The 144,179-nt window shown below is 36.5% G+C and overlaps 1 protein-coding gene across 8 annotated transcripts; it reads right to left on the minus strand.

Annotated features, from left to right (window-relative positions):
- Nucleotides 1–6,722: 6,722 nt before the first annotated feature.
- ELN (elastin) lies at nt 6,723–109,963 on the minus strand. 8 transcript variants are annotated; one of them, XM_053706333.1, is made up of 44 exons: nt 109,825–109,963; nt 73,783–73,839; nt 72,490–72,546; nt 72,406–72,447; nt 69,396–69,428; nt 67,245–67,430; nt 64,528–64,569; nt 62,163–62,321; nt 56,625–56,654; nt 56,494–56,544; nt 55,466–55,504; nt 55,235–55,273; nt 53,226–53,255; nt 53,072–53,134; nt 51,889–51,936; nt 51,640–51,714; nt 50,785–50,814; nt 49,302–49,373; nt 46,816–46,863; nt 44,505–44,561; nt 42,428–42,481; nt 41,380–41,529; nt 41,247–41,288; nt 40,093–40,233; nt 38,588–38,614; nt 38,452–38,484; nt 34,399–34,431; nt 33,489–33,515; nt 30,862–30,906; nt 28,900–28,929; nt 27,033–27,065; nt 25,643–25,675; nt 25,369–25,503; nt 23,602–23,640; nt 23,174–23,335; nt 21,285–21,323; nt 19,607–19,714; nt 18,722–18,760; nt 16,531–16,710; nt 15,340–15,378; nt 12,988–13,026; nt 11,674–11,703; nt 11,479–11,508; nt 6,723–8,178 (listed from the first exon to the last, which is right to left on the minus strand). In XM_053706333.1, the coding sequence occupies exons 1-44, from the start codon at nt 109,901–109,903 to the stop codon at nt 8,129–8,131; spliced, it is 2,775 nt and encodes a 924-aa protein (XP_053562308.1). In that variant the 5' UTR covers nt 109,904–109,963; the 3' UTR covers nt 6,723–8,128. The 8 variants fall into 8 exon arrangements, with proteins under 8 accessions (XP_053562308.1, XP_053562307.1, XP_053562303.1 ...); XM_053706332.1 differs by having other exon boundaries at nt 69,396–69,427; nt 72,447–72,546; XM_053706328.1 differs by having other exon boundaries at nt 72,406–72,546.
- Nucleotides 109,964–144,179: the final 34,216 nt, after the last annotated feature.

The raw sequence follows: 144,179 nt of genomic DNA on the forward strand, positions 1-144,179 counted from the left end.
ATAACTTTATTATGATAGCGGTGCGGTCTGCTCGGCAGATTAGGGGTTAATAAGTGTAGGCAGGTGGAGGCGACGTTGTGGGGGGCAGATTAGGGGTTAATAAATATAATATAGGGGTCGGCGGTGTTAGGGACAGCAGATTAGGGGTACATAGGGATAATGTAAGTAGCGGCGGTTTACGGAGCGGCAGATTAGGGGTTAATAATAATATGCAGGGGTCAGCGATAGCGGGGGCGGCAGATTAGGGGTTAATAAGTGTAAGGTTAGGGGTGTTTAGACTCGGGGTACATGTTAGGGTGTTAGGTGCAGACGTAGAAAGTGTTTCCCCATAGCAAACAATGGGGCTGCGTTAGGAGCTGAACGCGGCTTTTTTGCAGGTGTTAGGTTTTTTTCCAGCTCAAACTGCCCCATTGTTTCCTATGGGGGAATCGTGCACGAGCACGTTTTTGAGGCTGGCCGCGTCCGTAAGCAACTCTGGTATCGAGAGTTGCAGTTGCGTTAAAAATGCTCTACGCTCCTTTTTTGGAGCCTAACGCAGCCATTCTGTGGACTCTCAATACCAGAGTTATTTTAAAGGTGCGGCCAGAAAAAAGCCAGCGTTAGCTATGCGGGTCGTTACCGACAAAACTCTAAATCTAGCCGATAGTTTCTAGTAGTAGAAGGGACAACACATTTTTATGACTATATTTACAGGATACACAGCTATAACAAGGGAAAAAAAACCTTGATCAATATTTGCTTTCTTGTTTTTAAACTCACTTGGAGCCAAAAGGTTTTTAATATTATTAGCTTTTTTTTAAAAATAATCTCTGGTTTTGTCTTCACATGATCTCCCAGTATGTGGTCCTTCCTAATAAGGTGCCAATGCTTGTTTAATACAGATTTAATGCACTTTTGTTGTGCATTATATTTTGTAATAAAAGGTATGCTCAATTTATCCTCATTGCTAGCTACGTTAACTATTGTTTTGTCCTTCTATTTTAATAGACAATCCATGTTTATTCCTTCTATTTCTCTTAAAACCATATCTAAATTATCCTCATTATAACCTCTATCAATTTAATGTTTTTTTTAAAAGTGACACTTGTTCTTCAAAATCCTCTTTTTGGCTACAATTTTTCTTTATGCGCATGAATTAACTCTTGGGTATGTTATCAACCCATCTATCTAAGTGGCAACTTTCAATATGTATAAAATTGTTAGCGTCAATCTTTTTAAAAAAAAAAAAAAATTCTGTCTGTAGATTCTGTTCTACAACACTAATTTCCAAATCCAAAAAATGTATTTTATTTATACTTATTTCTGACGTAAAGCTGAGACCTAATTGATTACAATTTAAATTTTCTAAAAATAATTCCATTAATTCAGTCTCCCCTTTCCAAATAATAAAAAATATTGTCAATGAATCTGGTGTAGAGTACCAAGTTTGCACCCCATGGGCCTTCCTGAATGAATTGTTCTTCAAAAAAGCCCATGAATAAGTTGGCATAACTGGGTGCAAACTTGGTACCCATAGCCGTTCCCTTCTGTTGTATATAATAAATACCATTAAATAGAAAATAATTATTATATAGGGTACATTCTATACAATTGAGAATAAAATTAGCTTGTTTTCTTCATAAATCATTATCTTTTCTCATGAAATGGTTAATTGCTTTAATACCTAATGTATGGTCTATATTAATGTACAGGGATGAAACATCACAAGTAATCATGGTGTATGTATCTTGCCATTCAATCTGTTCCAATTTGTTTAATAAATGAGTAGAGTCTCTCAAATATCCCGGAAGTTTAACCACATATTTCTGAAGATGTCTATCAACAAATTGGGAGAGATAAGAAGTCAAGGAGTTTATGCCCGAAATGATGGGTCTTCCTGGGGGTTGGGTTAGGGATTTATGGATTTTCAGAAGAAAATAGAAGGTCGGGGTTCTGGGAAATTTATTTATTAGAAATTCATGCTCCTTAGTATTTAACAAGCCGTCATTTCTGGCTTCTAATAAATAGTATTTTATCCAGGTTTTCTTTCTGTTTTTTAGGGGGGGTGATAATATTTTTTTATAAGTGGTACTGTCACCTAGTAGTCTAAGAGATTCTTTAAGGTAGTCCTCAGTGTTTATTATGACTACCCCACCCCCTTATCTGCTTGCTTTATGGTGATATCTTGATTTTTCTTTTTTCTTTTTTTAAGACCTTATTTTCCTCTTTGGTAAGATTATAATTCAAATTTCTATTTACTTAATAATTCTCTAGATCAGTTTTTACCCTTTTCTCAAATAATTTGATGTTATCACCTTTATCCGTTAAAGGAAAAAAAGTGGATTTATTTTTTAGATCCGTATGTATAAAGTGTTTTTCTTTATCCGGACTTGATGTTTTCATTTGATTTTCTAAAGTTTTTTTTAAAAGTATCTTTTCAAGGTGAGTATATTAATAAGGTTCTTAAATGTATTCAGCTTTGCAGTGGGGGTGAAAGACCTAGGCTTAGAACCTTTTTCTGGGTTTCATTAAGTTACAATTCACTAAGGTTAAAATACTTTCAGTATTTACTTAATTCTTTTGTGTTTCTCTTTCTGATTTTCTATCATTTTTTCCCCCTCCTCTAACTCCTCTCTGTCTCTTTTTTCTTTTCTCTGTTTGGTTTTGATTTTTTCTCCCTGACCTAAAAAAGTCTTGGATGCGCTTGGTTTATCGCATTCGATCTCATGATCATAATCATTAGTGGAGATTCTCCTTTCTCTAAGTGGGCTAAATCTGTTCTGTACTGGTACATTCCAACCCCTAGAGTCGTGTCTCCTGTTATGGTGATTTCTAATTGGATATGTATCATATCTCCTATTAGAGTATGTATCGTATCTCCTATCAGAGTAATCCCTTTCACTATAGTAATAATTATCATTCCTACTGTTAGAACCTTTATAATCATCAACCCTAAAATTATTATCTTCCCTGTCATAATTAAATCTTCTGTTATAATCTTTTTTGTGTTCCTTTTCAAAAAGTGTATTTCTCTCTTTTCTTCCTGATTTCTCATTCTAATTATATCTTTTATATTCTGGTTTCTGGTTACTTCTTTTCTGAAAAACTCTTAAATGTTCCTTCCCTCCATTAGGCTGTAAGTTAACATTCTCTATTCCTTCTTCCCTTTCTTCAGCAGATGCTATTTCTTCATCACTATTTTGACTGTAATCAATTTCATCCCTATCTTTCATTTTAGTTTTTCCCTCTTAAATTTCCTTATTAAGTTTTTTTAAATTTAGAATAATGTCCTTTTGTCGCTCCTCATAATATTTGGTTCATTTTAAAGGTGATACTTTATTTTTTATTCTTCTACCACCTTATTGGATTCATCTAACATTAATTTCCTTGATTTTATGATGATTTTCATTAAATTAAGGGAGGCATTCTCAAGTGTCTCATACCATTCTATATTAAGTTAATTCTGTAATTCAAAGTTACATTCTTTCTTGAGTCTGACACCTTGTGGTACCATTTTATCATTAACATATTGTTGCATAAATTTAACCTCAATTGTATGTCTTAATTCCTTAATTAATATTTTCTCAAACTCATTTAAAGTGCTAGTAATATTCTCCCCTTTTGGGGAGACTGAATTACTATTTTCGGAACTTTTGATTTCTAAAAGTAGTGAATCCCTTAGACTAAAAATATCCATAATAATTAATACAAATATAGAGTGTGCAGAGGAATAGAAATCTGTCAAGTACAAGGGTTACTCTAAAAGTATTAATACAATATTATAAGCAGGGGACATAAAAGAAAACGCCATCTGGAAGCGTTTAAAAGGCAAACAGTGTAAAAAGACAAGTCTGTGCGCTCACAAGCTAAATATTATAGGATCTAAAAGTAATAAATAACTGTCTATCAAGTGTGTCAAGTGAATACTGAAACATAAAACATTTGAAATAGTTACAATTCAATAACATTATAAGGACAAGATATAAAATATAGCAAAATATATTTAGAAAAATAACCACCGGTGGCTAACGTTAAAAAATATGTATATATTTAGGCCAAGATTCGAATAAACCAGTAGAAGCTCTAGTCAGAGCTAAATTCATACGGTGACCCTACAGCAAATGTCCCAGATAGGATAGATTTGGCAAAGTTTGGAGATATCAACATGGAACGCTGGAAAAAGTTCAGTATTCTTCAATAAAGTATTTACCTGCGATTTACTCTTAACCCTATTCTTAAATCTCCTAACTTTAATTTAATCCTCTTTGTTTGCGCCATATGATTCTACATCTTTTAGATGTTCTATTTAGAGATTAATTTTATATTTACTATTTAATATTTATCTTAATGTTATAATATGTTTTTTATATAATGATATATTTTTAAATATTGATATATTTTTAAATGACGTTATATGTTTTTAATATGTAACATACAGTATTTATATGTACCTATGTACAATGTTGAATCAATACGCTAATGGACATTTTCTATGATATGGGATATGTATCCCTTTAAATAATATAGGATCCAATGATTGGCCAACTTTGAAACCATCCGGACATTATATAAAGGCAAACTAGGCAGAAATAAAGCATCTTGATAAAGGCCTTGAACGTCTGAAACGCGTTGATGATTACTTGGATTGCTGTCTGAGAATTATTCCTTTTTGGATACAGAGGGCTCTGTGTAACATATTTGGAATCTGGACTTTTTAAGAAGCAAGTTTGAATTTACCTCGATTGACACAGCTCACAATAGGATAATTATTAGAGGATATCGGTCACATGACTACTACTGACCAGAGAGGAGTGTGATCCCCCGGATAACAGTGTGTTGGAGAAGTACCACACCAGAGAGTCTGATTGCAAGGTAATCAACTGATATCGGGCTTACAAAGTACCATAAAACTTGGGGGAATCACAACTGTCTCACTGACTTATTCATGTGTCTGTAAATTGGTTGAGCTGATAGCTGCAAAGTAGCGATCGCTGGTAAATACTTTATTGAAGAATACTGAACTTTTTCCAGCGTTCCATGTTGATTTCTCCAATCTTTAGTAGAATGTATATAGGGGCGCCCTTGGTAAACCACAAACAATTTATAAAAAATACCAAAAATAAGCTAATAAAGGAGAACAGTGATGTATACTTGTGAATGCAATATTGTGAATGCAAAAAAAGTGCTAGAGTCCCATATAGAGAGAGATGGAGTAATGAATGAGGAACCCAGGAAAAGTAGGTAATTTCAGGTCCAGGCAGCTGTCTGTAGGTGGATCAAGGCCCCGATCCAGGATCAATTATATGTAGGCAACATAAAGAGACAGAAGCGCCACATGGCCTAGTATTGTATGAATAGGTGAAATTTAGTGTGTGATATGTTACACTCACATTTCAAAAAGCAGGTTGGAATCAAACAGTCACCCAGCAGACTGACCTCCGGTGTAACAGGGAATTCCACATCCAATCAGTCCAGAAAAGTGGTAATGCATTAAACCAATATGCAAATTAAGGCATAAAAGAATGGCAGCAAGTGGTAAGGATATAAACTTACTTTATTGAAATAAATAAAAACAAGCAACGTGTTTCTCAGCCAAATAGTGGCTGTTTCATCAAGCTTACTTTTATGCCTTAATTTGCATATTGGTTTGATGCATTACTTTTTTCACACCATCTACAGGGTGCTGTTTTAACACCGGAGGTCAGTCTGCTGGGTGATTGTTTGATTCCAGCCTGCCTCTTCTGCACCAATAGGGTGCTTTTTCAAATGTGAGTGTAACATATCTCCAAACTTTGCCTAATCTATCCTATCCGGGACATTTGCTGTAGGATCACCCTACAAATTTAGCTCTGAATAGAGCTTCTACTGTTTTTTTTCGAATCTTGCCCTAAATATATACATATTTTTTAACGTTAGCCACCGGTGGTTATTTTTCTAAATATATTTTGTTATTTTATATCTTGTCCTTATAATGTTATTAAATTGTAACTATTTCTATTTTTTTATTTTTCAGTATTCACTTGACACACTTAATAGTTATTTATTACTTTTAGATCCTATAATATTTAGCTTGTGAGCGCAGGAACTTGTCTTTTTACACTGTTTGCCTTTTAAACGCTTCCAGAGGGCGTTTTCTTTTTTTGTCCCCTGCTTATAATATTGTATTAATACTTTTAGAATAGCCCTTGTACTTGACAAGTATTTTAACAAAACCAGTGAAATGTAAAGTTTGATGAATGAAAGTGCCCTGTTTTTAATAGGATTATTAAAAACCAGGCACTGGTTCATCAAAATTTACATTCACTTTAAGGAGCAGCGGTCTTAAGACCGCTGCTTCTTAACTCCTGTTTCCGGCGAGCCTTAAGACTCTTGCGGAAACAGGTGCATTAGGCACAATACGGGCCGTAATAAATCGGCCCCATAGTATCTTTCATTAGAATTCTTACCTATGGAAGTCTAAGGAGCAGCAATACACTACTGGAGGTTCCTTTAACAATGGACACCAAATTTTATAACAGAAGTAAATGATTATTTTTTTTAAATAATATGCTCCATTTGAAATGTTAAACATATAAAAGACAAACTGCACACAGCATGTTACTGTACTGCTCCAGTAAGAATACCACTGACCAGTCAAATCATAGTAGGTATAGATATGAAGGCAATCATTGGGCACACCCTTTCCTGGAGTGGTACTAGGATACACATGACCAGGAAGCATACAATGAAGAAAGCACAAGACATTTTGACATTAAAAAGATTTCTTTATTAATTTTATTTTAAGCAAAATTACTTTTAATAACTTTTTTTTCAGTATTATTTTTTTACAAAATAAAGTGTTTTAGTTTTCATTGGAGGCAGTAAGAGAGGGTATACATGAGAGACTCAGGGGGTGGTCAGTAAGTTTAAAGCATCCACACATCACACACTCCCCTCACATCTAGAAACACAGCAGAGCAGAAGATTCAAGAGCGTTGTGGTTACTCAGGGACTGCACCGAGGAGATACCATTTAGGAGTGAGAGAGGGGGAGAGTAACCACACTATTCAGTTATTGTCTCACAGTTTGTTTATATTTTCTTTTAACTTCTTTTTTTCCAAAAAGGTTTTTAATATGTTCTATGGCAGCAAAAGAAAATAATAATAATAATAATAATAATAATATTAAATGCAAATGTGCCCCCCTCTTCTCTTAACTCCATACTAAAGTGTCTCATCCATCTCATCCCTTAGCTGCCACAGGGCTTTGCATAAGTATTACTTAGCCGCCTGTCAGCATAGGCCTAGCACCTTTACTCCCCAGAATAGTACAGCTGTAAAAGCAGCAATGCTCCACATTATGTGGCAGTTAAAAATAAGATTATCTTTACTATATTTATTGTAACAAAAACAAGATGCATTTAAAGATTATTTTGTCTCAACCCTCTCTCACCTTAACAAAAAAACAAGAGAAGTCACACACTTTATTAATACAAATAATAAAAATAATACAGATCCGTACAGTCGCAGGTGAGTTGCATTGGAATGGGTTTAGTTCAAGGCATAACTTACAACAGCTTATTGGGTCATCATGGAGGGGCAGCAGGAAGAAAGCCAAACATGTACTCTCCTCACACTGCTGGAAATGTCAAGTGAACAAGGAGGGCATTCTCCTACATGTATGTATATACTACAGGTGTGTGCATGTCAGTGTCATTTATATTTATAACTATTTATATATTTATATAGTGCATGTATGCCCATAGTTGTGAATGCATGAGTGTGCTAATATCAAGGTATCAGTGTGTATGTAAGACGTACACGCTGTATACACACTCTTGTATCTTTTTTTTAAAGTGCACCTTTCTGTCTAGATGACGTACATGCAATATACAGGCTTACTGGCATTTACAAATACATACTTCACATATTTATTCATACATCAATGTGTGTAGTACATACAGTAGGTGCATATCATTTGAGTGTCAGTTAAATTTCAGGCTCCTTTAGCACGTAGCTGCCTGACTCCCAGTTTATGGCATTACACGGCCTGGAGGTTGTAGGAAAAATATCATGGGAAGGGAAGACCAGAGGGGATGCTTGAATCATTGTACATTCACACCATGCAGTAGCACCATAGTTGATGAGGTTACTCGTAGCTATCTGGCTGTTTACTTCCTCCGCCGGCCACAGTACTTCCCTTGGCCGCACAGGCCACCACCTGCAGGAATATCAGAAAACCAATTATAAATATTCAGTGCACTCAGTGATAGTAGAACCAGGATGTTAGGTCATGATTAATAAAGTTATTGGTTACAACCTTGGGCAGGGTTGTGCAACCTCAAGACCGGGGCCACAATACTACTTTCAAATGCCATTTATTTGTATCTGGTCATCCACCTCCTTAATTGGCATTCTCTACTTTTACCCATCTGCATTTTACAGAGTGGTCCTATGCCTTAAAGTTGGTTCATTTTTGCCTTTAAATCCAATGTATATGTCTCCGAGTCTGTGTTTAGATGTCAATTTGTAGCACTTATTTTACTAAAAAATGAAATACATGATTTTTTTGTATTATTAGTATTTCTAAAACAGTTTCGCCAGACTGGAAGTAAAAAGCAATCCTTTATGGCCCCTGTTCAAAAGTTGCACTCTCCTGACCAATTAGTTTGGAAACATAATGGAAATATATTAGGGTTGGAAACAATCGGGTGCAAATAAAGAAAGCCTTTATGAACACATGGAAAAGGAATATGTTAGGAAAAACATTAGAAAACAAAATAACTATAATTAGCTCAAGGGGGGCTTACTGGTATTTTTTTTAAGTTTAAGTCAGCATCCATAATAAATAATACATTAATACGTAATAAAGAAAAAATATGAAAATAATGGTCCTTTTATGGTAAAACTTCTATGTGTGCAGGAAGATAGTTTAGCAAAAAAAGTATGCAAAAAAGTCAGAAATGAAGTTCAGGATTCAGACAGAGCAAGCAATTTTAAGCAACTTTCCAATTTAATTTAATTATCTAATTTGCTTTGTTCTCTTTGTATTCTTTTTTTGAGAAGCATACCTTAGTAGACTCAGTAGCCGCAATGTACTACTGGGAGCAATATGCTGATTGGTGGCTGCACATATATTTCTCTTGTCATTGGCTTACCTGATGTGTTCAGCTAGCTCCCAGTAGGGCAGTGCTGCTCCGTTAACAAAGGATACCAAAAGAATGAAACAAATTTAACAACAGAAGTAAAATGGAAAGTTGTTTAAAATTGAATTCTTTATGTGAATCATGAAAGACAAATTTGGGGTTTCATGTACAAATATATGGCGTGCACCTTGAGAATGATCAGGAAAAATAGATGAATAGCAAATTCCATGCTACCAGATAAACATGGACTAGGTTTTATATTCTCAGCCAGAATCCTCTATTTCTATCATGTTTACTTTAACTGGTTTCCTTATATATTGGTTCTAGACTGTCCCTTTAAATGACATGATCAATACTGGAATATCATGCCTTTAAAGGGACATGAAACCAAAACATTTCTTTCATGATTCAAAGAGCATACAATTTTAACCAACTGTCCAATTTACTTCTATTATCTCATTTGCTTTGTTCACTTGATATCCTTTGCTGAAGAGAACCTAGGTAGGATCAGGAGTAGCAATGCACTACTGGGAACTAGCTGCTGATTGGTGAATGCACCTATATGCATCCTGCCATTGGCTTACTTGTGTTCAGCTAGCTCCCAGTAGTGCATTGTTGGTGCAATAGAATGAAAGTAATTTGATAAGAGGTAAATTGGAAAGTTATTTAAAACTATATGCTCTTTCTGACCTGTGAAAGAAAAAAAATTGGGTTTCATGTCCATTTAACTTTGAAGCTCAGGTTATATTGATCCTACAACTAGAATCTGACCGTTCTTTTCATGAGCTAATATGTTTTCATGTAGCATTTTGAGGTCTTGCTGATGCATAGCTTTGGGTACTGGCCTTGACTGACAAGTCCAGTAAAAAAGTGAGAGACTGACATTCCCTGCAAGAATAAAAATTAAAATAAAGGCGCAAAAGAAATGACCAAGTTGCAAGATAGCGTGTGAGAGAAAACACATTTTCTGCTCTTCTCTACTTTACAATTTATACCCACACAAGGCAGTTTGATTTTTTAATTCTTAATTTTAATAGTAATCTATCTGTGCTCATACTGGAGTGTCCTACATTTTAAAATAAATTTGCAGCTAATTTTTCTGCGTGATGTAAAGTCAAACAAACATGTCCAATTAAGATCATTTGCGTAAAGAGTTTGCTTCTGAACACATTTAACCTGTTTCTTTAATGGACCTTCTACTTCTCTCTGAGATGTCATTATTAAATGTTAAAGGGATACTTGAGAACCCACATATTTTCTTACATGATTCAGATAGAGCATGCAATTTTAAGCAACTTTCTAATTCACTCATATTATCAATTTTTCTTTGTTCTCTTGATATCTTTATTTGAAAAAGCAGGAATGTAAAGCTTACGAATCATGAAAGAAAAAAAATGGGTTTAGTATCCCTTTAAACTAATAAAATACATGTCAAAAATATAGATAGCTTTGGGCATAGAGTAGCTCAATGCTACTTTAAAGTTCACAGGTTGAAATCATATCTAAAGCAGTTAATATTTTTCAGTAGTCTTACAATTAGACTTTCTACAGAAATAATCAAAGAAGTCTTGCAGCTCATATAGCTCAAGTGTTAGTTTGCATAGTTTAAATAAAGAAGATTATTGGTTCAGTTAATATGATAAATAATAGCGTCCTTAACTATAACAATGAGTTGTGGCTAAGTGGTTAAGAACATTTTTATTTGTTATACATCGTTCCAACAAACTAGGGAAATTAAATAACAAAACACTTACATTGGTGCAAGAGTTTAAGTTCTCACTGATCACTTCTCTGCCCAAATATGTGAAACTTGTAAATGTTTAAGATGTACTGGGTAAAGTGATGCAGTTACTAGCTATGAGCACAGAGTTTAAACGAACAGAAACACTCATGATTGCATTTCATGTTTGAAAATAATCATTTTGTTTTATTTGCAGCATTTCCTGTGCAAAAAGCATATGTACATATGCTCCTGAACCCTTATTAAAAAATGTGCCTGCTCAAAGGATTAAGTCCTTGCTAACACAATAGATGCTCTCTGAGTGGGTGCAGTTTTTGAATAAAGGTGCTCAGCAAATGATCAAATGCCTACTAGGAGAAGCATTATACAAACTGATGTGTACTGCAACAATGTTTCTACTCAGAACTGAAATGCATTTGTGCTATTTAAATTTTCAGTTTTATATCCCTTTAAGTTTCATATTTTCATTAAGAGAGATGTGCAATCCTGAATCTCCATGACTTTTCACATCTGAGTGAGAACTTAAATTCTGGCATTAACATGTAATAATAAAATGTATGCTCAAGATAGAATGTACAGGGCTAAAGTTTGCTGGAGATAGATAAAAGAGAGGGGTCCATGGGCCTTTGTTTACCTCTGTAGTAGGATTTAGGTGGTTTTTGGGCTAAAGGGTATAAGAAAAACATATATTATCAAACAATCAGATCATCTGTATGCCAATCTACTACTTTTTCATTGCTGGTTTTCTTATGTAACCATTGTAAACCTTCTTATACCATTGACAACTAGTCTGAAGCTTAATAAATTATACATAATATTTGCAGCTCACCTCCTAGTGGGTATCCTGTTTGTCCAGCACCTGCACACAATGATAACAAAAATGATCAGCGCCATCTAATGCCCAACATGTAGAATACAGATTGCAGAACTAGATGTGAGCTTCTCACAACTCATATATCTAATCTAAGAGGTAACTAAACAATTTACAACAATTCCTATAAATATTAACAATTCCCTTTTTTGATTATTACTTTAACCCATTCCATTATGGGCCAGATTACAAGTGGAGCGGTATTTAATGCTCTCGCTTATTCCACTAGAAGTAAATTTTTGCACACGTCGGATAGCGCTCGTTTTACCAGTTGAAAGTAAAAAGTTTTTGCTTGCGCGCTAAGCCGATGCACACAAAAATCCAAACTTTGAATATTACGATCGCATTAACGTATTCCGCCATAGAAGTTAATGGAGCAAAAAAAAAAGTGCAAAAAAAAACCTAACACCCTATTCACTCGCAAACCCATATTCTCAAGAGCACTAACCCAACATGAAAATATGAATATTTCACATTCCAATGTTCTTCACATAGCAGAATATGTTCTATGTATTCATAAATACATATTTCTACATATATCTGATGTTTTTTTGCTAAAATATATATCTACACCTATATATATATATATATATAAAATTATATATAAATAAGTATAGATATATACACAAATATATAGAACTATCTATTTAGAAATACATAGAACATATCCTGCTATGTGCAGAACATTAGGATGTAACATATTTACAGTAAATACACAGTATAACACTATTAAATAGGAATATTGCATAAATATGCTTTTTCATGTTTTCATCTATTTAACTGCAAAGGGCTCCAATGCACTTATATATATATATGTCTTTTGCTTGCACGTAACAGTTAGTGCACCACTTGTAATTTGGCCCTAAATGGACATAAAACCCATTTTTTTTCTTTAATGGTTCAGATAGAGCATGTTATGTTAAACAGCTTTCCTAATTATTTTTATCATTTAATTTGTTTTGTTTTCTTAGTATCCTTTTTGAAAATGATACCTAGGTAGGCTCAGGAGCTGCTGATTGATGGCTGCACATATATGCCTCATGTTATTGGCTCACCTGATTTGTTCTGCTAACTCCCAGTAGTGCATTGATGCTTCTTCAACAAGGGATACCAAGTGAATGAAGCAAATTAGATAATAGAAGCAAAATGGAAAGTTGTCTAATTCTCTATCTGAATCAGGGAAGAAAAAATGTTGGGTTTCATGTTCCTTTAAACTAAAATCCCTGCATTGGCATAAGCATTAATATGGAAAGATTATTATGAATATCTCACCTCCAATTCCAGCACCTGGTCCTACGCCAGCTCCATAACCTAATGGATCATTTATTAGTCATTATTTTTTTTTTATATATGTGTATGAACTGAAATAAAAAAATACAATTTTCCCACACCTCTCATTTGTACATGAAGCATTATAATGAAGAGAAGATTTGCGCGGTATCAGTAGAAGACGTAATGAAAATAATTTAGTATAAATATCTACCAGATGATCTCTAACTGCTACTACTAAAAGGAGTAAGGAGAGGCTTACTCTTAATAAGCAATATAAGACTACACTAGATGGAAACTGTGATACACAACACAGGTACAAAAGTTAAAACCTTGACTAAAAACGCTAACAAAGTTTAAAAACCAATATTTGCATAATAGATTGTTGGGCTGATGTCATAACTGATACTAAGACGGTACTATATTGAATCTGAGGTATATAAAACAGAGATATTGAGCAATTGTAAGAAGCCATAAATAAGGCTCAACATATCAAACAATTGCATGTGAATTAACCCTATTGGTATCATCTCAGACACCAAACTCTATTATAACTACCGTAGAGATATTATTACAGTGAGAGTAATTTATTTAATAAAGAACGTACGACTCCCCAATAGTAATATAAGCGAAATGACACAACCAGACTGCAGATACTGTATGTAATAACCTAGTAAGAACCGATACGACAAAAGGCATTAAAGGGACATGCCACCCACATTTTTTCTTTTATGATTTAGAAAGAGAATGCAATTTTAAACATCTTTCTAATTTACTTATATTATCTAATTTGTTTTATTCTCTTGATAGTATTTGATGAAAAGCATATCTAGATATGCTCACTAGCTGCTGATTGGTTGCTGCACATAGAAGCATCATGTGATTGGCTCACCATGTACATTGCTTTTTCTTCAAATAAGGATATTTAAAAAATGAAGCAAAACAAATAATGGAAGTAAATTGTAATGTTGTTTAAATTTCTATTCTCTATCTGAATCATGAAAGAAAGATTTTGGGTTTAGTGTCCCTTTAAGCTTCCTGTGATTATCAACACTAAAGAATACAACGATAACTCTACTGAACCAGGGTGTAAAATGCTGCAGATATATGGCTCCTCCAATCTATGTTCCAGATCTGAAATACCATAGGTATACATGCAGACTTTGACTACAGGAGGTTACTCAAGAGTGGTTTTAAAATTATTTCCTAATTTTACAATATACTTAATAAAAGTTATGTTTTAATTTAGTTTCACAAGTGCACTATCACACGCTGTTCAAACTAGATTTGATCTGAAAGTCATAAACCCTGAGTGCTATAGTGTGTATTCTTATTAAGAGTAAGCCTCTCCTTACTCCTTTTAGTAGTATCAATTGTCTAAATACACCAGCACCCTTACCCTATATAAAATAAGAACACAGAATTTCTCTGTTAACTTAAGGGTTACTATTAAGGTTAAGGGGCCTATCTATAAAGCTCCGAAAGGAGCTTGACGGCCCTTGTTTCTGGCGAGTCTGAAGACTCGCCAGAAACAGAAGTTATGAAGCAGCGGTCTAAAGACTGCTGCTCCATAACCTGTCCGCCTGCTCTGAGCAGGCGGACAGACATCACCGGAAATCAACCCGATCGAGTACGATCGGGTTGATTGACACCCCCCTGCTGGCGGCCCAATGGGCCGCGAGTCTGCAGGGGGCGGCGTTGCACCAGCAGCTCTTGTGAGCTGCTGGTGCAATGCTGAATATGGACAGCGTATTGCTCTCCGTATTCAGCGAGGTCTGGCGGACCTGATCCACACTGTCGGATCAGGTCCACCAGACCTTGTTAAATAGAAGCCTTAGTGTTAACCTAAAAAATAGTAGTGCCATTGGTCTCTTTTTTGCTTAAATATTTCTAACTGCTGACCAACAGATCACAAGGCTGCTATTTGATCATCCACTAGTGATAACTTAGCAGAAAACAAATATGTTTTGCATAATTTTATTCTTCACCACTACAGTGGCCTCAGTGTAGAAAAGGTGCCTAAGTATAAGAGTATTAGAGCATTATCTCTGCTATATGAATATCGGTTTCATGTGCAAGCTTGGATTTTGTTATGTTTAGCACATGCATAAGTAGATCACAATGTCAAACAGCACAGTTGGGGGAACCATTCTCACTAAAGAATGGGCACCCCTGGAACAGATGAACACTTGCCAGGCTCAGCAGATTGTATAAAACTGCAATTCTTTAAACAATATTTTTACACTAGTTGAAAAAAATAATTGTGAAGCAATTTATATGACACTTCTAATGAATTGAAATATAAGCTCTTGTTAAGCAGCAATTGCAAAGCCCACAGCTGACTTTTTTCCTTACCTGGTTTAGGTGGTTTGCCTCCAGCGCCTGGATAATAGCCTAGAAATAAAGATAAAATGTAGTTATCATCTTTAAAAACTGCCATTTTTCTGCTCTCATTGCTAGAAAAAAAAGGCAACTTGGCCCAATTTATCAATGTTCCTTATTCCATCATCCTACATGTAATAACATGATTTCAGCATGAAGACAGCACAAGTAGTAATAGTCATCGTTCCTTTCACGTCTCTCTCTAACCTAGCGCTCTCCAACTTCAAACATTATACCCCTCCATTGTTTTTATCTGATGCTCATCTTCTCATACAGTATAATCTGAACCATTTAGGTCACACTCCCAAAGCTCCTTAACTAAAGCACAAGGTTTAGCGAGAAGCACATGCCCACTCCTCTACCTCTCTGACTGCCTTATAGCTTGATCTCAGAGTTCTTAGATTTTACTCACATCTAAACTGAGATGTTCAGAGCGCCTAACAAGGGAAGGCTAAGGTACTGAAGGGCTTCAGGGAGTGACTTCAAATTACTATGTGGGTATTGAGTTAAAATACAGTCTGTTTATACAGCAATAAAATATAAATAGCATTCAATATAACAAGATAAAAACATGGATCCATGCACATAAAAAGTATGTAGTTTCAAATATATAGAACATAAAATCACATCTACAAAAACTGTCTGAGTGTCAGTTCTAATATCAAAGCGAATAAGTATCAGCGCCAAACTCATGTGGCCTTCATAAACTGCTCATAGGAAGTGGTGTAGTATCCAAAATATATAAAGTGCACAAAATGAGTGTCCAAAGTCTAGTGCAGTGCTCAAAAATCCTGGAAAAATATCTTATAAAAATAGATGTTGTGACATCAGTGATGTGTACACAAAAAAGGAAAACAATTTAAAAACAAATGTGAATAATATACAGAAAAAATGTAAAAAGTATAATAAAAATATCATCCCTTTGGTGCTAGATCGCCCGTACAATAACATATTTTACTCACATCTGCTCTCTTCATCTTGATCACTCATTTGTCCCTGTCATATTCTTGTCTATTTTCACTGGACTTCACACTCTAATAGATTCCATCTGTCCATTTTACTCTACCTGATTTTGCTTGTTGAGATGCCTTGTGAATTTTAAAATGAAATGTATTGCTAATACCTTTTTCCTGATTAATTTGCTCTTTTATAATGGAATCTTACCTCCGGCTCCTGTTCCTGGTCCAGCTCCTTGTCCATATCCACCGCCTCCTAATCCAGCACCAGTACCATATCCAGCACCTGGACCATATCCAGCACCAGGACCATATCCAGCACCTGTTCCATATCCAGCACCTGTTCCATATCCAGCACCTGTTCCATATCCAGCACCTGTTCCATAACCTGAAATTTATTAAATATCAGAGGCTGTAATGTTTTACTTGGCCGTAGACCCTTTTTGTTGCATCTGCTTCCCGTGCAGTTTGAAATGCAAATCTCTTTTAATCGTGGGACTTTCACAAAGTGTGCATGAGTGCCTCTTGCTTCCTTTTATCCCTTTTGTGGGCACATCATTATGGTCATGCATTATCAATACTGAGTAGCTGAGCCGGCCTTACCATTCATAAACCTTCTAGATATTTAGGCTTGATACAACTATCTGGTATTCTCTAAAAGAAAGACTCTAAAGGTCCAAATATATGTTTGAAGGTTCATGTATACCTGGCATTTGTCATCTACCAAACAGACAGTGTTCCAGTGGCGTCACAAGGGGGGGGCGGGGGGGGCGGGCCGCACCCGGGTGACACCCTCCAGGGGGGTGACACCAAAAAAAAAAAAAAAAAAAAAATTTTTTTTTTTTTTTTTTTTTTTTTTAATTTTATTGAAATTCAAAGAAATACAATGTTGAGATGCATAGATTTTTTTTTTTATTAGAGGGGCTGGCATTTGTGAACATTGGTGGGACTGGGGAAGTTGTAGACACACAATTTTTTTGCCCCTTGAGCCAGTGCTGCAATTTCAACAAATAGTTTTCCCGGCTGCTTTTGCTTGTTTGTACTTTGCTTCTCCCCTGTCCAATTTCGCTATGAATGTTGTGGGCATGCCGTGGGGCTTGCAAAGTTGCGCTGCTAGCCTAAACCTGCCTGCCTATCTGTGCTCACTGCTCAGTGACATGTGGAGCAGTGGAGTCACTCACTGCTGTGCTGTCTCTCTAAACGGGAACTGGCAAATCATGAGGGGATGCCTGGCACCTGACCGCATGACTGTTTGACACTGTCTTTAAAGTGAAGGAGCCACGTATGATGCCCACCAGACCATTACGGTTACGGTACACTAAGTGCACACTGAACAGGTAGGAGGGCGGGCGGGGGTATGGGGGTGGGCAGAGTGCAGAGGTGATTGGCCATAAGAAGCGGTAGGCACGCGGCCCGGGCTGTGCACTGACAGACTTGGAACAGAGTCAGAGAGAAGAATTTTCATAGTTTGTGCCTAAACCTTTTCTTTAGTGATTTATTTTTAGAGTGCTCTGTTTATCTTTCATTTGATGCTCTGCTGAGCCAGGGAGCAGCTCTAGGCATGAGCTTCATAATGAATGCAGTGCAGTTTACATATTTTGTAAGTGTGTGTCTGAGTTTTTGTGTGTGTGTGTCTGAGTGTGTTTCCGAGTGTTTGTGTGTGCATCTGAGTATGTTTTTAAGTGTGTCTGGGTGTTTGTATGTGTGTGTGCCTGTGTTTTTGTGTGTGTCTGCTTTCTGGGGGGGGGGTGACACCATAACTTACCGCACCGGGTGACACCAACCCTAGTGACGCCACTGCAGTGTTCGCTCACGCCAACCTGTCCACTCTGGATTGCAAAATGCGAGCAGCGTATTGCAGCAATATGCTGTCCGTATTTAATGTTGCACAAGGCGTGTGAGTAGGGGTTGTCAATCACCCTGGGGAGAACATACCCGGGGTGATTTAATCTGCCAGCTAATCGCTGGCATACTGGTTATGAAGCTGCAGGCTGAAGACCGCTGCTTCCAACGCAGCTTGATAAATGAAGGCCTATGTCTGACCATCCAAGCTTAGAGCTATGCCTTTTGACTTGTACCTTAGTTTGGTCTTGTTTACAACTTGTTTCTGGCACTAGCCTCAAAGTCTTTATAAAAACAGATTGTTTTAAACACCTCTGAAAGAACTCTCATTGTTGATTTCTTTTTAACAGACAGAAAAAACATATATTGATGCCATCACATTTAACTCTTTTCACTCTCCCTAGCACAGCTATGGTGTCACCCACTGTACCCAATAGTTTTGTGCTACTCCAGCATCTCCTAGCATTTTAGTGGTACAGAAATTGTATTCAGATACTACTGCTTTATCACTTATGGTGTTATATAGAAAGATTTACTTGTGCATACTCTTTGCTTACCTGGTTTAGGTGGTTTTCCTCCAGCTCCAGGGTACTGGCCTATAAAAAAGTATATATATATATTTTTAAAAGATTTTTAATATAATAGGAAACAATTATGGGTCTTAGAATATCAAAGTGTGTAAAAGAGAACAAAGAACCAGGGATCCTGAATGACTGGTATATGTGAGCTACTACAGTAGGACGAGTCTACCATGGAAATCTGCGACTAACAGCAGAGATGTCCCGCAATAGAAATATTCCATATAAAGGAATACACTATACCATAAAACATTAAAACATTGAACACTATTATATTTTGTTATTTACAACCTCACCTTAAGCTCCAGCTACATTCTTAAAGGGACATTATACACTCATTTTTTCTTTGCAGAAATGCTTTGATCTATTTATATAGCCCATAAAGGTTTTTTTTTTAAATGTATAGTTCTGCTTATTTTTAAATAACATTGCTCTGATTTTCAGACTCCTAACCAAGCCCCAAAGTTTTATGTGAATACCGTCAGCTACCTTCTCCAGCTTGCTCCTGTTTGTGTAAAGGGTCTTTTCATATGCAAATGAAGGGGAGGGGGGAGTGTCTTATTTCCCACTTGCAGTGGGCTTTCCTGCTACCTTTTCAACAGAGCCAAACTGAGAGCTTCTAGGTAAGTTTTTAAACAGTTTTTTACTGGATTTTTATATCAGTATCTGTGCATCTTATTCTTTATAGTAGTGTCTATTACATGCAGTTATATGAAAATGAGTGTGTACTGTCCCTTTAACTTGTAATATTAGTAATAAATTTTAATAGACTCCATAATATTTTTAACACAGCCATATACATTGGGCATTTAGCCACCATATAAGCATTTATATCCTTTCATTTGTTACTATATAGACTCTTACCTCCAGTTCCAATTCCTGCTCCAGGTACTAATCCACCACCTGGTTGCAAACCAGCTCCTCCTGGCACCAATCCAGCTCCAGTTCCCAAACCAGCACCTGTTCCATAACCTTAGCAGAAGTGTTACAAATTAGTTTGGCTGCCCCTAAAATTAGCATCAGAAGACAATTTTTTTTATATAAATAAAATAAATATGAAAACAATACATGTTATGCATTTTACAAACACAGGACCAGATTTATAGGAGCAATTTACTATAGTGCCTAAAGGATTTTCCTTCACAGTGTTGAAGAATGATGTAACTATTCGCTCAATTCAGACAAATCCCTCCCTATGCATCTATCTATGCCTCAGTGTGTGTTCTCAGAAAATATATATGTATATGCTTAGATACAAATATATTTATGTGTTATTATGTGAATATATTCATATACATATATATTTCCTTTTGCTGCGCTAGGTACTCATGCCGTGTCTCAGGGCATTAGAACAAGGCTCCCATTGGAGCCTATGAAAGTGCGCTCTATTGAGCGCAAAGCTTCCATGCAATGCGAACACAAGCTTGCATTTGCATTGCGCTGGATTTCAAATACCAGTGCACAGTTGCACACGCTGGAGTGCACATATCACACTCGCGAAAGGGCAATTTTGAGCTACACTCATAATCTAGCCCTTTATGGATAAAAAATAAATGTCAGAAATTGTGATTTCCATAAAAAGTCCATAAAGTGCACTTGTGTGTGAACAAGAAAAACAGTTAAGCTTGCTTCTTAGATGTATACTGGAATGCCAAGTATTTTTCTATGACTATATTCTGACACCCATCCTAACACTCATGTAATGTTACCCATTGTAACCATAGGTAATATATTACCACCCATTACAACAAGCTCTTCCACATTACCACTGTAACCAGTACACCTGCATTACCATCCATTGTGGTCAACACTAATACAGTACCATCCATTGTAGCCAACATTAATATAGTACCATCCATTGTAGCCAGCACTGAGACTACTACATATTGTAGCATAAACTCATAGACTACTACTCATTGTAGCCTGCACTCTTAGACTACTACTCATTGTAGCCTGCACTCTTAAATTACTACCCATTGTAACCAGCACTCTTAGACTGCTACCCATTGTAGCCAGCACACATACACTGAGACCTATCATAGTTATCAATCCTAAACCACCACCAATTGTAGCGTGCATGCTTACACTAGCACTGGTAGTCAGCACTACCATTCATTTTAGCCAGCACTTGTGCACTGCCACCCCTTATAAGCAGTACTTCTATATTACCACCTATTGTAGCATGCATTCTTAAACTAGCACTGGTAGTCAGCACTACAACACTGCCAGCCATTGTAACCAGCACTTGTGCACTACTACCCCTTATAAGCAGTACTTCTATATTACCACCTAATGTAGCCATGACTTCTATTCTTCCAACCATTGCTTTCAGAACCCAACAAATAATTGTTGTAGCAAACCTTCCCTACACTAGTACCCACTTGCAGTATGCATTTGCCTGTTCCTATTCTTTATAGCCAACATTACTAAACTATCATATTTTTCAGTCAACATTAGTAAACTACTAATAACTGTTATTTCACTGTCAATTCACATATCTCCTAACGTATTTAGAGACCACCAGACAATATTCCACACTAACCTGGTTTAGGTGGTTTGCCTCCAGCTCCTGGGTACAAGCCTATAATGAAATGAGTACATATTTCATCACTGTCATTTTTTTTATTTTTAAGAAAAATAAGAAGAACATGAATTTGCAAAAGCCTTCCTTAGTGGGCATCAAATAAGTGAATATAATTATGGAGCATGTGTCTTTTTATTTGTTTTTTATCATTATGGATATATCCTTGTGTTCTGGAAGTTTTTATAGTGACCTATTTGATCCCGGCATGCAATACTTTAATGCTATAAATATTTAAACATTATAAATAAGTTAGGGACATTGTGTTCTACTAAATTATTTATTAATGGCTGTTACAATGAGTTTCCAAGATTACACAGTTTGCTCTGGTTGAGCCTTTGGGTGGTAGATAGATAGATAGATAGATGATAGATAGATAGATAGATAGATAGATAGATAGATAGATAGGTGTTAATATTTGTTTCAGAAAATTAATATTTAAATTTAAAATATAATGAAACATATTTATGTTTTTGTTCTTTGGAATTTTAGTTAAAATGGGATAAAACATGTTTATTTATCATTTTACCGCATGTACCAATCTGATTTTTTTTTAAATTTTACACTCTGAGGCCTATTTAACAAAGGTCTGTCGGACCTGATCCGACAGTGCGGATTAGGTCCGATAGACCTCGCTGAATGCGGAGAACAATACGTTCTCCGTATTCAGCGTTACACCAGCAGCTCTTGTGAGCTGCTGGTGCAACGCCGCCCCCTGCAGATTCGCAGCCAATCGGCCGCCAGCAGGGGGGGTGTCAATCAACCCGATCGTATTCCATCGGGTTGAATTGTGGCGATCTCTGTCCGCCTCCGCAGAGCAGGCGGACAGGTTATGTAGCAGCGGTCTTGAGACCGCTGCTCCATAACTTGTGTTTCTGGCGAGTCTGAAGGCTCGCTAGAAACAGGGGGCGTCAAACTCCATACGAAGCTTGATAGATATGCCCCTCTATCTGAATGATTAAACAAGAAAATTGTGTTTCATGTGCCTTTAAGCAGCCTTGTTTTCCTAATCACACTCTGATTGTAACATTATTTATTTTTGCCATTAACTAAGAATTAAACCAAACATGTTTATCCTTAAAGGCATCCTTAAAGATAGGCGCCCGTTAAATAACCAGCCATTACGAGTGGCTGGTTATTGCTACCACGAGCTTGCTGTAGCACTTTGCGCTAGACTTCAGACCTCTGGTTAATGAAATACATGTCCCCCAATTGCCCCAAAAATAAAGTGTAGTATTCCTTTTTTTTTTTTTTTTTTTTTAAAAGAGCATTTCTTTTTAATTAAATAACTTCACAAAGCAGTTAAAGGGGTTAAAATGCCTTTACATTGCAGTCTATGGGGACTGTGTTAAAACTGTAAATATATATACATATATATTTGTGTGTTAATTTGTGGGTATACACAAATAAACACATATATTCATATACATATATATTTACACTTTGCTGCCCAACACAGTGCGACTTACACACTTTTGCTGCGCTAGGTTTTGTGCCGTGTCCATCAACATCAGAACGAGGCTCCCATTGGAACCTATGAAAGCGCACTCTTGTGAGCACAAAGCTTCCATGTAATGCAAACACGAGGTTGCATTCACATTGCACTCAACTTGTGATACCAACGCACATTTGCGCGCACCGGTATTGCAAAATTGGAGTGCAAATATTGCGATTGCGAAATACCAATTTTTTCTCTCCACTCGTAATCTACGCTAAGTAAAAAAATTAAAAGCCACATTTAAAAAAATGTAATATTAAATTGTTTGACTTTGCCTGGTCTTTAAAAATAGGCTGGAATCTAAGCAGTGTTGCATTTTTTGAATATACGTATTTCACTAGTAAAATCTCACCTCCAGCACCTACACCAGGTTGTAATCCACCCCCTACACCAGGTTGTAATCCAGCTCCAACACCGGGCTGAAATCCAGCTCCTACACCAGGTTGCAATCCAGCTCCGGTTCCCACTCCCGGTCTTACACCACCAGGTACTAATCCAGTTCCAGTCCCATAACCTACAAAGATTCACACATCCAGATAAATTGGTGTATAATGTTTATTAAAAGTAATTTCTGCGTAGCACAACCTCTCATCAGTAAACACTGGTATTGCTCTCACAGTCAAATAGGGTGATATAGGATATGTGTATAAACCATGGCATTGTATTCTGTATTATTAATAAATTAATACAAAGTTATTGAAATGCAAACAATGGAAACAGATAACTATTATCATACAGATGATCTTACAGTGTTTTCTTTATAGTGCAGTTTATTTTTACCTGGCTTTGGTGGTTTGCCACCTGCTCCTGGATAGATACCTGGAAATAAAAAAAAATAGTATACCTTTATCTTGTGTGTTCATGGTAGCATGCAATTAAAGGGGCTGTTTTATCAGGCAAATAGTCTGAAGTCATTGTATTTAAAGCTGATTCAGGAAAACTCTTTACTAAGGGCTGGGCTTTCTCTCCCACCCTCCACTAGGAGGTTGATTTGTTTACATAGCTTTTCAGTAGCCATTACTGAAGAACTTAAATCTTAAAGGGACAGTATACACCAATTTTCATTTAACTGCATGTAAAAGACACTACTATAAAGAATAATATGCACAGATACTAATCTAAAAATCCAGTGTAAACCGTTTAAAAACTTACTTAGAAGCTTCCAGTTTAGCTCTGTTAAAAAGGTATGTGGAACACCCACTGCAAGTGGGAAAAAGCAGACACCCCCCCCCCCCTCCCTGTTCCTTTGCATATGAAAAGACCCTTTACATAAACAGGTGCAAGCTGGAGTAGGTATACATCAGTATTCTCCTAAAACTTTGGGGCTTGGTTAGGAGTCTGAAAATCAGAGTAATGTTATTTAAAATAAGCAAAACTATACATTTAAAAAAAAAAAAACCTGTATGGGCTATATAAATGGATAATCTATAAAACATTTATTAAAAGAAAAATCTAGTGTATAATGTCCCTTTATGAGTAGGTGGTGGTTTCAACAGGGAAAACAACTATTTAAACTGAGAAAATAAAGATAAAGGAAATTTGTAAACAATTTTATACACTGAAGGGTAAAATATATCATTGGGAACATGTTAAAGAGGAGAAAATGGCGTAAACTGTCCCTTTAATAACTTTATACTATTGTGCAACATTTCTTTTAAATATCCAGAGACTTTATTGCAATTATAAATGAACATTCAGATAAGTTTATTTTATGTACAATTTCACAGTTTAAAAAGTGTGATATGAGCTATATTTTTAACTTTATAATATTAAACCATGTGTTTTTATTAACACATAAACTGAGTATGTACAAAACGTGTAACTATTTAAAAGGAATGAAAAGCAAATTTATCCCATGTATTTCTGGCTGTTAAATTAGATTAGATCCAATAGTGAAAACCTGTATAGAACGTTTATTTACGATTTGTTAGATAGTTGTTCCCGAGAGTTGGCAACACAACATTTCTAAATATTTTAGCAGTACAAAGTGAAAAAAAAGTTACATAGACAGGAATTGCCTCAGGAAAACCTGCAAAAACCTCTAACACAGCTCTCTAATGCATTGGAATAGGCCATGTAGAGTAACACAGCTTTTCTAATGCATTGGAATAGGCCATGTAGAGTAACACAGCTCTTCTAATGCATTGGAATAGGCCATGTAGAGTAACACAGCTCTTCTAATGCATTGGAATAGGCCATGTAGAGTAACACAGCTCTTCTAATGCACTGGAATAGGCCATGTAGAGTAACACAGCTCTTCTAATGCATTGGAATAATCCATGTAAAGTAACACAGCTCTTCTAATGCATTGGAATAGGCCATGTAGAGTAACACAGCTCTTCTAATGCATTGGAATAATCCATGTAAAGTAACACAGCTCTTCTAATGCATTGGAATAGGCCATGTAGAGTAACACAGCTCTTCTAATGCATTGGAATAATCCATGTAAAGTAACACAGCTCTTCTAATGCATTGGAATAGGCCATGTTGAGTAACACAGCTCTTTATCTCTATTCCTTCATAATTTGTTACTATTTAGGATCTCACCTCCAGTTCCAATTCCTGCTCCTGGTACAAATCCACCACCAACTCCTGGCACCAAACCAGCGCCTGTTCCCAAACCACCTCCGGGCACCAATCCAGCTCCTGTTCCCAAACCAGCTCCGGCTCCTTGCCCATAACCTGATGGCAGAATTATTAACAATGGTGGTTAAAGCGTTTTGTTGTTGTTGTTTTTTACAAAGCACTAGCACGCAGTAGTATCATAACAAATGATCCCGCAATCTACACATAAATAAATTATCTACCTATCAATGCCTACCTGGTTTAGGTGGTTTTCCTCCTGGGTAAAGTCCTTATTTTAAAGCAAAAACAAAAAAATTGATAGATTATTAATGCATTTATAAATGGTATGAACACAAAAAGGTGTATAAGAATATGCAAATTATAATAATTATTTTTATGCACAGAAAATAACAAAAATGCAATGAATTGTTGACCTGAAATAGTAATAGTTTTTAATGTATTTGGTTCTTAAAGGGACAATGAACCCAATTTTTTTTTCTTTGGTGATTCAGAAAGAGCATGAAATTTTAAGCAACTTTCTAATTTACTCCTATTATCATTTTTTCTTCGTTCTCTTGCTATCTTTATTTTTAAAAGCAGCAATGTAAATCTTAGAAGCCAGCCCATTATAGGTTCAGCACCATGGATAGCGCTTGCTTATTGGAGGCTTACATTTACCCACCAATAAGCAAGCATAACCCAGATTCTTAACCAAAAATGGTCGTCTCCTATGCATCACATTTCTGCTTTTTAAATAAAGATTGGAAGAGAACGAATAAAAATTGATAATAGGAGTAAATTAGAAAGTTGCTTAAAATTGCATGCTCTGTCTGAATCATGAAAGAAAAAAATGTAAGTTTAGTGTCCCTTTAACGACAAACTGAACATTGTCTATGCTTGAATCTCAATATTACACTGCTATAAACCCATTTTGTATGTATTCTGGAAACCAATGCAATCTGTAGGGTTCTTCAGGTTATATTTTTCTAGGTTTATTTATGTATACATTATACAAGACTGTCTGTATTATCCCATGAAAAGTACTGACAAATGCATAAATGTAAAATTGCAATTTGTATATTATATCTAAGCCTAAGTAAGTTGGTTACTGATACATTAAAGGATGATTAAGAAAATTGTCTTTTGTTAGTCAGATAGAGCATCCATTTTAAATAAGTGTCCAATTTACTTCTATTATCAAATTTGCTTAGTTCTCATGGTATTCTTTGTTGAAGAGATACTTAGGTAGGCAGCGTGCACATATCTGGAACACTACATGTCAGGAAAAAGTGCTGCCATCTAGTGCTCTTGCAAATGTATAAATTTTTTTAAAAACTGCTGCCAAATAGTCTTACAGATACGTGCACGCTCCTGAGCTTACTTTCCCGCTTTTCAACAAAGGATGCAAAAAAAATGAAGAAAATGTTATAATATATGAAAAGTTGTTTAAAATTGTATGCTCTATCTAAATAATGAATGAAAAAATGGGGTTACATGTCCCTTTAATTCATTGGTTAATGTTAATGCTTAATGCAGCCACTTTTTAAAACGCCCTTTGCTAAATTATCATCACAAAATGACATGACTAATTGTATCATTTATTGCATGTAAGATTTGCATGTACTCTGCATTAGACCAATACATACCTCCAGCGGGCAATCCTCCACCACCAATGCCACCTACAGATCAAATAAAGACAACATACCATAAAGAAATGTTAAGATGAGTTAGATCAAAAGCATTGCTTGGATACAGCTACATTTGGTCATTCTCAAAGAGGTACTACTTAAATTAGTAATATCAATACTCAGCAGTAAGATACTATTGGTTGATCTATGGCCTGTACCACAGTTGCTGATTTAAATGTCTGAAATTCAAATGTGCGGCAGCAAACATGGCTTAAAGGGACATAATATATTCACATTTATTTATCTATTTTTTCTTTAATACAGTTGCCCATCCATTTTTTATCTTCCATTAATATTGTCTTTGTAGTATAAAAAGTGCATTCACTAATTATTAGAACTTTTAATTTTAGCACTAGTGACCCTGCACATCTTTGTGTTTAACCTATATATATATATTAGATAGAGAGTTGAAAAGCAGAGACAGGACTGAACAGCAGAGAGAAAGAGAGTCTAACAGCAGATTACTCTGTGAGTTTATAGTTAATAACCACTAATGTATTTTATTGTGAAGTTATATCAGTTGTGAATACTGTATTTATATTACCATATGTGTTAGAATGTGTGAGAGGTAGAAGAAACACTTTTCAAAATATAAAATAAAGAGGGCTATAAATAGATGGGGTCTTCTGCCTAACTGACTTAAAAAAAATCAATGATTGGTTAGATAAAGAGAAAGAAAGCAATTTACTAAACTTTTAAGGAGCACTAAAATCAAATTTAAACTTTCATAATTCAGATAGAGCACACAATTGTAAACAACTTTCCAATTCACTTCCATTATAAACATTTGCACAAGCTTTTTATATGCATACTTTCTGCTGCACCAACTCCTGCTGAGCATGTGCTAGAATTTAAAGTATATATGTATTTTGTGATTGTCTGATGGCTGTCACATGATGCAGGAAGAAGAATTGAACTAGCTGTATTTTTTGTCAGAAAGAACCTAGTACTAATTTGAAATTCAGATTGTTTTTACATTGTCTTTCTATTATGAATTTGTTGATTATGTAATACTACTGCTTTTCAAATTATTATTTTGGATGATGTTAGGAAGCAACCCTATAAAACAATTATAAATGCTTCCTACTCAATCACAGTTACAAAAGTAATAATAATCACTTTTACACTAATTAAAATTAGCAATATTGATAACCCAACAAACACACATGCCCACAATGCCAATAATAACCCTGTTCAAAACTCTTAAAGAGACATACCCACATATCACTATGATTTTGTAACAGAACAGGTTAATTGCACACATCACCTATTACACTACACACTATAACAAAACGATTAATTAACATACAGGTCCTTTCACCTGTGTTGTAGTCGCTAAACCCATACATTTGCTATTTTGTTTGTTGTTAATTATGCACATTGCATTTTTGTATTCCGAAACTGGTTGGATTTTCATGATTGAGAGGTATTAACACATAAGTATTTTGGGATTGTGATAACTGGAAAAAAAAATACTGGCAATGCTGCAGAAGTTCAGAAATCATTATCTACCATAAACAAGTGGAAGATTGTGATCATCCTTTAAGTGTTTTTTACCCCTGTGGATGGATTAAACATATAGCAAAAGTACCACTCTGGAGCTGCAACACATTACACCTTTAGAGGAGGACATGGCCAATGACTGGTGACTACTTGCATATGCCGCTACTATCTCACTCAGCAGATGTTTCCTGCGCAGGAGTTGCAATGTGTTGGTACGCTGAAGTGGGATGCACGTGAATGTATTACCCTTATCATAAAGAACTTTTTTTAAGCTTCTACAGCTATATGTGATCCAAAATGCTTGGCTAATCTATAGACTCACCTCCTGGCAGTCCACCGGCTCCTACGCCAACTGTGGGAAAAAAGTGACATTGATTCAATGAATTTCTAGCTTGTTTTACAGACATCAATAAGTGAGTGCTACACCTGAAATGGTAAGAAATGGAGAAGAATCCTAAGCATACATATATGGTATTAGAGGAGTAATATATGTCCATGCTTTGTGCTTTCCCTGTTGCCTTATATTCCAGTTAAAGTTACTTATATCATGGTTCCCTCTACCCCAATAGACTTAAATATTAAAACATTGAATGAAGATCTGTTTTCATGATGCCAGATTATTGCACCTTTTATGAAGTTAGACAAAGCAATATGTTACACATAACACAAAGCAGTGAGCGTATTCTGCCTCATCATATCAATATTCTAGTTCTACTCATTGGTGTTAGATGCATCACCATACTTCAAGAATCCTGTTTTTACAAAGCAATTTTTAAGGCTACAACAAGCATCAGCTGCTAGAGCTCTTTACAAATGTCAGGGTTTAAAACATCTTCATTAAGTGATTTGAAAAACGTGGCTTCGTTAGGTGGTACCTGAGCAAGGTTTGCCTTACAGAGTCAGAGGTGAATCAAGATGTTTTTGCAGCATAACATATTTCAAGTAACTTTCACATGTTTTTTCCCCCCGCTGCTAGATACCATAAAGAATATCCTGCAATACTACACTAAAATAATAATATATATCAAATCATAAGCTTTGTGTATTTACCTCCAACTCTAACACCAACTGTATATATATTGTATATTGTGACTGGCCACAAAAGCAACAAAATGTGACTGAATCCACGGCAGAGGAGGAACTTCCATAACTAAATGTTCCCATTTAAGTATTAATAATAATTGAAGAGCTGAGTTTTGCACATTATCTATGCCACACGGCACACTAAAGTTAAGCTAATATGCTGCACTAAAAGGAGCAGCAAAATCAAAATTAAACTTTCATGGTTCAGATAGAACGTGCACTTTTAAACAACTTTCACATTTACTTATGTTAACATTTTTTCTTTGTTCTCTTGGTATCCTTTGTCAAAGAGTAAACCTAGGTAGGCTGATAGGAGCTTAGGAGCATGCAGGTGTCTTTACAAGTCTATAGCAACAGTGTTTGCAAATATGACTATAACTAAGACAGGTGCACGCTCCTGAGCTCATTGAGGATTACTCTTTAACAAAGGTTACCAAGAGAACTAAGTATAATTGATAACAGAAGTAAATTGTAAAATTGTTTACAATTTCACCATCTATCCAATTCATTTAGTTTAGTTTTGACTTTACAGTCACTTTAACACTGGGCACTTGATATTCAAAACCTCACCGGCATGGAGAAAAATCACACAAAATCTTTGGGATATTTTTTAAACATTGTATTGCAATGTAGGAGTCTCTGTTTCACATACAGAACACTACACAGCAAAAAAAAACATGTCTCAAAGATAAAATTTCAATTTATTTTTAAGGGCTTTACCGTGCTAACTTGACTGCTTAGAATATCTCGCCTGACAAGGTTTTGAATATCAGGCCCCAAGGAAGAGAATCAGAATATTCTACTTCAAATTAATGAGAAATAAACAGCATGCTACACCTCACACCAGGCGGAGAGAAGAAGCGCAGAATGTAACAGTGAGAAACAGAATAAATATACCACTCATTGTACCAAGGACTCAAAGATTACATGCAGCAACTCACAGCAAGAAAAAGGATCATGTCGCTGAACCTTCAGTTAGAAGCAGAAAGAAGTAGATAATTTGACAGTCACCATATATGTCCCTACTCCATCTTGGATCTCTTTGGGTGGAAAGGAGTAGGGAAAGACAGTGAAAGAGACATTGAAGAGTAAGCTAAGCAAATTTCAAGAAGTCTAGAATAGCTGCACTATGGGAAATTAAGTATATGCACTAGAAAAAAGAATTGTGTTTTTGATAAATTATAGTAGGATGACTGCTCACCTCCTGGTTTAGGGGGCTTGGATCCTAAACCTCCAGCTCCAACACCTGAAACAAGAACCACATAATAGTGTATAAATCTTTAGAATGTCCTTATCTACTTAATCTTTATTTGGGCTTCATGACTATATACATAAGATTTCAAAGGCTTATTTGCCATTTTTTAGCACTATGTGACAGGTCCATGCACAGCTAAGGAATTTTATATGATAACTCTTGTGCACATGTCTAGAGCACTATATTACAGCGATGTTTTCCATTTGCAAGAGCACTGGATAGTAGCTCTAATACCATGGGAACGAATTAAATGAGAAAATAGTAAATTGAAAACTTTTTTTAAAATTGTGTGTTCTGTCTGCATCATAAAAGAACATTTTTGGGTAACATATTCCTTTAATTAAAACTAAATAAACATTGATTGATAGGTTATATTAACGGATTATGGCCTGGTAAAATGCTTCTCAGTGACAGTAGTGAGATATTCCAAATCTAGTATTTCCATGAGTCATTTCATTTCAATCATAGCAGCATTTTTTATTTAATTAAATAGAAGTTAAAGCTGAATGTAAAAAGTGTGGCTTTACTTTTATTTATCTAGTTATAATCCTTGCATGACTATTTTCAAGCTAGTTTACATGTTTAGCTTCCGCAGATATGATGAGGATAATGTCTATAATCAAAAGTCAATGGCTATTGGATCCAAGTGAAGTGAACATTAAAAAGCATGGATATGACTGCTTTTCTAGATTCCTTGGTCATATCAAGACCTATTGTATTACGCCTCCTTATGTGTAGTATCTGTTCATTCTAATCATGATTTTAAGAATGCGTGGGACCCCATATTTGGAAAAATACTGTAAATATGCCACAATAGACACAATTTAATGCCATATATAAAAAGTATAGTAAATAAGACTCCAGCCTTTGATATGCAGTGAGAAAGGTTGTCAGGTGCCCAGTATTTAACTGGACAGTCCAGTATTTTAGCAGGCTGTCTAGTAAAATCTTCACAAAAATGCAAGACACTTAAATGTCCATTTGTTTTAAAAAGTCCATAAGTATTAAGTGTATAATGCCTCAGAAAACAGTAAGGGGCAGTTAAGAGGGTCAACTCTCTATTGTTTACACATGTAACTGGCAACCAAAAAGGTACTATTATTAATTGTTATGTTACTGGCAGCCAAGGGGCAAAATGTCTGCCTTGTTGTGAAAAATACAAATGGTAGAATAAAGAGTGTGGTCTACGGTAGAGTTTTGGTGGGGTGGCATTGTGTGACCCCACAGACCATCATGCCTAGTCACAGATTGTCCAGTAATTTTATGAATGGCAACTTGCACCTAGCAGTGAGAATGTTCCTTGCCCTGTTTTACACTAAATATAAAGGCCCTGTTATTGGTGGAAAGTCTCCCAAGTGTGCAGAAATACAATTTGAAAGTCATGACCATCATAAGGAAATATTACCATAATATTACATATGAATGGCTAATATTACATATGTATATTAACCCTTTGAGTGCTAATGACTGCTCTGAGCCGTCACAGAGTTTCTCACTCTGGTGCTAATGACGGCTCAGAGCCATCATAAGCACTCTCCCACCTTGAGGGAGATCTGGGGGCTCCCAACCGCTCCTACCCCGGCGATCGTGCCTGTAGAGTGACAGGCATCGCCGGGGCTTCACGTGATGCGTGGTGACGTCACACGCAATGACGTTATGACGTCACCGCACAACTTTATTTATACTTAACAATGTTAAGTATAGGAGGAGGGGGCATGCTGCTTAGAAGCCTGTATCTCAGGCATCTAAGCAGCTACAGACTCCAAATACCCACTGTTGGAAAGGTAATTGTCTAACCTTTCCAATAGTGTAAGTTGGGGGTCTGTAAAAAAAATAAAAAAACTTAAAAAAAACTTAGAAAATATTAGCACCCAGGTGGGAAAGTGCTTAGCACTCAAAGGGTTAAAGTGTATTTCATTTTTTTCCTTTATTTAAGGTGCCACAATAGTATTTACCATCATTTTTAAATTTAGTGCTGAAAACAGAACAGCACCTACAATATCAAATGCTATTTATAATCCAGCCCTGTAAAGCTTATACAGTTAAATGAGTGATGTTTTCTGTGGCAGCAGGACCCATATAATTCATTTTCTTGATCCACTGCAAAAAAACTTCATCATAACTTCAATCTGTATTAAAGGGACACTGAACCTAAATTTGTTTTTCTTTTGTGATTCAGATAGAGCATGCAATTTTAAGAAACTTTCTATTTTACTCCTAATATCAATTTTTCTTCGCACTCTTGCTATCTTTATTTGAAAAAGAAGGCATCTAAGCTAAGGAGCAAGCCAATTTTTGGTTTAGAACCCTGGAAAGCACTTGTTTATTGGTGGATGAATTTATCCACCAATCAGCATGAACAACCCAGGTTGTTCACCAAAAATGGGCTGGCATCTAAACTTACATTCTTGCTTTTCAAATAAACATACCAAGAGAAACAAGGAAATTTGATAATAGGAGTAAATTAGAAAGTTGCTTAAAATTGCAGGTTCTATCTGAATCCCGAATGAAACATATTGGGTTCAGTGTCCCTTTAAATATTAGTATCTTAAATAAATGTCAAAAACACAAACCTCCAACAGGCAAGCCTCCAGCTCCAACTGCAAACAAAAAAAGTTTATAAAATTATCCAAAGTGTGTTCAAACCAAGTTCATGTTGTGAACAGCTGTCACATTTCTAGTAGGCGTTTACTGTACATCACAGTAACACAGAAGATAATATGGTGCTAAACTGCAGGAACCCAATTGTGTATATTACGTAAAGGGACATGAAACGTACATGTTTTCTTTCATGATTTGGAAAGAGCGTGCAATTTTTAATGACCTTCTAAGTTACTTCTATTATCTAATTTGGTTCATTCTCTTGATATGCTTTGCTGAAAAGCATATCAGGATAGGCTTAGTAGCTGCTGATTAGTGGCTGCACATAAATGCCTCGTGTGATTGGCTCACCCTTATGTATTGCTATTTCTTCAACAATGCATATCTATAGAATAAAGCAAATTAGATAATAGAAGTAAATTGGAATGTTGTTTAAAATTGCATTTTCTAGCTGAATCAGGAAAGAAAAAAATTGGGTTTAATGTCCCTTTAATATGTTGAGAGGGATATAAAGCTGAAGTCATTGTTCTATTTGTATGGCTAATGCTTCCTTTCATTTTTGTCTATCAATGTTATAAACAATATTCACATCTGTGTACCTTATGGAACATCCCCTTAAAGAAACAAATGCAATGAGAAAAAAAATATCTATAAAAGACTTAGGCATACAATACAGATTTTTTTTATTGGTAAATTGCTCTGAAAATAACAAAGTGATAATAAATTATAATAAAAAGAGCACCTTAGAAAAGAGGTGTTGCCAATAATATAAAAGTCTAATTAAAGAATTTGCAGATAAAAAAAACAACTTTAAACAGGGGTTTGATTTATTTGTATAATATAATGTTCTTATCAATGCTTATTATAAATTGTATAACCTACCTCCTGTGGGTAGACCACCTGCTCCAACACCCCCTAAAGGCAAGGTGAGAGAATAATGGTTAATTGTGTAACATAACATATTTTGGGAGATTAGAGAATAGCAAAAGGTTATTACTAGAGTCAATCAAAGCTAAAGGCATATCACCAACCATCATGCTTAAAGGGATACAAAACCCAATTTTTTTCTTTCATGGTTCAGATAGAGCATGCGATTTTCAGCAATTTTCTAATTTACTCCTATTATCAATGTTTCTTTGTTCTCTTGCTATCTTTATTTTAAAAAAGCAGCAATGTAAGGTTAGGAGCCGGCCCATTTTTGGTTCAGCACCTGGGTAGCACTTGCTGATTGGGGGCTGCATTTAGACAGACCTCCAACAGGATTAAGGGGTTAAAACATCACATTTTCTTCATGATATAGTTTTATTTTCTGCATAAACTTTAAATTTTGAATTAATTTCACAGAAATGCATTGTGTGAAATTTGTATCTATACTTGTTCAGTGTATTGTGATTTAGCTGCATTGTGATTGTTTGTTCAATAGAGGAGCTTATTTATATTTGTCCCTAAATGGCTACAGCAAAATAGATAAGATAAACAATAAAAATTAAGCTTTCCAATGTATTTGTCAATTGATTGCAAATTTTGCATGCAAAATGACATCTTAAACATCTTTTACAATGCAGGGCTTAGTTGCTGATATATACTGTACTATATATATATATATATATATATATATATATATGTGTGTGTGTGTGTGTGTGTGTGTGCGTGTGTGTGCAAGTGAAAACAGCGCTTAAAAAATTCTATTCTAAGCCAAATGACACACAGAACATATGAGAATAACAGGCATTTAAATTATAAATAAAAAGTCCACCTATGACTTTCTGAAGATGTATATCCCCTTACCAGAATCTACCTCAATCTGATGAGGTAAATTGCCGCTCTGCAAGGGGTAAATAGGGTTCCAATGCTGGTGTATCTGATATGCTGGAAAGTGCCTTTTATAATTTCATCCACCTCTTGGAGTATGTAGATACAGACTGGTAAGGTAATCTCTGTTTTACAGGTTGATGAGATAATCTCTATGTTGATCCTCACAGGAAGGAGAGCCCATATGAAAGAGAGAAAGTCGCATATAGTGTAATATCGTCCCTCTGAGGAAGAAGGAATGTATTTTTTTATCCTTTGAAACGCGTCAGGGCTTTGCTACTTTTTCTTTACACAATTTTATTATTGGGTATCCATTACTTGTGTAGTGCTTTTACTTTTATACTGCACTATATGCAGATTTGGTTCATGTAAACGCAGAATTGGTTTGTGAATCCTGCCACATATCATCCACCGCATCTATACCAGATGGAGTGAGTGACTAATTTTATGCTTGAAACATACCTCATATAGTTTGAGGATATTACATGTGAGTTGACACTCTATATGTTATGTTTGTATTTATACAATAAAAACGTTATTACACTATATGCGACCTTCTCTCTTTTATATGGGCTCTCCTTCCTGTGAGGATCAACATAGAGATTATCTCATCAACCTGTAAAACAGAGATTACCTTACCAGTCTGTATCTACATACTCCAAGAGGTGGATGTTGCATGTGAACATCTTTGGAGGAGAGAATTGGATGTGAACTATCCTGTCACTACATACTCCAAAAGGTGGATGAAATTATAAAAGGCACTTTCCAGCATATCAGATACACCAGCATTGGAACCCTATTAACCCCTTGCAGAGCGGCAACTTACCTCATCAGATTGAGGTAGATTCTGGTAAGGGGATATACATCTTCAGAAAGTCATAGGTGGACTTTTTATTTATAATTTAAATGTCTGTTATTCTCAAATGTTCTGTGTGTCATTTGGCTTAGAATAGAATTTTTTAAGCGCTGTTTTCACTTGCACACGCATTTTTACTTGTATATCTATTTGTGGAACTTCATTTCACTTATAATATACTTGTCTTTTAACAGCTGCTTTTTATTCTTCCCCCAATCAGCGCAAATTTTAGGTGCTGCTTGTTTTCAGTTTTTTGAACTGTATCTCTCTCTCTCTCTCTCTCTCTCTCTATACTGTATATAAATAAATAATGTCTCTAAGCCATCAAAACTGGCTTAAATGGATAGAAAGGGCAAAATTGAAATGGGCATGAATGCATTTCAGTTTTAAATAAGAGCATGTATTTGCAATATACTTTGAGTAAAAACAAAATTCTTCTAGTAAAAGTTATCATTGTTTCAGCAGCATACACACAAATGCTACGTGTGACTAGAAAGTCAGGATTCGAAACAGCATGCGCGGAGAGTTGGAGGTGGTGTGTATTGTATTAGTTTGTGTCATATAAACCATTGCTGTCTCTCTTAGTAGGTATGGTGTTTGGGGCCTATTTATGATGGTGCGAGCGGACATGATCTGATATAGCGTATCATGTCCGCTGCACATCGATAAATGCGGACAGCATACGCTCTCTGCATTTATCATTGCACCAGCAGTGATTATAATGGCACTGGACACATTTGTAATGGAAAAGAGACAATGGACTCCAAAGATAATGAGCCAGCCCTGTGCTCAGGAGAATGCATAGACCATTCACTCCTCTGATACTTGCAACATATCAATTGGTCCTCACTGTACACGTTGCTTTTATCTCTGTATATTCTATTCTTACTGCTATACATAAACCCATGTCTCATATCACCTCTGACCTTTTAAGCACCATCACACCTATCTCCTAGCTATACGTTTAAGCACCATCACACCCATCTCCTATCTATACATTTAAGCACCATCACATCCATCTCCTATCTATACCTTTAAGCACCATCACACCCATCTCCTATCTATACGTTTAAGAACCATCACACCCATCTCCTATCTATACGTTTAAGCACCATCACACCCATCTCCTATCTATACCTTTAAGCACCATCACACCCATCTCCTATCTATACCTTTAAGCACCATCACACCCATCTCCTATCTATACCTTTAAGCACCATCACACCCATCTCCTATCTATACGTTTAAGCACCATCACACCCATCTCCTATCTATACCTTTAAGCACCATCACACCCATCTCCTATCTATACCTTTAAGCACCATCACACCCATCTCCTATCTATACCTTTAAGCACCATCACACCCATCTCCTATCTATACGTTTAAGCACCATCACACCCATCTCCTATCTATACCTTTAAGCACCATCACACCCATCTCCTATCTATACCTTTAAGCACCTTCACACCCATGTACTATCTATACGTTTAAGCACCATCACACCCATGTACTATCTATACGTTTAAGCACCATCACACCCATCTCCTATCTATACATTTAAGCACCATCACATCCATCTCCTATCTATACCTTTAAGCACCATCACACCCATCTCCTATCTATACCTTTAAGCACCATCACACCCATCTCCTATCTATACGTTTAAGAACCATCACACCCATCTCCTATCTATACGTTTAAGCACCATCACACCCATCTCCTATCTATACCTTTAAGCACCTTCACACCCATGTACTATCTATACGTTTAAGCACCATCACACCCATGTACTATCTATACGTTTAAGCACCATCACACCCATGTACTAGCTATACCTTTAAGCACCATCACACCCATCTCCTATCTATACCTTTAAGCACCATCACACCCATCTCCTATCTATACATTTAAGCACCATCACACCCATGTACTATCTATACCTTTAAGCACCATCACACCCATCTCCTATCTATACCTTTAAGCACCATCACACCCATCTCCTATTGATATCTTCACTTACAACATTCATATTCCACTTATAAAAATACCCTTTTAACAAAGAACCACATAACATTTCTGTGATCCAGAATTAAACAACCCTCACCATGGACAGGATCAATTTGTTGGCATAACCCTGTTACTTTCTCACAGTTATTACATTTTGAATCTCTGCAAACATTATTAATACAATTTAAAAATATACATACATAGATGTGCAGTACACATACAAAACATGCCATATGCTGATCTCCTCAATATACACACCTCTCATTGGATAACCACCATATCCATAACCAGCTGTATCCAATTACATGAAGAGAATAATTAGATGTGCTCCATCAGTAAAATCAGTATTTGTGTGTTATTGTAATTATCAATAGAAATCAAAATCATAGCTTACCTCCTGTCTTAGGGGGTTTCACTAGACCTGCAAAACAAATATATGAATTCATTTCTTGAGAGCTTTATCTATCTGTCTATTTCAAAAAATATTTTAATGCAGTAATCTATGGTAATGTGATTGCTTCTTAGCATTTCTGAAGATTTCTCTTGTAGGCCTTGGTTAAATGATATTATTATATCATTTAACAGAATGGAGTTTCATTGAATTTGTAGAGTTAACATAACTCAATATATTGTTCATCATCATGCAATGTATAATATAGTTTGTGCGTGAACGCAAGCCGAGGTATACTAGAATATTTAGTACACTTTTAGCCAATCAGTGCCCTCTCATAAGTTACTCCACGGGCATGAGCACAATGCTATCTATATGGCACACATGAACTAATGCCCTCTAGCTGTGAAAACTGTCAACATGCATTCAGATAAGAGGCGGCATTCAATGGTTTACAAATTAGCATATTAGCCTACCGAGGTTTAGCTTTCAACTAAGATTACCAAGAGAACAAAGAAAATTTGATGATAAAAGTAAATTGGAAAGTTGTTTAAAATAACATGCCCTATCTCAATCATGAAAGTTTAATTTTGACTAGACTTTATGTTTAACAACTGCAAAAAGTTTAAAGAAACAGTAAAGTAAGCTCAAATGCACTTATGCTCCAGAGCTGAAAATGGCCAGTGGCTACACGCATAAGCCATTTGTGATTGCCTCATTGGCCCATGTTAAGCTCAGGATTGACAGTACATTGCCACTACAGAGCTAGCTTTAATATTTTTTATATATATTTTAAATGTGTTAGAGTATATTACACTGCATGTGCCTTTAAAGATGTGTGTTTACATACCATGTATGACCACCCCTCCTTCTCTGCCATTTTGTTCATAACTCTTCATTGCCTATAACTTTCAACTTGTTATATGAGTGATGTTTAGCATAGTCACAATATTCAGTGAAAGAATAGGGCGGGCTATAGAGATATCGCCCACGCTAAACAGTCTCTGGTAAATCTGTTTTTCAATGATTAATTGTAATATCAATTTGTGCACTTATATTAGTCCGTCCATTTCAAAAGCAACCAGAATTAAAAGTAAGTTGCTTTTCCTTTAAATAAACTAGTTTTAATTCTAAATAACTTGCGCTTTATTATTATTATTTTTAGCAAAACATACTTATACACTATTAGAATATTTTGGAATGCAAGCCGTTTCTATATTTAACTTGGAGGAAAGAATAGATAAAATAAACACTTATTGCAAGTTACAGTTTGGGATAGCACATTTTTATGAAGGCAAAGGATGTAAGATCCCGTCCTACTTTGCAAAAGTATTAATTAATATACAGAAACAGTGGTAGATATATAGAGTGACCTTCCAGCATAACTGGGGAAATGCTGTACAGGAATACAAAAAATCCTAGGTACACATAAGGTTATCCTGACAATGAATCTGAAATTATTTTTGATAGGAGAATGATGTGCAAAAGGGATCTCCTATAGTTCTTACCACCTCCAGGCACGCCTCCTACGCCAGGCACGCCTCCTACGCCAGGCACGCCTCCTATGCCAGGTACGCCTCCTACGCCAGGTACGCCTCCTACGCCACCTACGCCACCAACTCCACCAACTCCTCCAACTCCGGGAACACCTTAATGTGAAAATGTTACAATAAACCATTTTACTCGTACTCCTCAATTTGATAAATTTTTCTACAAAAGCATAGTAAAAAGAGATAAATGATTGAATTCCCTAGCAAGACTGAAGGTCTGTGAAGAATCAAAATAATATAAACATTACATGAATTCAGTTAAAATCACCTTTTCTATTGCTACATGAATAACAAACTGTACGAACGGACTGCACTTGCTACTATCACCACCAGGTGACACTATTGTATTCCTTACTGTTATACATAAAGAAGTCAGTGGGACATCAAAATTATTTTTTTCTTTCCTTTCATTTTGTATAGGTTTTCTAGCCTCAATAAAACTTTAGTTTTCATGGTTTTAGAGGGGTTAGGGGACAAATGCCACTCCTAGACCGCCCTCCAAAAACTATCCTTATCAGTTATTTAGCTATCTGCACCTAGGACTCAATAGAGCAAAAACATGCATTTCCTAAAAGTTTAATATCAGTCACTATTAAGCTTTCACGGTTCAGACAGATCATGCAATTTTAGACAACTTTTTGATTTGCGTCTGTTATCAAATTTGCATTGCTTTATTTGTATCCTTTGTTTAAAAGCATACCTAAGTAGGCAGGAGCATTAAATGCACTATTGTAAGCTAGCCGGTGATTGGAGGCTATACATATATATATATATATATATATATAAATCTTCTAATTGGCTCACCAGATGTGTTCAGATAGCTCCCAGTGGTACATTGCTGTTCCTGATTTTACTTATTCAAAGGATACCAAGAGAATGAAGCAAATGTAATACCAGAAGTAAACTTGATGATGTGCTCTACATGAATCGCAAACGTTTCATTTTTACTTTGTTGTTTCTTTAAACAGGTTTTAAAAATACCTTTTTTCATTCAAAATATTTGTAACATATTCTATGGCATTCCTACTTTTTCATATGTACTAAATATATACACGTCCCTCAAGGGCACAGTGAGAAAAGCTTATTGCAAGATGTGCATTATCATCACTCACCATATTTAGGGGGTTTGCCACCTGGCTGAACTTGAGGTATTCCTTAGCAAACAAACAGGAAATAGTTATTCCGCTGAAATATAGATTTATTAAACCACAAATGGCAAATTGTATTAAACTCAAATGTAATTACCTAATCCACCACCAGCCTGACCAACTCCAGGGTACAAACCAGGAACAACCCCAGGGATGGCTCCTCCACCAGGTCCAACACCAGGCAAACCACCAGCACCTGTGCCAGGGATTGCTCCAGTACCCAAAGGAAGACCTCCAGCTCCAGCGCCTGTATAAACCATATTCACCAGATGAGGTCACTGCACCAACACCAACATTACCAACATTACCAACAAATCTTCATATAGAGCCCAGGATGTCTGATATACAGTGAACTGGCACATGGAAATCTTTATCAAACAGCTGCTTCCTATGTAACAGTTTTTTGTTTGTTTTTGAAAACCCCAAAATATTGAATTGAACAATTCTATATTAATTTCAAAGATGTTAATTATTAAGTTTTACTGCTTAAAATATTTACAGGTGTGGGAAGTTTGTAAAGTTGTTTGGTTGCAAATTACAGTAGTTTAGATACTTTTATTACTTCTGTGCATAAAGAATCAACTAATTCATGCAAATTATAGAAAACAGATCTTTCAGATATGTGCAGCACTGATTTTATACAGGTATCTCAAATGTTCTTGTACCCATACAGGGCCTGATGTTTAAAAGGGCTATTTTTGAGCATTATTTTGCATTGTAGGTGCCTCTCCTTTACATCCAGAACTCAGCATAAAGAGATAAATAGAGAAAAAAATGTCTTATTAAAAGTCTTTGAGGGACTTTGTGGTGCTGATGAGATGTATTAGATCATCTCGCCAGAGTGAAGAGGTTTAGATAATCAGGCCCACAGTGAGCAGTGGTAGGTTAAAGGGACATTGAAATTAAATATTAAATACACTATATAAGCATAGTATTAAGGGTACCATCTGTCTCTCCATAGTCATGGGTCCCACCATGTTTAAATCTAGCTTTCACTACATTTCAGTGCTAAAATGTTTGCACATGTGCAGCAGCTCTCCTGCAGATTACTGCCGTCTAACCAAAATCAGGTTCTAACATAAAATACTAATATAATAGTAATGCACAACCAGAGTTTAAGACAACTACCCGAGAGCAGAACTCACCATATTTTGCTGCCTTAGCCGCTGCTTTCAGTGCTGCAGCCTGAGAACCAACCCCTGAGAAAAAAGCATTCATTAGTCCAGGCAGATTCACAAACATGTTTCTTGTTTTATCACATTGTAAAAAATAGGTTTTATTTCCACCATAATATAATTTAATAAATGCAAATTGAATTTATTATAGCAGGAGAATGTACTAAAGTTTTAATTTGTTGCTTAAGACTTGCTTTTAAAGGAACAGTGTGCTCAAATATTTTTTCATTGAATGAGAAAAAATGTTAAGTAAAAGATTTTTAAATGAAAGCTAATGCAGCAATATTATTCATATTACTTTCTGATACCTAGGGGCATATTTATCAAAGTGCGAGCGGACATGATACGATGTAGCGTATCATGTCCGCTACACATCGATAAATGCCGACATCATTGCACCAGCAGTTCACCAGAACGGCTAGCAGGGGGTGTCAATCAACCCGATCGTATTCGATTGGGTTGATTTCTGTCTGCGGCCTCAGAGCAGGCGGACTAGTTATGGAGCAGCGGTCTTTATGCTTCATAACTTCTGTTTCTGACGAGCCTGAAGACTCGCGCGGAAACAGGGGCATCAAGATCCATCCAGAGCTTGATAATTCGGCCCCCTAGTTCCTATTTGCTGATAGATAATCCCTAATTTTGATGGCAGATTAGAACAATAGGCCCAACAAGTCTGCCCAATATTTCATAGTATAAACGTTTCTATCATTCTATGTCTGATTCTGCTCTGATATGAATGGCAGAACAGTGTCACTTTATGTCTTCCAAAGAGCTTTTCCTTTCCTCCTGGCAACATTTCTAACAAAGTGCATATATTCTGTATATGCTTACACAAGAAAAAGAAATATTTCTTGGATTTATATTCTATGAGATGCACGGTGTAAATGTGTTTAAGGTCATGTTTACGCAGTTTATTGTACTGTTTTGTTCAGTGAGCAGATGTAATTCTTTAAACAGACTAGAAGACTTGGATATAGCTGTTTTCTTTAATTGACATGTTTCCCCAGAGGAAGAAGACAGTGATGTATGTTATGAATAACAAAAGTTACTGAACACACATAGAGCAACAGTTTAAGGCATCATAAAGTGTCTTGCTAAAAATGTTTATCCATTTGTATTATTATTATTTTTTTTTAAACTAGTGTTGCACACTTCCTTTATATGAGGCTGCTGTATATGAAGCTGCTGTATATGAAGCTGCTGTATATGAAGCTGCTATTTTACAGCAGACATATTTTAGTTTTCAGTTTGAAGTACAAATGGAATGTTTTGTGCATGCAGCCCTAACGAGTCACATCTGTTTCAGAAGAATTGGAGTTATTTGGATTTCTATGCAGTGTTTGGCAAAAGACATTATTGGACTGCACTGCAATTTTCTTTGAAAACTGGGATACATCAGAGCAATTAAATGGTAAATGCAGGCAAATTTCAATCTCCTTTTAGAAAACCATGTTGACTGACGTAAATGGACGTACACATAAAAGAACACTAGTTAATCACATTTAAATATGTTTTTTTCTAAAAAAAAAAAAGGTTAAAGTTAAATCTGTTTGTTTTAATTTTAAAGCTAACCAGAAGCTCAGGGCTATTTACAACTTGGCTTTGAGCTTATTGCTCATTGGCTGATAAGATCAACTCCCACTGCTCTATTGCTCTATTGCCAAGCACTGTTTTGTTTTTTCCTTAGTACAGGAAAACCCATATTACAAAAACCCATATTACAAAATGCATTCTGTTAGATACAACAAACAAAAATGACTGTCCCCTGAAGAAATACTCATTTCCCTTTCTTGTAATGCTCTTTCATCCAGGTTCCCTACTAGTATTAAATCACCTAATTTACCAATCTTATCATTTTCTACCACTTTACCTATCTCTACCATTTCTTACACCACTACAATTAAGTGGAATTACAGATCGTGGAGTATAACTTGGAATGAAAGTCTAAGGGAAACAACACAACATTGTGGTAAAACCTGCATAACTTGAGGTACATTTTCTCTAGTACATTATCTCATCCTTGACTCCGCATAAAACAAGTACCTACCAGTGCCTGTTGGGTATCCAGCCTTTCCACCACCTCCCAAGCCACCAGCACCATAGGCTGTAAAAAGAAAGGTCAATATTTTGATTAGAACGATGTACAGATACTACAGTGCCAACATAATTCATTATTTTTATTCATTACATGCTTGTAGTGCTGGATAAGGCCTCTGTGCATTTTAAGACATGTGCTAATTAAAAAATATATTCAATGGGAGCATAAAACTATATTTGGTGTAACTGTATGGGCTGCATATTCATATGTACCACACTGGTTGCCTTCTGCTATCACTACGATTTATTAGTAATGCTCCCTCATATTTTGCAATGCTGTACAAGGGGTACACCTTAAAAAGGCACAATCTAATGCCATAACATGTTTTGGAATTTGGGTGTCGCAGTCACTGACTTCTATCTCTAAAATATTTATTTATTTGTGGTATGGTTTCTAACAATCAGTGTGTCTATTTAGCCATAAGTGCTGGGATACTGTCTGGGAAACTTTTAACTTTAGTGATAAAGACACATGGTTTGGACAGGAAGTAATAACATTTACTTACAAATCCAAAATAAAGGAAGTTGTTTTAGCTGGAATGTGTTGCATTTGCTAGGTACTGACCCTTGGAATTTGGCTGTATTTATACTGTAGTACAGGAGATTTAAATTGTATGAGGCAAATAATCTAATAATTGAAGTGTTTTGTTATTGATTTGGGGGGTTTACCATGATTTGGCAACTTTAGAAATATTGGTTCAACTGGGTAGTACAAATAAATGAAAAAAATGACTATAAGGATAGACAGAGCTATGCTTCCAAGAGAGATTGCAGTCTTCCCATATTCTCTAGAATATCACTACCATTCACATATCTGAACTGCCTGAAACCATTTCCATAATTGATTTATTTGCTCTGCTAGGACCTAGTCTTTTTAAATGACTTCCTTTACCCTTATCTACGAGATTTTTCTCAGTCTGCAACCACCCTACATACTTAGTTATGTCACCCTTTTAGATGTTTCACTGTTATTTAGAACTACAAGTACTTACTAAATCTGTTCATAGGTAACAATAATTTAGAACTTTAATTAATTCTATGCCTGTTTTCCTCCCCAGCAAGCCCATTTGGCTCCTTTAGTCTGTAATCTTCTTTGTCTTGTGTAACATCTATCTGGCTCTAGAAGCCAAGTCACATAGGCAAGGCTTTTAGATCTTTAAATGTTTAATTAAAATTTTAGTATGTAGCCATAGTATCTCTTGTTAGTAAGGTTGTCAGCTGTGCTTAATAAAAATACCGGACGACCTATAGGTAATTGGATATGGGACGTAGGTGGGTTCACACAATGTCTCCATAAAAGCTCAATCTTAGGCCTCACCCTTGATCCCACCACATATATTTTTCACAACTAAGCAGTCATTTTATCCCCTTAGTTGCCAGTAACACATGTATAGAGCAGTGATGTGACCCCTTGGCTGCTAGAGGTAAACACCCAGCAATGATTGAACACCTTCATGGTTGCCTTTAACTCATATAATAGAAAATGCACAGTGTAACTTCTTTTTGAGCCATATTTCTAATGCATAAAAGCCTATAAGGCCATTTACATTTAGCTGACAGAGGTCTTTAAAAATACTGGACATTTAAGTGTCCAGTATTTTTGTACAGATTTTACTGGACATCCTGCTAAAATACTGGACTGTCTGGATGAATACTGGACACCTGGCAACCCTACTTGTTAGTGCTACAGAATATTACACCAAATCAGAAATAAAAATAATGATGCTAATAATAATATAACACCAGAAAGAATAAACTTCTCTTGTTGTATCAGGAAAAAGTAGACTGTAAATCTTTCTAGGTATGGACACATCTACTAAAAACTAGAGAAGATTTCTACCAATCCATCTGAAGATTGAATAAGGCACAGGGAGAGTTTTGTACAACATGAGTCATTAATGTCAGCAGACAGATGTAGCCATGCTCAGGGTATATGTGGTGACTGGTAATTTAATGTCAGCTTGGCCAGACTTACTGTACTTTTTAACATTGTTTTAATGTTCGCCAGGAAATATGTAACACAACAAGTACATGTTTATTTAGATTTATTCTGATATGGACTTCAGGCAAAGCCTGCATAATGTTTGTTCCTTGCTCATTATAAAAAGGAACAAATTGCTTTGCTTAGTTGATATAAAAAATATGCATTCCAAAATGCTTTCTTGCCATTAGTTCAATGCCAGAATTGACATATTTGGAATTCAGTGTCTAGACTCCTTGGAGACTTCTAAGGAGATAAACTCTTCATTCATCAAACTTACCGCCATATCCTCCAGGTTTTCCTGATGTGTATGGAAGTCCATATCCTCCTACAAAAAAAACCCTCAAAGTAAATAGAAATATTCATATGTGCATAAACAAGACTGATCTACTTAATGTACCGCTAGTAAAAATAAACCCAGGGTGCTTTTATGGCTGGTAAGGTAAAGCAAATTCAGAAATCAGCCCTTCAATTTAGCATTTGTATGCGATAAACCTGAATAAGGATGAATAGCTGAATGCAGTATTTATAGCTTTATTTTACACGGATACCGTCGGTGCTGTTAGTAAGTGAAACACATAGGAAGTCTTGCATGAATCTTATCCTCTCCCTCAAAGCTAACCTAGAAGGGTGTCTGGAGAGCTTTAAACAAGATACCAACTAATATTTAATTAGTTTATAAATAGACTCTTCAGAATTCAAAATGTTGATTTTCCAATTTCATTTTTGGAGGCATAAGATTCCCCTAGGGAACATAAACACATAGGATGCATTTTGTTGCATTGACCAGTGACTTTTTCTGTTTGAATTGATCTTACATTTTATATTGCTGATGTTATCTTTTATTTGTTGAGGCAGTAGCTTATTGTTGGGAAGATCTTTTTAAGTGGCTGTTTTTCTCATAAAATAGATGGGTGATTTTTATTTTTACTATTGACTTACAATCTTAAATCCTTGCATTTTATATGAAAGATACTGATGTTGGTTATTTATATGTATATTCAGACTTGGAGATTAATTATCTCAGGGGGCAACAGCCTCAATAAGCTATGTTTGGTCACATGATCTGAGAACTAATGTGTGCTATTTACTCCCGTAGACTGTTTAAATGGTTTCATTAGTGATTAATACACAGCTCTCTTATTTACGTAGGTGCATATGATCAGTCAGATTTGTGTGTCAGATACTGAAAGTTGCACTTTATGGGATACAGTTTTCTCAGGATAAATGAATTGGAACCTCTGATAATGCAAGTCCCTGATTTTAAAAAGACATTGCATGATATTGGTCTAAAATGTAGGTATCAGCATAATTACACATTATTATTGGCTTGGAGTAAGGCTTATTGGTCACTATTGCCATATGTTGGATGACGTTAGCTAAGCAGGACTTGATGAAGGCACATCTGTTTTGAATTATGATATGAATATAATACATTTCATATGTAGATTGATAGTGCATTTTTTTTAATAATTAATTTGTAAACTGATTGATCTATATGAAACCCTTCTTTGAATTATTACACAATAGGGAATTGCTTCTTGACATTTATATACATTTACTATTGATTCTTTGAAGTCAATCAGCTCATTTTATTGGGTTTGCAGTTACAATAAAGTCCCTACACCATTAATGGTGTACTTAATATTTTGCCATTAATGGTGTACTTAATATTTGGTCAAATAGTTTAAATAATTGTTTTCTCAATTGAGTTTCCTCACGTAGGCTTTTTGTAAAATGTATATATACTTTTAAATTAGTGCTATTTATACTATTTTATTTTTAATCTTTTTTAGTAAAAGTTAGGACATGAAGATTATATGATCTGAAAAAAATAAATACTTTATAGGTTTAAGTGAGTGCATAAAAAATAAAATTTCTTGTTTTATGGGTACTACATATTACTGGTAATAAGTTGTTTGTGTGCTGTGTTCTCTCCATCCATAAAAAAAAAAGTGAAGTGTGGGAACTAATCCATATGTTTGGCAAATTGGTGGAATTTTCCCTGATGGACATGGTTCATTCCACTTTGTCCTGAAAGCAATTAACTCTTCATTCTTCTGCCAAAAAAGTGAAATTTCCATTTATATATAAAAAAAATCAAAAGATATTAGTTATATTCTGTATATATATTTATCATAAGCAGGTCTGTTTAATTTAGTAGATCTCAATTTCCATATGATGATTGGTTGCCAAATTCAGTAGTTAGACATTCCCCACTTTCAGGGATCACTTGTATGACGCATCCTCTTATCAGATATGTTCCATTATTACATTAGCATTTGTTTCACAGTACATGAAAGCCTGGAATATTTCCCATTTTGTATGCTAGAATAATACAAAAACATATTTTACAATGAATTGGCAGCCATATCACTAATCTACAATACCATAAGGAACAAATTAACTTAATTACTTGACTCTCATTAAAATCCATTATGTCTGCTGTGATTTACCTTTTATATGTTTATAATAGATTTAAAATAAGGAAAACCATTGCTAGGGGGAAGAACAGTTCATTCCTTGGCCAAGATTGAGGTCTACAACACATTGTTAAGTTGAATGTTACACCCTTCTCTAGCAGTGAAAGAGTTTAAAAAGGAGAAACAATCATTTGAACAGATGGGCAAAATGTCATATAGATGTACGTATATAGATCAAGCATTTCTTCTTCAGAAAACATGGAATTAAGATCCTTAGGGATTATTTCAATGATGTAAGTGCCTTCCAAATTATTTCATATAGTGCCCCCAATGAAAGACATACCTGGCAGTTTGGGGGATTTTATGGGATATCCAAGAGGGACTCCAGGCTGTTGTCCTCCAAATCCACCAAACCCTACAAGAAAACCAAAATAACTATAAGGAATATGAAGGTCAAAGTTCAACTTTCATAAATCAAATAGAACTTGCACTTTTAAGAGATGTTTCAATTAACTTCTATTATCTAATCTATTTTGTTCGCTTGGTATTCTTTGCTGAAAGCCATACTTAGATCAGTTGTGCAGCAATGCACACATGAGAGCTAGCTGGTGACTGATGGCTGAACACAAATGCCTCATGTTATTGGCTCATCAAATGTGTTTAGCTAGGGTCCTAGTAAAGCATTGCTGCCCTGCAGCCATTTTGAACTATGGTAAAACAAATAGCATATGCATTACATTATTGCACTTATATGTCCCTTAAAGTAAACTTGACTTTAAAGGGACATGAAACCCAATTTTTTTCTTTTGTGATTTAGAAAGAGTATGCAATTTTAAACCGTTTTCTAATTTACTTCTATTATCTAATTTGCTTTATTCTCTTGATATCCTTTGCTGAAAAGCATATCTAGATAGGCTCAGTAGCTGCTGATTGGTGGCTGCACATAAATGCCTTGTGTGATTGGCTCACCCATGTGCAATGTTATTTCTTTAACAAAGGATATTTAAAGAATGAAGCAAATTAGATAATAGAAGTAAATTGGAATGTTGTTTCAAATTGTATTTTGTACCTGAATCTTGAAACAACGATTTTGGGTTTAGTGTCCCTTTAATCCAAATTTAAATATTAATCCAAAGAGAAATGCTCAGATATGTGCAATATTCAGTAACAAACTATACTGAATGAGATTCTAAATTCTGTTAAATATCTGTACGTTTCCTTTTTTTGACTATTTCACTCCACATAAAGAATAAGACCCACCGTTTATACCCAACCCTGTGCCAGAAATGTGTATATATCATATTTTTTGTAATGTATTTTTTTTTTTTTAAATATGAGTTATTAGCTGAAGTGAGGCAAATTGTTTTAAAATGACTCTTTAAAATCTACATGAACTTAAAACATAAGATTTTTATATGAACGTTTTCTTCAGATACTCCCAAATTGTGTTTTGGTGGAAACTTATAAAAGAGCGATAAAAAAAGTCTAACTGAATAAAACAAAGAAACAAAAAAAGCTAGTTTGACTTTATGTTTAATAGTATAAAAGCTATTGTGGCCCCGACCTCTTCCGTAGTTCCTATTTATTTCTCATCTAATGAAGTCAGAAGGAGATTAATAAAATAACATTCTAACTAGTCATGCTCTTTCAGAAAAACCTCTAACAACTGAACAGTACAACTGTATTTTTAGTCTCTGAATTATTTTGATGACACCAACTGTTTTCTTAAACTTCACATATTTTTTGTTAACAAATATCCGATTTACCCAGTTTATTTTCAGTTCACAATCATTACATAGCTTTAACAATAGGCAACATTTACTAACCTGGAATTCCACCCAAGACTCCACCTCCTCCTGAGAAAAGAGACAAATGTCAATAATTATCAACTGAAAACTAGGATAGATCAGGTAGATCCAACATCCAATGGAAAGATAATTGACTCAGTATTACTAGTATTTATATAGATTATTATTTAGTATTTATGTAGATTTAGGGGGCACATTATATAATATATATATATATATATATATATATATATATATATATTATATAGTATTTACATAGATTTAGGGGGGGGCACATTATATATATATATATTATATAGTATTTATATAGATTTAGGGGGGCACATTTCTAGGTCACCCCAATGCTTACCGTCTGCCTATTTCACCCCATTTCTTTCTATCTTATATTTACACTTCAAATTAGCATAAACAAAAGGTCATAACTAAAGAAAGAAGATGTAACATTTTAACACAACAATGGGTTTAGGAAAACAGCGTGGAGATGTGTATTTTAAAACAAAAAAAAGAATATGAACGGCCATTCTATGAAAACTGGTGATCACTCAGTGTGCATGTAGAAAGTGGATTTCTAATATTGTAAGTAAAATGATGATGTAATTGCAAATACCAGGTATGAAACATATATAATGTTGAACAAAGGATCAGACAAAAGTTCTTGCTGCCATTTTTACACCAATTTTTTAATTTAATTTTTAATTTAATATTTTCTCCTAAATTAAATAAAAGAAGAATTAACGCCTGTCCTTATTATATGGCAGATTAGTTCAGGTAGAACTATGCAATAAATGTGCATGCTGACGGGGTTACAGGATAACAGAAAGCAAGAAAAAACAAGAGAGAGGAAAGCTAAGTGGCAATGTTTGCATCTCTGACCTGGAGCTTTTTGCTTCACTCCAGTCCCAGTTGCCACCCCAGGAAGGACACCAATTCCTCCAGGAAATCGTCCTCCTGCAACAAGAATATATAATGTCCCTCAAAGAAAAGGTTGTCACCTCATTTTGTAATGCTTTTCATGAATCTCTGGGGAAGAGATTGTACTAACAGACATACGTTTCCTGTACAACATTATAGGACAGGAATCAGTTATCATACAGTGATGAGGCAAGAGTTCATCTCACTTACCAGTTCCTGGTACAACGCCACCAGGGAAGGCACCGGGAATCCCAACACCTGTGAAACAACGGATGAGAACAATAAAAAGAGACAATAGAGACCTCAATATTAGGACATAACCAGAGGCGTAACTAGAAACCACAGGGCCCAGGTGCAAGAATCTAAGAAGGGGCCCCCCCACCACCCCTCCCCCCTCCAAAAAAAGGTGAATTTAAGACATTTTATTTTTTTACATTTAACACAGAAAAAAAATGTGAATCAGATTACATGTCTGCAAAAGGAGGTACCCTGTGCCCACAGTCTGTGAGATGGTCTGACCCCCAATAACTGTATATATATATATATATATATATATATAGTGACACTATTTAACTCCCCAGAACTGTATATAGTAAGTTAGTGACACAGTCTGTAATCTGCCGGTGAGATGGCTGGCCTGACCCTACCCGCCCAGTACTTTATAAAGTGACCACAGTAGTCAGTGACATGGTCCACCCCCCATACTGTATATAGTGGTACTGTATAATGACACTGTTCACCCCCTGCCCCACCAATGCTGTAGTAACAAGGCCTGTAATTTGCTGGTTCCACAAACATACACACATACATATATGCATAAAAACACACAGTCACATACATACACACACCATACACATAAACAACAATGGGTAAAACAGAAATACTAACCCCTGTAGTCATGTCACACTCACATGATATAAGTGCAGGCAGTGGTAGGTTAACGTTTTTTATTTTTAAAAAAATTATAAAATAATTTTTTTTTTTTTTTTTTTAAAGCTGGGCCCCCACCCTCAGGGGCCCAGTCGCACCTGCGACCTCTGCACCCCCTGTAGTTTCGCCCCTGGACATAACAAAGCAAAACCCCTAACAAATGTACAGGTTTTTGTTCATAAATGTAAGCTGAAAAAGGTAAAAGGTCCCCTTGTCACCTTAATATATAACTCATTGGGCTATTCAATTACAAAAGTATAAAATAGTAATATATTAAACATTTAATAAAACAAATGGCAATTACATTACTTATACTTTCATTGGTCTGGGTCATTAGTGACACAATCAGTTCATGCCATGCTAGCTTTTTATTTACCTAATTCCATATTTTAAAAAAACCCTCTCTATTTACTGTACTTTTAAAGAAATATGTTTCCATTGGTGTGGCTCCTTTCGCTCGTACCTGGTACTTTTCCTGGTTTTCCTCCGGCTCCTGGCTGTAGACCTGTCTGTGGCACCACACCCCCTGAAACAACAGACCATCCAAATTATTAAGGGGCACAATAACCATAAACACATAAAGACCACCTGCAATGCAAAGGTAAGTAAAATGTTACCTGTGGTTACTCCAGGGATTACGCCGGTACCTACCAAAGAGAAACACTGCATGATTATGGCTGATTTTCTATAAATATATAATTAGCACTCAGTGACTGTTCTTCATGTTATATTTGTTATGACATAACTATATATGGTACTTTAAATGCAGAGGAAATTATGGTATTTGTGTTTATTCTATGCTGTATGCAATACAAAATAAAACAGCTTAAGGAGACAATTTTACCTAAAATTTTCAACCCTTTAATTTGTTCCCAATGATCTGTTTCACCTGATGGAGTGTGTTATATTGTTTACAAATAGCTATTTTACCTTTATATCAGCATCTTTAATAGCTGATTTTGCCTGTGGTATCACTGCCTATACTGAAAGTTTCTATGCTTAAAGGGATACTGAACCCAATTTTTTTGATTCAGATAGAACATGCAATTTTAAGCAACTTTCTAATTTACTCCTATTATCAATTTTCATTTGTTCTCTAGGTATTTTTATTTGAAAAAGCAGAAATGTAAGCTTACGAGACAGCCCATTTTCGGTTCAGCACCCTGGGTAGAGCTTGCTGATTGTTGTCTACAATTAGCCACCAATAAGCAAGCACTACCTAGGTGCTGAACCAAAGATGGGCCGGTCCGTGATCTTACATTCCTGCTTTTTCAAATAAAGATACCAGGACAACAAAGAAAATTTGATAATAGGAGTAAATTAGAAAGTTGCTTAAAATTACATGATTTATCTGAATCATGAAAAAACTAATTTGGGTTCAGTATCCCTTTAAATATAGGCTATATAAAAGACGTGTAAACATAGCCAGCAGACGAAAGTACACTCCCAGTGGGGGTTAGGAAAGATAAGTAATACTATGTTAATTATTACTTGTTTTCCACTCCATCACTTAACTGGCGAGAAAAAACAGCGAGAACTATAGTGAAAAAATGTTTACAGAATGATGCTGGGATTTGAGAGAAAGCCCATGTCTAGCCCATTTTACGACAACAGCAACAATTACGCTTTGTATATTTTACTTTTAAGTACAAATTTCTTCTTTTTTTTGCATATCCAGGGTACTTAAATTATTATTTATGCTGTGCATAGTTAATATGATTTATTCCTGTGTAATTTACCTGCAAATTGAATGTTTTTGATAAAATACGATTTTTGGTGAACAATTTAGTTACGAATTTTGATGCATCCTTAGCAATACAATGTTTCCCTTCGCATTTTTGTGTAAATAGCTCAATTATTTATTTTGTACACACTTTTATACAAAAATGCAGTATACGCCTTTTAGAATCATACCAGCCCAGAGATCATTTAAGAATCGGGGCCTAAGTATAGCTTTGGTATCCAGGCAGAGATAATAGTGTACAGAAAGCAATAAAATAAAGGGATCTGATTTCCCTGCAAGCTCAACTCATTTGATGAGTTGTGGTTTCAAAGAACAAAACTAGTCATTTACATATTCAAAAATAAGCTAAAATAAACATTTTCTCATATATTTTATACCCTGAAATTGGAAACGCATTAAGGGAAAAACTATTTTACAGTATATTGTCCCTTTATTTGCAGTGGTGTCTCTGGGTGGTGCTATACATTATGTGTAGTACCCAGCTTCCACAAATTTGCAAGGCAGTGCCTTTTTACATGTCCATTGCTCAGTGCAGAGCAAGAGAGAGGCAAATGAGGGAAAAGTAGCAGAAATGAATAAATAAATAAATCGTTAAAAACTGGTAGCAAAAGATAAGGTTCCCTGCACTCTTAACATTAGCTTTGTGGTCAGCTTTTTAAACCCCACAGATTTTATAGTCTGGAACCACTCCTGGATTAAAAGGTTGTTAAAACAAACAGATATGCAATATCTATAGAGAATTGTATCTTTTTTTTTATTTCTGAATGAGATTATTAATGGTTTATCTCTTCCCTGCAGTTATGTCACAGTGCAGGGCTGTAACCCTCAGGCAGGTATAGGCAAACCCATGTAGATTAGTGTGCAGCAAAGAGTATTACTGACCTGGAATAACACCACCAGGATATGTCCCAGGGCCACCACCTGTCATGCGGGCATAAGAGAAGTACATGATAGCGAGAGAAGGTATAGGATGCAGGAGGGTCACATAGGAAAGATAAAAACAACAGCAGACCAATTAGAGGCACGATATTATAATTATTAAAGTAAACACTCAAAACATATATTATCAAGTGACTTATCAGGGTGACTGGGAAGGGAAGAGGTTACACTAACCTACTCCTGGTACCACTCCACCGGGATAATAACCTGCACCTGGAAGGAATACACAAGTATTAGCACCACACTTAGATGTAAGATATGAAGTACATAGGGAACTTTCAGCAGACTTAGAAATACATAGTAAAGGTTACACTAAATATAGATTCTAGACATAAAACCCATTATGGCATACAGCAGAAGTGTTTATAAAATATATAAATTATCACACTAAAATGACCAAGAAATATATAGCACCTATCAAGCACATTTCTTATACTTAACACCATACAGAATTCTAGTTTTGTTTTTAGGTTCAGAATTTGTATTAACTTTAATGAAATTATGCATTTACACATAATAGTTTGAATTGTTTATATGTTTTATATGTTCTCATAAAGGTTCTGTGCAATAAAGTCTATGGGCTCCATTTATGAAGCAGCAGATGTTGCTTCGGAGGCCCATCGTTTCACAATCGCCTGAAACGGAAGTTAAGAAGCAGCGATCATAAGACCACTGCTCCTTAACGTGTCTGCTACCGTTTAGGTGGCAGATTGAAATCATTCCGATAGGATACGATCGGATGATTGTCAGCCCCTGCTAACGGCCACTGAGAAAGGGCGGTATTGCACAAGCATTTTTATAAATGCTGTCAGCATTTAGCGATGTTGAACGGACATCATTCGCTATAGCTGGACATTTAGTAAATCTACCCCTGTGTATAAATACATATCTCTTTTTGACTACACAGTTTGACTAAATTTCCCCTTTCAGTGCTTTTTCTTCTTTAAGAATAACCCTGACTGGTTTTGCGCTTTGGTGCATATGTTTACAGATAAATGAATATATTTTAAGTTAATAGAATGTCACAGTACTTATTGTAGAGAACATTAGGAATGGCAATAAATGATATCAAGTGCATTTTAGAGGTCCTTTTCTGATGTTGATAATTGCTTTGTTTTCTTAATAAGTCGAGATATTTTAGGATCACTATAACTGACAACTGAATTATTAAAACCCACTATAAAATAATAAAAAAAATGTACCTGGTACTTTCCCTGGTTTGCCACCAGCCCCAGGCTGTCCTCCAATGCCACCTAAGTATAAACAAAGAACAAAGAGTCATGTTGCCATATCTGCTAGCTCTGGTGACTGTAGAAGAGTGAATGATAGTTACCTGGTAATAAACCAGTTCCAGTGCCCCCTCCTGAAATGGGAACAGAAAGAGAATGACAATGCTGTGAGGAGAGATCTTATACATATTCAGGACACATTATAATATTATGCTGACCCAGATTTACTAAATTGTGTTATCTTATGCAGTATTTGTTAGTAAAGCATTAGCGCACAACAGTTGTTAATATTCTAATAAATATCTCTATTTACACTTTGTTCCGAAAAGTTATCATGCTAGACCTGTCTAATATAATCACTGTGTAATATGTATGAGACAGTGGTGTTATCTGCCATTTACTCATGTGAGAGTTATTTACCGTTAAATCCATTCAAATTACTCCTCAGTCTGATAAATCTCATTAATTCATTTTTTATCTTTTCTTGCAACTTAGCTTTGAAAATTGTGGATTTTCTTATTCTCAGAATTGGAAATTCCCCCTGCTAACTTATCAAAGCTAACCTTGTTACATATCATTCCCTGATTGGCTTCAACAAATAACGACTGCACATCACTGCACTTTACCAAGATTGTGGCTAGCCTTCTCTTCTGCAGAAGCAAACTTGTATTGGTTTCCCCAAATAAGGCAAGCGTTGGGTAGAGTTTGTCTAATAAATATCAATAGCAACATACAATATGTTAATTTATTTTGAAAATGTTTAGACTTGGCCAATATGTAATTCCATAGCAAGATAACATAAATGTTTTGCAAATACAATGGGCTATATTTATTAATGTGCGAGCTGACATGATACGATGTAGCGTATCATGTCCGCCGCATACGCTGCCGCCCCTTGCAGATTCACGGCCAATCGGCTGCTAGCAGGGGGTGTCAATCAACCCGATTGTATTTGATCGGGTTGATCACTGTCCGCCGCCTCAGAGCCGGTGGACAAATTATGGAACAGTGTTCTTTAGACCTCTGCTTCATAACTTCTGTTTCCGGCTCGCCGGAAACAAGGGACATCAAGCTCCATACGGAGCCCCTATGTGTTTAGTGTCCCTTTAACAGCAATTTTAATGTGAAAGAAACAAATCTGGCATAAATGATTTGACATGCTGTACTCACACAGCCTGCTAGTTTCATTCTCCGTACCTCTGAGAACTAAGTAACATGTATTGATAGTATGGCAGCTGAAATACAGATGTAGCTCAACAGCAGCATTTACAAAGTATCCCCAAAGGAGAAGGAGAAAGCCAGAGGTAACTGCAGCTGCTGAATTTGACTCTAGTTACTTTGTCTGGCAAAACAGAATCACCTCTTTGCAATCCTTAGCTGTGGCAGAACTACTGTAACTTCTTAAAGGGACAGTCAACACCAGAATTTTAGTTTTTTTTAAAAGATAGATAATTCCTTAATTACCAATTCCCCAGTTTTGCATAACCAACACAGTTATAATTATACATGTTTTACCTCTGTAATTACCTTGTATCTGAGCCTCAGCAGACTGCCCCCTTATTTCAGTACTTTTGACAGACATGCATTTTAGCCAATTAGGGCTGTCTCCATGGTAAATTCACATGCATGAGCTCAATGTTATCTATATGGAAAACGTGAATTAATGCCCTCTAGTGGTGAAAAACGATCAAAATGCATTTAAATTAGAGGCGGCCTTCAAGTCTAAAAAATTAGCATATGAACCTCCTAGGTTTAGCTTTCAACTAAGAATACCAAGAGAACAAAGCAAAATTGGTGATAAAAGTAAATTGGAAAGTTGTTTAAAATTACATTCCCTATTTGAAACATGAAAGTTTTTTTTGGACTTGACTGTCCCTTTAAACACTTTATGATCGCCACAATGGCCCTGCATGGTGTTAGGAATTAAACACCACAAATTAAACTTTAATGATTCAGATAGGGCATACAATTTTAAAAACTTTCATGTGTGCCATATAGATAACATTGTGCTCACGCCTGTGAAGTTACTTATGAGAGGGCACTGATTGGCTAAAATGAAAGTCTGTCAAAAGAACTGAAATAAGGGGGCAGTCTGCAGAGGCTTAGCTACAAGGTAATCACAGAGGTAAAAAGTATATTAATATAACTGTGTTGGTTATGCAAAATTGGGGAATGGGTTATAAAGGAATTATCTATATTTTTAAACAAGAACAATTTTGGAGTAGACTGTCTCTTTAAATGAGAAACAATTTTGCTGCATAACTTGTTGTGTTGATGTCATATTAAATATATAATTTCCCTTAACACTACAGCAAAATATTTAAATCATTGCTTGCTTAAAAACTAAAGAATAGGAAATGCATTCGTTTTTTTCTGTTATAAATGTGTATTATATTTTATTTAATATGCAAAAGGTTAATAACTGGAATATTATTTATACTATTCAACTTAACCATGTTTTTGTATTGATTTGCTAAATTTTCCCTTAACAGTTAACGTTACACGTGATATAAATATTTTTTTTAAAAGTGCTTGCTTAAAGAATAGGAAACATATTTTTTTTACTGCAGCTGCCTTTCTCTGTCATAAATATGTATGATATTTTACTTAACACGTTAAAAGTTAATAACTGGAATATTAAAAGTCACCAAATATTAACCAAATGTTGCTTATAATATAAATATTTATAGAGAACTGACATTCAGAGCATAATATAAACATTACAGGAATGTTTATTTAAAAAAAATATATTTCTGTTACTTTATATATAGTCTTTGAACATTTTGGTTATTAATTATTTACAAATCTATCTATCTATACAGTATATATATATATATATATATATATATATATATATATATATATATATATATATATATATATGTATATAGATATATATATATATATATATATATATATGTATATATATATATATATATATATATATATATATATACATATATATATATATATATATATATATACATATATATATATATATATATATATATATATATATATATATATATATATATATATATATATATATATATATATATATATATATATATATACACACACACACACACACACACATTGGCATACATTCAGTGCATCTCTCTTTAATTGAAGGGACAGTCTACTCCAAATTTTTACTATTTAAAAAGATAGATTACGCCTTTACTACCCATTCCCTAGCATTGCACAACCAACATTGTTATATATATTATTATACTTTATAACCATTAAACCTCAAATCTGTGTCTGTTTCTAAACCCCTGCAGGCCACCTTTATCTAAGGGTATTTTTATAGCTTTTCCCAACAAGACACTGCTCGTTTATGTGTGTCCTATAGATAACATTGTGCTTATTCCTGTGGAGCTATTCATTAGTCAGCACTGATTGGCTAAAATACAAGTCTGTAAATAGCAATGATATAAGGAGGTAGTCTGCAGAGTCTTAGATACAAGGTAAACACAGAGGTAAAAAGTGTGTAAATATAACCGTATTGGTTGTGCAAAACTAGGGAATGGGTAATAAAGGGATTATCTATCTTTTTAAACAATAACAATTTTGGAGTACTGTCCCTTTAATAATAGTATGGATGCAATGTCAAGACTATTGCGTAATTTGAATGTAATGCTCCAGCTGTTCTATAATATGAATAATATTTACTATACTTTATAGGTATATTATATTTAGGACATATTTTTCTTTACTAAATTATACCAGAAAATTGTTACAGTCTGAAATTATATTTCCACAGCAACTTCTTGTAATTGTTGAGTTCCTGTGAGACAGGTTTTCAAATTCCATCCACAGGGTGTAATGCAGTTTGGGTTTTTTCAACATACATTTGTAATCCTTGCAAGAAGTGTATTAATAATCTGTTCTTACCCAATAGGTTTAAAGCAATAAGCAAGAATAAATGCAAGATAAAAGCCAGGAAACAGGGCACTTGCCAACAAAAACAAACCACAATGGCTAAAGCTGATGTCAACATGAAATGAGTAACCATTTCCAGTGTTTTTTTATTGGTGCTGGATAAACATTTTAATTTTCTTTTGTATCCGGTTGTTTTATTAAGGTTTTATCAGATTAAGCCCCAGAATCTCAGGATTATTTAATATTTGTGTAATACAAAGTAATACACACCAGGACCCTTAAACTATTGGCCGCAGACCCATTTTGCCTAAGCCGGGTCTATATTATTCCCCTTAGCCTAATGTCAGTTTGCATTGGATTAAATCAGGTTGGATTTTTATACCTTTTTTGTATTCTTTAATAATCTCCTTTATTAAGATAATAAAGGAGATTATTAAAGCTAAAAATGCAAAAAATACAAGACAGACATTGTAACTGAAACCATAAAGAGAGGCAGATGCATGAATTAGTGAAAAAGTAATAACATTTCTTTTTTATATTGCAATGTTTATAAAATAATATAAAACGTCATTGCCTGGCACTAATTTACAATAATATTTCTGCAAGATCTTACACTTTCTGAGAACTACATTTAATTTCACCTTTGGTCTTGCAGTAAAATTTCACAATAGAGGAACATTGGAAATGAAACACTCGGGAAAGTCTTACTTTCAGGATAGGAAACTTAAAATTGTTATTTTGCACTTCAAGCTATTTTTTATTAACCGCAAAGGGATATTTTGAAACAAATGTTAAATAATTTTAAGACAATAGCATTTTTTTGTTGTTGCTAACTATAGAGGACTATATGAACAAATGTTTCAATAATTTCACCTCTATGGGGCAGATTTATTAATGTGCAGGCGGACATGATCCACTGTAGCAGATGGCCTCACATCAATAAATGCAGACAACATTCGCTATTGGCATTTATCATTGCACAAGCAGTTCTAGTTAAATGCTTGTGCAATGCCGCCCCATGCACATTCGCAGCCAATCGGCCGCTAGCAGGGGGTGTCAATCATCCCAATCGTATCCGATCAGGCTCATTGCAGTCCGCCGCCTTAGAGGTGGCGGACAAATTAAGGAGCAGCGATCTTACGACCGCTGCTTCTTAACTTCCGCTTCAGGCGGACCTGAAGTGGAGTGGGTCGGAAACAGCATCCGCTGCTTCATAAATCGACCCCTAAGTTTGTCCCAACTCACTGCATTTCTAAGATGCATTTAATAAACCATGTATCTATAAACATATACCCACACAGGAGCCGTCAGAAAAGCAAGAATATTTAACTATTTCACAGCCAGTAACTAACTTACTGACAGAGGGACCAGCAACTTATTTCATAGCCTAGGGGTTAATTGTCATATAATATATAAAAAAACATAATTTATTACAAAGCTCAGCAATCTGACCTGATAAGAAAATGATGCAACCCCTGCACTGGTAAGTTAAAATGTATGTTGTGAAATAGAAGCATTGAGTTAGCATTTATTTTATGTGCATAGGCTCATGTTTAGTTGCACACAAATATAACTTATTGACTGAAAAAACATGTGTCACATGGATTGGCTTTATGTAGCACAAATAATCTCTAAAGAATCTTGTTAGTACAAGCTAGAGGAAAATAACTTCATAAGAATTTGTTATTTTTCCTTCAGTTTTGTGCTAGTTTTGCCATCTGCAATGTAGGATCACATGTGCAGATTGCTGATGATACCTGTAACAATCTCTGGCTCTCCGCCATCTTGTGGAGACCCCGTATCCCCTGGAAAAGAATCAGTAGGCTGACCTAAGGCCAGTGCATTTGTACTACTGTGCTTCAATAGCTGTAACTCAGGTTCTGCTTTGTTGCATCTGCTTCCATCCTTAAAGGGTACTGATGCAAAACGTTGTCAATTAAAATCAAGTTATGGTAAATACAAATGACTTCAGCTTTATTTAATTTCATTTGTTTTATGCGCATTTAGCATAATGGACACATGACGTGCTCTGGCTCTGTGAGATTCTGCCACTTCCTATGACATTGGAGCTCTCTCAGCTGCTAGGAAGTAAATATATCAACATAATAAGAGCTCGTCATAATCCTACCTCATATGTGTCTCCTCTATACTTGCTTAATTCACAGTAAAGCAGTTCAGGGTATTATATTATTAACATTAGATGCAGAAATGGTCTCTCAATTTCATTTATAATCAAATGTGTAAAAGAAAAAAACTAAAGGGACACTGAACCCAATTTTTTTCTTTTGTGATTTAGATAGAGCATGCCATTTTAAGCAATTTTCTAATTTAATCCTATTATCAATTTTTTTCATTCTCTTGCTATCTTTATTTGAAAAAGAGGACATCTAAGTTAAGGAGCCAGACAATACTTGGTTCTGACCTGGACAGCACTTGTTTATTGGTGGGTGAATTTATCCACCAATCAGCAAGAACAGCCCAGGTTGTTCACCAAAAATGGCCGGTATTTAAACCTACATTCTTGCTTTTCAAATAAAGATACCAAGAGAATGAAGAAAATTTGATATTAGGAGTAAATTAGAAAGTTGTTTAAAATTGCATGCTCTATATGGGTTCAGTGTCCCTTGAATGCAGACAAAATCGTCTTATCTCTGATACTAAAGCTAGAGCTTGGCTTTAAGGCCTTGTCATAACTAGTAGGTATTTCATCTGCAGACTCCAGTGTGTCCAGTATGAATGAGCCCCTTCAGCACTAAGCCATTTCACAACCCAGTTCTAAAGCTGTTTTTAGTTGATAGCACTCATTGCATTTTTGCATTTCAGTGTTTTCATGTTAAAGGGACACGAAAGGCAATTTTTTTTTCATAAGCATTATAAACTTTACCTTTATTTAAATAACTAAGCAAATACCTTAATTTATCAAACATGTGCCGTTCTCTTGTTTTGTTCATATGAAAGGTGAATCCTTTCCAAGCCCTTATGTTTACTAATTATACAGCCCTATGATCGGGATCTATCGGGATAGGTATTATTGCGGACCAACCACAGCATTTTTATAGTAGCTACTAATTACAGAGAGCTGAAAACCATAAGAGGAAAAAGAGGGCTCTTTCAAAATGGTATCTCATGCTCTTCTGTATTTAATGGGGAGGGAGTGATATGAACTCTACAAGAGCACCCATTTCCATCATCAAACATTACCATTACCAATGTTGTTCACCTGCAAATTAGAAGGGCATGTGACCCCTTATTTAAAAAAGGGAAGAGAGAGAAAGAAGCTCTGTAATAGCCGCTCCCCCTTCCATTAAAATGTCTGATTGCCAGTGAGGCAGGTGATTACCATTTGTTACAGTGATTCTCCCCTTTCAAGTGATGGGTTACTTGGCCCCCTTAGTCAAACATGAGACATAGGTGTTTAGGTAATTGCTATAATTGCAACAATTAAAGGGACATGAAACCCCAAATACAGTTTTAAACAACTATCCAATTTATTTCTATTATAAATTTTGCTTAATTGTTTTGGTATCCTTTATAGAAAGAGCAGCAATTTACTACTGAGACCTAGCCGAACACATTGGTAAACCAATGATAAGAGGTATATACGTCCATGCGCCCAGCTCCTGAGCCTACCTAGGTATCCTTTACAACAAAGGATACCAGGAGAACAAAGCAAATTATATAATAGAAGTAAATTGGAAAGTTGTTTAAAATGTCATACTCTATCTGAATAATGAAAGAAAAAATAATAATCTGTTTTTCATGTCCCTTTAATTGAGTTTTAGAGAGACATGAGATCTCTTAGTTAAAAGGGCAGACTTCTTTAAGTGGTTTTACTCGGTAAGTGACCCTCTGTACACAGAGAGATGATGACACAGAATACTGCTATACACATATAGCTTCAGAGAACCAATGGAGATGAAATGAAAAATATAATGTTTGTCTAGTTTTTCAGGACAGCATCAAAAAAGGTTGGAAGCTGACAAAGGACAGGTGAGAGTAATGAATGTGATTTACTGTGTTGTTTGTAGAGCCCTATTTTATAGTAGAATTTATGAAAGTGTTCTTATCCTCCTCAGGCACCTAGCAAGACCAGAAACTAAATGTTATGGATGTTATACTCACCAATTCCTCCTACACCAGTTCCTGCTCCTCCTGGTAAATACCCTGAATGAGAAAAAGCAGTTGTAAAATCACTGTTGGTTCTTCTGAATTATGTCTAAGTGCTTTATACAGCTTACAAAACTAATTGCATCCCATGACATTGGACTGGCTATAAAATTATTCATCATTTATGCATATATTTTTAAAAGCCTGAATAAACTAATTAAAATGATAGAGAAGGGAGAAAAATAATAATAAATACTGTGGTTTCAGGTATATTTCCTGAAGAAAGGTTAAACAGTCCAAACTAAAGCTATGTTAGGGAATACAAGGTCACACCAAAGTCACATTTACATCATACACATCTTTATATACACTCATGCAGGCCCATTTATCAAGCTCCGTATGGAGCTTGAAGGGCCGTGTTTCTGGCGAGTCTTCAGAAACACAAGTTATGAAGCAGCGGTCTAAAGACCGCTGCTTCATAACCCTGTCCGCCTGCTCTGAGCAGGCGGACAGGAATCGCCGGAAATCAACCCGATCGAATACGATCGGGTTGATTGACACCTCCCTGCTGGCGGCCGATTGGCCGCGAGTCAGCAGGGGGCGGCGTTGCACCAGCAGCTCTTGTGAGCTGCTGGTGCAATGTTAAATGCGGAGAGCGTATTGCTCTCCGCATTTAGCGAGGTCTTGCGGACCTGATCCGCAGTGTCGGATCAGGTCCGCAAGCCCTTTGATAAATGGGCCCCTTAGTTGGAAGTTTAGACCACAATTTCTGTATACAAATCTATTTTACAAATTCAAAGTGTCACTAACTGAAGATAGTTTATAAAAAAAACTAAGGTAAATATCACAGAAGTTTATGTTTCATTACTATCATTTTTTTATTCATGTTTCATTTTTTTCATGAACTGTAATTCACCTGGTGATGAGTAATCTGAAGGTTTACCTAATTTTATTATCATGCATTATATATTACATGGCCCCATGATATTAGAATATAGGGCCTGGTTATCAAAACTTTGCCCAGTCAGGCGTCAAAAAACACAATGAAACAGGAGCTGCCCTCAGGGAATACTCTAAAAAAGGGTCTGCCCTTTGAGTTGCAATGTGACTACTATAGAAAGTGATGAAGTTTGCTGGAAAGGGAAACTACGCTAGGGAGAGGGAAGTTAGCAGGGGGCACTTTAAAAACTAAATCCTGCAGTCAATACAAATCAGATAACTCTGCTTTCAGAGTAAATATCTTACAGTCTCCTTAATTTTCCTATGCATATGTTTTTTTATGATAGTAATACAGGTTTTGAGTATTTTGACACAGTCTTTTAATTTTGCAAAAAAACCCCAGAAAGATCTGCAGTAGAAAATATGTAGCAAATATGCCTGACCTGAGAAATTTCAGCTACACCCATGGAAAGCCCTGTTCAGCTCACAAGCATGAGGCAGGAAATTTATTTTAAAACAAGGAGAATAATATGCATCAAATTTTGTATTATAAATATGAATGTCACAGTGTTTTTTGCCCATGCAGTCTAGTATTATTATGGTTTCTACAGTCTTGTTGTAAATCATTTCTTTACTGCACAATTTCAATACAAATTTAAATTTTCCACAAAATACAATGTTTGTAGAAAACATTTTGTTACACTTTTTAATTTGGTTTAAAAATACAAATTGTAACTGCATAATTTTATTTCACTGTTTAATGTATTTGTTTTATACAATTTTTAAATTACGAATTTTTTTTACCCTATTGTAATGTATGCATTTCTTTCACACACAGGAAACACCTTTTTGCTAGAAACATAGTTCTCAAGGTAAAAAAAAAAGCATTACAACAGGGGCTTTATAGTACTAGCAAGATTTCAAATAGAATCTCACAAGCCCAGAGAGAATTGGGTCATTAGTGTTAAAGTAAAAGTCAATCCTAGCTTGTTTCAAGCGTTTGCCGCACTGAGCTGCTCAGACAGCCCACAGCAGTGCGCTTTCCACCTCTTAGCAAATAGCTGTGCGGGAAATCTGACGACACACAGCGCCAAGCCGGATTTCCTGCACGGCTATTGGCTAAGAGGTAAAAACATTACCTCTCAAGCAAAACAGCTTTCTGCCTGAGTAACTTAGTGTAACAAATGCTTGAAACAAATAAAGGAGCTCTCGCATTAAGTATTTTATACTTCATGAATGAAAGTCCCCTTTATTTGTTCCAATGGTCAATCCTAGTGTTTCACAAACGCTAGGATTGACTTTCACTTTAAAGATGATAGAGAATACACATGTATATGCACTGAAGTGTACAATACTTTCAATATGTTATTATATATATTATAATTGTATCTATAGAGAATATCATTTGTAAAGGTATAACAATTCAAAACAAATGTCAGTTACTCTACTTAATGTACAGAAATAACCTTGCCTTATATTTTCATTTTGAGTAACATACACCCAATGCCTGAGCATAACATATTACAGGTATTACAGGTATTTTTCTTTTTACTTTTCCTTTCATCAAAAACTATATAAATGAACCCCTGCTATAAATGGTGAGGTTAGTGAAACATGTGAAATCATAGGATAATATACATAGCTATGTGTCATTTCCAAAACTCTATATTATTCTTTCTGTACAGACAATGAGCGGGTATATATATTTGTTGGCTCACAGGCAGAAAAGAGAAAAAAAATAGGAAAGGGCAATTCTATAATGCCGCTTCATCATATATTTTATTGTATCTAACCTGCTTTGGCAGGCTTGCCACCAGCTCCAACTCCACCAGCTCCAATGCCACCAACACCTCCAGCTCCGAGACCTCCAGCACCAAGGCCACCAGCTCCGAGACCTCCAGCACCAAGGCCACCAGCTCCAAGACCTCCAGCACCAAGGCCACCAGCTCCAAGACCTCCAGCACCTAGTCCACCGATGCCTGCATTTAGATTGTAGAAGAAAGTTGAAGCACTACAGCAGAAGAAGGAGCTTAACACTGAAACATATTGTGAGGAAGCTACAATCTGGCCAGACTTTGTTTTTTCAGAGTTAGGGCCTGATATTCAAAACCTTGCCTGCTCAGACGAGATATTCTATGAAGACTTATGGCAAAGCCCTTAAAAACCATTTAGAGACACAAATTGTATCTTGAGAATTGTTTATGTTGCTATGTAGTATTCTTTGTGTGAAACAGAGACTCCTACATTACAATACAAGGTCTAAAAAAAATCCCAAAGATTTCTCTCCATGCTGGATAGGTTTTGACTATCAGGCCTTTAGAATTTAATTACTTTCTTTAGTATTGGATCGTTTATTATCTCTGTATTGTAATTTATTACAAGTAAATATACTTATTTTTTTATTAATTTTAATAACCAATCAATGTTTGTACAATTTTTATATGTACAATTGTATAGATATCTCTGCTTTGTTTGAATGATTATGTGTGTGTGTGTTTGAGAAGCTTTAAAGTTATCTAGAGTAGAGCTGAGTTGGCATGATGGAATCCATGTTAGAAACAGGTGAGGCATCTTAATGTTCCTTCACTTATCGTACACTGAATTCCTTACTACAGTGGAAACTGGCTGGGGTTTTGTGTTGAAAACGTAATCATACTTCTTTGGATTTACTGATGTGCTATGTGGTGACAATTTTTGGATAGATGTTTGTTAAAGGGATATGAAATCCAAAAATGTTCTTTTGTGATTAAAACAGAGCATACAATTTTGTTAAATAATTTGCTTCGGTCCCATGATATTCTGCGTTGAAGAGATACCTAAGTAGGCATCTGGACCACTACATGGCAGGAAATAGTGCTGACATCTAGTGCTCTTGCAAATGGATAACATGTTTGCAAAACTGCTGCCACATAGAGCTCCAGAAATGGGCCAGCTACTAAGAATTAATCCCTGCTTTTCAACAAAAGATACCAAGGGAGAAAAAGTTGATAATAGAAGTAAATTAGAGAGTTGTTTAAAATCACAAGCTCTTACTGAATCAAGAAAAATGTTGGGTTTCAGGTTCCTTTAAATGTTATGGTTATGTGACAGATGCCACTAAAGCAGATGCACTGTGAGTGAACTGTCTTTTTTTTGCCAGTGGATCAGCAGGTATGCCTTATGATTGGCTGTACCACAATGTCATTTTTTTAAAAAAAACCAAAAACAATGTTTCCTTCCCACTGCAACATTTGACTGACATCAGCCAATCACAAAATGCATATACTGTACACAAATTCTGTGAATTCTTGCACATGCTCAGTAGGCGCTGGTGCCTCAGAAAGCGTACATTTATAAAGATTGTGCACATTTAGATAACGGAAGTGTATTGGAAAGTAGTTTAAAATGGTATGCTCTAAATGAGTCATGAAAGTTTAATTTTGACTTTAGTGTACAAACTTTTTCTTGGACATCTAGTCTATCATGTGCATTTCATTCTAGAAGTAATGGCTCACATTGCCAAGCAAATAATAATACAATATTTATGTCACTACAAAGTGTGAAAAATAATATGGAGATTATACAACACCTATTCGCTAGGGAAATAATTACATTTAGAATATTAATCTGTGGTCATTAATAATGAATTTGTATAGTTATATATAAATGTATGGATATTATTTTAAATGTATATATGCTTTTGTTGGCTGCACTTCACACACTGCCTAGAATTTAATAATCCTGCTATGGGCTTGTGGGACCATTGAGAGGCCAGCATAAAGGAATAGCTGTGTTTAAACATTATACATAGCAAGGGAAATAAATGGAATTTGTGACCTGCTGCAAAATGATGAATAATAATAAACCTGGAGTCAAATATATTAACATTTAACTGTTTTTTTTTCAAAGATTACACAAGCATAAGAAATATATAGATTAACTGTAACGTCAATAAGATTCCTTACCTGGTTTAGGGGGTTTGCCGCCAGGGTATTGGCCTACATAAAAAAATAAACAGAAAAACTGGGTATGTTTGCCATGATTTACTGCATATTAAATATGAAATAGCAACTTTTTTTAATAAAAGTAAGCTGAAAAGGTCACTACTCTTATATGATATGCTCTAGTGTATAAGAGAATGCATTTTTTGACTATTACGGTCCTTTGGTAGCAGTAAAATTGACAAGTTAAAGTTTTGATGTAAAACAAGATAAACTGTACAACTCAATTGAAAAACAAACTGAAATCTTTTAGGTAAAGGGAAATAAAAAACGAAAATAATATGGTTGCATAAGTGGGAACACCCTTAAACTAATACTTTATTGAAGCACCTTTTGATTTTATTACAGCACTCAGTCTTTTTGGCAAGATTTACCCACTCTTCTTTGCAAAAACACTCTAAATCTGTCAGATTGAGAGGGCATCTCCTGTGCACAGCCCTCTTCAGATCACCCCACAGATTTTGAATTGGATTCAGGTCTGGGCTCTGGCTGGGCCATCCCAAAACTTTAATCTTCTTCTGGTGAAGCCATTCCTTTGTTGATTTGGATGTATGCTTTGGGTCGTTGTCATGCTGAATGATGAAGTTCCTCTTCATGTTCAGCTTTCTAGCAGAAGCCTGAAGGTTTTGCGCCAATATTGTCTGGTATTTGGAACTGTTCATTATTCCCTCTAACTTGACTAAGGCCCCAGTTCCAGCTGAAGAAAAACAGCCCCAAAGCATGATGCTGACACCGCCATGCTTCACTGTGGGTATGGTGTTCTCTTGGTGATATGCAGTGTTGTTTTTGTGCCAAACATATCTTTTGGAATTATGGCCAAAAAGTTCAACTTTGGTTTCATCAGACCAGAACACCTTTAGCAACATACTTTTAGGAAACTTCAGATTATTTTAGTTTTTATTATTATTTTAGTTTTTTATTTTTATTTCCCTTTACCTAAAAGATTTCAGTTTGTTTTTCAATTGAGTTGCACAGTTTATAGGTCACATTAAAGGTGGAAAAAGTTCTGAAATTGTTTATCTTTGTCTCATTTTTTTACATCACAGAAACCGGACATTTTAACAGGGGTGTGTAGACTTTTTATATCATATATATACATACATACATACATACATCACAGCTTCAGGAAGCTACATGAGCCTCAGCTGTAAAGTGACTATGTGTGTGTCACTGTCTGTAACAATCAACTTCTTGTGCAGGCGAGAGGTGTGGGAGGAAAGGCTTGAGGTTGGTGGGTGTCACAGAGTCAGAGGGAGGGCAGGGAGTGGGGGTGTCTACACTACAGAAATTTTTTTAAGGGAGAGGGAGGGATGGGAAGCTACAGCAAAAGGGGAATTGGAAGGGTGGCACCCAAATTAATGATTGTGATGGGGGCATCGCTACACTACAGAAAAAAACAATATATTTTTAAATAAATAAAAATTATAATAAAAAAACATAAACTGGGTACTGGCAGACAGCTGCCAGTACCGAAAAAGGCCACCACCACTAGTAGGAGGAGGGAGGGTTAAAGAGCTGTGGGGGGGGGGGGGGGGGGTCAGAGAAGTGGGAAGGTTGAGTGGGAGTGGGAGTTGGGAAGGCAATCTCTACTCTGCTGCTCTGCATCAAAAATTAACCTTACAAGCTAACTGATTAACCCCTTCACTGCCAGGAATCTCACATTAGGTGCAAAGTTGCAATTATCGGCATTCTAATTGCCAAAAAGCAACAGCAAAGTCATGCATGTCTGCTACTTGTGAACAAAGGGATTCCCAGAGAAGCTTTCGTAACCATTTGTCATATGACTGCAATAATGATGTGTAAATAAAATGAGCCTAGATCAAACTTTGGGTTGTCTACTTTAAAAATATTTATAGTTTTCATAGTTAAATCAAAACATCAAAAGCTCTATTTCTGTTCAAACAAAGGGATAGCAAAAATGCTAAAAATTATCTGATACTTTTAGGGGTTAAACAATGCAGTGGTTTCTTTCTTAGTGTACATCTTATGTATTTCATATTTTTAATAATAGCCAACAGAATAATACCATATTTTATCACTGTGTGTGCATGTGTTGGCATATGTTTATGTGCATGTGTGCGCATGTGTGTGCATATGTGTGCGTATGTGTGCATATGTGAGTATATGTGTATGTGTATATGTATGTGTGCAACTGCATATGTGTGCATATGTGTGTGTATGTGTGCATATGTGTGCATATGTGTGCATATGTGTGCATATGTGTGTGTATGTGTGAATATGTGAGTATATATGTGTGTGTGTATGTGTATATGTATGTGTATGTGTGCAACTGCATATGTGTGTATGTGTGCATATGTGAGTATATGTGTGTGTATGTGTATATGTATGTGTGCAACTGCATATGTGTGTTTGTGTGCATATGTGTGTGTATGTGTGCATATGTGTGTGTATGTGTGAATATGTGAGTATATATGTGTGTGTGTATGTGTATATGTATGTGTATGTGTGCAACTGCATATGTGTGCATATGTGAGTATATGTGTGTGTATGTGTATATGTATGTGTGCAACTGCATATGTGTGTTTGTGTGCATATGTGTGTGTATGTGAATATGTATGTGTGCAACTGCATATGTGTGTATGTGTGCATATGTGAGTATATGTGTGTGTATGTGTATATGTATGTGTGCAACTGCATATGTGTGTTTGTGTGCATATGTGTGTGTATGTATGCATATGTATGTATGCATATGTGTGTGTGCATATGTGTGTATGTGTGAATATGTGTGTGTGTGTGTGTGCATATGTGTGTGCGTGTGTGTCAGTACATGATCAGTACATAGCTATAAAAGAGTAGGCTTTTATTTGTTTTAACATTATGTAAAACAATTAATTGCACCCAAGCTACTCATGCATTTTAGATTCTTGCATTCTGTGTCCTATATAAATTATGGACCAAAGCTAGAAATCTGCTGTTATTAAATAGAGACATGTGCCTGCTCCAGGTGCCACACCTCCTGCTCCGGGTACATATCCTCCTGCTCCGGGTACATATCCTCCTGCTCCGGGTACATATCCTCCTGCTCCAGGTGCCACACCTCCTGCTCCGGGTACATATCCTCCTGCTCCGGGTACATATCCTCCTGCTCCTGCCCCTAGAAAGACATAGGAAACAATAATGGCCTCCAGCTTTGTGACGCATAATGCTCATTTAGACACTATAGACCAGTCATAGTTAGTAGTTAATGGAAAATGGTGCAAAAGTCCCTATGATCCCAGCATTTAATACATTAAATATACAGTTATTAAACTGTAAATAATCTCCCCCCTGCCACATTAGGTATTGAGATCTATTATTCTTACATAAACATCCCTCATTCCAGTTAGCTGTAAGTCGTTTTTCATTTCATTCCCTCATATTTAACCACAGCTGTCATTTCTTAGTGATAATAATAATCATATAATTCTTCCTGTCAAACACACCTATTCCTGACTCTTCTGCCATATTATACACAGCTTCCTCTCACTCCCTATTCATCAGCCAAAAAGTACACAGCTATCTCTCATTCCTCTGTCAAACTGTAAGCTGCTAGTTATCTCATTCCTCTCTGACAGGAACACAGCTATCTCTCATTTTCTTGTCACACTGTACACATATCTATCTTGTATTATGTATGTACACATATCTATCTTGTATTATGTATGTACACATATCTATCTTGTATTATGTATGTACACATATCTATCTTGTATTATGTATGTACACATATCTATCTTGTATTATGTATGTACACATATCTATCTTGTATTATGTATGTACACATATCTATCTTGTAGTATGTATGTACACATATCTATCTTGTATTATGTATGTACACATATCTATCTTGTATTATGTATGTACACATATCTATCTTGTATTATGTATGTACACATATCTATCTTGTATTATGTATGTACACATTCCTCTGTCAAAGTGTACACAGCTATGCATCATATTCCTTAGTTATAACAGTTGCCTCTCATTCTTCTTCATAAGTATGTATAGCTCTAGTAGTCTTTATCTCAGTCATGATAAAGGAACCTCTGTTCCATTCCTCTTAATAATATGCACGTCTCTCTATATCCCTTACATATACTGTGCTGTTGTCATACAGTACCAAACTATCTCTTGTTCCTCTCAGTCACATGATGCAGTTACTTGATTCCTGTCATCCACTTCATACAAACCCATCTATACTGTAATTAATCACTCATTCAATGTCCTCTTATCTCCAATTGATCTTTACTAGCTATAAGCATAGTTAACTGTAATGTCACTTAATTTCCCAGTCAATGGATTCTTATTTTAATTCCCAATATCTTTTTACTATGGATGGAACTTTTATTACCTGGATACGCTCCTCCACCAGGATAGTACTGTCCCCCTACACCGGCGCCAGGGACTCCTGTGAAGAGAGAAATCAGAATTAGGACCAAAAAATTAGTCAAAACTAACTTTTCTTCAGCATGAAATAACTGATATTAGATTTTAGTGATATCTCTTCAATTCTATCTTCCTAAACAAATCAATTTCAAGATATGTGATAACTGACAATGTTAGCAGTTTTTGTCACATTTCCTCTTTACTTGAGTGTCTTAGCTGCATAGCCTATTAACCTCATCAGTTAATTGTAAAACTTCATAGTCAACATTAATGGGACTTTGAAGAGGTTGAACAATTTTCATGCATTAAATAAAGGGTTCGGAAACAAGAATTTGAGCTTTTCAATTTTAAAAATGGTATTGTTCTTAGGTGAATTATTTTAAGAGTTTAAATAATCATAATGCCATCCTCCTGAAACCCGTATGTCTAAACAATTTAGAGATGTGCCCAGTGCATCCAGTTTGTGTGGTACATTAACTGAGCAAAGTTTCTGTGCTGCCTTTTACATTTATATATTGAATAGTTCTCATTCACAATTCACATTTATTTAGCATCAGGAAAATGTGAAATATTACTAAACCATTTGGCCACAAGAAACAGAGGTGGCCCTCTCTGGCAATCAAAGAGTTAACATCCCACAGGCTACAAGAAAACAAGCAGTATGTGCATATATTTTACATGCTTCTTATTTTTATTGTTACTATTACTAGTTTCAGTGTCATTTAAAACAGATTTAATATGAGCTTTTTCATACAGCATTGCTTAACCAGCATTGTTATATTAATTTACTTTCTAACCTCTATGTTTGCCTGTTTCTAAGCCCCTGCAGGCCACCCCTTATCTCAGTGCTTTTTATTAGCTTTTTTACAATCTTGCAGTACAGCCATTTAGTGCTAGTTCATATGTGCCACATAGATAACATTGTGCTCACTCCTGTGGAGAATGATAATGGTTTGGTTAACCATTATAATCTGTGATAAAGATAAAGGGCTAATAGATAGCGCAGGGTGCGTTATCTTTTGTGTAATCTCACACAAGGAATAACGCACAATTTTGTATTACAAGTTGATGGTTAAAGGACCAGGAAATACAGTATATTTGCATAACCAACAAATGCACGATAAAAAGACTATGCAATAGCACTGAAGTCTGAACTTCAAATGAGCAGTAGATTTTTTTTTTCTGACAAATTTTAAAGTTAAATTATTTCCACTCCCCCTGTATCACGTGACAGCATCAGCCAATCACAAATGCATATACATACATTCTGTGAAGTCTTGCACATGTTCAGTAGGAGCTGATGACTCAAAAAGTGTAAATATAAAAAGATTTTGTAAATGGAAGTAAATTGGAAAGTTGTTTAAAATTGCATGCTCTAGCTGAATAATAAAAGTTTAATTTTGACTTGAGTGTCCCTTAACCAAAGCATCTTAATGCGGATAAAACTTTTTTAGCGCTCCCTATACTTTTAATGGATAATGAAGAGTATGCTATTCTCTCATTGCACTCCTATTATAAGTGCTTAGTTATGTGTCTATCTAGCTCAATCCACAATACCTCTGTAAAATGTAAAACTTTATGAGACCTGAAGTAACCCATTATTATAATTATTAATAATACTATAGCACAGAACAAATGAAGAACTCCACTACTTGCGCACCATCTGCTTAGAGCACCATCGGCTTAGAATTAGATGATATCCAACATACATTTTACTGCAAGCCCCCATAACAGTCTATTGTGTGATGGATTTAGGGCAACTGCCCGAAACGACAAGCTAGCATATGATTCAAGTACTAAAAATAATAATATGGATAATATGAGCTCAAAAATAGTAGCTCTACTGATTGTGTTTGAGTGATGTTAACGCACATTATTGCTAAGAGCTTTTTGTTTTCAAACTAATCTCCTATTTGTTGTTATCTCCTGCCAAAGATTTAATCCCTTCATCCCTTAGCCAAGTGTTTAACATTGGAACAAAGTTCCGATGTAAACACTTGCTTTAAAAATGAAATCACGCAATCGACGATGCGATTGGATCATGGGGACTGCATACGATGCTAGGCACGCCCCCCAGTCTGAGTTCCCATTCTGAAAGTGCAGGAGGCTGCAGGACGCCAGATCAGTTGGGACTTTCTATGCCATCCTAACAGCGTTGAAGCCCAGTGCTATTAGGACGGCAAGTAACGGCATGAAACATCCTAACGTTCAAGAAAAAAACGCCATTTTTAAAAGTCTTTGAGGGACCTCACGGTACTGACAAGATGTATTAGATCATCTCGCCAGAGTGGAGAAGCTTAGATCATCCAGCTCTAGATGAGACAACAGCTAGTGACCGAATGAGAAGCAGACATACATGTGTGGGCACCAATCATGTGTAATCTCATCTTGAGCAGAATGGGCATCTCTGATATGTTTAACCCCTTAACACCGTTAGGATGTTCAATGCCGGGACTTGCTGTCCTAACAGTTTTAAGGGGTTAAACATATCAGAGTTGCACTCCAGGAACATGCCCATTCTGTTTAAGATGAGATAATGACAAATGATTGGTGCACACACATGTATGTCTGCTTCTCATTCGGTCACTAGCTGTTGTCTCATCTGGAGCCTGATGATCTAAGCTTCTCCACTCTGGCGAGATGATCTAATACACCTCATCAGTACTGCGAAGGTCTCTCAAAAACTTTTAAAAAAGTTGAAAGTTGTTTATTTCTCTATACAGAGCTCTTGATGTGAAGGAGAGACACCTACATTGCAAAATAATGCTCAAAAAAGCCCCAAAGATTTGTTGAGATTTCTCTCCATGCCGGCGAGTTTTTAATCATTAGGACCCTGGAGTGGGACAGGAGGACAACTTTGACTATGTATTTAACACAAAGTAAAATAATTTAATTAAATATACAGTGCTCTATCAACAAAAAAACATTTTATTGTTACATTATTATGTCCCTTTAAATATGAGAACAGGTTTTGCCAAAGATTCTCTACACAGGGAGAGAAAAAACATTAAAAACAACTAAGCAATAAAATATAGTTCTCTAAAGTACATGAGGATTATCATATTACACATCCACAAATGTTCAAGAAGAGACATCAAAAACCAACACAGAAATGCAGAATGTCGTACTGTCAAGCACATGTGTTAGTCAGTGCCAAATAATGCATTAGCAAACTTACATTTCCACTCAGCAGACAGCGGCCAAATGTTAGAAGCTCTTTTGAATTCGGGTAACTATTCCTGGTAAACATAATCATCATACTATGTCATTGTAAACACCTGGGTATCAAGCTAAACAGAAATGTATAAATTACCAAATATCTGCTTATCTGGAAACTTATCCCAAATAATGCTTTCGCAAAATTGGTTTAGGAGCTTTCAATATATTCATGTTCCTCACTGAAGCCTCAGCTCCAAGCTTTTCCAAAATAAAAGTGTTTGTATACACATTAACAGGTATATCTAAGGAGGTATAGATGTACATGTTCCCAGGCAGGGAACCTGTCCAGCCGCAGATCACCACTGGCAATGTAACATTGGCTGGTGAACCCTAAAGGAACATGACATTTTTATTTCATGATTTAGGTAGAGCATACAATTTTATACAGCTTTCCAGTTTACTTCTATTAAATTTGCTTCATTCTCTTGGTATAATTTGTTGAAGCAGTAACAATGCACTACTGGCTGCTAACTGAAGAGCTCTGTCTGAATCATGAATGTCTAATTTTCACTTTACTGTCCCTTTAAGATTGAGGAAGAGTTCTCTTGTTTGGTCCCACCACCTCATCTTGTGCAACCAATCACACAAGAGCAGGGGTTGCAATCACCATGGTCTGATCAGTCTGGGTGATTTTAATGGACCACAAAATACAGTAGAATTCCACAATTAACAAGTGCATAATAAAAATACAAAGCAAGTATGCCTACCCCTAGGAGATGTTCTACTCCTTTAAATTATCCTCATATACTCCTCCATCTCTCTCTAACTGTTCATTTATAATAGTTTTTGCCCCCTGCATACTATTATTGTACTGTATACTATACATAACGGAAGAGATTAAAATATATCTCCATTCTCTTCCTTTACACATAACACTGATCAGAGACATTCTTACTCGTTTTATCCCCAAAAACCTTAGAGACCCGAAAGCTTCACCGATCTTACACCCTAACTGGCTCAGTCCCCCCTCCTCATTTAGAGCGGCTCTTGCCCGCTGAATTCCCCTCCCCCTAAAAAACAATAACGCCAACCCCCTTTGCCCCAATCCTATTCGAATAGATAAACTATTTCATGTTTTACACGGCTATGTGGGGACCACTCTTATTCTTTCTATAAAATAACACTGAGGTTCTATTACACACTATATTAAACTCTTACAGACATACTAGTTCAATTTATTTTAGATTGTCACCCCCACTTACTAGCTCCTGTTTCAAAATTGATCTCTCCTTTTACAGATAGGTGGAATTATAGACTAAGCTATACACCCTATAGGCACAATCTGCTTACTGTTTCAAATAAACAAAGTTGTATGCATAGAGTCATTATAATAGTACTATGTCACTATGTCTCCACTAAAAATGTATGTCCTATTATGATGTTGTTATTGTTTATTGGTGATTCTGTATGTAACATCCTACTCAACCTCAATAAAAAAAAATACAAAGCAAGAACACTTATTCTGAATTGCAAATAAGTAGTAGATTTGTTTGTCTGATAACCCCCCCCCAATTTGCTGGACGCTCATGTGACAACCATCAGCCAATCACAGACTAGTATAGATATACCCTATGAACTTGTGCACATGCTCAGTAGGAGATGGTGCCTCAAAAAGAGTGCATATATTTAAAGAATGTGCAAAAATTGATAATAGAAGTAAAACTGCATGCTCTATCTGGATCATGAAAGTTTAATTTTGACTTTAGTGTCCCTTTAATCTTTCAACTTTACTTCCTAAATTGCTGTGCAGACATTCATGAGTAAGCAAGCACAGCAATAGCTTTAAAAGTGAGCACCAAATGTGTGCTTTATGTGTGAATGTGTCTGTATAGGACAGTGGGGTGTGGGCACCAACCTTATATTTTGCCCCGGGTCAAGGAGGTTCCATTTACCTATGTGGTAGTAAATGACTGTATATCAGCAATGGGGCATACATAAGCAAACTGCATATTGTTTTGCAGTTCAAGAACATATCCTGTGAATTTTAAATTTAGGTGTTCTAAAAGGAAATCAAATCATTTTTTGTGTATCTGTAGTTTGCAAACTCTTCATAACAAGCTCCTCCTCCTCTTTTATTAATCTGTTTTGTTTTGTCTGTTTTAGGTATCTGTTTTTCTTTTTACTATTAGTCAGTATCACTCTAATTCACGTACCCAGAATTTGGTAGCACTTTATAATAATAAATGATAGTAATAATAATATGCACACTACATTTCATAAAACTTTGGTAGTAAAATCTGCATTGTTTTGCATTCAAGGAACACACCCTTTGAAATTCTGATTGAACATATTTATGTTATCTTCTCTGCACTGATTAAATAATCAAAGTGTTGGACATTGTAAAGTCAGGGTCAGGTTGTGAAGTCTGCAATAAGCACTCCAGCTTCTCTGGGGAAAGTTGAAAAACTACCAGTTTCAGAGTTTAATTACAGGGAAAAAAGTGTGCAAAATAAATAATGAAATTACATTGCAATGTTTTGTGTTTTTTGATCATACAGGAATAAGAATTTTCTGGGGTATTAAGTTTTATTTTCTGCTAAGCCACCTATTAAAGAACCCCTAGTACTACTAAGTACCACAGATGGTGAAAGGTTTTTCTCCAATGGGAATAATAAATTCCCATGATAAGTCCATTTACTATTAAAATGTTACAATGAAAATGATGTATGTTTTAACAGTGCTACTGAGGTAATGTAGTCTTAACATGGAAATCCAATGGCTTAACACTAAACCTAACCATATTCTGTACTAGGTCCCATTTAAAACGTCACTGAAATAACAGCAATGATGTTTTAAAGGGATAGTAAGGTTAACATTGAAATGTACATAGGTGCGTTTCAATTTGAAATGTAAGTATGTTTGCAATATAATTTGATTAACATAAATGCTTCTAGTAAAAGATATTGCTGTGCACCAGTATTTAAACACAACACCTTCTCAGAGAGCTGGCAGTGGTGTGTTATGTTTGTGTCATGCAAGCTACTGCTGACTCTCTGAGAAGGTGTTGTGTTTAAATACTGGTGCACGGGCCCGCACAGGATATGTGCATATGCCGCAGAAAAACAGTAATTACTTTTACTTGAAGCATTTTTGCTAAAGGAAGCATATTGCAAAAATGCTTAGATTTTTTTACCGTTATATCCCTTTAATGAAACCTTTATTCAGTGAATAATTTGATAGGACACTGTAGTCCATATAGCAAAGACTGAAAATACTAAAACACACTGCAGTTAAAAAAATATTAAGTTAAACAATGTTAGCTTAAATTGCATGTTATATATACTGTATATATATATATATAACTTTATAATGCCGACTAATTTCTCTCAGTCAAAATTGTTAATTACAACTATGAAACAGGGTTTGCCCTAAAAATAAAATTTAAAAATTGAGAATCTCATTTGACTGGATCATTTATATGATAGAGTATTATCTATTAATCTTCTCATCATTTAAAAAGCCTTGACAAGATAGGCATGTCATGAATTCTAAGCAGAATCTGATATGGCCCTTTTCCCATTCACAAAAGAAAAAAATCTCTTGAAATCATCTGTATTTTTAAGTTCCTCATAAATATTTATTCAAAGACATATGTAGAGTGTTCTGAGTCTGTCTTAGTTCTCTCAGTGAACTTACTTAAAGGGACACTAAACACATTTCATGCGCCTCGCTCTAATCATGTTAAACCCTTGAGTAAGCTTGTTAATTTCAGGCTCTCACTACTACATTTTTTGACCTATGGCGTATTTTCGCAAGCGGGCTGTAAAAACTCAGCATCATATATTGTAGGTTAGGCCTTGCTATTATGGGTGCTCAGGAGAATCCAAACTTTTATTATCTAATCTCACAATATAATAAATATGTGTAACTCAAGAGTAAACCTCAATGTATTACACTGGACTAACAGAAAGAAGCTTTGTAATTATTTTACTTCTGTTTTCTCAGTAAGCAAGTGGTCTCTAACCAATAACTTTACTCTAACGGATATGATCTCTTTTATTTAACTGAACAGATTTCAGTTAAATTAGTGGCTGGTTATTTGCTACCCTGAGCTTGCGGTAGCAATAAACGCTCAAAAAATTGACTAAAGGTCAAACCTCTGGTTAATTTTTTTAAAAGCGCCCCAAATGGCCCGAAATTAAAGTATTGTTCTTTTTTTTTTAAATAAAAAACTAGACTAGGCAGTTATAAGGGGCTAAAGCTGATGGATGTGGGTTGAAGGGAAAAAAAACACACTGAAAAGTTCCTTTAAATTGCGTTCTATGGGGATTGTGTGTTCTCTATAAATATATACGTATTTGCTTATATATATATATATCCAGATATGGTTTGCAAAAACTCTTCAGAGCTAGTCAGACATTTTCAATATTTCACAAAATGACTCAAGCTCACAATTTTCTTTCTTTTCAGAAACATTTATTATCATTAACATTTATTAAATATTTATTATTTATTTATTATATAATAAATGTTTCTGAAAAGAAAGAAAATTGTGAGCTTGAGTCATTTGTGAAATATATGCTTATATACATATATATATTTATGTTTTAATATGCGTATATACAAATATTAACACATAAATATATATCTATATCATCATATACTTATATATTTAAATTGGTTGCCTATCGCTGTGCAACTTACCCCCTTTGCTGCGCTAGGTTCTCATGCCGTGCCTGACAGCATGAGAACGAGGCTCCCATTGAAGCCTATGGAAGCGCGTTCTCATGAGCGCAATACTTCCATGCAATGCGAACGCGAGGTAGTGTTCACATTGCACCTCATTTGCGTGCGCTGGTGTTACTAAGTTGAGCGCTATTATCGCTTTTGCGGAAGTGATATTTTGATCGTAACTTGTAAACTGGCCCTAAATAAGCAGAACAGTAAAAAGCTGAACAATAAATTGGTGTATTTCTAAGAAATGTACTTGGTTCTACAGGTAAGGGACATATTAAAGCACAATTAGACTGACATATTGTTAACCATTTATTGGAAAAAGCCATAAGGACAAAACAATATAATGCATGTAGAAAACAGATTTAAAGGGACAGTAAACATCATGTAACTGCAAGACATCTCAGTTGTGTTGCTAGAGAATAACATATCAGACAAGTCTAAACATTTTAAAAACAAAGTAACATCCTTTTTACTGCTATTGCTTTTCTATACCCAAGCTCCACCCACCATTTGCTTTATTGGAAGGAGCCAATCTGGGCTTTGGTAAGCAGACAACAAAGCTAGTCATAGTCATAATGTTAAAGTATAAAATGCATAGTTCTTGAGTTGTTATCAGCAAAAGCCAGTTAGGAAAAGATATTTAGCAAGGTTAAAACCTCAAGGTGTTTACTGTGCCCTTTAGAGTTACGCCAGAAATAACAGGCAAATGTCGTGCTCCGCAAAACTTTCCCAGGCGAGTTTTTTTTTGCAGGAAACAATACGAGCTAACAAATTTTCACACCCCGAGTGGCTGTATTGTCTGGAATCATTATTTAAAGTATACAAATTTTAATTTGCCAGATAGTTCTACATGAACCAGAATTAAATAAACGATTTTGTGTAATGCCTTATTTACGATAAGGAATTTTTAAACATGTGTTCTCTAAGTTTTCCAGAGCTATGTAGAGAACGTAGAATAAAATTGTAATAAGTAACTCCCCACAAATTGCACATGGCTAGTACAGCCACCTCCTCTATTCTGGCAAGCCACTGGTATGAGTTCTTGGGCGCAACATTTTGGGTTGCAATAAGGTCATTTACCCAGATACATCTTACCTCATAACGCACTAAGGGCCAGATTACAAGTGGAGTGCTAATTTATTGTGAGCCCATACACGGGCAAATTCGCCCGTTTACATGTGCACTATAAATAACCAGCCATTACAAGTGGATCAGATCTCTGGTTAATTTTATAAATGTCCCCCAATAAGCCCCAAAATACAATGGTGTGTAGTTTATTAAAAACATAAAAAATTTAGCATTTTTATTTTTTAATAAAATAACTGCAAGAAGCAAATATGAGGGTTGAAAGTTGGGGGGAGTGGGGGGTTAGAAAAAAAAGGCACTGAAAAGTGCCTTTACATTGCAGTCTATGGGAACTGTGTGTTCCCAGTAAATATATATGTATATGATTATATACTTATATAATATGTGTATTTACACATAATAACACAAATATATATGTCTATAATCATATACATATATATTTATATTTGCTGCACATTGCTGAGTGACTTACCCCTAAGCTGCGCTAGTTTTCATGCCATGTCTGACAGCATGAGAACGAGGCTCCCATTGGAGTATATGGAAGCGCCCTCTCTTGAGCGCAATGCTTCCGTGCAATGCGAACGCTAAGTCGTGTTTGCATTGCACCTCACTTGTAATACCAACACACATTTGAATGCGAAGTTGAGCGAAAATATCGCTTTTGCATAAGCAATATTTTGCGCTACATTTGTAATGTAGCCCTAAGATAGAATAATAAATTATTTCTAAATAGGTGACATCACTGTAAATATTACATATGGAGGCACTTAAAGTGCTACAAAACATTTTTATTTTTACTTAAATATTCTTCTAGTAAAATTATTTATGACTTTTAAAATATAATGCACCATTTTGGATAAGATTGTTGGGCAAGATAAACTGTCCCTTAGAGAAAGTTAATGACAGGGTTAAAACAAATAACCACAAGGCCACAGGAGAGGTGTGTGTTTGATTAGCAGTGTCCGGAGAGAATTAAGAAATCCAAAACTGTTGATCTCAGCGTGAGAGGAATTTGGAGCAAACAGCATCTGATACTTGAGCGCCAGATCTTAGAGTAAGACTGCCGGCCGTGGGGGAGCACTACAACAATGCTGGCTCCAGGGCAGTTTAGTAAACAAAGTGCTGTGGGGGAGCAATGTAAGTACTGTAAGGTGGTCCAATGAGAAGTCTGGCTTATGATAAAAAGGGGGGAGTCATTCATAACATTCTAATAGCTGCATAGCTTGGGCAAATAAATAAATGTCATGGAGATTTAAGACTGTCTATAAGAAGCATTGTTTTATTCCAGCAACTAAATAAATACAACTGTGCACAATTTACAATAACATGAGTGCTTGCCATTGGTTGGATAAGTAAAAAAGCTGTGTGATGATGGGCTGTGCAGACCAGATGAAGTAATGACTTTTGTAAAAGTAAAATATGTCCTTATTTGCAGGCAGCTCACCAGACTCATTTAAATGTTATTTTATAACAGGCATGTCCTGCTCTAGACCTCAAGGTCTGGAAATATACCAGGAATTCAAAGTGTCTCTTCTTGAGCACATACTGATGAACATACCAGTTCTGTTTATTTTAGGATAGGAAAGAAATGTGATTACTGACTACTCAGGTAATATTTGTATGGAGTTAATGGTGGAATGATTTACTTAGAGAAAACATTTTAAGGGACATTAAATTATTTTTATTAGCATATTATTGACGTTATTCTCTGCCTCCCTATAGTTATGGATGCAGCCATGTTGAAATCTAGTTTTCAATGCATTCTAGTGTTGGCACATGTGCAGCAATTCTTCTTCTGGTACCTGCTGTGAAATCTAATTTCCAAAATGGCGACACCCATCATTAGAGGGAGGTGCATGAAGTGTTTAGTTTACCTTTAATGTGCATGGCAAGATCAACGAGCATATGGTGCATATCCCTTGTACAAACACCAATGTCATGTTTTTTGTTTTCTGAGCCATGAGATGAGATAGGTGTAGCTGTACAGTGCAGTTTGTTTCAAGTGATAGGAGAGAAAGAACGTGGAAAAAGTCTGTAGGGGTGAGCCATGTGTTTGCAGTGCTGGGAGAAGAGAAAAAAAGAGCACAAGATGTATCCACACAAGATGCCTGCAATTTAAGAGAAAGAGATTGCACTGGGTGCATAATACACTTCTCTACCTCGCACCCCTAGCATGCACTGGGTGCATAATACACTTCTCTACCTCGCACCCCTAGCATGCACTGGGTGCATAATACACTTCTCTACCTCGCACCCCTAGCATGCACTGGGTGCATAATACACTTCTCTACCTCGCACCCCTAGCATGCACTGGGTGCATAATACACTTCTCTACCTCGCACCCCTAGCATGCACTGGGTGCATAATACACTTCTCTACCTCGCACCCCTAGCATGCACTGGGTGCATAATACACTTCTCTACCTCGCACCCCTAGCATGCACTGGGTGCATAATACACTTCTCTACCTCGCACCCCTAGCATGCACTGGGTGCATAATACACTTCTCTACCTCGCACCCCTAGCATGCACTGGGTGCATAATACACTTCTCTACCTCGCACCCCTAGCATGCACTGGGTGCATAATACACTTCTCTACCTCGCACCCCTAGCATGCACTGGGTGCATAATACACTTCTCTACCTCGCACCCCTAGCATGCACTGGGTGCATAATACACTTCTCTACCTCGCACCCCTAGCATGCACTGGGTGCATAATACACTTCTCTACCTCGCACCCCTAGCATGCACTGGGTGCATAATACACTTCTCTACCTCGCACCCCTAGCATGCACTGGGTGCATAATACACTTCTCTACCTCGCACCCCTAGCATGCACTGGGTGCATAATACACTTCTCTACCTCGCACCCCTAGCATGCACTGGGTGCTTTGCTATTATCCACACAGATTGTGAAGCAAGTGAACCACATGCATGGCCATGCCCAGTTTAAGCACCCATACTATTCCTTATTGAGACATATTAGAAATCCTGCATGTAAAGTGCTGATATATTGTGCCAGAAGAATATCAGTGTGAGTGTAGGATGCCAGAGCACTTGTATTTTGTGACAGAAGGGGAAGAATGCATCAAAATAGCAATATAACTAAGTATAACATACACACATGGAGGGAATTGTTTGTTGCATGAGCTCCACATCCTTTTTAACATAACTGGGATAAAAAGAGTGAAGTCAGTGCTACTGCTTAAGAAGCATTCTGCTTGTCCCACTACCCAGACAACACCCATGTGCCAGTTTATTGTGAAATGATTACAAACATGTTTATATAAGGAGAGAGATGTATATTGTGAGTGGAGTTTATCAGTGGTTTTTAGGGTGACAGGAATAGTAAATTGCTGGTATATGGTGGGAAGCATAAAATAGTATTATTATAATGTGAAAATGAGTTTTGGCGTATTGTGACAGAAATATGAGTTACTGCAAAGCTGCCAAAACAGGGAATTATATTAGGGCTCATGACTGTTTTCATCAGATCAGTTATTCTTTATAGTCACATGTGTATTATTAATATTTTTATTATAGCTGCCTGGAGCACCAAGTACTTGCTGTCATGATTTGTGTGAGAAGGCTTACAGGAGACAGCACTGGTAGCCTCCACTATAAGCTGCAGCTCTAAAAGACAGATATTCAAGCTTCTGCCCTCTTGTGGATATAGATGGTAGTACATGTTTGAAGTGCTTCCCTGAAAATGTGTACAATATTAGTCAGTGAAGTCAAAATTAATCATTAATTATTTGGACAGGGCATGCAACTTTGAAATTGACTTCTATCACCAAATTGACTTTGTTCTCTTGAACTCCTTTGTTGAAAAGCATAATTAGATTGGCTCATAGAACTAGCAAATTAGCATTATTTGCAACAAAGTTGCAAACGCTGTTGTTATAGGATGCTGTAAAGATGTGTGCACATTCCTGCCGTCCTATGAGCCTACTTTACTTTTCAACAAAGGATCTAAATCAGTTTCAGTTAACTAAAAATACATTTTACTTAACTTTTTGCATTGAAAAATATGTTTGTTTTGTTTGATATTCATGAGCATTCATGGAGTGTGTTTCGACTTAGGACACATTAATAATAATAATAATAATAATAATAATAATAATAATAATAATAATAGTGTATTAGAGTATTCTAATATGTGTGTATGTTTTATAACATGTAAGTAAAAAAAAAGATAATCAGGATACACTATATGAGAATCTAAGATAATAATAATATTAATAATAATAATAATAATAATAATAGTAATAATAATATGAATAATAAAGGATGAACATAATACATACAGCCATTCACAGCTCAACGAGAGTGCTACATGTGTGTTTGCAGTTGCATAGCGCCCCTCAGCCCCCCTTAGAGCACTTTGTTATTAAACTGTTGTCTGCAAATAAGTATTTGTTCGCCCTCTGCAAAATCAGCACCACAGCAGCAATGCACTACTGGGAGCTAGCTGAACACAACTGGTGAGCCAATAACAAGAGGCACATGTGTCACCAATTATGAGCTAGCTCACAGTAGTGCATTGCTGCCCTACCTAGGTATGCTTTCCAACAAAGTAAATATTTTGGCTGTCATGTTCCTTTAAGGAAAAAAGTATAGTTTTCTGCATGGAAAACTGAAAACCAAGGGAAAGCTGGAGAGATTTGTAGTATGCTGTAAATGGTGTGAATTATGTAAGACTGATGGAAAGAAGAAAAAGAGGAAGTTAAATGAAGTATAGACTAGATGAAGACACTAGGAAGTATTTAATCATTATAGATGACATACAGAGGGAGGGGAAATCTTTCTAGGCAATGATTCAATTATCCAGCAACAACTGATTTTTACTAACTGAAGATGAGCAGTTATTGGACCTTTACATGTAAGTGACTTGCTACCATATTAAAGGGACAGTAAAGCCAAAATTAAACTTTCATGATTCAGATAGAGCATGTGATTTTTAAACAGCTTTACAAAGTACTTTTATTGTCAAATGTGTGTTGTTCTCTTGATATCCTTTGTTAAGAGTAAAGCTAGGTATGCTGATAGTGTAGGAACGCATACGTGTCTTTATCAATAGATGTATAACAGTGTCATAAACAATGTTACAAACACTGCTCCCAGATAGCTAGAGACACATGCATGCTCCTGAGCTCACCTGGGATTATTCTTTAACAAAGGATACCAAGAGAACTAAGCAACATTGATTACAGAAGTAAAATGAAAAGTTGTTTAAACTGTCATGTTCTATCAAGTCCATTTAAGTTTAATTTTACTGTCACTTTAATTTTTTTACTCACATGGACAGAGATCAAGTAAGGTATACTGCTGATCAAAAAATGTTTTCCTTATGAATAGAACAACTTCAAAGAGCGATGTTGCAGACAGGTGTGTGACACTGCTTTGTCCTATATATAGGTGCCCGTATCTGCCCAACAATTTGTGGTGCTCTGATGGGCCTGTTATATACAGATCCACAAAGCAACATAAACTCAGTTAGAACCCAGTTTTTATACATTTCCTTCAGTAAATACTTGCTGTATGAAAGCTTGTAATAAATGAATATTTAATAGAGCTATTGTTGTATACACAAACAGTATTTATTATGCAGAAGGTTATAAACAGAACCAATACATTGGATGTCCATATTTCACAAGCCTGAAGTAGATGGCTAGGAATTAACTAGGGTGTAGAGGTGTCTTGCATGAAAAATAGATGTTTTGATTCAATGTTATTTGGGTATAGGTAGCAAGACATGACAGGACTATTATCAAAATGATCATTCAGAATGCCTGGGTGTCCACATTCTGCTACGGGGGAAAAAATGGTGAATCTTAGAAAAGTTAAGATGTAGATAGAAATGGGTCATTAAAGGGACATGAAACCCAAATTGTTCTTTCATGATTTAGAAAGAGCGTGCAATTTTAAATAACTTTCCAATTTACGTTGTCTAATTTGCTTCATTCTCTTTATATCCTTTGTTGAAAAGCATATCTAGATAGGCTTAGTAGCTGCTGATTGATGGCTGCACATAGATGCCTCGCGTGATTGGCTCACCCATGTGTATTGCCATTTCTTCAACAAAGGATATCTAAAGAATGAAGCAAATTAGATAATAGAAGTAAATTGGAAAGTTGTTTAAAATTGTATTCTCTATCTGAATCATGAAAGAAAAATGTTGAGTTTCATGTCCATTTAAGGAAGACATAGAGAGATAGTGGATAAAAATTACTAAAATACTGTATATGCAACCTCTCCTGCTTAAAGTGACACTGAACCCAAATTTTTTTCTTTCGTGATTCAGATAGAACATGCAATTTTAAGCAACTTTCAAATTTACTCCTATTATAATGTTTTCTTCATTCTCTTGCTATCTTTATTTGAAAAAGAAGGCATCTAAGCTTTTTTTTTTTGGTTCAGTTTATGGACATCACTTTTTAATTGGTGGATGAATTTATCCACCAATCAGCAAGGACAACCCAGGTTGTTCACCAAAAATGGGCCGGCATCTAAACTTACATCCTTGCATTTCAAATAAAGATACCAAGAGAATAAAGAAAATGTGTTTATAGGAGTAAATTAGAAAGTTGTTTAAAATTTAATGATCTATCTGAATCACGAAAGAAAAAATTTGGGTTCAGCGTCCCTTTAATCAGTCCCTTTTTTTTTACTCTCTCCATTTAATAAAGAATGGGGAAATGAGTGAGTTTCAGGAATCATCTGACTAAAATAATCTACTGTTGCTGATGAGGACTGTGAAGCAGATACAGTTTTAGCTTCCTCTTACTGAATTAGCCCAGCATGAAATAAGAATATTTTTACATTACAGAGAAATCTAAATGTCGATTTTGGCATTTCATAAAGGTCACACAGAAAGAAGTGTGGTGCATCTATACAGTTAAATACTAATACAGACATCACCAGAGACTGATTACACTTATTAAAATGATAAAGTGGTACATTGTATTTGTTCTTTCAGTCACAGTTGTTTTTTTCAAACATGTTACCACAGCATTTAAACTAAATCACATTTATTTGTTTCCGCTACATTTGTGTTGAATTTAATGCTGTTTGGTCAATTGTTTATACGATATAACAATCTTAACAGACAGGAAATACAAAATACAATATAAGCAGGTCTAAAATCCTGAAAAATCTGTTGAAAATTAAGTCAGTCACAGCTCTGCCCTTATCTCAGTAATTAACTAGGTAAATCTCTTTATAACACCAGACATTTATGATGTTAGCAAAAATAAAAACCATGAATTGCTAGTTAGGAGTAACATCAAGACAAGTGTGGCCTGCATGTGATGTCAATTAAATAAGGCCCTTTGGGATAAAATAGTATAATCTTTCAGAGGGACCTCCCTAGATTTGCACTGTTAACCTCAAAAGTAATGCTAGACTAAACTGTAATATCATTATCCTTATGTAAATATCTGATGTTTTTGTGGTGTTATAGTAGAGCAGGTGTTATTCATGAAAGCCTACGTATAGGCTACAGCAGTGAGAGAAAAGGAACAACTCTACAGTAAGGCACGCTTTATATGGATATTTAGTGTTGAATAATACATGGCTAAAAGGACTTTGTTTTTTTTGTTTTGTTTTTTTTTCTACCACAAAACATACTGTAATAAACAACTAGAATATTTACTGAGCATCACTTCATCTATAATTGCCATGGGTTTGTTAATTTTCACACCATTAAAGAGAAACTAAACCCAATTTTTTTCTTTCAATTTACTCCTATTATACATTTTTCTTCATTCTCTTGCTATCTTTATTTAAAAAAGCAGGAATGTAAGGCATAGGAGCTGGCCCATTTTAGGTTCAGCACACTACATAGCACTTGCTTATTGGTAGCTTCATTTAGCCACCAATAAGCAAACATAACCCAAGTTCTGAACCAAAAATGGGCCAGCTCCTAAACTTTACATTCCTGCTTTTTAAAATAAAGATAATGAAGAAAAAATGATAATAGGAGTAAATAAGAAATGTGCTTAAAATTGCATGCTCTATTTGAATCATAAAATGTGGGCTTAGTATCCCTTTAAGCAGCTACGGTTGCCACCTCTGCCATGTTTTCCAGGACCCTTATGAGTTACACATGCTGCAGGGTGTGTAGGGAGGAACATGAATAGAGCTGTTCAGAAACACAATACATGTTCCTGGGTGCCCAATACATGATTTCTCACTTATAAAACAGGAACATGTTTGTGGACTGACATACGCATTGCAAGATACCAATAAACTAAGGATTTTATTGATTACAAGATCTGCTGCAGTTTGTTTTTATTGTGGGTGAGCACTCACTGCTAAGAGTAGGAGTCAGGCAGAATTTGAGCACTTGGTTACTGAGGATACCAGCCTGCTATTGTGCACTACTTGTTGTGCAGTAAAAAAACACGAGAGAACTATTTAGATACTTTTGATGAACATTTTACATTCTGTATCACACTATGTTGGCACCCCACCCCTATTTTTTGTGCTTGATTTTTTTTTAGAGAGGATGGGACTGGGACCCAGATGGTTTGAAAAGGAAATGCATTGGTTATTGTGAACTATTTAACTTTGTTTTGTTTTCAATATAGACTTTGTTTCACGTTGCAGAAGGCCCCTATAGGTTTTTGCCACTATATGTAATTTCACTGGCTGTATTGTAAGAAAGTAAAATATGAATTCAGATAAAGCATTCTTTTTTAAAAATCAACTTATCTTCATTCTCTTGGTATTCTTTGTTGAAACGCAGTTATAACTTGTTACCTTCTCACACTCCCGCTTACAGGACTTCTCCAGACTGGCTCCCATCTTGTGGAACTCTCTGCCTCGCTCCACAAGACTCTACCCTAGTTTTGAAAGCTTCAAGCGCTCCCTAAAGACTCTACTGTTCAGGGATGCATACAACCTACACTAACCTTTTCCCTAATACCAGTTCCTCTCCTCCATTGCTATCCCCTGAACCCCCTTAGCATGGAAGCCTAAGATCCCAGCTGTTTGTCGATCATTTTCTTAAGAGCTGACTACAACAGTGCGACTCTTGGCAGGGCCCTCTACCCATCTGATCCCTATAAATGTTTCCTTGTATTCTGCCTATATTTATAGTGCTGTGGAATCTGTTGGCGCTCAGCGCTCTACAAATAACCGATAATAATAATACTATAGCTTGCACTTTTGTCGAGCACCATGTTATACATTTGCAAGAACACTAGATGGCAGCAATGTTTTCACTAAGTGATGACAAGAGGCAAATGTGTAGCCACCAATCATCAGTTAGCTCTCAATAGTGCATTACTCCCTGAACCTAACTAGGCATGTTTTTCACAAATTATACCAAGAGAACAAGGTACATTTAATAACAGAATTAATTTAAAAAATGTTTTAAAAATTCAGGCTCTATCCAAACTATGAAAGTTTAATTTTGACTTTTATGTTATTTAAACAGTCAACTGTAAATAACATCTTTTTTTAAATGATTTTTAATAATAGTTGCTCAGCACATCTATTAACTCTTTTCCTGTAATAATAGCAAAGAAGGTTCAATCAAGACATTTCTGTTGTGTTACTATAGATCACTGGTTTTTAAACCTGACATCAGACCTTCCTAACAGGCCACATTTTGTGGATATCTGAACTGGAGCACAGGTGAAATAATCAGCTGATTAGTAAACAGTTATCTTACCTGCTCTCACACCCGGGTAATCCTGAAAACCTGGCCTGTTGGGGAGGCTTGAGGACAGGTTTGAAAACCAGTGCTATAGAATAACACTTCAGAATGATCCTTTTTTAGCAATTATTTTTTCAATAATTGTTTCTTAGTTGAAGGAGCAAATCTGGGTCAATTGGGCATAATAAATAGGAATAATATATTGCAATTTTTTTTTTATTATTATGTATAACTAAACATTTTATATAAAAAATGAAATGTGTTTACTGTCCCTTTAAGGGCACACATTTATAATACAAATATGTCAAGTAAAGCTTCAGCTTTTTGTTAGCTTTATTAATTGTATAAAATATGAGACGTGTGTACAATATCTGTTATCCTCTAAGTGGCCTACTCCAGGGAATGCTAACAACGTGTGTGTGTGTATGTATATATATATATATCCACAGGGTTTTGCTCAATTATTGTAACATGTTCCACCCCCTCCTTGTGAGAAATTAGGCTCTTTTGATGTATTATGCCCATATATATCACAAGGAGTGGACTGTATTGTATACTTTAACCCATAGTGGTATTTTAATAAAGTGAATATAAAAACCTGGCAGGTTTGGGTTTGGTAATTGTTACTTAAAGGGACAGTCTACACCAGAATTTTTATTGTTTTAAAAGATATATAATCCCTTTATTACCCATTTCCCAGTTTTGCATAACTAACACATTTATAATAATATACTTTTAACCTCTGTGATTATCTTGTATCTAAGCCTCTGTAAACTGCCCCTTTTTTCAGTTCTTTTGACAGACTTGCAGTCTAGCCAATCAGTGCCTGCTCCCAGATAACTTCTCGTGCACGAGCACAGTGTTATCTATATGAAATACGTGAACTAACACCCTCTAGTGGTGAAAAACTGTTAAAATGCAATCTGAAAGAGGTGGGCTTCAAGGTCTAAGAAATTAGCATATGAACCTCCTAGGTTAAAGGGACAGTCAAGGCCAAAAAAAACTTTTATTTTTCAAATAGGGCATGTAATTTTAAACAACTTTCCAATTTACTTTTATCAACAATTTGGCTTTGTTCTCTAGGTATTCTAGTTGAGAGCAAACCTAGGAAGGCTCATATGATAATTTCTAAGCCCTTGAAGGCCGCCTCTAATCACATGCTTTTGTATTTGCTTTTCACAACAGGGGAGAGTAGTTCAGGTAAACCATATAGATAGCATTGTGATCACGCCCGTGGGTTGTGGCAGACACTGCACTAATTGGCTAAAATGCAAGTCAATAGATAATAACTAAAAGTCATGTGATTAGGGGCGGTCAGGAGAGGCTTAGATACAAGATAGTCACAGCAGTAAAAAGTGTATTAATATAACTGTGTTGGTTATGCAAAACTGGGGAATGGGTAATAAAGGGATTATCTATCTTTTTAAACAACAAAAATTCTGGTGTTGACTGTCCCTTTAAGCTTTCAACTAAGAATACCAAGAGAACAAAGCAAAATTGGTGATAAAAGTAAATTGGAAAATTGTTTAAAATTACATTCTCTATCTGAATCATGAAAGTTTATTTTGGCCTAGACTGTCCCTTTAAAGCTACTGAAATCCCTTATTGTGTGAACAACCTTTCAGTACCTACCTGCTACAGTGAAAGTTTAAACCTTTTAACGCCGTTAGGCCGTTGTATTCCGTCCAAATTTTGCTGGGCTTTAGAGCCGAAGGACGGAATACAATGTCCTAACCGCTTGGCTTTCCTGAAGCCACTGGCGCTTCTCTGATGGGATCGCGGTCTGGAGGGCGTGCCTAGCATCATAGGGACACCCCCCTGATGCGATCCCATCATTGAAATCTCATGATCACATGTACGATCGCAAGATTTCAATTTGTTTACAGCAATGTAAACACGTTGATCCAGTCACGAAAGGGTTCTTTCAGTATTACACAGTGGTGCTCTCTCTTTTGTTTTCTGGAGTTGAATAACAAAACCATCACTGCAACTATACAGCACCCATGAGAAGAGTGAATTTTATTTCTGAACAAAAAGCTGGTGTGTTTAATCATTTAAAGGAAATGTGGAGTGTTTATTTTAACTAATTCATTTATTTTTTTGTGCACAGTGTTTCAATATTCACATTGTTATTTTTAAAGTTGATTTTAAATTGCACTTTTTAATTTCCCTGTGTTTACTTAAATAACCTTATGTTTTTTATTTAAAGAAAAATATCATTGTCCACCAATAGATCAGTGGAGATTATGTTAATGACACAGTGAGTAAATAGTGATGCCAGTTGTGCACCACAAAATACGTGGCAACAGGTGGTAGGTAGGGTTACACAATAGCCCCTCTCCAAAACTCTGCCTTAATCCCCATCCTTGAACCCACAATATATATTGTTAATAACCGAGCAGCGATTTTATCCCCTTGGTTGCCAGTAACATACAAATCAGTCATTGTAACTTTTTTTTTGGCAGTAACACACACAGCAGTGATTTAACACCCTCATTACTGCCAATGATTACCTCATGTGGCTGCCATTAACACAAAGTAGTGCATGTGCAGTGTCACCTCCTTGTGGGCCATGTTTGCAAGCATAGAGACATGTGGGGCATTTAAAATGTATCTGCCACTCAGGGGACTTTAGAATACTGGACATTTAAGTTTCCAGTATATTTACATAGATTCTACTGGACAGCAAACTAAAATACTGGACTGTCAGGTTGAATACAGGACACCTGGCAGCCCCTGTGAGTAACTGATTCTTCAATTTAAATAGGTTTAATAACCTTTAATGAAATAAAATGTTTAATTGCTGTTGCAATAGAATGTTTGATTTTTTTTTGTTTGTTTTTTTACTTTGTTTTCATTCTCCTTGTAACATTAACTACATTGATTTCAAGAATTTCTGTTGCAGCTTGACATAAACTGAAAGATTTAGTGATAGGAATGATGACTAATTGTCAGTAAGGTTTAAAGGGACATTCCAGTACAGAAATGACATGCTCTAATTCATTAGAACATTTTATTCCTGCACTATTGAGGCTCCAACTCTGTGTTTAACCCCTGCAAAGGGGTACAACGCATAGTTAAAGTCCCAATTGAAGCCACAAGGTCTGCAGCTCTCAAGCTGAACACAGCCGGTGATTGGTAGCGTTGTGTGACAGCTGTTGCCTAGTGTCTCACAAATGGTGTCCTACTCAGGACGAGCAGTTCTCTGAGGCACCTGAGTGGGACTTTACCTATATGTTTAACCCATTTGGGGGTGTAATCACATATAGTTGGAGGGTCAAAAGTGCAAAAAATGCTTTCTATAACAAATTATAGCATGCAGTTCTTTAAAGAGACACTCAAGTCAAAATTAAACTTTAATGATTTAAATAGCGCATGCAATTTTAAACAACTTTTCAATTTACTTCCATTAATCAAACGTGCTCAGTCTTTTTTTATATTTACACTTTTTAAGCTCACCAGCTCCTACTAAACATGTAGAAGGAAAGGTGTGTGAGAAGGAGCACCTCCAAAAGGAGGCTAAAGTACCCTTTGGACAAACGAATTAATATCGACAATATAATCTTTCCACATAGAGAGCGAGCGTGGAAAAGGGGGTGCTAGAGATATTAATACAATGAGCTAGCACTGGCTCTATGATACAATGTATTACTATGTGCTAAGGTGTAGCCGTAGCGCTAGTTTGAAATGATGTACAACAAAAGTGGAAAATATAGGCTGGGAATTGGCAATGATATATGATTTAGCAATGTTGGTAAATGCCGGTGGTTAAAGATCACATTTAATAAAAAATATATAGATGAGAGATGTTCCGTATCCAGAGTGGATCAGATGTGGAGAAAGTGGAAAAAATAGCTGCACAAAACAAAATGACTAACAAAATCATTTATGGAATGTGCTCGCCGTTTCAGCCTACAACGAGGCCTTTATCAAGATTATATCATAGTCTTGCTAAAGGCCTTATTGTAGGCTGAAACACGTTGACTTCTGTTGATTATGACATACCAGTCCGAGTTTGTTTAGAATGATGAGCACATTTCCTAAATTATTTCGTTAGTCGTTTTGTTTTGTGCATCCATTTGTTTTCTTTTTTTCCCAGGTCTTTCTCCACATCTGATCCACTCTGGATATGGAACATCTCTCATCTATATATTTTTACTTTTTCTGTGGACTCTACAATCTTTGGGATCCTACATCAAAGTTTTGGGACACTTAGACTTGGACATTTTTCTCTTGGGACATTTTTTCCTCCTGGGACATTTCACTTTTATATCCCATTTACTTGGGTCTCATCGCCTTTTTTGGCTGTATATATATATACACATCCTTTGGTCACTACTTTTGGCCTCTTCAGTATATTTGTTTGTCCTAAGTGAACTTTAGCCTCCTTTTGGAGGCGCTCCTTCTCACACACCTTTCCTTCTACTCCTAGAATGATTTAGTTAGGTAATCGTTCCTCTCTGAAGTGAGCTTGTACACCTAACATTTGGCGTTGTCCTCTATAAAGATGTTCTTCCTACTAAACATGTGCAAGAACTCACAGAATATACGTATATGCATTTGTGATTGGCTGATGGCTGTCACATGTTACAAGAGGAGTGGCAATAGACATAACTTTGAAATTTGTCAGAAGACCAATCTACAACTCATTTGAAGTTCAGACTAAGTTATATTGCATTGCATTTGTATTATGCATTTGTTGATTATGCATATCTACTTTATTTACTGGTCCTTTAATTGTGTTTCTCTTGTTCTCCTGATCTCTCTGTGACTAGTAAATATCATTTCTAAATCAAGTTTGGAAACGAGCTAAGGAAAGACAATGGGCTTTGTTTAATGATACTGCTGTCTTTTAAAAAGCAAATCCATCTACGAACAGCTTGTCTTATTAAACCTTTTTTAATGCTATTTAAGGACTAAATTGCATAAAACTGTGGAGTGATGTTTGGATTTTCTTTAGAAAATGTTTTTCCTTATAGCAGTGCCTTAAAAAGATCTGCTCCATTCTTGATTTATTTATCTAGTACAGTGTTTCAAAAGCCAGGTGTCCACAGAAACCTCCAACAAATAATATTTGATTTCCTTTTTTGAACATTTGTGGATAAGGGTCTGGCTTGGTTACTACTATTTTAGAGATAATTCCTTTAGAAACATAATAAACAGTGTTAGAATGAGTTTTGCATGTTATGTTGAATAAATTAAAGCATATACAGTATAATCTGCTTAAAAAGACGCTATGCAGCTGACATTCCCCACAAATGTAATTTTAAGGTGGTAAGGAGCACTGGTGTTCTTTAAAACAATATGAAACAAAAAATTAAATTTTGTGATTAAAAACAGAATTTTAAGAGACTTTTCAATTTACTTCTGTTGTCAAATTGACTTTGTTCTTTAGAATCCTGTTGAAAAGTAAACCCAGAAGCAGTGGTGCACTATGCTAGAAATAATCACTGGTGCCTAATCTGAATATATTGGAGGACATACTGTTAGTAATATTGTATTGTCTGTCCTCTGCAGTCTCTATGGTACTGGAGGGGAAGTATGTTCTTGCCTAACTTCCTCTCTCTTCCTCTATACTGACATCAGTGCCATGCTTGTGAGATGTAACTAAGTTCACTACTGCCTCATGTTGTACTTTCATTAAATATGTTTGTTCCTGTTTATGAAAACCACTGACTGTGACTGGAGATTCTTTATTAGTTAGCTTCATATGTGTGCCCTGCTCTGACTTCTAAGTGCTCCTGCTGTGCTAATGCAACTCTGCTACAAATTCTAACACATTACTGGGAGCTAGATGGTGATTGGTGGCTATGCACATATACCTCTTGCCAGTGGTTCACACAATGGGGTAGATTTATCAAGCAGCAGATGCTGCAATCTACCCCCAAAGTTTCTGGCTTACGACTGCTGCTTTGACTGCAATCATCATGATCAGATATGATCTGGATGATTGACACCCCCTAGCTAGCGAATGTGCAGGGGGTAGCATTGTACAAGCAATTCACCAGAAATGCTTGTGCATTGTTGAATGCCAACAGCATGGGGGGGGGGGGGCTACCCCAACATCTTCAGCTAGGTCCCAGTAGTGTTCTTTTTTTCTCTGCAGGGGTTAATTACTGTACATATGCCTAGATTACAAGTGAAGCTCAAACGTTTTACACTAATGTGCATTAATGTCGCTTGAGCACAATTAATAACACTTCTAAATTGCGCTCATACTATGGGGTCTATTTATCAAGCTCCGAAACACAAGTTATGAAACACAAGTTATGAAACACAAGTTATGAAGCAGCGGTCTAAAGACCACTGCTCCATAACCTGTTCGCCTGCTCTGAGGCCGCGGACAGACATCGCCAGAAATCAACACGGTCGAATACGATCGGGTTGATTGACACCCCCTACTACCGGCCGATTGGCCGCGAATCTGCAGGGGGCGGTATTGCACCAGCAGTTCACAAGAACTCCTGGTACAATGATAAATGCAGACAGCTTATGCTGTCAGCATTTATCGATGTGCGGTGGACATGATTCGCTATAGCGGATCATGTCCGACCGCGGACATGATAAATAGACCCCTATGAGTCCAAAGCTGTTTCTATTACTTGAGGGATAGTTTAGGGCTCGCTAACACATGCATGTCAGATACCTTAGGTGCTCTATATCTCTCACATAAGAGACCTCCATGAAGATGCACAGTAAAATCCATGTTGGATATTGCTCAAGGACTAAGTATTCACATCCAACTGTAAAGAGGCTTTAAGCAGTCAATCAGGATGTCAGTTCAAGGACTTGCCAGTGAGCGTGCATCTGGCATGTGCAGGCACAGTCATGTTATTTTCCTATTCAGTTTAAGGAGGTTAAATATATTTCAGTGAAATCTCATGATTTTGCAGCAAAGCAAAGCATGACCTCAGGACTGCTGATTGGCTATTATTTTCTTTGTTCAACTTGCAGCTGGACAGCAGCTCAAGTATAACTCTTCACAGAGCACTCACTCTAGTGAGCGAAAGAAATTTTGAGGTAAAATATCTTCCCTTTTAACATAGAGATGTTCAGGTGATATTTTCATGTCAGCTTTTATTAGTTATGCTGTATCCCTTTCAAATGATTTAGCATATGAGCATTATGTCCATTTAACTCACCCCTTGTAATACGAGCGCAATGAGCGTGCTAATAGCACTTTTACACTATCCATTAAAAGTATAGGGCGTGCTAAAAAAGTTTTGGCTGCATTAAGTTGCTCTGGTTAAAATTTTTAACCATCCACTTTGTAAAACAAGATTTTAGATTATTGTTAGTGTGAGATAACACGCTGTGTGCTATCACTTGTGCTTCACTAGTAATTTAGCCCAGTATTTGTCAACCAGTGTACCGTGGCACACTAGTGTGCCATGAGAGATCCTCAGGTGTGCCACGGCAGACTGACAACAGTGTGACATATTTTTTAAACTTTGCTTGTTTTTTACTCCCAGTGCAGGGGTAGTTTGTAGGAGACATGGCATAACAGCACAATACATACAGTATGTGTGTGTTTGTGTGTATGTGTATATATATATATGCTGTATTAGGCTACAATGTGTGATTTTTTTTAAATTTTGGGATGGTGGTGTGCCACAGGATTTTTTAATGTAAAAAAGTGTGCCACGGCAAAAAAAGGTTAAAAATCACTGATTTAGCCCATAGTTATCTCCAAGCAACAGTGCAATAATGAAATACTCTAACACAGTAACACATTCTATATTTGCTCTATTGTGTCTCTATAAATAAAGAGACATGAAAGATAAAATTAAAGGGATAGTAAAGCCCAAATTAAACTTTCATGATTTAGATAGAGAATGTAATTTTAAACAACTTTCTAATTTACTTTTATCATTAAAGCGATAGTAAACACTTAAAAATGTTATTGTTTAAAAAGATAGATATTCCCTTTATTTACCATACCCCAGTTCTGCATAACCAACACTGTTATAGAAATATACTTTTTACCTCTGTAATTACCTTGTATCTAAGCTTCTGCTGACTGCCTCCTTTTCTCAGATCTTTTGACAGACTTGCATTTTAGGCAATTAGTGCTGACTCTTAAATAACTCCACGTTCATGAGCACAATGTTATCTATATAAAACACATGAACTAACACCCTCTAGCTGTGAAAATCTGTCAAATGCAAAGGATGCCTTCAAGGTCTTAGAAATTAGCATATGAGACTACCTAGGTTTAGCTTTCAACTAAGAATAACAAGTGAACAAAGCAAATTTGATGATAAAAGTAAATTAGAAAGTTGTTTAAAATTACATGCCCTTTCTGAATCATGAAATTAATTTGGACTTTACTATCCCTTTAAATTTGATTTGTTCTTTTGTTATTCTTATTTGAAAGCCAAACCTAGGTAGACTCATATGCTAATTTCTAATCTCTTATCTCAATGCTTTTGACAGTTTTCACAGCTAGAGGGCGTTAGTTCATGTGTTTCATATAGATAACATTGTGCTCATGCACATGGAGTTATTTAAGAGTCAGCACTAATTGCCTGTAATGCAAGTCTGTCAAAAGATCTGAGATAAGGAGGCAGTCAGCAGAAGCTTAGATATAAGGTAATTACAGAGGTAAAAAGGATATTTCTATAACAGTGTTGGTTATGCAAAACTGGGGAATGGTAAATAAAGGGATTATCTATCTTTTTAAACAATAACAATTTTGGTGTTTACTATCCCTTTAAACAATTCAGAAAGAGCATGTGAGTTTAAGGCACTAAATCATTTTGTAGTATCACATTTTCTGTTTTCCTGGTATACTTTGTTGAAAAGCAAAAGTACATATCAGCAGCAGCAATGTACAACTGTGAGCTAGCTGGAGAATATTATTTGTCTCTTGTCATTAGCTCACCAGATGTGCTCAGCTAGCTCCCAATAATGCATTGCTGCACTGGTGTTGAGTTTAACTATGTGTTTAATCCCTTTCCAGGAGTTAAACACTCAGTTATATGCTAGCAAAATTGCAATCATTTTCTTTTTGGACTTCTATGTCCAGTCAAATCATTGAATTGAACATCCCATTAAAACCAGAAGAAACAAAATTAATTTGGTAAATGTCCTATGGTATATAAAGGGGAATGAATGTAATATGAGCCATTTAATAAAGCACATTTTAAACAATATTCCTTTTTTTCTGAGTCTGAGATTATCTTTGCTTTCAGTCTAGAGTTTTTTTTTATATATAGAGAATCAGACTTTAAAAAAACAATTGTGAGACACTAACTGCATTTCCAAAACATTTACTGTATCTGGCTTATAATATGGAGGTACTGATTACGTTATTTTGTGAATATAGGGGAAATAAACAGTTTTTGTTTCAGAGGTTTGTTTCTCCATTATCTTCAAAATCTAAGGAAATGACCACAGTGCAATATATTGCAATTAACTTTGGATAATTTACCCCTAAAAACAAAGCATGTTGATAATAATGTTTAGGTTAGTACTGGATAAGTTTATTTCTTGCTAAAATAGTTTATTTCTTGCTAAATCCGTTTATATTTGTTCCAGAAATATGGTACAGCACAGACTAAATGTGCCTGTCTGTTTTGATAAAAGTAAAAAAAAAAAGTTACCTTGGAAAATGTTCAACAAAGCTGTTTGATTAAACGTCTCTGAACCTAATCTAATTTTAGCAGTATTTTTTTGGTGATTTATTATATTATTGGGCACTAGTTGGGCTCTGTGGATTTTATGCGAGCATATTGGCAGATAAATGTGCTGAATATGAGTCTAATCTAATATTAGATTCTAATGTTGCATTACTACCCTCTGTTAAAATTCATGCACAGGCTTAACAGGGTATTTACAAATTAGGAACTGGTGCTGTAAAAATTCACACTAATCATGCACTTTTCACTGCTTAATCCTTTTTTGCCATTATATGCTGCAGTTTATATTTTAGTACCAATGCCAAAAACATTCTTGGAGAAAAGACAAACAACGTATTCTTCTTTTTAGCATGGTTTCCTTTAAGAGGGGTGGTTATTACAATTACATATTGCAGGGTTACACAGGGATAGATCAGCCCTTGCATAGTAAACCAGCCATGCAGAAAGCATTGTCATAACCATGTATCATAAAAAAGGAAGATACGCTATATATACTCTGTGAATATGCTTAGAAGTATGCAACAGTTATGTAATACTATTATGGGAGTGTAATATCTTGGCAGATACTGGATTACTTCCATGTTCCATGTTTTGTTGCAAAGTTTATTTGCTCAAGTTCTTTTTATAAAGCTGAAAGCAATGAGAGCAAGATGAAGATATTTATTTTATTACTGTGCCTGGATGGTTCACAAGAATGGGACAAGTTTCCAAGAACTAAATGAAATAAATGCAGTGAATAATAAATCCAAGGTTAACGGTTAAACCATCACGTGGCTTAAGTGATGACTGTAAAAATAGCGGGAAAGTACTATACATGTCTGTTAGCAGAGCACTGACCTGTGGCGCATGAAGGAACACACACCTGCCTACAAAGGTAATTATTGACTCTTTTAATGTTAGATGCAGTAACTAGGAGGGTTCAATAACTACAGCACATTATAAAGCACATTAGTAAGTTGTTTTTTTGTGCTTATTTAGAGAAGCAAAACTATTTTTTTAAACATAGAATGACCTAAGAAAGCGTGAATACTATAAAGGGGTGTGTAGAAAGACATGTTTGTGTTGTGTAACTGTTACTGTGAACAGCTCATCACAGGATCTGATAAAGTGGTGCTTACACAAAATACAAGTCATTATGCCTTATTTCCTAAATTATTATATTTCCATGCACTGATAACCATATTGTAGCGTGATAGGCCCCTACTACAAACATGAAGAACGGACAAAAAAACCCCATTTTTTTTATTTCATGATTCAGATAGAGCATACAATTTTAAGAAACTTTCCTTCCTTAATTTTTTTGTTCTCTTGCTATCTTTATTTTAAAAAGTAGGAATGTAAGCATAGGAGCCGGCCCATTTTTGGTTCAGCCCCTGGATAGCGCCTGCTGATTGGTGGCTAAATGTAGCCACAAATTAGCAAGCGCTACCCAGGGGCTGTACCAAAAATGGGCCGGCTCTGATGCTTAGATTCCTGCTTTTATAATAGGAATAAATTAGAAAGTTGCTTAAAATTGCATGCCTTTTCTGAATCAGGAAAGAAAAAAAATCTGGGTTTTGTGTCCCTTTAAGTAATAAAGGCATCCATAGTCTTTCTTTTGTACCCAAGTATTATTAAACATTATTATTCTCTGTAAACGAAAATACTTCCCTTTATCCAAGTAATCATTTATTAAAATGTCCTTTTAAAGCTCAGCGTACAGAATGATACTCTTCTTATTGCTGCAAATATGGACCTTATCAACCAAAGCAGACGTTTACAGTTATTATTAACGCTTGCGCATTTGTGTCCCAGATGTGCAAAAAGGACAATTAGGAAGAGCTGCCAAGGATTCTGTTGCAGCAAGAGTCACTTAAGAGTAGCATTTATATTACTGCTGCCATTTTTAGCATCTATTTATAATTTAACCCTATACTACCAAAGGTGATAACTGCTTACATTTAACAACCACCACTTAATAGAAAAAAAACAAAAACATGCTTGTGCAGATTGCAAATAGAGCGATCAAATAAGCAAAAAGCTCAATTTCACTTAAAACAAAAAAAAGTAAGTTCAACAGAATGTTTCTCATATGGCTTCAATTTATTGTTAAAGGGACACTGAACCCAAATTTTTTCTTTCATGATTCAGATAGCACATGCAATTTTAAGCAACTTTCTAATTTACTCCTATTATAATTTTTTCTTCGTTCTCTTGCTATCTTTATTTGAAATAGAAGGCATCTAAGCTATTTGTTTAGTTCAGGACCCTGGAAAGCACTTGTTCATTGGTGGATGAATTTATCCACCAATCAGCAAGAACAACCCAGGTTGTTCACCAAAAATTGGGCCGGCATTTAAACTTACATTCTTGCATTTCAAATAAAGATACCAAGAGAATGAAGAAGTTTTGATAATAGGAGTAAATTAGAAAGTTGCTTAAAATTGCATGCTCTATCTGAATCCCGAAAGAGAAAATTTGGGTTCAGTGTCCCTTTAAACCGTTATGTAATTTGTGAATAAGTGCAATTAAAATATGTCTTGTTCAATTAAATGATATCTATACAAAACAGTGCTGTGAGGTTACATCCCACAGAATGAATATTTTGACTTTTAGTGCACTTTGGCACAAGGAATTAAACCAGAGTCGCTGACAGTATTTCTGGAGTTCTGTGAAATTGAATAAATATATTACATGAATCACAGAACAGAGACTGACACACGCTTACTCACTTATTCCCCCTCCTCACACTGTACCACATTCTACATGAACGACACTGCACCTTTGCTTCAATTTATCTGAACAGCAATGTGAGTGAAAGAGAAATAGCTATTTTTACAGTGGTTTGGGCTGAGGACAGTTGAAGAACAGTTATTTTAGTTATTTACATCAAGATAAGATCTGCTGAATGCAGATTCTTTAGCCAAATAAATTGTGCCAAACTAAAGATTCAAATGATTTATAAATATACATGGCATTTAAGAGGTTAACAATGTTGCACTGTTCATCTGCCATACTGGATGCATAGGAATTATCTGCTGACCATTTCCTTACTGAAGCTTAGATGTTAGCAAAATAATTAAACTTCCGTCCTGTAGACATATTTGTTCTTATTGGAAGGAATGGGTTAACCTCTCAAGTCTTTGCTTTCGTGTCAGATGGGAATGTGTCAGCTTTCACTTGTGAGTTAAAGCTTTTGCTTCCCCTGACAGAAAACATCTGGATTTTCTGGAGAAACAGATCTTAGGCACTTCACTTCTATTTTAGTACAGCTTGGTGCACGAATCACAGAACATTCTATCTATCTATCTATCTATCTATCTATCTATCTAGCATTAATAGTTTTTAATAAACATGCTTTTGCATTGAAAACATTATATATAGAAATAGGCACATCTAAATGGTTAGTACATTTATTTAACACCAGCATCTGTATAACATGAACAGCTATCACTGGTGCATGATTCTCAGTACACCAGCTATTACATTTGACCATTTTAACTTCTCTATCAGAACTGCATGAATTGATATCCTCTTGGACAGGGGGTACAGTCTTTTCACATGCAGGGACATACTTGCAAGGTGGGTGAAATCATTTTAGAAAGTTTGTAGGAGTAAACAAAGTGTATAACTTTAAATAAGCTAACTAGAATTGATCAACTCTTTAATAATAAGCGCCAGGAATGAGGCACATGTAGAGAAGAGGAATTATTTGTGTGTTGCAGATGGCAAGAGGTAAAGGAGGAGAGGGGGCCAGACCAATAATAATTGATGACTGTATTATGACCCTAGCATTATATGCTAGACAGTCCTGCTCTAGGTAATTTGCTTTAACCTAAATGTTTAGCAATGTACACTTGTATAATGTGCATCGAATTGTATTGTAGCTTGACAGTTCTGTTTATGACATAGATAACAAACACTATATGCAGGTTTCAGTTCCAACAGTCCTTATTAGCAGTTCATATTAGAAGCTTATATAAATATAATGCATACAGATATTTTTAGTTAAACATGCAGAACAGCCTTTCTTTTTAACAAGCACCATCAACCCCACATATAACTTGCTGATTGACCCTTCTGTATAATAAGCAAACTTTACTTTCCATCCATATACAAGGCAGAGCCTCTCCCTATTTAGCATGCAAAACCATACTTATATATAGCATGCAGAATTATCGACCTGCCTGTCTGTCTGTCTGGTTGAGCACAAACATACACAAGCTGTCTGTCTCTGCATAACATACCCACTAATTCCACTGTACAGAACATGCACAACCTTCCTTTTTATTATAACGTGCATTTCATCCTGTCATGTAAAAAAGCATCTTTACAACCCAGTAGCCTATCATTCTCAGTCCTTTTGTATAACATGCAGAATATCCTTGCTTTATAAATGATGAGCTTGCTCTCTATATAATATACACAGTGATCTGTATATTCAGTTACTCCCTTATGCTTATCTCACACCTATGTGTATTAATAAATTATATATATATATATATATATATATATATATATATTCATATTTATTTAGGGTTTGAAATTTCCACTAGCCCCAGACAAGTATGAAATCACAGTGGTCGAGTAAAAAAATTGACTTTTTTTTCATTGAGTGGACTAGTAGCTTTTTCTATCTATCTATCTATCTATCTATCTATCTATCTATCTATCTATCTATCTATCTGTCTGTCTGTCTGTCTGTCTGTCTGTCTGTCTGTCTGTCTGTCTGTCTATCTATTAATATATATACTATATATTATCTTTAACTAGGCAGTTGCACAGCTGGTGAGATAAAGTTGGCTCTCCATAAGATGAATAACTGGTGTAAGATGGAGTGTGACGGAGGTAAAGTATGCTTGACAAAGGCTATTATGATATATAATCAAAGTAGGCAGGGTTATGTTATGAAGATGTATCATTTGTTGTATATAAAAGTATATGCGCTTTATACATATACTTACTGTGCATTGTGTTAAGATGTACAGTTAACCATGGGTTCACTTCTATACTGTGTATTATGCATATCAGCTCCATCATTATAACACAATGTATAGTTGCCACCAGGGCTACCTTTAGATAGTTTCTGCTCACTGATAAATCAGATACTGCATGACATATCTAGTCACTTGTGCACAGTAATGTTACTGCTAACATGTGCACTCAGCACACATACCTATGTCTTCTTTATTAAATCTATACATTCTCCAGTACTATTTCTGATGGGCTGTACCAGGTAGGTATGTGTTCAGAACACAGAATGTTTATGGCATTAACCTGTCAGGAAAGAGCATCTCTTTGAGAAAATGTCTCTAGGGAACTGCTTAAAGGGACGTTAAACCCAAATTTTCTCTTTCATGATTCAGATAGAGAATACAATTTAAAAAAACTTTCTAATATAATTCTCTTATCTAATTTGCTTCATTCTCTTGATATTCCTTCCTGAAAAGCATATCTAGATAGGCTCAGTAGCTTCTGATTGGTGGCTGCACATATTTGCCTCATGTGATTGGCTCACCCATCATTGCTATTTCTTTAACAAAGGATATCTAAATATTGATGCAAATTAGATAATAGAAGTAAATTGGAATTTTGTTTAAAATTGTATTCTCTGTCTGAATCATGAAAGAAAATTTTTGGGTTTAATGTCCCTTTAATGATAAATTCAGCCTTAATTGCCCTGTATGGTTAACCAGTGTTGTCTTATGACTATAAATGTTCAGTAACCCACTAGTGTGTGTGACTGTTAATACGGTACAGTAGATGATTAACACATTAGGTGATTGATGTCTTTAACTCTGAGTAGACTAGTTATTTTCCCTAAATGCTTGTCTATATAAACTTTAGTAATACATTTCTATTCCTGTTTGTGTGCAAAATCCTCCCTCTAGTTTTTCTCCCTCTTTTCCATTCTCAAACTCTCCTATTTCTCTTCCATCCTCTTTATATATAATCAATACATAATGTTTTTCCTGTTTATCTTTACATTTGAAGCACACACTGCTTTGACAGTAGACACACGATTTGCCTTCATAAAATGCACAAGTTTACAAAAAAAAAACAGATTCAATTCTTATCAGGATTTAAATTAAGGAATTTAAGGAACAGGTGTTTATGTGCTTAGCTCATTAAAAAAACTTAGTATCCAGGCATTTAGTGAAATACAGTTCCCATTCTAAAACTTACTTTAAACTAAATGTACATCCTAAATACGTCTCATAACAGAAGAATTCATGTTAATGTCTTATAAGAACTGAAGGTCTATTTTCTTTGCCCATGTTTAGGGAGTCATTTTAATTAATCTCCAGGGTACCATTATTTCAGCCTAACCCAATTGTTCTTTAACTCCTTTACTGTATTTACCCCAACACAAAGCTGATGTTTCTATAAATACGTACTTTCATTAATTACTTGTTAAACTATTACCCTCCAACTTCAAACTGTGACCCCTTGTTCTGGAATTTCTTTAGCACACTTAGTAACTTTTAACTGGTAAGCTTCTGTTTAAATTCCTGTGACATATCACATTTTAACTAAAAGGAGAATTATTTTGTAGAAACTGTAGCATGTTTAATGACTATTAGCTTGCAATGCATTCACTTCTGCCTGTCAGTTTTATGATCCAGGTATAAGTCTGGAAAACTTCTGTAGTGAATTTTACAACTTTATAGACAAATCAGAATAAGTATTTTCAGACCTACATGGTGTTCAGGTTTCAAAGAACTGCTTAAGTATTTTTTTTTAACCGTGTTAATGCACATGTATTTGCAGACTTTTTTTGGTTATTCTAAATGTCTAGCATGGCATTTAGGGCTCCCTGCTGTAAAGGTCTTAGGTTACAATTTTGCTATGCTTTGCGGAAGGGGAATGATGGGAGACATTATTTTAACTGACTGATGTCAAACTGCAGAAGGTTGCAAGGCAGGGTGTGATTTCCTACAGAGCTGAGTTTGGATGAGATTCAGTAGTCTGCAGGGGTGAGGTCAAAGCATGAATTTCTGCAAGGTAAGGTGCACTGCATGGATTACAAATAACCGGATGTCCTGTGCAATGCAGGAGCCAACTATAAATGCTGATCTACTGATCATAGAATTGCTATATGTAAGGGATATCATAGTATACTGAATTTTAGAGAGGTAAGTATATATTCGTTCAGTGATACAATACTAAAAAATTGTGCTGAATAGTGATTCACAAAAATATAACATTAAATGATACTTATTGGTAAATGTCTTTCAATAAGCAGTCATTTACCATCAGTATCATTTTATGTTATATTTTTGTGAATCACTATTTGGCACAATTTGTTTTAGTATTGTATAACTTTATTTCTTTTTGTGTCAGTTATATATTGTGTAATATTTTATTAGATTATATATTGATTCAGTGCTTTTATATGAGCTTATATAAGGCAATGTGCACTATGAAGTGGATTTTAAATTGTAATAGTTATGGAAATAAAGATTGAACTACCCACATTTAAAGAGCTATGCTTTGCAGATGAGTGTTCAATGTTGTACAGGTCAGTAATAAAAACTATGTTTTCCATTGCAGTAAAACTATATTTTAGAGACCAGGTGTTCCTATGTAGAGCATCCTAAACTTCCTGCATAAACATATCTTCAAGCAATAAAACCCCAAAAAACTATCAAGAGATAAAAGGACAACTGTTGCAAGGGTCAAATCAAGACACCACATTTTTTAAGAGCATAGGGTTACACTACCATGCATGGTTACTTACCTCCTTGCAGAGAAGTTTGGCAGAAGATGAGCAGCAGTATGATGCTCCTCAGTAGAGCGGCAGGTCGTATGTTCTCCATGTCTCACAATGCCCCCGTCCCCTCACACATGCTGGGTTTTATCCCGCTGCTCAGCTCACATCCCCAATGAGGGAGGGGCGGCGAGAGACACGACGTCATCTTAACTGTGCCAGCAGCCCCCTCCTACCCCCCTGATTATTGGGAGAGGAGGGGGATATTTTATTTTGTTTTGTTTCCTTTTTTTCTTTTTCTATTTTTTTTTTTCATTTTTCTTGGCTAACACTCTGCAATTCTGGCTGAAATAGACTTGGGAGCAGAGCCAGAGGGGGGGGGGGGGGGGGGGGGTTGCAGATTTCTCTGTGTGTTTATCTGTCTCTCTCTCATTCTATGTCTGTCTGACTCTACACTTTCTTCACAGAGGATTTATCAAAGTTTCACTCTCGTTGTGCACTGGTGCAAAATACATCCAGATTTATCAATGAACTCATTTCATTACTTTCAACAAGAAAAAAATATGCAGGTGTTACCCTGGGAAAATAAAAGAAATATGTTTCCAACTTGCAACAATGTCTGTTTAAGGGGGAGAACTATTGTTGAATTTTTGGGATAGTTTGAAGTAAGTGATTGAAAATTGTTTTTCTTTTGTTTTTCTTCTATTACTAGGGTGATCATTAGAAATATTATACAGTTTTACAGCAGTATAATGGGCATACTTATAATCAGTACTGGTAGCCATTATAGTTATGATTTTAATTTTTGAAAATCAAGCAAAGTTTATTTTATGTTGTTTTGTTCACAGTTTTAAATTTAATTTGTATTTGTAAGTTATTTGTATTTGTAAATTAAATTTACAAAACTTATATTGCTATATCTAAGAAGAAATAACTTCCTAGTGTCTATAAAGGAACAAGTTTTATTTGGATAACTCATCCATCACCAGGTCACTACCTGCTAAGCCAAGTGTTGAGCCCTGTCTCAGCTGTACACTATCAGCAGTTTGGGATCTTTGAAATATGTTGAATTGTAAAATACACGGTCTCTTTTAATAAAACATAAATAGAATCATGGGCAAAGTCTCTGAATGGTACACATAGTGCACTCACTGTTTTGTACTGCCATAATGATACTTGCCAGGGCCCTTCAAACACAGTGTGATCTAGTGACACCTTGGCTGCAGCTCAGCCCTCACGTCATACTCTCCCATGCTTGTCTTTCCCCAAACAACTGGCAGGGGTTTGACCCCACTTCAGTAATGCAGCTATGTGTATCAAGAACAAGCTCTATCTTGTTTTTTATTAATTGTTCTGAAAAAAGTTTGCATGTATCAGTCACCATTCATTTTTACAAACTTCTATTTATATATGTTTTTTAACTACCAGAAAAAGTGAGCTTGATAGAAAGACCATATAAGTTACCATTACCCTCACCGTCATAAAGCATTGATTCTTATTATTCACCAACTTAAAACAAAGAGTATTTTAATAGCATTACGGTTTTCACCAACGCTTCTAAAGTTAATTGAAATGTCTGTATTCTGGTTCATGACAATATCTCTGTGGCATTTTACACCATAGACTTCCATTTCCTCTTACCAGTTCTTCACTATTTTTATTTCTGAGATAGCTATCCAGCCGGTCATACAGTCTCCTTCAGTGTCACATCCTCTGATCCTATGCCAGTATGTTTGGGAGCAACAAGACTCCATCTTTGCTCCCTTGCTCTTCTCCATCTATGCATTTAATTTTTTTTTCTTTCAGTAACATCTCTATGCTGATTACACCCATATCTGTCTGACATCCTCAGACACCACCCCTGTTTAGTAAACAAGGTCACAAAGTGTATAATTACTATCTTGTCTTGGATGTTGGTACATTATTGCTCAATATCCTGAACTCTGAGCTCCACTACATATTGCACAATAGAGTTCTCATTGTAGTGAAGAACTTTGTCACCACCACTTCCACTGTCTTGGAGTTGCACTTGAATCAGCATTCTCCTTCACTTCTAATATCTAATCACTTGTTAAGTTCTGCCATATACATCCATTTAACATCTCTAGGATTTGCACTTTCTTCACCCAAGACACTAGACAAATATTATTTTACTTACTTATCCTGGCTGGTTTTTGTTACTTCAATCCACTAAGTGCCCTCCCCATCTCCCACCTCTCCCCTTTCTACTCTATAATAAATATACACTCATGCCCCACTCATTAATTTCGTTTGACACTTAAAATCAGCCATATCTCTTGCTCCCAACTCCAGTTTCTTCCCAAACCCCCCAATATAATAATGTTCTACCTATGACCTATGTTTATCCTACTCCTTCATTGGTCTCGATTTATCAAGCTGTGCGATGCAGCTTTGGAGAATAAGCGAGCCTGCAGCCAATAGTTAAGATGCTGCTTCTAAACCTATAGGCCAGTTCTGAGATGGCGGGTTTGCAATCACCCAAGACAGATCTGACTGGTGATTGACAGCCCCTGCTTGTGCATGGCCATTGCACAAGCAACGACTTGTGCTATGTTAAATTCGGACATCCTATTGCTGCCCACTGGCAGCGATGCTGGACCTTTCTTAATCTCGCTTGTAATGCACACTAAATATAAACTGGCAGAGTAACAGTCCGTGCTCAAAATAAAAGTTAAAACTTCATCCTTTTATTGAGTCATTTAAAATACAATGTTTACCGCTTCAGCACAGCAGTCAGCCTCTTCCCTTTCCTGTCTACAAAACATATCTATCAAAACATATCTTATGCTGCACCTACTCTATGAAACTCTCTGCCTTGTTCTGTCAGACTATCTTCCAACTAACCTGTTCAAATGAGTCATAAAATGTTCTCATGACTCACTTAACCACGCCAAATAAAAAAAATAAAAAATAAATACAATCTTAGACAAGCTAGCAGGCACTTCCTCCTCCTGCATCATATCACTTTATTATTATCAGTTATTTGTAGAATGCTAACAGATTCCGCAGCGCTATAAACATAGGTATAATATGCAAGGTAGCATTTATAGGAGACAAATGCATAGAAAGCCCTGCCAAGAGTTGCACTGTTATAAATCACCTCTCATGAATGTGATTTACGAAACAGCTGGGCTTGTAGGCTTATATTCTAAGGGGGTTCAAGGGGATGACAAAGGAGGAGGATAGAATCTGAGGTAAGAAAGGTTAGGGTGTATTGTAAGCTTCCCTGAACAGTGGAGTTTTTAAGGAACGCTGGAAACTATGAAAACTAGGGGAGAGTTTTGTGGATTGAGGCAGAGAGTTCAACAAAATAGTGGCCATTCAAGAGAAGTCCTGTAGATGGGAAAGTAAGGAGGTAACAAGAGAAGAGGCGAAAAGGAAGTTTTGAGCAGAGAGAAGGGGATGGGATGCAGAGTATCTAGAGACAAGGTCTGAGATTTAGGGGGGGGGGCAGTGTTATAGAGGGTCTTGATTTCATGTGTTTTATTATGGAGACTAAAGGAAGCCAGTGAAGGGATTGGCAGAGAGGTACAGCAGATGAGGAGTCATGTGTAAGGAAAATCAGTCTGGTAAAGGCATTCGATATGGATTGTAAAGGAGATATACAGCAACTATGGAGACCATGTTGACAAGGTGGGAAATTATGAGAGTTAAACAGTAACATAGTAGATGAGGTTTAAAAAAGACAGAAGTCCATCATGTTCAACCTATACAAATCTTAATTTATTTAAAATAAAAGCTCCAGTTGATCTTAAATTAATCCCATTACAAAAGTGACTTATTTAACACAAGTAATCATATCCCTAAATTCTGTTTCTACTCAGAAAAGTATTTAGACCATTTAACATGTATCTAAGTTATTGGCATTTACTACCCCCTTAGGTAATGAGTTCTACAATTTGATTGCTCTTACAATGAAAAAATGTTTGTGTTGCTGGAGAATAAATCTCCTTTCTTCCAGCCTTGAATTGTGACCCCTTGTCAGAAACAATTTTCCTGCAATAAACAAAGCTTCTGCCATCTCTGTATATGGACCTTGAATATATTTATATAAAGTAATCATGTCACCTCTCAAGTGCCTTTTTTTCTAGAGAAAACAGACCCAGTTTGGCTAACCTCTTCTCATAGCTTAAATTTTCCATTCCCCTTATTAGCTCTGTGGTCCTTCTCTGAACTTTTTCTAAGTCTGCAATGTCTTTTTTTGAGATTGGTCCCCAGAACTGCACTCCATACCCAAGGTAAAGTTTTACCAGGGATTTATATAGTTACAGCATTATGCTTTCCTCCCTTGCATCAGTGCCTCTTTTAATACATGCTATTAACGTTTTAGAATTAGAAGCCACTGCCCTGCATTTTACACCCATCTTTGGCTTGTTATCTTTAAGTACTCACAAATCCCTTTCCTCCTCTAGTTCCATTTAAATAATAGGTTGCCTGCTTAGTTTTACTTCCAAATTGTAGAACCTTACATTTTCCAGTGTTAAATCTAATTTTTCATTGACCTGTCCATTCTTCTATTTTTTGTAAATCCCATGGTAAATCAAATTGATCCTGCACTGACCTAATGACCATACCCAACATTGTATCATCTGCAAAAATAGAGATGTTGCTATTAAAAAGAACATGGCCCAGTAATGATCCCTGGGATACTCCACTGAATACCTTTGTCCAATCTGAGTATGATCCGTTTACTACTGCTCATTGCTCCCTGCCTTTTAATGCAGTTATTTATCCATAAAATAACATTTTCAGATATTCCCAGTCCCCTAATTTTGTACATTAATCTCTCACATGGCACTGTATCAAATGCCTTTGCAAAATCCAATATATCACATCAACTGATTCCCCTTTATTAATATTTTTGCTTATTTCCTTCTATAATATAATTAGATTAGCTTGACATTAGCTTGACATGATCTATTTCTCATAAAACCATGCTGAATTGAAAGCATAATCTTGTTTACACGAATATACTCATCAATATAATCCCTTATAATCCATTCAAGTATCTTCCTCACTATCAATGTCAGTCTCACTGGTCTATACCTTCCTGGATCAGCCTTCCGTCCCTTTTTAAAAAGTGGCACCATTTCAGCTTTACACCAGCCCTGCCTAAGGATAATGAGTCTTGAAAAATTATGAGAGACTGAATTAAAATTTAGTTGTGTCTTGAGTGAAGAAGTGGCAAATTTTGGAGACGTTTTTAAGGTGCAAGCAGCAGAAACTGGCCAAAGACTGGATGTGAGGAGTGAAAGAAATATCTGAGTTAAGTGTGACCCCAAGACATCGGGCATGCAGGGTTGAGGAAATAATTACATTATCAACAGTTATAGAAAGATGGGGATAGAGATTTTGGAAGAAGGAGGGAAAATCAGAAGCTCAGTTTTGGAGATTTTGCTGAAGTTATTGTAATGATACTGATACTCAGCATCAATAAGCCACATAATGGAAATTGCTAAATCGATTGCACGTTCATGTATTCTCCATAGAAGTCAATGGAGGGGACAAATAGAAGAAAACACACAAAAACCCTAATATGTTGCGCAAAGCCCATGACGTATTCTCCTCAAAGTGTACATGAAAATGCAAATATTTCATTTTGCAAAATGTTTTTTGCAATGGAATATGTTATATTTAATTCTAAATAAATATTTCTCTATATATGTGATGATTTTTGGACTTTTATATCTATTTATTGCGAGATATGTATATGAATAAATATGTGTCTAGATATCTTAGAGATCTATATGCGAATATCTCATTGAAAATCCATCTTTTATTGTTATTGTTTAAAGGTACATGAAACCCAAAATTTTTCTTTCATGATTCAGATAGAGAATACAATTTTAAACAACTTTCTAAATTACTTCTATTATCGAATCTGTTTCATTCTCTTGGTATCATGTGTTGAAGGAGCAACAGTACACTACTAGTTTCTAGTAGTGGGATGTAAGAAGCGCCAAAGGCAGGTGCAATGTGATGAATTTAAATATAATTTATATATTTATGTAGGGTATTTAAAGAGGAGAACAGACGTTTTGGGTTTGAAGAAAGTGTATAATTAAGAGTAAAGAAGTTATGTTGCTTAGAGAGGTTGAGCGCAGAATAATAGGATTTCAAGAAGAACTTTGTCAAGTCTAATATTTTAATTTACACGCTATGTATTTTTATTACCAGTTAATTGTAGAGTGCCAACAGATTCTGAAGTGTATGTGTAATACATTGTATATGCCTATCAATCGGCTAGATTACGAGTTTTGCGTTATGAGTGGCTCGGTACTAACTTGCAAGTTATTGTCACCGCTCACCTCCCTATAGCGCTGCTATTACAGGTTTACAAAAACCCGGCGTTAGCAGGCAATAAGTGAGCTTTGAGCAAAATTGAGCTCCATACTGCACTCCAATACCAGCACTGCTTTGAGCTGGTTTTACGTGCTCGTGCACAATTTTCCCATAGACATCAATTGGGAGAGCCGGCTGAAAAAAAGTCTTAACACCTGCAATAAAGGAGTGTAAAGCTCTGTAACACAGCCCCATTGATTCCTATGGGGAAATAAAAAGTTATGTTTACACCTAACACCCTAACATAAACCCAGAGTCTAAACACCCCTAATCTACCGCCCGACATCGCCGACACCTACATTATATTTATTAACCCCTAATCTGCCACCCCCAATGTCGCCGCCACCTACCTACACTTATTAACCCCTAATCTGCCGCTCCCAATGTCGCCACCACCTACATAAGTTATTAACCCCTAAACTGCCGCCCCGACATCGCCACCACTATACTAAAGTTATTAATCCCTAAACCTAACCCTAAGTCTAACCCTAACACCCTCTAACTTTAATATAATTAAAATAAATCTAAATAAAAATTACTATCATTAACTAAATAATTCCTATTTAAAACTAAATACCTGTAAAATAAACCCTAAGCTAGCTACAATATAACTAATAGTTACATTGTATCTAGCTTAGGTTTTATTTTTATTTCACAGGTAAGTTTGTATTTATTTTAACTAGGTAGACTAGTTAGTAAATAGTTATTAACTATTTACTACCTACCTAGCTAAAATAAATACAAATTTACCTGTAAAATAAAACCTAACCTGCCTTACACTAACACCTAACATTACACTAAAATTAAATAAATTACATTAATTAAATACAATTAACTAAATTACAAAAACAAACACTAAATTACACAAAATAAAAAAGAAATCATCAAATATTTAAACTAATTACACCTAATCTAATAGCCCTATCAAAATAAAAAAAGTCTCCCCCAAAATAAAAAAACCCTAGCCTAAATTAAACTACCTATAGCCTTTAAAAGGGCCTTTTTGCGGGGCATTGCCCCAAAGAAATCAGCTCTTTTACCTGTAAATAAAAATACAAATAGCCCCCCAACAGTAAATCCCACCACCCACACAACCAACCCCCAAATAAAAACCTATCCAAAAAACCTAAGCTCCCCATTGCCCTGCAAAGGGCATTTGTATAGGCATTGCCCTTAAAAGGGCATTTAGCTGTTTTTCAGCCCAAACCCCTAATCTAAAATTAAAACCCACCCAATAAACCCTTAAAAAAAACCTAACACTAACTCCCCGAAGATCCACTTACAGTTTTTGAAGATCCGACATCCATCCTCAATGAAGCGGCAGAAGTCCTCAGCGAAGCCGGCAGAAGTCTTCATCCAAGCGGGCCAAAGTCTTCATCCAAGCCGGCATCTTCTATCTTCATCCATCCGGCGCAGAGCGGCTCCATCTTCAAGACATCTGGCTCAGAGCATCCTTTTCAATCGACGGCTTCTTCTACAATGAAGGTTCCTTTAAATTGAGCTTGCATTCTATTGGCTGTTCCAATCAGCCAATAGAATACCAGCTCAATCCTATTGGCTGATTGGTTTAGGGGTTAATATGTTTATTATAGTGGTGGCGATGTCCGGAGTGGCAGATTAGGGGTTAATAATTTTATTTTTGTGTTTGCAATGCGTGAGGGCCTCGGTTTAGGGGTTAATAGGTAGTTTATGGGTGTTAGTGTACTTTTTAGCACTTTAGTTATGAGTTTTATGTTACGGCTTTGTAGCATAAAACTTATAACTACTGACTTTCAGGTGGCGGTATGAATCTTGACGGTTTAGGGTGTACTGCTCACTTTTTGACCTCCCAGGCAGACTCGTAATACCGGCGCAAAGGAAGTACCATTGAAAAAGGACTTTTGGAAAGCTGCGGTAGTTACGTTGCGTTATGGCCAAAAAAGTGTGCGGTACACCTAAACCTGCAAGACTCGTAATACCAGCAGTAGGGAAAAAGAGCCGTAACACTGCTTTTTCACTCATACCGCAAAACTCGTACTCTAGCCATATTTTTTTTAAAAAGGTGGCATTTTACAAATGAATGAGAATGTTAATAAATCTATGGAGAAGTTTCCATTTTGGACACTCTGCTAGTAGGTAAAAAAGAAAAAAAAAACAGGAGAAAACACAGTGACCATTATAGTCAACTAGGGGTTACATAGTTTAGAGGAACTGTACACATTTTTGTTTTGTAGTGAGAGTGTAGGTTAGTGATAGAAACATGAATGTGATTATATGTGCATGGACAGGAAGTCTTACATCAGTGATAATATCAGCCTTTGAATGTGATTAGTGGATGGTAAACCTGTTGAGCACGAAGCACCACTTTCCAAATGAACTCTGCATAAATTAATATTAATAACCTTGTTCATTGCTGTTTAAGTGACTTGACTGAGCTGTACCTCTTTCTGTAGATTTCCCTAACTGAATACCTTATTGACAGCTATGTATTGGTTGTATTTTTGCCAGGCATTGTCCTTTTATTTTTTGTCTGTTTAAAGAGGGCCAAGTTTTCCCATTACTGAAACTGTAAACCAACTAAGCAACATACAGGATTATTAAGCATGTAAGATTAAATAGGTAATCTGGGGCTATATTATGTGTGGACTATGCTCGACTTCTTCTCTTTGCGTGTGTTTAGTGGAGCGTGTATTACAAGTTGAAAGTAAACATTTTTCACTTGCACAAAGATCCAAACTTAGAATATTGCGCCCGCGTTAGTGTACTCCTCCATAGACTTCAATGGTACAAGAAAAGCGGAAAAAAATGTAACACCCATACTCGCAGGCTATACTGAATCGCCATATGCGCCCTACTCTAATAACCTCTAAACCTGCCACGTAGCCCACTGCAAAGTCCCCATTACACTATTAACTCCTAAACTGCCACACCCCCACTGTGCAAAGTACCTCATCTACACTATTAACCCCTAAACCTCCACACCCCTACATCTAAAAGTACCTCTCAACACTATTATCTCCTAAACCACCACAACTCCCATCGCAAAATACCCACTACGCTCTAAACTCCATAACCCCTTAAGAAAAACTAACATTACATTAAAGAAACCTAACATTACATAAAAAAACTAAATTTATGCTTATCTGATAAATTGATTTCTTCTATGGTAAGACGAGTCCACGGATTCATCCTTTACTTGTGGGATATTATCCTTCCCTGCAGGAAGTGGCAAAGAGCACCACAGCAGAGCTGTCTATATAGCTCCTCCCTTAGCTCCACCCCCAGTCATTCGACCAAAGGTACAGGAAGAAAAAGGAGAAACTACAAGGTGCAGAGGTGACTGAGTTTAAATAAAAAAATACAATCTGTTTTAAAATGACAGGGCGGGCCGTGGACTCGTCTTACCATAGAAGAAATCAATTTATCAGGTAAGCATAAATTTAGTTTTCTTATATAAATGTAAGACGAGTCCACGGATTCATCCTTTACTTGTGGGATACAATACCAAAGCTACAGGACAAGGATGAAAGGGAGGGACGCTCCTTCTTAGAGAAAGGATTAGGACACAGAGAATGAACAACAATTTCCTGATTAATATTCCTATTAGTAACAACCTTAGGAAGGAATCCAGGTTTGGTACGCAAAACCACCTTATCAGCAGGGAAAAAAAGATACGGCGAGTCGCATTGCAATGCAGATAGTTCAGAAACTCTTTGAGCTGAAGAGATAGCAACTAAAAACAGAACTTTCCAAGATAGAAGCTTAATATCTATGGAATGCATAGGTTCAAACGGAACCCCTTGAAGAACCTTAAGAACTAAATTCAAACTCCATGGCGGAGCAACATTAAACACAGGCTTGATTCTAACTAAAGCCTGACAGAACGACTGAACGTCTGGAACATCTGCCAGATGTTTGTGCAGTAGAATTGATAAAGCAGATATCTGTCCCTTTAAGGAACTAGCTGATAACCCCTTCTCCAATCCTTCTTGGAGAAAGGACAAAATCCTAGGAATCCTAATCTTACTCCATGAGTAGCCTTTGGATTCACACCAATAAAGATATTTATGCCATATCTTATGATAAATTTTCCTGAAGACAGGCTTTCGAGCCTGAATCAAGGTATCTATGACCGACTCAGAGAACCCCATCTTGGATAAGATCAAGCGTTCAATCTCCAAGCAGTCAGTCGCAGAGAAACTAGATTTGGATGCTGTCTCAGTGGCAGAGTCCATGGTGGAAGAAATGACATGTCAACTAGGTCTGCATACCAAGTCCTGCGTGGCCACGCAGGTGCTATCAAAATCACTGAAGCTCTCTCCTGTTTGATTCTGGCAATCAAACGAGGAAGGAGAGGAAATGGTGGAAACACATAAGCCAGGTTGAACGACCAGGGTACTGCTAGAGCATCTATCAGTACTACCTGAGGATCCCTTGACCTGGACCCGTATCGAGGAAGTTTCGCATTCTGACGAGGCGCCATCAGATCCAATTCCGGTGTGCCCCATTGCTGAATCAATTGTGTTCCCACTCCCCCGGATGAAAAGTCTGATGACTTAGAAAATCCGCTTCCCAGTTCTCCACTCCTGGGATATAGATTGCTGATATATGGCTAGAGTGAGTCTCTGCCCATTGAATTATTTTGGTAACCACTATCATTGCTAGAGAACTCTTTGTTCCCCCCTGATGATTGATATATGCTACAGTCGTGATATTGTCTGACTGGAATCTTATGAATCTGACCGACGCCAGCTGAGGCCACGCCCGAAGCACGTTGAATATCGCTCTCAGTTCGTCACTATGACCCACGCTGGCCTGCGGAAACACATTCCCTTGGACAGATGATCCCTTGACAACCACCAAAGAAGAGAGACTCTGGTCTCTTGATCCAGATTTATCTGAGGAGATAAATCTGCATAATCCCCATTCCACTGTTTGAGCCCGCAAAGTTGCAGTGGTCTGAGATGCAAGCGAGCAAACTGAACTATGTCCATTGCCGCTACCATTAAACTGATTACCTCCATACACTGAGCCACTGACGGCCGAGGAATGGAATGAAGAGCTCGGCAGATGGATAAAATCTTTGATTTCCTGACCTCTGTCAGAAAAATTTTCATGTCCACCGAATCTATCAGAGTTCCCAGGAATGGAACTCTTGTGAGAGGGAGAAGTGAACTCTTTTTTACGTTCACCTTCCACCCGTGAGATCTTAGAAAGGCCAACATGATGTCCATGTGAGACTTGGCTAGTTGGTAAGTTGACGCCTGGATTAAGATATTGTCCACTGCTATGCCCCACGGCCTTAGAACCACCAGAAGGGACCCTAGTACCTTTGTGAAAATTCTGGGAGCCATGGCCAACCCAAAGGGAAGAGCCACAAACTGGTAATGCTTGTCTAGAAAGGCGAACCTGAGGAACTGGTGATGATCTTTGTGGATAGGAATATGTAGATACGCATCCTTTAAGTCCACAGTGGTCATATATTGACCCTCCTGGATCATTGGAAAAATAGTCCGAATGGTCTCCATCTTGAAGGATGGGACTCTGAGGAATTTGTTTAGGATCTTGAGATCCAAAATTGGTCTGAAAATTCCCGCTTTTTGGGAACCACAAACAGATTGGAGAAGAACCCTTGTCCCTGTTCTGTTTCCGGAACTGGGCAGATCACTCCCATGGAATATAGGTCTTCTACACAGCGTAAGAACGCCTCTCTTTTTGTCTGGTTTACAGACAATTTGAGAAAGATGGAATCTCCCCCTTGGGGGAGAATCTTTGAAATCTAGAAGATACCCCTGGGTTACTATTTCTAAAGCCCAGGAGTCCTGAACGTCTCTTGCCCAAGCCTGAGCGAAGAGAGAAAGTCTGCCCCCTACTAGATCCGGTCCTGGATCGAGGGCTACCCCTTCATGCTGTCTTGGTGGCAGCAGCGGGCTTCTTGGCCTGTTTACCCTTGTTCCAAGTCTGGTTAGGTCTCCAGACTGACTTGGATTAAGCAATATTCCCCTCTTGCTTTGCGGCAGGGGAACAGGAAGAGGGACCACCTTTGAAGTTTCGAAAGGAACGAAAATTATTTTGTTTGGTCCTCATCTTATTCGTCTTATCCTGAGGAAGGGCATGGCCTTCCCTCCAGTGATGTCTGAAATGATCTCTTTCAGTTCATGCCTGAATAGGGTCTTACCCTCGAAAGGGATGGCTAAAAGCTTAGCTTTTGATGACACATCGGCAGACCAGGACTTAAGCCATAACGCTCTGCGCGCTAAAATGGCAAAACCTGAATTCTTCGCCGCTAATTTAGCCAATTGAAAAGCGGCATCTGTAATGAAAGAATTAGCTAGCTTGAGAGCCCTAATTCTATCCAGAATATCCTCTTATGGAGTCTCAACCTGAAGAGCCTCTTCCAGAGCCTCGAACCAAGAGGACGCTGCAGTAGTTACAGGAACAATGCACGCTATAGGTTGGAGAAGAAAACCTTGATGAACAAATATTTTCTTCAGGAGACCCTCTAATTTTTTATCTATAGGATCTTTGAAAGCACAACTGTCCTCAATAGGTATAGTTGTACGCTTAGCCAGGGTAGAAATAGCTCCCTCCACCTTAGGGACCGTCTGCCATGAGTCCTGCTCAGCGTCTGATATGGGAAACATTTTCTTAAAAGTAGGAGGGGGAGCGAACGGAATACCTGGTCTATCCCACTCCTCAGTGACAATTTCCGAAATCCTATTAGGGACCGGAAAAACATCATTGTAGGCAGGAACCTCTAGGAATTTGTCCATTTTACACAATTTCTCTGGAACTACAATAGGGTCACAGTCATCCAGAGTCGCTAAAACCTCCCTGAGCAATAAGCGGAGGTGTTCTAGTTTAAATCTAAAAGCCGTCATATCTGAATCTGTCTGAGGGAACATATTTTCAGAAATCTCTCCCTCAGCCAGCAAATTCCTCACTTCAGAACATTGTGAGGGTACATCGGATATAGCTAATAAAGCGTCAGAGGGCTCAACATTTGTTCTCACACCAGACCTGCTGCACTTCCCCTGCAACCCAGGCAGCTTAGATAAAACCTCTGTGAGGGTAGTATTCATAACTGCAGCCATATCTTGCAGGGTGAAATAATTATACGCACTAGCAGTACTTGGCGTCGTTTGTGCGGGCGTTAACGGTTGTGACACTTGGGGAGAATTAGATGGCATAACCTGATTTTCTTCTGACTGAGAATCATCCTGCAACATACTTTTAGTAGCTAAAATATGTTCTTTACAATTTATTGACCTTTCAGTGCATGAGGGACACATTCTAAGTGGAGGTTCCACAATGGCTTCTAAACATATTGAACATTGACTTTCCTCAATGTCAAACATGTTGAACAGGCTAGTAATGACTACAGACAAGCATGAAAACACTTTATTTAGTGAAAAAAATAACAATCTTAAAAAACGATACTGCGCCTTTAAGAGAAAAAAAGCATACACGTTCTGCAAAACAGCCTAAACATGCACCACATTTTTCAAAATGTTGTATGTAGACCCACTATAGGTAGTTAAGATTGCACCACAAATGTTTTTAACAATTAACCCCTTAATGTCCAAACCGGATCGAAAATGGGCCCAGATCCGGAAAAAGACCCCTCAGCACCTTGCCACAGCCCTGCTGTGGCCCTACCTGCCCTCAAGGATAAAAAGTGTGGGGTAAAAGCTTCGATTTGGCCCAAAACATACACCAGCGCCCTCAGGAGTTAGAGCTTGCTTGCTGACAAACTAACTGCGCATCCGAGGAGCGAAAATAGGCCCCGCCCATCTCACTCGATGTTTCCTGAGCCTTAAAGAACCGCACCAGAGTGGTTATAACTAGCCATGTGGGTTCCAAGACCCGAAATTTAAGCCATGTGTGTCCTAATAAAGTTGCCCAAAACCTTTATTGCCCACAAACACGTTAAGCACTCCCAACCAAAAAATGTTTGCTCACAAACATTTTACATTCAGTGTCAACCATATATGAAATTGGCCCCATAAGCAAGCTAAGGAATGCCCTTCTTTTAGCTCTAGGATTACTGCTTACCCTTACCCTCCTGGGTATAATGTCAGCCTTTCTGAAATACACAGTCTCTCCAGAAAAAATATGACTGAACATACCTCATTGCTGCATAGCATGAAACCGTTCCTCACACTGAAGTTTCCTGTACTCCTCAGCCTCTGTGGGAACAGCAATGGACCTTAGTTACAAATGCTAAGATCATCATCCTCCAGGCAGCAGTCTTCATCCATCTGCTGCCTGAGAGTAAATAGTACAAACCGGTACCATTTAAAAATAACAAACTCTTGATTGAAGAAATTAAAAACTAATATTTTATCACATCTTTCACTTTACCATTCCTAGTACTTAGAGTAGGCAAAGAGAATGACTGGGGGGGGTGGAGCTAAGGGAGGAGCTATATAGACAGCTCTGCTGTGGTGCTCTTTGCCACTTCCTGTAGGGAAGCATAATATCCCACAAGTAAAGGATGAATCCGTGGACTTGTCTTACCTTTATAGAAGAAACTAACATTATATTAGAAAACAAACAAAAAAACTAGCATTAGAGAAAAAAACAGCCTTCCATTACATTAAAAACTGTAAGCTTCTCTTCTCTCCCGGGGGTGGTGGTCTTGTACCTTCATCCACCCATGGCAGCGGTCTTCTATCTTCATCCCGGTGGCAGTGGTCTTTTAACTTCATCCTGGTGGCAGTGGTGTTCTGTCTTCATCCATCTTCTTTTCTTCTTATCTTCTGTTCTTTTGTCCGACATCCTCTTCATGCGGTCACCCACTGCACACTGAATTTTGAATATGAGGTATAACATTTATATAGGAGTACTCTTGCATTGCCAATGGCTGATTTTTATTTTCAAGTTAAAATCAGCTAATAGAAAAAGCTTTCATTCTATTGACTGATTTGAATTTGAAAATGAAAATGAGCCAATAGCAATACAAGGGTACTGCTTTATAAAGGGGGTACCTTGCATTCAAAATTCAATGTGCAGCGGGTGATGGATGAAGATGGATGAAGATAGAAGACAGCTGCCGCAGGGATGAAAATATAACACCACCGCCTCCGGGATAGAAGCGGAGCATTGTAGTTGGCAAGCACATAGGAGCTGAATTCAAGTTTAATGAGTACCATCTTTGGGGTTTAGTGATAGGATAGTTTTTTTTTTGAGGGCAGCAAAACAGCTTTAGGGCATGTCCCTACCAAATGCCCTAATAAGGGCAATGCCCAACCAAATCCCTTTTTTAGGGCAATTTCAAAGTAGTTTTTTTTTTAGATTGGCTTTTTTTTTTTTGGGGGGGGGGGGGTTACTTGTATTGTAGAATGTGGTAGTATTTTGTTGTTGTTGAAAAATACACTTTAGGGCAATGCCCTACAAAAAGCCCTTCTTAGGGTTATTGCTATAGTTTATTTTAGTATAAGGTTTTTTATTTTGGGATGTATTTTTTGGGGGGGCTTTAATTTTAGAATAGGCATGACTATGGGTTTTTAATTTTTGGTAATTTTTTCTTCTGTAATAGTAGTTTTTTATTTTCTGTAGTGTTGTTATCTTTTTTTTCTTTTCTTTAATATTAGGTTCTTGTTTTTTTTAATGTAATGTTCATTTTTTTTGTTTTGGTAATGTAGGGGGTGTTAGGTTAGGGGGTTTAGAGGTTAGTAGTTACTTTGCAATGAGGTTGTGTGGAGGTTTAGCGGTTAATAGTGTAGTGGGGTACTTTACAACGTGGAGATGTAGGGGTTTAGGGGTTAATAGTGTTGCGGGTACTTTGCAATGTGGGTGTGTGGTGGTTTAGGGGTTAATAGTGTAGTGGAGTACTTTTCAATGTGGGGGTGTGGAAGTTTAGCGGTTAATAGTGTAGAGGGGTACTTTGCGGTGGGCTATGTGGCAGATTGAGTGCCATATATGTACATTATATGACAAGCAAAAAATAAATATCTTAACTTAATACAAATTTTACCAGTCTCAATATCTAATTACTGTTAGAAAACCCTTTATCCAAACTGCTTGGGACTGGAAAAGGTTTGGATTTCAGAATAGTTTGGATTTTGGAATATTTGCATCTGTAAAATGGAACAGTTTGGAGAGGGGATAGGACCAAGTATCTTATGTCATTAAGGCAATATTTACATGTCATAATACAGCTTATACATGCAACCTAAATGTAGTTTTATATAGTTTTTAATACATTTCTTTACATATTATTATTATTATTACATATTATTTTTATTACATATTATTACTATTATTATTATTATTATTATTACTACATATTATTATTATTACATATTATTATTATTATTCAGGAAGATTTGGTTTTCAGAATAAGTTTAGATTTTGGAATATATATTTTGGGATCTGTACCTGTAGTATAAAGCCAGTACTTTTATTATTTTACACTGGTATCTTAGGCGTGTTTACATTGTTGACGTAAATTGTCTGTCTTAAAACCTTCATTTTTCACGTTTAATACTTAATGTCCCTTAGAAGTTTATATTGACCTGATTTTCTCTCAGTCTCTATGGGGCCTATCTATCAAGCTCCGAAAGGCCCGTGTTTCTGGCGAGTCTTCAGACTCGCCAGAAACAGCAGTTATGAAGCAGCGGTCACAAAGACCGCTGCTCCATAACCTGTACGCCTGCTCTGAGCAGGCGGACAGACATAGCCGGAAATCAACCAGATCGAGTACGATCGGGTTGATTGACACCTCCCTGCTGGCGGACCATTGGCCGCGAGTCTGCAGGGGGCGGCGTTGCACCAGCAGCTCTTGTGAGCTGCTGGTGCAATGCTGAATAGAGAGAGCGTATTGCTCTCCGCATTTAGCGAGGTCTGGCGGACCTGATCCGCACTGTCGGATCAGGTCCGCCAGACTTTGTTAAATAGAGGCCTATATATCTCTATATATTCATATAGATCTATATGTATAGATTTTACAAAAAACAGATTTTACAGTATATATATATATATATATATATATATATATAAATCTATATATATAAATATGTTTATAAATATCTGAATATCTGTTTAAAAATAAAAAGAATATTTTCTTCTATGTGAAGAACATAGGAATGTAAAGTATTCCTAACCCCTTCAGGTTTAGCGCAGTGTTGGGTTAGCGGGCGAGTGATAACTGATAAGTTTATTTTGTAGAGAATACGTTAGCCTCAGTCTTTTGATTTGCGCTAACTTTTTACTTTCAACTTGTAAAATATGTGCTAATGTGGGCATGTTGCTTTTTACTTTGAGCGCAGTTAGTGCGAGAGTAGAAAAAAATTAGCGTGCCACTTGCAATCTAGCCTTCAGTTTTTAAAAGCATACTCTCATTGTACAAAACATGATTTGTAAACACGCTGCACAGAACATGAATTCTAAAACTCACTCGCTGTACAGAACATGATTTGTAAAACTTATTCTCGCTGTACAGAACATGACTTGTAAAACTCATTCACGCTGTACAGAACATGAATTCTAAAACTCACTCGCTGTACAGAACATGAATTCTAAAACTCACTCTCGCTCTACAGAACATGAATTCTAAAACTCACTCGCTGTACAGAACATGAATTCTAAAACTCACTCTCGCTGTACAGAACATGAATTCTAAAACTCACTCGCTGTATAGAACATGAATTCTAAAACTCACTCTCGCTGTACAGAACATGAATTCTAAAACTCACTCTCACTGTACAGAACATGAATTCTAAAACTCACTCGCTGTACAGAACATGAATTCTAAAACTCACTCTCACTGTACAGAACATGAATTCTAAAACTAACTCGCTGTATAGAACATGAATTCTAAAACTCACTCTTGCTGTACAGAACATGATTTGTAAAACTCACTCTCGCTGTACAGAACATGAATTCTAAAACTCACTCTTGCTGTACAGAACATGATTTGTAAAACTCACTCTCGCTGTACAGAACATGAATTCTAAAACTCACTCTCACTGTACAGAACATGAATTCTAAAACTCACTCTCACTGTACAGAACATGAATTCTAAAACTCACTCTTGCTGTACAGAACATGATTTGTAAAACTCACTCTCACTGTACAGAACATGAACTCTAAAACTCACTCTCGCTGTACAGAACATGAATTCTAAAACTCACTCTCGCTGTACAGAACATGAATTCTAAAACTCACTCTCACTGTACAGAACATGAATTCTAAAACTCACTCTCGCTGTACAGAACATGAATTCTAAAACTCACTCTCACTGTACAGAACATGAATTCTAAAACTCACTCTCACTGTACAGAACATGAATTCTAAAACTCACTCTCACTGTACAGAACATGAATTCTAAAACTCACTCTTGCTGTACAGAACATGATTTGTAAAACTCACTCTCGCTTTACAGAACATGAACTCTAAAACTTATTCATGCTGTACAGAACATGAATTCTAAAACTCATTCTCGCTGTACAGAACATGAATTCTAAAACTCATTCTCGCTGTACAGAACATGAATTCTAAAACTCACTCGCTGTATAGAACATGAATTCTAAAACTCATTCTCGCTGTACAGAACATGAATTCTAAAACTCATTCTCGCTGTACAGAACATGAATTCTAAAACTCATTCTCGCTGTACAGAACATGAATTCTTAAACTCATTCTCGCTGTACAGAACATGAATTCTAAAACTCACTCGCTGTACAGAACATGAATTCTAAAACTCACTCTCACTGTACAGAACATGAATTCTAAAACTCACTCTTGCTGTACAGAACATGAATTCTATGGGGCATATTTATAAAGCTCCGTACAGAGCTTGATGCCCCGTGTGAAGGCTCGCCGGAAACAGAAGTTATGAAGCAGCGGTCTAAAGACCACTGCTCCATATCCTGTCCTCCTGCTCTGAGGCCGCAGACAGAAATCGCCGAAATCACCCCCTCTGCTAGCGGTCGATTGGCCGCGAATCTGCAGGGGGTGGCATTGCACCAGCAGTTCACAAGAGCTGCTGGGGCAATGCTAAATGCGGAGAGCATGGTGCTCTCTGCATTCAGCGAGGTCTGTCGGACATGATCCGCAATGTCGGATCATGTCCGACAGGCCTTTCATAAATAGGCCCCACTATCTCAACACTTTGCCACATTTCTATAACTGTAAGAATAATTAAACCAATTAAACCTCAGTCAAAGAGATACAATTTCTGAGAGAAATATTGTTTCAAAGACAACTTTACTGTACTTTACAATCCACAAAATGTGAGTATGAAATAAAAGGAAATATTGTAATAACGGGTTTGCTAAACACCATTTGCGGATGTTGCTGTCATGCCTGTCTGCCTCTGTCGGGCTGCTTCCGCTGCTACCGTTAGACTGTTTGTGGCGTAACTTTCATCTTTTTTACTGCTGGAACTTACCTGCCTGATTAATTATCCTCCACGTGATCTCAGCAGCTTCTAATTAAGAAATCCTCAGGCCTAGGTTCATTGCACCAGCTTTGATGTTTACAGATCACTCTGGGTCTGGTCCAGTGTGCCTTTTTCTTGTATTTCAAGTTATTCCTGTTCTGCCTGACCACTTTTGTCTGTATTCTACTGATCGCAAGTACCCAGCTATATTTTGTTTTGTTGCCTGCTGCACTTATTCTGGACACAGCTATTTTGTATTCCTTGACCCTGCAACATATCTCAGTAAAAATGTTTGCTAAATCATTTTTTGACTGTTTTGAATAACACTAGGCCATATTAACCCCTTAGCACAAAAATACGTATATATACCGGTTGTGGTACTTTGCCCATTGTACTCTTCCATACTCATGCAGACACAAGCTACCCATATACTCACCTCTAAGTGTTGTACTCCGCATGCTCACCAGGTGTTATGCTAAACTTTCACATATACAGAGCCCACTTTTAGGCACACTCCCAGGCACTCTCCCATAAATATGCACATACCCTTAAACACACATGAAGATACCCTTACCAACCTTACAAATACACCCATCAGCTTTTTTACACTTGTCCCCACCTACCTTGTGTTCTTTCACCCTCAGGTGCTATCCCTCTCATATGTGTAGACATCAAACACTCTGTCACCTTTAAGCATATACATAGATGCTCAGTTACCTTTATGGAGACACAGGTCCTCTTCCAACTTCTTCAATCACCCCATATGCACACTCCAAGACACACTTCCAACTTTATACACACACATGCAGGTGCTCGTTCAACCCTTACCAGATATTTTCCTGTGGTTTAGCACATCGGCAATGCCGCCCCCTGCTCGCACTAGCCCAAAGGCGCACGAGTAGTGGTTGTCAATCACCCCAAGGTGAACGTACCTGGGGGGATTTAATTCCCCAGCTAATAGCTGGTGTACTTGTTACAAAGCTGCAGGCTTGCTCATTCGATTGTCCGTCCCCTAGAGCTGCATATGCAGCTTGATAAATGGGGGCCAATATCTTATTTCATTTACGTAATAATTAAATGTCTTAGTAAACGTAGGTTTATTTTGTAATACCTTTTAAATATATAGATAGAAATATATAGATAGACATAAATATAATAGAAAAAAAAATTCTTCTAAGTGAAAAACAAAGGTATTTTAAGAATTTCTTAATGCCTAATGTCTGGCAACTGGCTGTGGATAAATATAATTATTAACATCTATGTTCTTAAAAAATGTCTGGGTTTTTATGTTGTCATTTTCCATTAAATCTCAGTGTCTAAAAATTTAATTTTTTTAAAAAAAAAATATTCAAAAGTTATTGATATCCCCTCCATATAATACATATATCAACTATAAAACATTTGGCATGCATGTGATTCACACCCCTTAAAGGGACTGTAAACAATACGACTTCTTACACACACATTCAAAATTATATTCTATCTATATAATATTTATTTATATGTGCAGAGTGTAAGCGCAACGGAAGCAAATAAAACCTCTTTTTATATTTAGAGATTTTTGCCCCCTCTGTCCGCCCATGCAGCCTGATTTACATTTTCCAATTTTCAGTGCTGCAGGGCAGTTACGTCACACTCTACACTTCCGCTGCCCATCTCTTTACCCGGAGCGCGCATTGAGAGTTAGTCCGCTCATGCGCATTACTGCCACTCTGCTTCACAATATAAGCAGTGGATCGCGATGCAAAGCGCATTGTGATTTACTGCTTATATTGATTGTGAAGACTTTTAATAAATTACCGTCCCTAGACTATAACGAGCAAATAAAAATAAAAATAAATTGTATTTTGGTAAGTTTAATGCAAACTATATCTGTGTGGTATATTTTATTTACAATATTTATGTAAAAAAGTTTGAGGGTGCAATCGATTTTAAACTAATATCAACATAAAAGTGTGAATAAAAAATCATATTTTAAATCAGTTTTTAGTACTCTTGCTCGTTCGTCTGTAGGAGTGACTCACCGCTCTAACAGAAACACAGAATCGCAATGCACGACGAAGCATTGCGATTCTGTATAAGGAAGAAGCTGTGTTGCAGTGCGCATGCGCACGTCAAGAAGGAACGCGCGCTGTCAAGACAGGAGAAGACGGACGTTCGTTCGGCTGTTGGCTGCAGGGGCAATGACGGTAAGTATATAAAAAAAGGTTTTTAACGTAGGCGGACAGAAAAGGCTAGTATAGAAGAAAATATTTTAACTATTTTAAACGCTTCCACTGCGCTTTTTCTCTGCATAACATTCTTAAATGAAATAAAATGTAATAATTTAATAATACAATATTATTAATAAACAATGTTTACAGTCCCTTTAAATAAATTGCCATAGCTTGGTGCACATCTTCTGTCCATAGCTGTACATTATAGTAGATAACATTGACTATTGAATTTAAAATAATTATTACATAACATGATTTGAATAGCCAATATAATGTCAGTAGCTCTCATCCTATTGGCTGATTTGAATAGCCAATAGGATTTCAGCAGCTCTCATCCTATTGGCTGATTTGAATTTCAAAAATCAAATCAGCCAATAGGAATGCAAGGGACGCCATTTTGAAAAGGCTCCCTTGCATTGAAGATTCAGGGTACGGCGGTGACCGTATGAAGAGGATGCTCCGCGCCGGATGTCTTCAAGGATGGACCCACTCCGCGCCGCCGGGATGACAACATAGCAAATGTAATAAATTGTTGCTATGGAAAATTCTATATTAGCAAGACAACAGATGTTATTGGAACTAGAATGACAAACCATAGATCGGCAATAAAGATGGCATTGAAAGAAGGAAAGAGTGATTAACTAGTGGCAGGTCATTTATTGGAAAAAGAACACACAGTGAAGGTAGGACTTAAGTTTTATCCTAATAAATCATGTTCCATCATTAAAAAAAAGGAGGTGACAAAGGAAACAACTATAACGGGAAGCAAGATGGAGTTTTGCACTTGATACAGTATTTATCAAGGTTTAAACCCACATATTAATTGCCATTATGTGTGTGGATTAAAAATCAGTATAGAGAAACATGGATTAGGGACATCTACTGAAACAAGATGAAGATATGGGTCCCCATATCTAAGAGGTATTTTCCATCCAGCTAATGATGATCTTACAAGTACCTTCCTTGAAATAGGTGGGTTGATCTTGATCTACAGAACGGTGAGTACCTGCTTTACCACTGTGGTCTATAACTTGAGGATATACAGGACTAATATTGCTAAAAGTGGGAATTGACTTTCAGAATTTACATAAGAAACAGAACTAATCAACATAATGGAAATGTTTATGGCATACAAAAGATTTTTATTGCATACATTTTTTTTATTGCAATCAAAATTTATGTTACACACTTGCCAAATGTTCACTAAGTTCGTCTAAAGAAATATAACAACATGAACTCTAACAGTATAATTGGCTCGTGTAGGTGTTATGATAAGTTGGGTTGGATATCTTTATATTGTGATGTATCACTGACTTAGTCAGTATGATCTTATGAAGTTTGAAGTTCGTTAAAGTATATATCCTTCATATAAACTGACACTTTTATATATCGTTTTCACAATAAATGTGCCACATTAAACGATGTGTAGATAAACATATAAAATAAATGTTTTTCTCCCACTAGGGACATCTTCAATACCAATCAGGCAGAATACTAAGGTAAAATAAGTACTATGGAGCGGCTGCATATAAAGTAACAAGGTAAATATGCATTTAGGAGTACAGAGCTCCCTGCACTTTCAGTCCCAAATAGCAATTCCAATAGTTGAATAAAAAGTTCCTTTATTGTACAAATATTAAAAATATAGGCTTGATTTTATAAAAACGAAATGTCATCCAGTGATGGTCCCTGTCAAAGGGTACTGCATGCCATACGTGTTTCTGGATTGCTCCCTGCCCTTGTTCACTGGCAAAAATTCTGTTTTTAATATGCCACATAGTGAATGGTAATACCAATATGAGCCATATTGCCAGCCCAACAAAATTATTTTAGAGACATTCACTCAGGGGTTTTATGCTTTGGGAATAAGATTTTTACATACGTTTGATATGGTCTCTATACACTATGGGCCACATCCCGAGTGGCATGTTTTTAGTTACACACGAGCGATAAGGGGTTTATTACTGGTGTTTGTGTGCATTGGGTTTTCAGCTCATATTAGAAGTTGAAAGTAAACGCGATCTCTTGAGCGCAATCTCTATTTATGCTCAAATGATTACTGCCCCCTCATAGCTCTGGTTAACTGTTTCGCGTAACAAAAAAGTATCACAAAACACAACAAAACTACATTACAAATTACAATAATAACACCATCTAATAAAAATTATCACAAAAAAAATTGCTCAAAAATAAATAAATTATATATACTGTGTGTGTGTGTGTATATATATACTGTATATATACAGTATATTAGTTCAAATAAAGTGATTGCACTTTCTGGATTTATCACACAATCGGCTAGATTACGAGTTTTGTTGGTAATGGTGTGCGGTGCTAACGCACAGCTTTTTCTTACTGCTCACCTACAGTAACGTTGGTATTACCCCTAATCTTACACTTATTAACCTTTAATCTGTTGCCCCCGACATCGCTGACACCTGCATTATATTATTAACCCCCAATCTGCCGCTCCGTACATCGTCGCCATCTACATTATACTTATGAACCCCTAATCTGTCGCCCCCAACATTGCCAACACCTACATTATAGTTATTAACCCCTATTCTGCCGCCCCCAATGTCGTCGCAACCTACCTACAATTATTAACCCCTAATCTGCTGACCCCAACGTCACCTCCACTATAATAAAGTTATTAACCCCTAAACCTAAGTCTAACACTAACCTCCCCCTAACTTAAATATAATTTAAATAAATCTAAATAAAAATACTATTATTAAATAAATTATTCACATTTAAAACTAAATACTTACCTATAAAATAAACCATGAGATAGCTACAATATAACTAATAGTTACATTGTAGCTAGTTTAGGATTTTTTTTTATTTTACAGGCAACTTTGTTTTTATTTTAACTAGGTACAATAGTTATTAAATAGTTATTAACTATTTAATAACTTCCTAGTTAAAACAAAGACAAATATACCTGTAAAATAAATCCTAACCTAAGTTACAATTACACCTAACACTACACTATAATTAAATAAATTACCTAAATTAACTACACTTAATTACAATTAAATTAAATAAACTAAATTACGAAAAAACAAACACTAAATTACAGAAAATAATAAAATAATTACAAGTTTTTTTAAACTAATTACACCTAATCTAATCCCCCTAATAAAATAAAAAAGCCCCCCAAAATAATAAAAATCCCTACCCTATACTAAATTACAAATAGCCCTTAAAAGGGCTTTTTTCGGGGCATTGCCCCAAAGTAATCAGCTCTTTTACCTGTAAAAAAAAAAAGACAATACCCCCCCAACATTAAAACCCACCATCCACACACCCAACCCTACTCTAAAACCCACCCAGTCCCCCCTTAATAAAACCTAACACTACCCCCTTGAAGATCACCCTACCTTGAGACGTCTTCACCCAACCGGGCAGAAGTGGTCCTCCAGACGGTCCGAAGTCTTCATCCTATCCGGGCAGAAGAGGTCCTCCAGATGGGCAGAAGTCTTCATCCAGGCGGCATCTTCTATCTTCATCCATCCGGAGCGGAGCGGGTCCATCTTCAAGACATCCGACGCGGAGCATCCTCTTCTTTCGACGGCGACTGGCACAATGACGGGTCCTTTAAATGACGTCATCCAAGATGGCATCCCTTCAATTCCGATTGGCTGATAGCCAATCGGAATTAAGATAGAAAAAATCCTATTGGCTGATCCAATCAGCCAATAGGATTGAGCTTGCATTCTATTGGTTGTTCCAATCAGCCAATAGTATGCAAACTCAATCCTATTGGCTATTCTAATCAGCCAATAGGATTGAACTTCAATTGGATCAGCCAATAGGATTTTCTCTACCTTAATTCCGATTGGCTGATAGAATTATATCAGCCAATCACAATTGAAGGGACGCCATCTTGGATGATGTCATTTAAAGGACCCGTCATTGTTCCAGTCACCGTTGAAAGAAGAGGATGCTCCGCGTTGGATGTCTTGAAGATGGACCCGCTCCGCTCCGTATGGATGAAGATAGAAGATGCCGCCTGGATGAAAACTTCTGGCCGTCTGGAGGACCTCTTCTGCCCGGATAGGATGAAGACTTCGGACCGTCTGGAGGACCACTTCGGCCCGGTTGGGTGAAGACATCTCAAGGTAGGGTGATCTTCAAGGGGGTAGTGTTAGGTTTTATTAAGGGGGGGTTGGGTGGGTTTTAGAGTAGGGCTAGGTGTGTGGGTGGTGGGTTTTAATGTTGGGGGGGTATTGTCTTTTTTTTTTACAGGTAAAAGAGCTGATTACTTTGGGGCAATGCCCCACAAAAAGCCCTTTTAAGGGCTATTTGTAATTTAGTATAGGGTAGGGATTTTTATTATTTTGGGGGGCTTTTTTATTTTATTAGGGGGATTATATTAGGTGTAATTAGTTTAAAAAACTTGTAATTATTTTATTATTTTCTGTAATTTAGTGTTTTTTTTTCTTCGTAATTTAGTTTATTTAATTTAATTGTAATTAATTGTAGTTCATTTAGTTAATTTTTTTAATTATAGTGTAGTGTTAGGTTTAATTGTAACTTAGGTTAGGTTTTATTTTACAGGTATATTTGTCTTTATTTTAACTAGGTAGCTATTAAATAGTTAATAACTATTTAATAACTATTGTACCTAGTTAAAATAAATACAAAGTTGCCTGTAAAATAAAAATAAACCCTAAGCTAGATACAATGTAACTATTAGTTATATTGTAGCTATTTTAGGGTTTATTTTATAGGTAAGTATTTAGTTTTAAATAGGAATAATTTATTTAATTGTAGTAATTTTATTTCGATTTATTTAAGTAATATTTAAGTAAGGGGGTGTTAGGGTTAGGGTTAGACTTAGATTTTGGGGTTAATAAATTTAATATAGTGGCGGCGACGTTGGGGTTGTCAGATTAGGGGTTAATAAATGTAGGTAGGTGTCAGCAATGTTAGGGACGGCAAATTAGGGGTCAATAATATTTAACTAGTGTTTGCGAGGTGGGAGTGTGGCGGTTTAGGGGTTAATACATTTATTGAAGTGGCGGCGATGTCCGGTTAGGCAGATTAGGGGTTACAAATTTTAATATAGTGTTTGGGATGTGTGGGGGGCCTCGGTTTAGGGGTAAATAGGTAGTTTATGGGTGTTAGTGTACTATTTAACAGTTTAGTTAAGAGTCTTATGTTACGGCGTTAGCCCATAAAACTCTTAACTACTGACTTTAAAATGCGGTATCAGTCTTGAAAGGAGAGGGTGTACCGCTCACTTTTTCCAAGACTCGTAATACCGGCGTTAGGAAAATCCCATTGAAAAGATAGGATACGCAATTTACGTAAGTGGATTTGTGGTATGCTCGAGTCACGGAAAAAAGTGAGCGGTACTACTGTACCTGCCAGACTCGCAATACCAGCGGGCGTTAAAAAGCAGTGTTGGGACCTCTCAATGTTGCTTTTTAAGGCTAACGCAAGACTCGTAATCTAGGCGAATATATAGAAAACAAGGTGTTTGGCTGGGAAGGGCTTAAAGGGACACTGAAGCCAATTTTTTTCTTTCGTGATTTTTCAATTTTTCTTTGTTCTCTTGCTATCTTTATTTGAAAAATAATGAATCTAAGCTTTTTTTTTTGGTTTAGGACTCTGGACAGCACTTTTTTTATTGGTGGATGAATTTATCCACCAATCAGCAAGAACAACCCATGTTGTTCACCAAAAATGGTCCGGCATCTAAACTTACATTTTTGCATTTCAAATAAAGATACCAAGAGAATTAATAAAATTTGATAATAGGAGTAAATTAGAAAGTTGCTTAAAATTTGGGTTCATTGTCCCTTTAAAGGTGTATATGAATGTGTGTGATTTGTATGTGTGTGGATTTGTGTACATATGCAAGTGCACACATGCATAAATACATACATTCACATACATATGTACACACATATGCACATATCTATACACACACACATATACACACACGCACACACACACATATATATATATATATATATATATACACACACACACACATATGCAAAGCCATACACACACATGTATATATAAAATGTAACATATGTTTTCTTTAATAATGAAAAATATTTTAGCAGTGATTTAAAGGGATATGGCATATCATAATGTGTGGGACTGGGAAGGGCTAATTTTTTTGCGTTTCACTTGTAATCAAAGTTTATGGGGCCGATTTATCAATGTCTGGTGGATATGATACGCTGTAGCGTATCATGTCTGCCAGACCTCGCTGAATGCCGACAGCATTTAACATTGCACAATATTCTCCAAGGAGTGTAAGGCCACAGCAACTCTTTACTTCCGAAATAAATAGTAGGTGACACCCTGACAATCAAATTGCAGCGATCAAGCAAATTTAAACAAGCCATAATCCTTGGATCACTATAACTGAATGACCAAAACTAAATTTGATTGTCAGGGTGCCACCTTCCTACTATTTATTGGGGAAGGAAAGAGTTGCCATGGCCTTACACTCCTTGGATGCTATTGCAGACGCCACTCCAAGCTGCAGGTGTCCAGAAATAATTATGATCCTGAGCTTTAACTTTTTTTTATACCGGGAGCCCTGCTACAGATTGTGGGCGTTCTGCAGTGTCCCGGTAACAGCCAAAGAACACATTTGAAGCTGCTTCCCTTACTTCCTTCATGGTGCCCAGATGGAACCTTACAACCCCATAGCAGATGCTTTGAGTCCACGGACACCGTGGAGCCCTGGGAGTACGCCATGGTTCTGTGTTGAGGGGAGGGGGGCTGGGGGAGAGGTTACAATGTATGCCGGTGTTCTAAAATTTTCCCGGACCCATAGGAATGTGACGCGGTCTTGCATTCCTATGGGTCCGGGAAAATGTTAGAACACCGGTGGTATGCTGCCAGAAAATTAAATAAAGCGATATTGCATAAAAGAAACCTGTAAAATAAAACGTAAATTTAAAAAAAAAAAAAACATTTTTAAGTGCAAGCCTGAATTTTCCTGTGCTCCTTCTGCAGACATTCTGCATTTTCTGCGATGACATCGCAGATCGCAGTATGTTCTGCCTTGGTATATATATATATACTGTATATATATATATATATATATATATATATATATATATATATATATATATATACATATATATATATATATACTGTATATATAATTGATTTATATGGTATAGTGTATAGCAAATTAACAAATTTACTTATTTAATTGTTTATGACCCCACTGCTGTAAATGGTTATACGATCATAAAACTAGGGATGGTACTCGTGAATATTTTCCATATATGGTATATATAAACCAATTATGAGTGTTGGACTCAGTGAACACTGGCTGTAGTCACTGATTTTTGAAAACAGCGCTGGTGTGCTGAGTTCAGATGCTTAAAAGTCGAAGTTTATTTTGTATGTTAAAAACACCAAACATAAAACAAAAGATGAACATACAATACACTATAACCAAAGCTTTTCTTTCTGGGTCTGGGCTACTCACTAAAACTAACTTGTAGAAAGTATGTAAAAGTCAGGTCCCAGACCGTGGAGATTACCAGAAAATTGGTGATACAGAGGATTAAAATATAATATAAGTCTTTTTTATAATATATAAGTGTATATATAGGAAATGCTAAAAGAACCTGCAGCTGTGCGCACAGACTGAAAAAGGCTGTTAAAAAAAACTATATAAAATTAAAACACAAACGGCTAGATTACAAGTTTTGTCAGTAAAACAACGCTGGTATTAAAAGTTTTCTGAATGGCTGCGTTAGCCTCAGAAAAGTGAGCGTTGAGCAAATTTAGCGCCACTTTTACCTGTAATACCAGCGTTGCTTACGGTAGCGGTAAGCTGGAAAAACGTGCTCATGCACGATTTCCCCATAGGATACAATGGGGCTGAGCTGGCTGAAAAAAAACCTAACACCTGCAAAAAAGCAGCGTTCAGCTCTTAACGCAGCCTCATGTTTCCTATGGGAAAACACTTTCTAAGTCTACACCTAACACCCTAATATGAACCCCGAGTCTCAACACCCCTAACCTTACACTTATTAACCTCTAATCTGCCGCCCCCAACATCGTCGCCACCTGCATTATACTGCATTATACTATTAACCCCTAATCTGCCGCTCCGGACACCGCCGCCACCTACATTATCCCTATGAACCCCTAATCTGCTGCCCCTAACATCGCCAACACCTACATTATATTTATTAACCCCTAATCTGCCGCCCCCAATGCTGCCGCCACCTGCCTACAATTATTAACCCCTAATCTGCCGCCCCCAACGTCGCCGCTACTATATTAAATGTATTAACCCCTAAACCTAAGTCTAACCCTAACACCCCCTAACATAAATCTATTTTTAATAAATCTAAATAAAGTTATTCCTATTTAAAACTAAATACTTACCTATAAAATAAACCCTAATATAGCTACAATATAACTAATAGTTACATTGTAGCTATTTTAGGATTTATATTTATTTTACAGGCAACTTTGTATTTATTTTAACTAGATACAATAGCTATTAAATAGTTAATAACTATTTAATAGCTACCTAGTTAAAATAATTACAAAATTACCTGTAAAATAAATCCTAACCTAAGTTACAAATACACCTAACACTACACTATCAATTAATTAATTAAATAAATGAACTCCAATTATCTAAAATCAAATACAATTAAACTAAACTATATTACAAAAGAAAACAAACACTAAATTACAAAAAATAAAAAAATATTACAAGAAGTTTAATCTAATTACACCTAATCTAAGCCCCCTAATAAAATAAAAAAGCCCCCCAAAATAATAAAATTCCCTATCCTAAACTAAATTGCAAACTAATCAGCTCTTTTACCAGCCCTTAAAAGGGCTTTTTGAGTAGCCACCACCCACGCACCCTTACACTAAAACCCACCCGATCCCCCCTTAAAAAAATTTAACACTACCCCATTGAAGATCACCCTACCTTGAGCCGTGTTCACCCAGCCGGGCACCGAGGGGGCAGAAGAGGACATCCGGACCGGCAGACATCTTCATCCAGGCGGCATCTTCTATCTTCATCCTTCCGGAGCGGGCCATCTTCTATCCAGCCGATGCGGAGCCATCCTCTTCAATCGAAGTCCTAACGAAGAATGAAGGTTCCTTTAAATGACGTCATCCAAGATGGCGTCCTTCGAATTCCGATTGAAGTTCAATCCGATTGGCTGATTGGATCAGCCAACAGAATGCGATTGTTTTTGCACTTCTCATCTCTCGTCTGATTCCTGGCACCCTGACATTACGGAAGGGCCATGAATCCTGATGGTGCTAATAATCCACCTTTACCTGCCATAATTTCCAGGATGGATGAACAGGATCACCGCTTGGATCAATTTGCACTAGCCCTGCAAACCCTGCTGACTCGCACTGCACGTTTGGACCAAAGTGTACAGCAAGTTATGGCTGCTCCTGTTTCCGCTGCTGCACCTAGCCCTACCAGGAGCATGTCCAGTTCTGCACCTCTACCTCAGCATTATGGAGGCGATCCTAATCAGTGCAGAGGGTTTTTGAACCAGGTGGGCATTAACTTTGAGATGTTACCTCAGGCATTTCCCTCTGACAGAGCTAAGTTGGGATTTCTCATCTAGTTACTCTCTGACACAGCTCTTGCCTAGGCTAATCCCTTGTGGGAGACTCATAAACCTGTGATTTCAAATTACCCTGAATTTGTGGCCTCCTTTCGAAGGTTATTTGATGTTATAGCTAAACGATTCATGTCCATTCAGCAAGGTACAAGATCTGTTGCTCAGTATGCCATTGAGTTCTGTACGCTTGCCGCAGAGGTAGGTTGGAACAATGAAGCCCTTGTTGCCGCATTCTTTCATGGGCTCTCTGATGCGATTTAAAGACAAAGTTGCTGCCAGAGATTTACCAGAAGATCTCGAGGGATTGGTGTCTTTTTTGATCCTAATTGACTGAGTGACAGGCCCTCTTTCAAGGAGCGTTTGTGGAAACCTCCTGTTCCGTTGTCTCCTACGTGTTCGTTCACACCCATGCCTCCCTCTCCTCCCATGCCTCCTGGTCCCGAGTCACCAGGTACTGCTGAGCCAATGCAGTTGGGATTCACGCGTCTCTCCACAGCGGAGAGGGCCTTTAGGAGGAGGGAGGGGCTCTGCCTCTATTGTGGGTTACAGGGCCACCTTTTGAAGTCTTGTCCTACACGGCCGGGAAACGCTCACACCTAAGGTCCTGTCAGGGGCAGACCTTGGGTGGTTTATCCTTGTCCCTGGAACCGCTAAAAAAGAAACCTTTGGTCACAGTTGTCCTTTCCTGGGTGGACTCCTCCATAGTCACCCAGGCTCTTGTTGACTCCGGTGTTGCGGGCTATTTCATTGACAGTGCTTTTGTATCAAAGTACTCCATTCCTGTTTTGCCATTGATGGCAGGCCCCTTCAGCCCGCACTCGTTACTCACAAAACTGCTCTGTTATCCATGGCTGTTGGGGCTCTCCATTTTGAAACCCCCCAGTTCCAGGTGATAAAGTCTCCGCATTTTCCGGTTGTTCTGGGTTATCTCTGGCTCCAAAAGCACAATCCCAGTCTTGACTGGCGCAGGTCCGAAATTTTGTCGTGGTCTCCGCAATGTATTTCCACTTGTCTTCGGAAACCAGCTAAAGTCTTGTGCACTTCTTCGGTATCTCAATTGCCAGAGGAGCACCGAGAGTTCCTAGACGTTTTTGACAAGGTGCGTGCTGGTACGTTGCCTCCTCACCGGTCTTACGATTGTGTCATAGACCTGCAACCCGGAGCCATTCCTCCTCGGGGCCGGGTTTACCCTCTGTCTGTTGCGGAGAATTGTGCTGTGCAGGAGTATGTTGCTGATGCTCTGTCATGGGGGATCATCCGCAAATCCTGCTCTCCTGCAGGGGCTGGCTTCTTCTTTGTGAAGAAAAAGGGTGGCGAGTTAAGACCATGCATCGATTATAGGGGTCTTAATCATCTTACCATAAATATTGATTACCCTATTCCGCTCATTACGGAACTCTTTGACCGCCTCAAGGGAGCTACGGTCTTTACTAAACTTGATTTGAGAGGAGCGTACAATCTCGTTAGGATCAAGGAGGGCCACGAACTGAAATCAGCATTTAACACCAGGAGCAGGCATTTAGAGTATCTTGTAATGCACTTTGGCCTATGTAATGCTCCTGCTGTTTTCCAGGAATTTATTAATGATGTCCTACGAGATATGTTGCAACAGTGTGTTGTGGTGTACTTGGATGACATCCTCATACACTCACCCACACTTGAGGCTCATCGTCCTGATGTTACACGGGTTGTTCAGAGACTACGTGAGAACGGCCTGTTTTGTAAACTCGAGAAATGTGAGTTCCATCAGAATCAATTAACCTTCCTAGGTTATGTTATCTCCGTTGCAGGGTTCTCAATAGATCCTGACAAGTTATCTGCAGTTCTGCAGTGGCCTCGCCCAGTTGGTCTTCGGTCTATTCAACATTTTTTGGGGTTCGCCAATTACTATAGAAAGTTTATTAATAACTTTTCTTCCTTGGTCAAACCTATCACAGACATGACCCGTAAAGAGAATGATCCACTCCATTGGTCACCTACTGCTATTAAGGCCTTTGATAATCTGGAGTAGGTGCCCTCTTGTCTCAACGTCCTATGCCTGACGGTTCATTGCATCCGTGTAGTTTCTTCTCTAAGAAATTGTCTCCAGCGGAGTGCAATTATGAAATTGGCGACAGGGAATTACTGGCCATAATTTTGGCACTCAAGGAATGGAGGCATCTTCTTGAGGGTACTAGCGTGCCAGTACTCATTCTTACTGACAACAAGAATTTAACTTATCTATGTGAAGCAAAACGTTTGTCGCCCCGACAGACCAGATGGGCACTATTTTTGTCTCGGTTTAATTATGTGGTCTCGTATCGCCTGGTAGAAAGAATGTTAGGGCTGATGCCCTCTCTCGACCATTTTCCCCTCTGTCCAAAGAGGAGTCTGTACCTACTCCAGTTATACCTCCTGACCATTTTTTGGCTACCATACGTACTAATTTGACTTCTCCCTTGGGGGAGGAGATCCTGGCTGCACAAACCAATGCACCTCCTGAGAAACCTAGTGGTAAGTGTTTTGTTCCTGAGAATCTTCGAACTACACTTTTGCACACTTACCACTATCCTAAAGCCGCAGGTCACCCAGGCAAGAACCAAATGATTTGGTCTGTCACTCAACAATTCTGATGTCCAGGTCAGGTTCAGATGTTGCTGCCTATGTTGCCTCCTGCTCAGTTTGTGCACAGAATAAGACTCCTCGACATCTTCCTGTGGGTCTTCTTCAACCTATTGCTAATGGTGAGCGTCCTTTGACACATCTTTCCATGGACTTCATTGTCGTGCTCCCTGTTTCCAATGGCAATACTGTTATCCTTATGGTGGTTGACCGTTTTTCTAAAATGTCACATTG

Source organism: Bombina bombina, chromosome 3 (assembly GCF_027579735.1).
Source record: "Bombina bombina isolate aBomBom1 chromosome 3, aBomBom1.pri, whole genome shotgun sequence".
NCBI classification, from domain to species: Eukaryota; Metazoa; Chordata; class Amphibia; order Anura; family Bombinatoridae; genus Bombina; species Bombina bombina.

Coding starts and splice junctions, on each gene's coding strand:
- ELN (XM_053706328.1), bottom strand. CDS start 109,903: ATGGAGAACATACGACCTGCCGCTCTACTGAGGAGCATCATACTGCTG. Junction 44,562..46,815: donor AAAACCTGGAGGATATGGCG/GTAAGTTTGATG, acceptor TTCTTTTTACAG/CCTATGGTGCTGGTGGCTTG. Junction 8,179..11,478: donor ACCTAAATCCTACTACAGAG/GTAAACAAAGGC, acceptor ATATTCCTGCAG/GTGGTGGCCTGTGCGGCCAA.